At 39.6% G+C, this 121,207-nt stretch overlaps 4 protein-coding genes and 2 non-coding genes across 14 annotated transcripts; 4 read left to right on the top strand and 2 right to left on the bottom strand.

Moving 5' to 3' along the window:
• Nucleotides 1-2,874: 2,874 nt before the first annotated feature.
• PARP2 (poly(ADP-ribose) polymerase 2) lies at nt 2,875-16,816 on the bottom strand. 2 transcript variants are annotated; one of them, XM_063715429.1, is made up of 16 exons: nt 16,657-16,816; nt 15,232-15,387; nt 14,857-14,927; nt 13,433-13,483; nt 10,150-10,246; nt 9,650-9,725; nt 8,400-8,502; nt 6,528-6,690; nt 5,830-5,968; nt 4,964-5,027; nt 4,748-4,882; nt 4,345-4,472; nt 4,090-4,189; nt 3,630-3,728; nt 3,259-3,383; nt 2,875-3,141 (listed from the first exon to the last, which is right to left on the bottom strand). In XM_063715429.1, exons 1-16 carry the CDS (start codon nt 16,688-16,690, stop codon nt 2,982-2,984), a joined length of 1,701 nt encoding a protein of 566 aa, XP_063571499.1. In that variant the 5' UTR covers nt 16,691-16,816; the 3' UTR covers nt 2,875-2,981. The 2 variants fall into 2 exon arrangements, with proteins under 2 accessions (XP_063571499.1, XP_063571498.1); XM_063715428.1 differs by having other exon boundaries at nt 16,645-16,812.
• Nucleotides 16,817-26,818: 10,002 nt separating this feature from the next.
• CCNB1IP1 (cyclin B1 interacting protein 1) lies at nt 26,819-51,601 on the top strand. Of its 6 annotated transcripts, none has more exons than XM_063715422.1 (8): nt 26,821-27,113; nt 32,974-33,173; nt 35,557-35,634; nt 36,699-36,813; nt 40,986-41,066; nt 45,604-45,935; nt 48,039-48,372; nt 50,083-51,601. In XM_063715422.1, exons 4-8 carry the CDS (start codon nt 36,789-36,791, stop codon nt 50,283-50,285), a joined length of 975 nt encoding a protein of 324 aa, XP_063571492.1. In that variant the 5' UTR covers nt 26,821-27,113; nt 32,974-33,173; nt 35,557-35,634; nt 36,699-36,788; the 3' UTR covers nt 50,286-51,601. The 6 variants fall into 6 exon arrangements, with proteins under 6 accessions (XP_063571494.1, XP_063571492.1, XP_063571495.1 ...); XM_063715423.1 differs by having other exon boundaries at nt 26,877-27,113; nt 32,974-33,285; XM_063715424.1 differs by lacking the exon at nt 40,986-41,066 and having other exon boundaries at nt 26,819-27,113.
• Nucleotides 35,824-35,900, top strand: LOC134760160 (small nucleolar RNA SNORD126). Its single transcript, XR_010137090.1, has one exon. It is a non-coding gene; the product is annotated as a small nucleolar RNA SNORD126 (small nucleolar RNA).
• On the top strand, nt 38,713-38,860 carry LOC134760159 (small nucleolar RNA SNORA79). Its single transcript, XR_010137089.1, has one exon. It is a non-coding gene; the product is annotated as a small nucleolar RNA SNORA79 (small nucleolar RNA).
• A 2,163-nt stretch (nt 51,602-53,764) lies between the features above and the next one.
• Nucleotides 53,765-72,322, top strand: TTC5 (tetratricopeptide repeat domain 5). Of its 3 annotated transcripts, none has more exons than XM_063715419.1 (10): nt 53,765-53,916; nt 57,856-57,988; nt 59,017-59,228; nt 60,404-60,554; nt 60,964-61,055; nt 63,398-63,454; nt 63,993-64,139; nt 64,320-64,534; nt 69,319-69,463; nt 71,705-72,322. In XM_063715419.1, the coding sequence occupies exons 1-10, from the start codon at nt 53,866-53,868 to the stop codon at nt 71,822-71,824; spliced, it is 1,323 nt and encodes a 440-aa protein (XP_063571489.1). In that variant the 5' UTR covers nt 53,765-53,865; the 3' UTR covers nt 71,825-72,322. The 3 variants fall into 3 exon arrangements, with proteins under 3 accessions (XP_063571489.1, XP_063571490.1, XP_063571491.1); XM_063715421.1 differs by lacking the exon at nt 53,765-53,916 and adding an exon at nt 57,010-57,744; XM_063715420.1 differs by lacking the exon at nt 63,993-64,139.
• Nucleotides 72,323-111,761: 39,439 nt separating this feature from the next.
• On the bottom strand, nt 111,762-116,802 carry LOC134759948 (olfactory receptor 11H4). The gene is made up of 2 exons (XM_063715310.1): nt 116,757-116,802; nt 111,762-113,290 (listed from the first exon to the last, which is right to left on the bottom strand). Exon 2 carries the CDS (start codon nt 113,277-113,279, stop codon nt 112,335-112,337), a length of 945 nt encoding a protein of 314 aa, XP_063571380.1. The 5' UTR covers nt 113,280-113,290; nt 116,757-116,802; the 3' UTR covers nt 111,762-112,334.
• Nucleotides 116,803-121,207: the final 4,405 nt, after the last annotated feature.

Raw genomic sequence — 121,207 nt, 5'->3', positions numbered from 1 at the left:
GAAAGAAAGGAAAGAAAGAAAGAAGAAAGAAAAGAAAGAGAAAGAAAGAAAGAAAGAAAGGAAAGAAAGAAAGAAGAGAGAGAGAGAAAGAAAGAAAGGAAAGAAAAGAAAGAAAGAAAAAGAAGAAAGAAAGAAAGAAGAAGGAAGGAAGGAAGGAAGAAAAGAAAGAAAACAAAGAAAACAAAGAAAAGAAAGAAGAAAGAAGGAAAGAAGGAAGGAAGGAAGGAAGAGAGAAAGAGAGAAAGAGAGAAAGAAAGAAAAAGAAAGAAAGAAAGAAAGAAAGAAAGAAAGAAGGCAGCCTTGAATGTTTTTCAATAGTTTTGTAGTTATCAGTGTACAAGTTTCATGCTTCTTTGGTTAAATCTATTCTAGTGTTTTCTCTCTGATGCTTTTATAAATGGAATTGTTTTCTTAATTTATCAGATTATTCTTTACTAGTGTATAGAAATAGAAATACAATTCATAGACTGGGCGTGGTGGCTCACACTTGTAATCCCAGCACTTTGGGAGGCCGAGGCGGGTGAATCACCTGAGATCAGGAGTTCAAGACCAGCCTGGGCCCAACATGGTGAAACCCTGTCTCTACTAATAATACAAAAATTAGCCAGGCGTGGTGGCACACGCCTGTAATCCCAGCTAGTCGGGAAGCTGAGGCAGGAGGCTGAGGCAGGAGAATCGCTTGAACCCGGAGGCAGAGGTTGCAGTGAGCGGAGATCTTGCCATTGCACTCCAGCCTGGGCGACAGGAATAAAATGCCATCTCCAAAAAAATAAATAAAATAAAAAGAAATACAGGCCGGGCGTGGTGGCTCATGCCTATAATCCCAGCACTTTGGGAGGCCAAGGTGGGAGGATCACAAGGTAAGGAGTTCGAGACCAGCCTGGCTAATATGGTGAAACCCTGTCTTTACTAAGAATACAAAAATTAGGTGGGCATGGTGGCGTGCACCTGTAGTCCCAGCTCCTCAGGAGGCTGAGGCAGGAGAATCACTTGAGCCTGGGAGGCGGAGGTTGCAGTGAGCCAAGATTGTGCCACTGCACTCCAGTCTGGGCGACAGAGCAAGACTCTGTCTCAAAAAAAAAAAAAGAAAAAGAAAAAAAAAGAAATACAATTCATCTTGTATCCTACAATCTTGCTGAACTTATTAGCTCTAAATGTGGATTCTTTAGGGCCTTCTGTATAGATCATGTAATTTGCAAATATAGTTTTATCTCCCTTTTAATCTTGATGCTTTTTTTTTCTTGCTTAAGTACCATGGTTAGAACCTCCAGTATAATGTTGAATGGAAGTGGTGAGCGCAGACATCCTGGTCTTATTCCTGATCTTAGAGGATAAGCTTTCAATCTTTCACCATTGTAATGTTAGCTGTGAGTTTTTCATAGATGTTCTTCATAGGGTGGAGGAAGCTCCCTTTCATTCCTACTTTGTTGGATTTTTTTTATTAAGAAAAGATGTTACATTTTGCCAAATGCTTTTTCTGCATCTGAGATGATCATGTGATTTTTGCCCTGCCTTGGTTTTCAATCTTGCATTACTGTGATAAATCTCACTTGATCATTGTATGTAGTCCATTTATAATGTTGCTGGATTAAGCTTGGTAGTATTTTGATTTTTGCAATTATATTGTTAAGGGATATTGGTCTACAATTTTATTTTCTTGTGATATCTTCATCTGGTTTTGGTTTCATACCGCTTTGTAGAATTAGTTGCAAAAAGTATTTTCCTCTCTTCTATTCTTTGAAAAGTATGCGGTCTACTTCAGTTTTAATAGCAGGTTACTTCAATGAGTAGATATATTTGACTAGTTCCTTATCTACAGATCTTTTTGTGTACACCAATGCCGCACTGACATCTATGCAAACATATATATCTGTAAGTTTTAGGTCAACAGGGCATGAACATTTCAAATTTTGATAGATATTGGAAACCTGGTTTCTAAAAAGTTACAGGATAAATTTAAACAAACTTCTCTGTTACTTAAGGAAGTGTGTTTATCTGTGTTGTGTGTTTAATTACAATCAGGAGTCTTTGGATCTGTATTAGTCTGTTTTCATACTGCTATAAGGAACTGCCTGAGACTGGGTAATTTATAAAGGAAAGAGGTTTGACTCACAGTTCACCATGGCTGAGGAGGCCTCAGGAAATTTACAATCATAGAGGAAGGTGAAGGCGAAGCCCTTCTTCACATGGTGGCAGGAAGGAGAAGTGCTGAGTGAAGTAGGAAGAGCCCCTTATAAAACCATCAGATCTCATGAGAACTAACTCACTATCACAAGAACAGCAGGGGGGAAGCCACCCCCACGATTCAGTTACCTCCACCTGGTCTCTCCCTTAAAACGTGGGGATTCCAATTCAAGATGAGATTTGGGTGGGACACAAAGCCTAACCATATCAGGATCTGACCTGGACTTTAGTACTTCTTAGTTGGAGCAAGGTATGTAAAAACTCATTCCACTTTTTTCCTTTCCTCCTCAAGATGTATTCAGGCTTAGTGACAGTCCTCCAAGGGCTTCCCCAATTTTTGGACATGTGATGAGTCCTAAGATGTTGAGTAGTGGGAGACCTAGGCTGCAGTGGATAAATTTGAAAAAGGCAAGTGAATACATATGGACGGGAAAGAAAAACACAATTTAGCCTTTGTTGCCTCTACCCTTCCTGTGATAATACTCAACAAATTCCAGTTTGCAGAAAAATTGAATTAAACAGGTAAAAGCATTAGCGCCCCCATTAGTGTCCCTCAATGCACAGATGCCACTTAGAACAGGATACTGAATAACCCTCAGAGCAATGAGTACTTTCTGTCCTGGAAGTGGAGATCTACTAATGTCAGAAGAAATATGTTCTTGGAGAAATAAAGCCCAAAGAAGCCAGTGGTAGACTTGTACAGTTTTTATTACATAAAATATCACAAAATCCACAAATACAACACTGCTTATTTTCTTGCTTGAAGATCAGATCTCTGGTTTATTTAATATCAACATTCACCACAGCTGAAGGAAATTAAACTGAACCTTTAAAAGGTACCGCATACGGACCTGATTGGGGTTATAGACAATATATTCATTGTAGTTGAGGGTATAACCATCTGGATTCAGAATTCCTGTGTCACTTGCTGGTCCTAATGGCACTGTACTCCCATTCCTGCCAAATGGAAAAAAAGTGTGTCAACATCAGTCTCTGGTTCAGAAGCTGGAATAGAGAACGCAGTCTTATCTGGCCAAAAGGAGTCTTCTAGTCCTCCTGGTTCTGAGTACTTACAGGGTGACGAAGTGGGCAGAACTGGGAGCCATCTTGCCCAGCCCCTTGGTGCTGTGTTTACCTTGAAGCAATCCTTCAGCCTTAGGATTGGCCTCTAGTAGTTCATTACACTGACCTAGAGCTACCTGCAAAGCAAAAAATCTTTGAATGCCCATATCCTACTAAGAATTAGATGTCTCCAAAGCCAAACAGAAAATCCCGTCAGTACTTTTTTCCCCTACTGCAGCAGAGGAATCCAATGTACTAGAAATTGTACTTGGTCCTCTCTCAAGTTATCCCAGGTAAACCTCTTGGTTCTGGGGTCAAACTTTTCTCATTGGAAAAAAACTGGAATTAATAAACTAGAGATCACAGACATACTCCTGCCTCACCTCTGATAACAGCAGCAGTCCTGTATTCTTTAGGCGAGAGGCAAAGCAGTAATTGGCACTCTTGGAAGACATGTCAGCAAAGTAGATTCCTTTCCCAAACTGAAATATATAAATGAATACCAAGGTCAGCTTCTAACCCACTGTGTTAGAGAGAAGGTGCATACCACTGACCCTGTTTTTCCATTCCCTTAAACACAATATAGACCCTTCTCCATTTCCCCTCACAATTCTGTTCTAGAGAGGGTAGAAGCACTTGTGAATTTCCACCTTCTGAGGGAAGGGCGAGGTATCTTTAGGAATTTAAAGAAAGAGGGACACAGTAAGAGATGACAAGGTTATCAGTGAGCTGGCTTAACTCTTGGAGAGGGGAACCACCTAATCCTAATCTAGGAAAAAAAGCACTGAGAACATTACTGTATCCTTTTCCTCTGTGCTCCTCCCAGAGTTCAATTTCACTCACCATGTAACCTGTGATGGGAGCTTCAGGTGGGGCAATCCGAAGCCCATGGCTCAAGATTCCCACCCAGTTACTCAGCCTGGAACCATGCCATAGAAGCATCCTAAGGAAAAGCCAATATTATTGTACTCTGTTATTCTGCACAGATAGGCCATAAGCATAAAAAAGCCAACACCTTCCTCTGACTCCCTCTTATAAGTTCCATAGCTGCACTTTTGGGCAAGGAGCGTCTTTCCAAACCCAAAGCTAGACTCAGACCTGTTATGAAGGTCCTCTCTGAAGGCTTCTTTCTCACCCTCCTTCTCCACTTCAAACAAATCCAGCAAGGTCATGGTATAGTCACTGTGTGTGGGAGCATGGGTAGACTGTAGGTACTGGGAAATCACCTGTGAAAAATAAGACAAGAAGGCCGATGTGGACTCTACAAGAGACTGAGCTGAACTGAAGAATTTGGGGATTCGGATATAACTTGGCAGAACTTTCTGCTCCCAAACAGTCTTACAAGGCAGCTAGGAAAAGCTTGGCCTTCCCAAATCCCTAGTACATAAAAAGTCTGCCCTAATTGACAATTTGCTCTTGACCAGAAGTAGTTAGAGAACAGTGGGATGGGGGAGGTGGTTAAGGGTGCAAGAGTATGAAAATAAATGATCATTTTTCTTACTTTGAACTCATAACTTTCATGGTCAACAGGGTGCAAGGCACAATGTAGGTTTCTATAGTGTTGGTCCAATGGGTGTTCTGGGCTTTGTAGCTCTGTTTTCACCAGCTTAATAGCAATTTCAATGTCTCCCAAAGCCTGAGAAGATGAGATATAGAATCAATGTGGGAAGACACTGGTATAAGGGATATAATACTTCTCAATTCATACGTATCTCACCTCTAGTAATTGTATTTTTTCTGACAGTTCCTTCTGTGTCCGGATTAGTGGAGGCGTACGGAGCCTAAGAACAGAGATATAACCCATAGTGAGCTTTCTGACGTGTGGCTAAAAGGTGCATGACTAAAAATAGAAAATGACACAGGTCCTTTAGAAAACAGGTATGAGAAACAGGTTTTCCATTTGTGAGAGAAAGAGATCTGTAAAGAGATCTTAACTTCCAAATATATAAAATAATATTAAATATATACTCAGTATAAGATGAACTATGTGGATTTTGACTTTTGAGACTAGAGTTAAAATTATTTTTTATAAAATCATTTAAAAATAAGTTATATTGATATCAACAAGGAACAGTCAGATACAGTTCTATCTAGAAGCACAGGTAGACCTGTTGACCACTCAGGGTTATTTGTAGGTCATGGGGCTCTATAAAGCAGTAGAAGAAATAGAAATCGGACGAAAACCAGAAAACAGAATCTACAAATGTAAAATGTTATTTTGTCTATCTAATATCACTTGAGTTCACAGAAATGGTGTTTGTGTGGTTTTGGTTACCTCAAATAGGAAAAGGGGGTGATATGCCTGAAGGTGTTTTACTTGGTGGTTGGATAGCTAGACCCATTCTCTCTTGGGTTGGTAACTTCCACTTTGTCAGAGAATATGGCTGTGGTCAAGCCGGGAGATTGCATCCCATATTTGTAAGCTGATTAAATAGGCTATCTATATATCATTTTGTTTCTGTATCTATTCAAGACGATCATTTTCTTAGGAATAAAAGATTTAAAAGATTATAGCTGCTGCTGATGGATACAGAGGATATGTATAGGTAGAAGAACAAAGTGAAGTAACAGCACAGGCCTTACCCAAAGTCATGCGGAATCCTGGTGTAGAATTCATTGCATGCTTCCGTGAGAGCTCGTCCATGCTGGCCAGCCCGAATACAATCTTCAATCTTCTTAAGAGACTGGTAACCTGCCTTGATTTGTGCCACTGTCAGCTTCCCTGTAGGCCCAGCCAGAGATCAGACTCCAAACTAGGATCCCATCTAGTGAACTGTACTTAACGTCCTTCCCTAAAAAACTTTCACCTTTCAACTTTTTTTTTTCCTTTTTTTGAGATGGGGTCTCACTCCAGTTGCTGAGGCTGAGTGCCGTGGCACGAACACAACTAAATGCAGCTCAGCCTCCTGGGCTCAGGTGATCCTCCCACCTCAGCTTGCCCAGTAGCTGGATCACAGGCACACACCACCATGCCTGGCTAAGTGTTCTATTTTTAGTAGAGGCGGGGTCTCACCATGTTGCCCAGGATGGTTTCAAACTCCTGGGCTCAAGCAATCCACCTGCCTTGGCCTCCCAAAGTGTTGGGATTATAGGCATGACCCACCACACCCAGCCTCAACTTTCAAAATAGTTCCTCCTCCCTCCCTACAACCTGTCACCCCAAATCCCATTTACTTCATTCAGTACTATCAGCAAGCTTTAAATCATAATGATAATAAAATATCCATTAAAGGAACTAGGAATTATGAGGAGAGAATGCAGAAGAAAATGTGAAGTCCTACCAAGTGGGGCTTTCTTGGTATTATACTTCATTTCCATCATCATTTCTTCCATGGCCTGAACATTACAGATCAACTTTATTAACTCCTGTACCCGAAGATCTAGCTGTGACTCTGGCTTCAAGGGAGATTTAAGAGATTCCTCTTTCTTTGTTTCCTCTTCATCCTATAGCAAAAAACAAACAAAACAAAAGAAAATCTAAGAAATCATCTCTAGATTCCTTATAACACCCAATATTATACAATGTAAATGCTTTGTAAAGCTTTTATATTGAATTGTCTAGGGAATAATGACAAGCAAGGAAAAAAAGGCTGTACAGGTTCAGTACAGAAGCAATTTTTTTTCAAATATTTTTGATCCTCAGTTCATTGAATCCATGGATATAGAGGGATGACCATACTAGTTCTGCCTCCCACATTTTACAACTCAGAATAAGTCTAGAAAAAAAAGGCTTTCCTCATGACGTCAGTGTGTAAAGATAGCTATTATGTCTCAGATCTTCCCATCTTAAAAAAGACTAAAACTTCTCCATTTTTTTGGACATGTGACTGTTTCAGGACAGTTTCAGCATCCTGGTATACCTCAGTTTATCTAAATTAATTTTTTCATGGTGGTATATATCCAGAAGTGAAAACATTTTTTATCACTCCTCTCTTGGTCCATAACAATAAACTTCTGGGGCCAGGCGCGGTGGCTCACGCCTGTAATCCCAGCACTTTGGGAGGCCAAGACGGGCGGATCATGAGGTCAGGAGATCGAGACCATCCTGGCTAACACGGTGAAACCCATCTCTACTAAAAATACAAAAAAAAATTAGCCAGGCATGGTGACAGGCACCTGTAGTCCCAGCTACTCGGGAGGCTGAGGCAGGAGAATGGCGTGAACCCGGAGGCGGAGCTTGCAGTGAGCCAAGATGGCGCCACTGCACTCCAGCCTGGGTGACAGAGTGAGACTCCATCTCAAAAAAAAAACAAAAACAAAAAAAGAAAAAAACAATAAACTTCTAGAAATAGGGCCTAAGATTTTATAAGAACCTTAGTAGGCCAGGCATGGTGGCTCATGCCTGTAATCCCAGCACTTTGGGAAGCTAAGGCAGGTAGATCACCCAAGGTCACGGGTTCAAGACCAGACTGGCCAACATGGTGAAACCCTGTGTCTACTAAAAATACAAAAAAAATTGCTGGGCATAGTGGCGGGCACCTGTAATCCCAGCTACTTGAGAGGCTGAGGCAGGAGAACTGCTTGAACCCAGGAGCTGGAGGTTGCAGGCGAGCCGAGACTGAGCCATTGCACTCCAACCTGGGCAACAAGAATGAAACTCCATCTCAAAAAAAAAATAAAGGAACCTTAGTAAATAACAGAGCCGAGACTAGAAAGGCACATTCTATCCTCATTCTGACTGTCCCTTCGGGATTACAAAGATCAGTGAGAGCATCCCTGAGGTGAGAAGTAGAAAGGACTCAAGATATCCTGGCCTGTCCCAGTCTAGGAATGACCTAAGCTATTCTGCTTTACCCTGAGTAAGAAGAAACAGGAGTAGGTGTGGTGCCTCATGCCTGTAATCTCAGGACTTTGGGAGGCCAAGACAAGAGGACCGCTTGAGCCCAGGAATTCGAGACCAGCCTGGGCAACATAGTAAAACCTCATCTTTACAAAAAAAAAAAAAAAAATCAGCTGGGCAGAGTGGCATGGGCCTGTAGTTCCTGATACTGAGGAGGCTGAGGTGGGAAGATCACTTGAGCCTAGGGATCTTGAGGCTGCAGTGAGCCATGATTGTGCCACCCAGCCTGGGCAACAGAGCACACAATTTTGCCTCTAAAAAATAAAATAAAAAAAGAAGATGGGTTTCCTTTGAAAAGTATAGTGAGAGTTACCTGAGTATTGGTGGCATAGTCCATCTGTAGCATGTCATATTTTCCAGGCACCTTCTCAAACTTTTCTCGATCTTCCCAATTGTTTTTCGTTTTGTCAAGGAATCTGTAGAGTCCAAGGTATAAGAAAACCTTACAAATAAAGGTCTACTATGAAGATGGACTTACAACTGTTTCCTTAGACAGAAAATCTCCAAAGAATTTATTTTCCAGCACTGAGCTCCTTTACACATCAACTTTCCATAAATCAAAATTAGTCTAATTCTAAATGAGGACACTAAATGGACAAAAAAGCTCTGGAGAAAAATGGAATTTAAAAAATGGGGAAAAACAATGCTTGTCCTTCCCAAACACCACAAAAGCCATTGAGATTTCAAACAAAAGATATCCATCTAATCCCTGAAAGAAACATGTTCCCAAATTCTCCAGGAAGTTCTTCATCTATATCATAAAGTTTTAAAAACTCTAACTGAATATTTTCTTTTTTTCTTTCTTTTTCTTTCTTTTTTTTTTTTTTGGGAGAGTCAGGGGTCTTGCTTTGTTGCCCAGGCTGGTCTCAAACTCCTAGCTTCAAGCAATCCTCCCGCCTCAGCCTCCCAAAGTGCTGGGATTACAGGCGTGAGCCACCGTGCTCGGCCCCTAGTTGAATATTATCTACCCCGGGATAGTCTCCACTTACCCAAATTTCCTAAATTTGTTGGTCATGTGTTAAATATGTTAGATTCTTCTGTTTTTAGTGACTTTCAAGGTATTAGTTTGATTTAATCACTAAGGATGCAGTTTGGTGTTTCAATCACAGAATGTCAGGGTGAAAAGACATTAACATTTAGGCCAAATCACACCTATAAAATGAAAAGTTTTTTGTAAGCCACACACTTATAAAATTTTTAGAGAAGGCAGGGCACGGTGGCTCACGCCTGTAATCCCAGCACTTTGGGAGGCTGAGGCTGGTGGATCACCTGAGGTCAGGGGTTCAAGACCAGCCTGGCCAACATGGCGAAACCCCATCTCTATTAAAAATACAAAAATTAGCTGGGCGTGGTGGTGGGCGCCTGTAGTCCCAGCTACTCGGGAGGCTGAGGCAGGAGAATCGCTTAAACCCAGGAGGCGGAGGTTGCAGTGAGCTGAGATCGTGCTATTGCACTCCAGCCTGGGCCGACAAGAGTGAAACTCTGTCTAAAAAAAAATTCTTAGAGAAGATACATCTAAGAAGAGGAGGGTATATTTTTTTGTAGTCACTTTTTAGCACTCACTTCTTCTGAAAGATTTCCTTGGCCTTGTTGAGATTGCCTGAACAAGCCACCAGGCTGTGCTGTCCCATTTTCCCAACTGCAAAGTAAATGCCACACATAAGATAGTTCCCTAATAGTAACAGGCCAGCTCTCCAAGATCTCTCTGCTTAACATCTGACAAACAGGCAGGAAAGGGAGAAGGGAAAAGTGAAAGGATTTAGGGAACTAATCATGTTGATACAAGTTACCTGCTAATTGCCATAGTCTATGAGCACTACTAGCAGTTCAACTATAGAAGAGTTTTCAGCCTCAATGGGCTGCTCTTAGTTTTTCCAGGGGGAACTCTAAGGAGGATGCCTGCCATTCCCCAATTTCAAGATGCTCAACTTGATTCCTAAGCCTCTCCCAGACTTCAGAGCCTCTACTCACCCAATTTAAACCCAGAGAATCCTTTGGCCACCCACTAAGCTGCTTCTGACTTTCTGAATGCCAACTCATAAAATCGCAATAAAAATCATTACCTCGGCCCCATCTCATCCAAACACTGAAGTTCCTCTGGGCATCATCTTCTAACAGCTGAATCAGATAGTACTTGTTGTTGTTGAACTGGAGATTGGTCTATGTTGAGTGAAAACAAAAACAAAAAACAAAAAAAAGAGTTTTGCAAATGGAAATCACATAAACCAATGACTCATCATTGTCACAGGTGCCAGTTATTTCCATAAGGAAAAGGATAGCATCAGGCAAGAAAATTAGATTCCTGTAAGATTAAAGATATAAAGAAGAAATAGGGCTTATACATTAAACTTTGGATTCTTAGGAATTAAAGTAGGAGCCTAGAAGCTTCCTAAAACCCTCTACCCAACCTCAAATATCCTACATTGAATGGCTCCTCCTGTTTTTTCCTGCCTCAGCTCCCTATTTAGGTATTTTCTAAGCCATATGTGTTTTCCCAATCCACTCCCAATAATTATTTCCCAAACGAAAACAAGTCTGATGCTCCAAACGTCTAAAAATGTTATGCTCAACTGTTAAATGACTTACTCCTTGACAGTTCTACTCACAGCTTTTGTTTGTCAGCTGCAGAAATTTGACAATGAGCTGAGAGCAGGGCAATACTGGGAGGGGACAAGGGATACGCAAAACCACTGCCACATCCTTCCCATACCTAACCTGACCTGACTTGGAGATACTGAGAGAGAATATGGCCAGTATCTAAAAAGAGGTATCTGTAAGTAAATCACTCAGAGTGAAGAAGAGAGAGAAGTCCATGATAAGGCACAGCAGCTGGTGGTGTATGGCTGAGCCCTGGATATGGAGGCATTCTTCTTTGTTAAGCATGCTGCCCCTTCCTACCTCTATCTCCTGCTTGCTCACATTCTAAAGCCATTGTACGACCTTAGCCCACTGGTGAAAAAAAAGGTCATTAGATGTTAGAACAAAAAGGAGCCTAAGATATTTTCTTTTTTTTTTGAGACGGAGTCTTGCTCTGTCGCCCAGGCTGGAGTGCAGTGGTGCAATCTCCGCTCACTGCCACCTCTGTGTCCCAGGTTCAAGCCATTTCTTGTGCCTCAGCCTCCCTAGTAGCTGGGATTACAGGCACACGCCACCACGCCAGACTAATTTTTTTTTGTATTTTTAGTACAGATGGAGTTCCAACATGTTGGCAAGCCTAGTCTTGAACTCCTAACTCAAGTGATCTGCCCACCTTGGCCTCCCAAAGTGCTGGGATTACAGGCATGAGCCACCATGCCCAGCTTGATATTTTCTTTTCCTTTAAAAATTTTTTTTGTAAATGTTTTTATGGTTTTTGTTTTTGTTGAGATAGGGTCTCCCTCTGTCACCCAGGCTGGAGTGCAATGGCTCAATCACAGCTCACTGTAGCCTCAACCTCCCAGGCTCAGGCAATCCTCCCACCTCAGCCTCCAAAGTAGCTGGCCCATGCCCAGGTGTTTTTGTATTTTTTTGTAGAGAGACAAGGTTTCACCATGTTGCCCAGGCTGATCTTGAACTCCTGACCTGAAGTGATTCTCCAGCCTGGGCCTCCGAATAAGTGCTAGGATGACAGGCTAGCTGGCTGCCTTAAGGTATTTTCCTTCTTTTTTTTTTTGAGACGGAGTTTTGCTCTTGTTGCCCAGGGCTGGAGTGCAATGGTGCGATCTTGGCTCACCGCAACCTCCATCTCCTGGGTTCAAGCGATTCTCGTGCCTCGGCCTCCCGAGTAGCTGGGATTACAGGCATGTGCCACCCGGCTAATTTTGTATTTTTAGTAGAGATGGGATTTCTCCACGTTGGTCAGGCTGGTCTCGAGCTCCTGACCTCAGGTGATCCGCCTGCCTCAGCCTCCCAAAGTGCTGGCATTACAGGCGTGAGCCACTGCACCCAGCCAACCTTAAGGTACTTTCTATCTGCTCGTGGTATTTTAAGTAGAAGAAATAGTAACAAATAAATACTAATTGGTTGTTAAAATTATATATATTGGATCAATAAATTCAAATATGAAGTCATATCCAGGAAATATATTAATGAGGCAAATGTATTATCTACTCAAAACCACAAAGATACACAAGAGAAAAAGGTTGATTAAAAAGAAAGCTGGGCTTGGGGGCAGATGCCTGTAGTCCCAGCTACTTGGGAGGCTGAGGTTAGAGGATCACACGAGGCCACAAGTTCAAGGCCAGCCTGAGCAACATAGCAAGACACTGTCTCTTAAAAAAAAAAAAAAAACCCAAAAATTTTTTAAAAAGGAAAAATTAATAAATTTAACTACAGAAAAAATTTAAAACTTCAGTATGGGCAAAAAGTGTACTATAAGGAAAACCAAAAGGTAAATGACAAATCTGGAAAACATATAAGCGAATTATGTTACAGACAAAAGGCTATTCTCCATATTATATAAAGTTCCTTGAAACCAGTAAGAAAAGGACCAATAACTTTTTAGAAAATGTGCAAAACAGCTTATCCCAGTGGCTCATCCCTGTAATCCCAGTGCCTCATGAGGACAAGGCAGGAGGATCATTTGAGGCCAAGAATTCAAGACCACTTATCCAACATAGCGAGATTCTCATCTCCATAAAAAATTTAAAAATTAGGCTTCGTGGCATGCGCCTAAAGTCCGAGCTACTCAGGAAGCTTAGGTGGGATGATTGCTGGAGCCCAGAAGTTCAAGGTTGCAGTGGGCTATGACTGCACCAACTGCACTCCAGCCCGGGTGACAGAACAAGATCCTGTCTCTTAAAAAAAAAAAAAGTGCAAAAGGATATGAACAGAGAGTTAACAGTTTCAATAAATGATATGAAATTTGCAAAAAAATCTTCTCACAGAGGACTCTGCTATCTGATAAGAGTGTGCTAGGTCAGGTGTTCAACCACTAATGGCTAATATTAATATAAAAAGGACTTGCCGGGTGCAGTGGCTCACGCCTGTAATCCCAGCACTTTGGGAGGCTGAGGTGGGTGGATCACTTAAGGTCAGGAGTTCAAGACCAGCCTGGCCAACATGGTGAAACCCCATCTCTACTAAAAATACCAAAAAATTAGGTGGACACTGCGCCTGTAGTTCCAGCTACTTGGGAGGCTGAGGCAGGAGAATTGCTTGAACCCACGAGGCAGAGGTTACAGTAAGCCGAGATTGTGCCACTGTACTCCAGCCTGGGAGATGAAGTGAGACTCTGTCTCAAAAAGAAAAAACAAAATTTAAAAAAAAAAAAAAAGGGACTTTAATGAGCACTGGGATGCTATCATTAATAATTACCAAGAAGAAGGTCTCATAAATATAATGGTTCCACCTCTTCTTGCCTCTTACCTGATTTAGCATGACATCATAGACATCATTTCCTTCACAATACACATGAGCCTAGAAAAAGAGAGAGAGAAAAAATCATTAGTACAGGTTCAGCCCTGAGATCCTAAATGAGGCTCTAAATTTTCTTATGGCTCAAGGTGTCATTCTACAGCTACATCAACATTCATCTCCCAAGGAAAGAATTGCAAACCTATGTTCTACCAGTTACCTGGGTGTAACCTTACTATAAAAGAAAACATGCTCCCTTTTTTTTAACTATACAAAAGATTCCGAGTTAGGCTGCGCATGGTGGCTCACACCTGCAATCCCAGCATTTTGGGAGGCTGAGGCAGGCAGATTTTGAGGTCAGGTGTTCGAGACCAGCTTGGCCAACACAGTGAAGCCCCGTATCTACTAAAAATATAAAAATTAGCTCAGGCTGGGCGTGGTGGTGGGCACCTGTAATCACAGCTACCTGGGAGGCTGAGGCAAGAGAATTACTTGAACCCAGGAAGTGGAGGTTGCAGTGAGCTGAGATCACACCACTGCACTCCAGCCTGGGTGACCGAGTGAGATTCAATCTCAAAAAAAAAAAAAAAAAAAAGATTCTGAGTTAAAGAAAACTTACTCCAGAGGTAGCCTTCTTTTTTCCCCATTCATCAGTAACTCATGCCATTCCATGGTACAGTTTCTCATTAGAACAAGAAAACAGTTTTCCCTTAACAATGATACCATTTTCTGGTTTAAAAAGAGAATGAGGTGTAGAAGGCTGATGGCAACCACAAAAGGTACACATGTGATATAGTTTGTTTATTTGTCTCCTTCCAAATCTCACACTGAATTGTAATCCTCAGTACTGGAGGTGGGGCCTGGTGGGAAGTGATTCAATCATGGAAGTGGATTTCTCATGAATGGTTTAGCACCACTGTCTTGCTGCTGTCCTCTTGATAGTGAGTGAATTCACACAAGATTTGGTAGTTTAAAAGCGTGTGACATCTCCCCCATTCTCTCTCTCTCTGTGACACCTTCTCCAATCTCTCTCTTTCTCTCTGTCTGTCTCTCTTTCTCCCCTGCTTTTGCCATGTGAAGTGCGTATTCCTGCTTCACCTTCTGCCATGAGTAAAAGCTTTCTGAGGCCAGGAGCAGATACTGCTATGCTTCCTGTACAGCCTCTAGGAACCTCTTTTCTTCTAAAGTACCTAGTCTCAGGTATTTCTTTATAGCAATGCAAGAATGGTCTAACACACCATGTTTAAAAACACCCTGATTATTAACCCCAAGCCCTACCACTCCTATCTCTTGCCATTAGAGAAAACTAATCACTCATCATATTTTGGAGAGGATTCCTAAAATGAATACTAACAGCATCCTAGACAGGAGTGCTTATAAGAAAGGATGCTCTCTGAGACATCCATGGACTGAAGATTGGTTCCAGAGTCTCTTACCTTCCCCACCTTGGCTGTACACTCTGGGTCCACAGGAGCTTTGCCCTTTAACAGCAAGGCCTTCACAGATTCTGAGGAAAGACAGATAGGTACTACTTATGGGAATCAAAACAGCTGTTGTGGTTAAACAGAAACTTGTCAGGATTAACTTTGCCCTCCCAACCAATCCTGGTCTTTCCTTAGACCTCAGTCCATCTCAAATACATGAAAATGAAGATTCAAGGCAGTAGATTAGTGCTGTGGTATGCCCAAAGGATAGAGAAATTAATTATATCCTGAAAGAAGGAAGAAATTAGAGTTGAAATAACAAGATATCATCCCCAGATCCACTCCTACCAGAGACCCTCTTGCTGGCCCATGACCTTCCTGGCATACCATCTTGCTTGTCTTCTGTCCTGTCCTTATTAGATTTTCCTCCAGCCACAGGCATCTTTTTCGACTCCTGTCTCTGGCATCTGCGAGTTTTCTTGGCAGGGGAAGAGTCTTCTGGAGCCGTGTTGCCATTATTAACTCTTTTACTTTCATTTAATGCTACAGAATTTGGAAATTAGCAAAGAATTAGTACACCTGAATACGTGTAGATTTTAAAGATTGAAAAAAATCTTTTAAAGAAATGGTTTAAGATAATTTTGTTTTTTTTTTTTTTTTTTTTTTTGAGGTGGAGTCTGACTTTCTCGCCCAGGCTGGAGTGCAGTGGCGCGATCTTGGCTCACTGCAACCTCTGCCCCCTGGGTTCAAGTGATTCTTGTGCCTCAGCCTCCCGAGCAGCTGGGATTACAGGCGTGCGCCGCCATGCCCAGCTAATTTTTGTATTTTTAGTAGAGAAGGGGTTTCACCATGTTGGCCAGGCTGATCTCGAATTCGTGACCTCAAGTGATCTGCCCTCCTCGGCCTCCCAAAGTGTGGGATTACAGGCGTGAGCCACCGCACCCCGCCGGTTTAAGATAATTTTCTAAGTTTACAAAGAGGCAATAACAACTGTCATCACACTACTCTTGTGTAACAGTCTGTGTAATTCTTCCTAAATTGCTATTCTAGCCAAATGAAATAAAACAAAATAAAAGGGAGCCCCAGGAGTCTTGTAAGCTCATAGACTGAAGCCTGCTTATCTGTTTTACTTGTGTCCCAATGTCCCCCAAATACCCACCTCATACATGAGGCGATATGGGATAAAGGTTAGTAAAGTGCTCAAAGGTCTGTGCCTAATTTAGAGCCTAGCTCTGCTGCTTCTCTCTGTGGAAACTTGGAGAAGTATTTGATCTCTTCCTACTTCACTTGCTCCAATATTAGAATATTGTACAATACGGTACTTCTAGAGAAGTACAACAGTACCTAATTTATAGGGTGGACCTATGCATTTAAGAGCATTATATACATAATACCGTATCTCAGTAGGTCTAAGACTCGCATTTTACTCTCCGGAACTGGGATGCATCTTACAATAGATGACATAAGCAGTGAATCACAGTTCACCATTTTCAGTGCTTATCCTTTCTTGTGTATAAAATAATGGTGTGCCTTACAATTACTTTTTGTAAATTGCATGACATTAGGTATTAACAACAGTACTGGCACATTAGTTGTTACCGCTCCGCAAGGCTTTATGCACAATTATGTAATCCCCAAAGCTCTGAAAATCGAAATTTACAAAATTTAGCACCCCAACTGGTTTGGTAGCCAAGTGCAGGTTATAGGGAGCTGGAAGGGGAAGGGCGCCACAGTAGGTGGCATCGTTCCTTTTCTGACTCCCCGCCCCCGCATCCCGTCCCGACATATTGAGCTCCGAACCTCTCGCCCTACCGCCGCCGGCGCTCCGTCGCCGCCGCGCCGCCATGGAATACGAGCGCTGACGTCATCAACCCGCTCCAAGGAATCGTGGGCCCAGTGTCACTAGGCGGGAACACCAGCGCGCGGGCGCCCTGGCAGGAAGATGGCTGTGAGGGACAGGGGAGTGACGCCCTGCAATATTTGCATGTCGCTATGCATTCTGGGAAGTCACCATAAACGTGAAATGTCTTTGGGTATGGGAATCTTATAAGTTCCGGACAGGGCCACCCTTTCCCATAGGGCGGAGGGAAGCTCATCAGTGGGGCCACGTGCTGAGTGCGTCCTGTCACTCCACTCCCATGTCCCTTGGGAAGGTCTGAGACTAGGGCCAGAGGCGGCCCTAACAGGGCTCTCCCTGAGCTTCGGGGAGGTGAGTTCCCAGAGAACGGGGCTCCGCGCGAGGTCAGACTGGGCAGGAGATGCCGTGGACCCCGCCCTTCGGGGAGGGGCCCGGCGGATGCCTCCTTTGCCGGAGCTTGGAACAGACTCACGGCCAGCGAAGTGAGTTCAATGGCTGAGGTGAGGTACCCCGCAGGGGACCTCATAACCCAATTCAGACTACTCTCCCCCGCCCCTTTTTGGAAAAAAAAAAACCGAAAAACCAACCGGGTCGGGCGCGGTGACTCACGCCTATAATCCCAGCACTTTGGGAGGCCGAGGCGGGCGGATCACAAGGTCAGGAGATCGAGACCATCCTGGCTAACACGGTGAAACCCCCATCTCTACTAAAAAAAAAAAAAAATACAAAAAATTAGCCGGGCGTGGTGGCGGGCGCCTGTAGTCCCAGCTACTTGGGAGGCTGAGGCAAGAGAATGGCGTGAACGGAACCCGGAACAGCCTGGGCGAAAGAGCGAATCTCAAAAAAAAAAAAAAAAAACAAAAACCGAGTGGAATGTGAAAAGTTCCGTGAAACTCTAAAAACCCTTTGGGAACAGAGGGAACCATGGGGCAGGAAGCCCACGAAAATGCTAATTGGTCTTCTGGTTCTTGGTGACATTAGGTGAGGGGCGCCCAAATGTTTGGCTGCTTGAGAATCACCGAGTATGGGGACTGCATACTTAAGCAAATTCCCCACACCAGACCCTCTGATTCAATAAGCCTGTATTAACAAAATCACTGGGTAATCCTGATTTTGGCACCAATATCATTTAGAAACATATTGTTAGGATAAAATAGTACCTGTTAATAGACCAATCTGAGCAAAATAGCGAAACCTCGTCTCTATTACAAAAAAAAAAAAAAGTAAAAAATTAGCCAGGCGTGGTGGCGGGCGCCTACATGTAGTCCCAGCTACTTGGGAGGCTGAGGCACGAGAGTCGCTTGAACCCAGGAGGCGGAGGTTGCAGTGAGCCGTGATCGCGCCACTGAACTCCAGTCTGGGTGACAGAGTGAGACTCCGTCTGAAAAAAAAAAAAAAGAAAAAAATTGATACATTTTAATTTTTGTTCATCAAAAGATGTAAAGTTTAGAAAGAAAAAACCCAAAATCTCATTATTTGCATGTAATTTGATTATGAATATTTTAAAAACTAGAAGAAACTACAGGATAAAAATTTTACCTTAATACAAAGCCTAGCAAGACTGATAGAAAATAGCTTATGAAAATAAATTCCAGGCTTATAAAAGAGCTTCAAACGACTATAAATAAAATTTTTGGATAAGGTAGCATTTACAATAACACCAAAGCGTATCAAGTAGTTGGAAATAAATCTAACAAAATGTAGGTGCTGAATAAATGTTTGTTGGATAGGATTGCTTAACCTGTTTCAGTGGTACAAAGCCTGTTACATCTGACTTAATTATGACACAAATAAATTAGACTAGGTCTAAAAGGAAATACTTTGGAGATAGGAAAAATATAATGTAAGCCTTTATGAAATGAAAATTTATTAAAAATAGCTAATACTTAGTAGAACTTTCTTGTGTACTAGAGGGTGAGCTAAATGCTTTACATGCATAACCTCATTTAATCTTCATAAAAATAATAGCTAAAATTTATTTAGTTCTTACTATGCTATGAGCTTTACATACGTTATTTAATTCTCACAACAACCTCGTGAGGCATATGTTATTATCTCCATTTTATAGTTGAGGAAACTGAGCTTTAGAAAAATTTAATTTATTCAAGATCACACAGTGTATTGCTAGGGCTGCTATAACTACATACTACAGACAGGATAGCTGTCTGTAAACAATAAATTTATTTTGTCATAATTCTGGCGGCTAGAGGCCCAAGATAAAGGTCTTGACATGGTTGATTTCTTGTAAGGCGTGCCTCCCTCTCTCCTTGGCTTGCAGATGGATGCTGTCTGTCCTCTCTGTGCGTCTATGTCCTAATCTCCTTTATTTTATTTATTTATTTATGTTTTGAGACAGAGTCTTGCTCTGTTGGGCAGGCTGGAGTGCAGTGACAAGATCTCGGCTCACTGCAACCTCCACCTCCCAGGTTCTTGAGCAATTCTCCTGCCTCAGCCTCCTGAGTAGCTGGGACTATAGGCGTGGGCCACCACGCCTGGCTAATTTTTGTATTTTTAGTAGACACAGGGTTTCACCATGTTGGCCAGGCTGGTCTCAAACTCCTGACCTCAAGTGATCCACCCGCCTCAGCCTCCCAAATTGCTGGGATTACAGGCGTGTGTCACTGTGCCTGGCCCTTAATCTCCTTTTCTTATAAGGACATCAGTGATATTGGATTATTCCCAACCCATATGACCTTATTTTATCTTAATTACCCCTTTACATGTCCTACCTCCAAATACAGGCAGATTCTGAGATAATGAGAGTTCTTCAAATGTATACATTTTGAGGTGACACAATTCAGCTCATAATATACAGTTCCTAAAAGGCAGGGTCAGATCTGGGTGACTCCAAATTATATTGTTATCTACTAGGCTAACGTATTGTTTCATGACAGTAGTCACCATCCCACACACATTTTTTAAAATGTATTTTTAAAGTTTTTATTGATTCTTTTTCTTTTTCAGTTATGGTGGTCAGAATGAGAATTACTGAAAATATATTTTGAAGATATAACTTCTTTATAGTCAAATACAGAACAAGTGTAACTAAAATAGTACTGAAGCATGTCACCAATAACTGGAAGAAACCGACTGGGTGCGGTGGCTCATGCCTGTAATCCCACCATTTTGGGAGGCCGAGGCAGGCGAATCACCTGAGGTGAGGAGTTTGAGACCAGTCTGGCCAACATGGTGAAACCCCCTCTCTAGCACAAAATTAGCTGGGCGTGGTGGTGGGTGCCTGTAATCCTAGCTACTCAGGAGGCTGAGGCAGGAGAAGCTTGAACCGGGGAGGCAGAGGTTGCAGTGAGCCAAGATCATGCCACTGCACTCCAGCCTGGGTGACAAGAGCGAGACTCTGTCTCAAAAACAAAAACCAAAAAACCTGGAAGAAACCAAAAAATTTATTTTCATAATTAAAACCAAAACCTCTATAGATAAGTGGATGAAAGATATTAATAAACAGTTTGCATTTGATAAATAAGTACCTGGAAAAGAAAAGATATTCAGGCTCACATAGTATGAAAAATGCAAATTAATATTCGACAGGACAACTGGCCTACTCTCTTCATATTATCATATAAAAAAAATTCTTAGGACTGTTCTAGAGTAAAAGAGACTTTGAAGCATAACAACCAAATGCAATGTTTGGATGCTGGTTTGAATAAGCCAGCAATAAATGGGGATATGTGTATATGGACTGGAAATTGGATGATTTTAGGGAATTATTTATTAGATATTATAATGGTATTCTAGTTATGTTTAAAATAATGATATTCTAGTTATGATTTTAAAATGTCCTTTAGGGCAGGTGTGGTGGCTCATGCCTGTAATCTCAGCACTCAGATCCTCAGGCAGGAGGATTGCTTGAGCCCAGGAGTTCAAGACCAGCCTGGGCAACATGGCGAAACCCGACTCTACAGTAAAGCGCAAAAATTAGCTGTATAATTTATCACTTGAGTCTGAGAGGTCAAGGCTACTGTGAGCTGTGATCATGCCACTGTACTCTAGCCTGGGTGATAGAGTAAGACCCATTCTCAAAAAGAAAAAAAAAGTTCTTTAAAAAAAGCATGCTATAGTATTTTCTGATAAGACATCAGGTTATCTAGAATTACTTTATTTTTACAGATGGAGTCTTACTCTGTTGCCCAGGCTGGAGTGCAGTGGTGTGATCTCAGCTCACTGTAACCTCTGCCTCCGGGGTTCAAGCAATTCCCCTGCTTCACTCCAGTTTGGGCAACAGCGTAAGACCCTGTCTGAAAAATAAGATAAATTTAAAAATAAATAAATAAAATGAAAGTTAGATCATGTTAGATTTTTGTTCCAATGGCTCCCCATCTCAAATGCTGTGGCTTGACCAGGCTCTATATGATCTGCCTTTTATCCCAGTGCTTTGATTTCATCTGCTATTATTTTTCCCTTTGCTTACTCCTGTTAGGCACTCTGGCCTCTTTCCACTTTGTCTCAAACATACCAGTCACCCTTCTCCCTATGGGCTTCTGTTCTCTCTACCTGGTCTACTCTTCTTCCAGCTAACAAGATTGATCCCTGACTTTCTTCAGGTCTTTGTTCAAATGTTATCTTCGTCGTAGCAGTGGTGCCTTCCTTGTTATAAATAACATCACTCCTACTATCACTTGTAGCATCTTACTCTGCTTTATTTTTTTCCAGAGTACTAATTACAACTTAAAATATATTTGTTTAATTTTTAGGATATCTGACTCTCTCCAATAGACTGTAAGCTCCAAGTGAGCCAGGGCTTTGTGTATTTTGTTTACTGCTCTATAACCAATGCCTGGAACAGTATCTAGCTTTCAGTGATTTTTGTTGAATGAGATACTAAATAAGAGGGAGTCAAGGAGCAAGGGGTGTGACTTGAAAAAGAGTGTGGGTCCTGAAGGAAAGGTGAGACTTTATTGAACTTCACTCTCTTGAGGATTTTTTTTTCCTACCTTATTCAAAGAGGTGAATCTTGAGAGCTGTTTAAAAAAGAAATTCAGAATCAAAAAGATCAGTAATTGAAGGAACCTAATAAGATTTTAAAAGCTTTGAAATTCCACAAGTATGGTTTATTATATTGCCTGATGTTATAAATACGTTTCCAAACTTATTTATGTTTATTTATATATTATATTGCCTGATGTTGTAAACAAATTTCCAAATTTATTTATTATTTATTTGCCAATTTCCCAAAAGTGATCAGCAAAGCTGTGGATCAGGAACACCATTTAAAGGAATTTGCATACATGTCTTCAGGAATAGCTAGGAAAGGGGATGTTGATGAGAGCCTTCTACTTTGCTACAACTTTGGAAGGAAAGGATCCTCAAGAGATATTAATTTAAAATGGAGAGAGTTCTGAGACCTATTAAAAGGGGGAAAGTAGTAGCTCGGAGTTGGGATAGGAGGTGTTGAACATGTAGAAGGCCCAATCTCTGGAGTCCTAGGTTCAACTTGGGGGATAGGCATTCATTGTGGTGTCCATTTAGCCTTTGAAGCCTGTCCTTTGCTGCCTTAGGAGGTTGGGGTCTCCTACTTTTCTGTTCTCCCCTCTAAATTGAAACCTACTCTTGGATCTCTATCCTTATTTTGTGGAGAGGTACTGTTTTATTTTTTAAACATGAACACATTCTTCTTGTAAAACATTGCAGATATTCAAAACCAAAAAGCTCCTCCCTTAATTCCCTCAATCCTGCTCCTAGGAGTAACTTGTTAGCAGTTTGGTGAGTCTCTTTCCAGACTATTTTCTTTTCATTCACTTGCAAAGATGTGCACATACAGAATTATTCTATTTTGCCTTTTTTGTGGGGGGGGGGAAGTGTTACATAAATGTGAGCATATTACATGGTGTTATTCTTGGCTATTTTCACTTCATATGCATTGGAGATGTTTTCATGTCAGTACATGCAGATTTACTTCATTCTGTTTAACTACTGGTTAGTATCTCATAGAATGGTTGTATCATTTAAAAAATGTTGTGGGTACATAATAGGTGTATAAATTTATGGGGTATATGAGATATTTATTTATTTACTTATTTATTTGAGACTGAGTCTCACTCTGTCACCCAGGCTGGAGTGCAATGGCGCGATCTCATCTCACTGCAACCTCCGCCTCCCTGGTTCAAGCGATTCTGCTGCCTCAGCCTCCTGAGTAGCTGGGATTACAGGCACATGCCACCATGCCCGGCTAATTTTTATATATTTTAGTAGAGATAGGGTTTCACCATGTTGGTCATGCTGGTCTTGAACTCTTGACCTCGTGATCCACCCGCCTCGGCCTCCCAAAGTGCTGGGATTACAGGCGTGAGCACACCGCACCTGGCACATGAGATGTTTTATGTGCAATGTGAAATAAACACATCCTGGAGAATGGGGTATCCATCCCCTGAAACCTTTATCCATGGACAGTCTTTCAGTTATTTTAAAATGTACAATTAAGTCATTATTGACTATAGTCACCCTGTTGTGCTATCAAATAGTAGGTTTTATTCATTTTTTCTAACGATTTTTTTGTACCCATTAACCACCCCTGCCGCCAAGGAATAGTTGTATCATGATTTAATGATCTTGTTTGAATAGACATGGGTGTTTCTAATTGTTTTGCTGTCATAACCAGTGCTACAAGGAACATCCTTCCTTGAACATGCCCCTTTGAGCACAATATTTCTCCGGGGTGGATAAACAAATGTGAACTTGCAAAGGAGATGCTTAATTTTTAATTACAGACAAATGACTTTTCTCAATTCTTCATTTTGAATAAATTATAAATGAAATTTTTAAAGAGTGTTGCGTTTTCCAAGAGTTTACTCACTTCAGCAGTGATAACATCCCTTTTTTCCTTTTTTTAAATTTATTTTTTATTTCAATAGGTTTTTGGGGAGCAGGTGGTGTTTGGTTACATGAATAAGTTCTTTAGTGGTGATTTCTGAGATTTTAGTGCACCCATCACCCGAGCAGTGTACACTGTACTCAGCATGTAGTCTTTATCCCTCACCCCCACCACGCTTTCAGTGATAACATCCTTAAACAATAGTCATTCAGTTGGTGTTCTCCAAAGGGTGAGCCTCAAATCTACCAGAAGTACCTGAGAGTGCTTATTAAAGTACATATTCCTGAGACCCACCCACTGAATTAGAATCTCTGAAGGTGTGTCCCAGGAATCTACTTTTTTTTGAGACAGGGTCTCACTCTGTTGCCCAGGCTAGAGTGCAGTGGTGTAAACACAGCTCACTACAACCTCTACCTTCTGGGCTCATGCTGTCTTCCCATCTCAGCCTACCTTAGTAGCTTGGACTACAGAGGCATCACCACTCTTGGCAATTTTTTATTTTTATTTTTTGTAGAGACAGTTGTTTTACCATGCTGCCCAGGCTGCTCTCAAACTCTTGGGCTCAAGCGATCCTTCTGCCTCCATCTACCAAGTATTGGGACTACAGATGTGACCTACTGCACCTGGCCTCAGGAATCTATCTACTTTTAAACAATTTCAAAGTTATTTTACAGAGCACAAAATTTTGATGTTACCAGCCGAAGAGAATTTCATCATGGATTATTATAAGTATTAAAGCCCGGAATACAGAATATCATAAAGAAATGTTAGATATTTAATGGGAATTTGAAAAGAATATTGTACTTTCTAAGGTTTTCTGAAATCACACAAATGGAGGCAGTGCAATGTGGTGGTTGAGTTTGGGCTCTCAAGTTGGATGGCTGCTGTCTCTGTTTTCTGTTGCCTATAACGGAATACCTGAAACTGGGTCACTTATTTATTAGTTTGTTTGTTTTTTAATTAATTTATTTTTTGGATACAAAGTCTTGCTCTGTCTCCCAGGCTGGAGTATAGTGGTACAATCTTGGCTCACTGCAACCTACACCTCATTAGTTCAAGCGATTCTCCTGCCTTGGCCTCCCAAGTAGCTGGGATTACAGGTGTGCACCACCATGCCTGGCTAATTTTTTGTATTTTTAGTAGAGATGGGGTTTCGACATGTTGGCCAGGCTGGTCTCGAACTCCTGGCTTCAAGAGATCCACCCGCTTCGGCCTCCCAAAGTGCTGGGATTACAGGTCTAAGCCATTGCACCAAGCCTGGGTTATTTATTTAGTTAGTTAGTTTTTGAGACAGAGCCTCACTCTGTCACTCAGGCTGGAGTGCAGTGGCACAATCTTGGTTCACTGCAACCTCCGCCTCCCGGGTTCAAGTGATCGATCCTCCCACCTCAGCTTCCTGAGTAGCTGGGACTACAAGCCCATACCACCATGCCCAACTAATTTTTGTATTTTTAGTAGAGACGAGGTTTCGCTATCTTGGCTAGGCTGTGTGGTAATTTATTTTAAAAAAGAAATTTATTTTTTGCAGTTATGGATGCTGTGAAGTCCAAGGTTAAGGGACTGACTCTGGGTTGCATCTGAACTCCTTCTTGCTGGAGGGGACTCACTGTGATGTTCCAAGGCGTGGCAGGAAATCACATGGCCAGGATGCTGAGACTGCTAGCATGCTATCCTTAAGTCTCTTTTCCTTTTCTTTAAAGCCACTAGTTCCCCTCCCATGATAACCTACTAATTCATGAATAGATTAATTTATTCATGAGGGCAGAGCCCTCATGATCCAGTCACCTCTTGAAGGCCCCACTTCTAATGAGGATTAAGTTTCAGCCACTTTAGGGATTAAGTTTCAACATGAATTTTGAAGGGGACATTCAAACCATTGCAACTGGGATCTGAATCCTGACTTTACCACTTGCTAAATAGACAAATTCCTTAATCTCTGTAACTCTGTTTCCTTTTTTTTTTTTTTGGTGAAATAGTTATAATGAAAGTGCTTACATTCTTGGGTTAATGTGAAGATTAAACAAGGTAATGAATATTACATTTCTTGAATGTTTATAGTAAGTATTCAAGAAATGTTTTGGCTCTAGAAGTTACAATAAATCAATTATGAAACAACAAATTAGCATTTGATGCTAAATGTTGGGAAATTTGGGGCAGGTAAACTCTAAAGTGGATTGGAATAGGTAATTTCTAGTAAGGTGGAAGCAGGGTGGATAGGATGAAATGATTAAAAAATGAGAACTACTATGAGTTAGAGTTGTATCATTTCTTCGTATAACTTGAATCTTTATACTTCAAATATTTGCACATTACATGTATATTTGTACATATAACACATTCGTATATATATTCCCTATTATTATAATAGTATTTATTAAGAATAATGATGAATATTGTGCCAGGGAGTCCTCTAATTATGGCTTAAAAAGAAATCTTTCAGCTTGCGCAACATGGCGAAACCCCGTCTCTACAAAAAAATACAAAAATTAGCTGGGTGTGGTGGTGCATGCCTGTAGTCTCAGCTACTTAGTGGGGTGCTGAGGCAGGAGGATCGCTTGAACCCAGGAGGTCAAGGCTACAGTGAGTCGAGATTTCACCGCTGCACTCCAGCCTGGGACACAAAGTGAGACCCTGTTTCAAAAAAAAAAAAAAAAAATTTAACAGAGTAAGAACCTATACTTTAACTGGAGGGCGATGTGAGGGGTCAAAATAATTGATTAATCAATTATGTCCTCAGCATTGAAAGTCATTGTTTTTGTCTGGAGATGTGTAAAACGTACACTTTGCTCTCTAGTTGTTTATAGTCTACTTGGGAAGATAAATCTAACAAGAAATATGTAACAACAATAATAACAGCTAACATTGTTGAGTACTATGTACCGGGCATTGTACTGAGTACATTATATAAATTATTTTACTTAATCCTCACAACCATCAGAGTAGGAAGATTTCATCTTTTTTCCCTCTTTTTATAGTTGAGGGAACTGAGGCTTAGATGTGTGCAAATAAGTGGCAAGGTTCAGATTCAAAATCAGCTAAATTTTATTTGAAGCCTAAAACACTCAACCCACCTATCTTTTATCTACTAAGCCTGTTAGTTCAAAGATTACCTGAAGGTAAATTTTATCAGGCCAGCTTTGGATCTGGGGGGAAAAAATGAAGGTAAATTTTAACTTGAATCAATCTAGACTGTTTATAATGGAATCTGTTGCCTAGCATAAGTTAACCATGTTGAGGTCACAAAGGATAAGAAATTACCCTTAAGGGATGAAAATTCTTTGGAATAGAATGCAGCAGGCCCACGCAAACAACAACGTGTATAAATAGCTTAAATTAGCCTGTTTTTGCCTAAGTACATTAACTGAAAAGGAAACTTGGTTTAAGAAGTTCACTCTAAAAATAGCGCAAGAAGCATCACTGGTCCATAAAGAGAAAGGGGTGGAGTGGGTTACGTCATTTCAACACCTTTTAAGGTAAAGGAGGAGGGAATCCTCTTGAACTCATTAGCCAATCAGGTTCTGAAGACACTTCCCAAGACGACTTCCTGTCTCTCCACTTTCTTTCCCTCTCCGTTTTGGTGGGCTGGTGAGTGTGCGCTTCATTTTGCTCTCTAATTGTTGAATTTCTCTTCCATTTGAGTTATATACCCAGGTGGCAGGCCTTTATTTCAAGTCGGCATTGGAGTGTGTGTGAGTCGCAAGAAGATTAATTTCGGCTGTGTGGAGGTTGGGAGAAGGCAGTGAAATGCTCTGCCTGGCTTGTTTCCACGTGGGCCTCTGCAGTACTGGGTTTGCCTTCCATCTCCGAGTCCTGGTGACCCAGGAACAATAGACTGTGCTTCATGTGCACAGTGCGTGTGTTCTTGGAAAACGCCGGCTTCATTTTGCTTGGCGGGAAAGATATTATCATCCCAATGCTGTTTTGATTTATATCTCCCTGGGTGAGGTCAGATTTCGGGAGAAGCGTTCAGCTCAGTAGAGTTTAATTCTCCGGTGAGTGTCTAGAGGGCCCAGGTCCTTACTGGGTTTTGTGGAAGCTGCAGCGGACCTTGTCTTTTCCCTGGCCTTTGCTCAGATCATTTCGGCTTTCTTGGTGAACCTGGGCAGCAAACTCTGAAGACGGATAAGCCTTAAAAGGAGCTCCTAATTTTTAATGTTGCCACTGTGGTGATTGTGTCCTTAAAAGCTATGGAAAAAGATCAGGGACCTTAGTTCAGGGCAAACCTCTAGATTTAAATTCCAGCGCCACAGTTTACAGCTCTGGTGACCTTGGGAGAAGCGGTGAGCCATTCCGAGGCTTAGATTTCCAAGATCAGATAAAATATATAAAAACTAGGCTCTAGTTGGTGTGTAATAAATGTTAGGTACCTTTAGAAGTAAGCAGTACTTATTTATTTACGGTAAGTATTTTGGATATCTGTTTTCTCATAAAAAGTTTTGCTTAGTGACCTTCAATGTAATTTCACTGAATTCCTTTTGGTACATATTAATTTTTATATGATGTTTGTGTTGGATATTCTTATAGGCAGAAAGTGTGAGAAAGACAAATAATAAACCAGTTAATCGAATGTAGTAATAGGTATTTGTAGGCCTCCCATAATTTTTATAATTCTTAAGCATTGTTAAAATTTATTTTTTGGGGCACGGCGGCGCATGCCTGTCCTCCCTGTAGCTCCCAGCTACTCGGGAGGCTGAGGCAGGAGAATCGCTTGAACCCGGGAGGTGGAGGTTGCGGTGAGCCGAGATCGTGCCATTGCCCTCCAGCCTGGGCAACAACAGTGAAACTCTGTCTCAAAAAAAAAAAAAAATATATATATATATATGTATACACATCATACATATATATATTTTTGAATAGGTAATACATTCACATGGTTCAAAATTCAAAAGATATCAAAGTTTCTTATCCCCTTCTCTAAGCCATCCAATTCCTCTCCCTCATAACAGTGTTACTAAGATATTTTATGCATATAAGCAAATATGTGTAGGTATCCTTCCCTTTTACTATACCTACTCTACTATGTGTCTTACTTTTTCCACTTAAGTTTCATGAGTGTTCATATTGTTTATAATGGTAACATAGTATTCTTTAAAAATCATTTCTTCTAAAAATATATTTTTTGTTTCAGTAGGTTTTCGGGGTATAATGGTAACTCAGTATTCTAATTTATGTACCTACTGTAATTTATTTAGCTTTTATCAGTAGATATTCAGATAGTTTATGATCTTGATATTTCCCCCTCAAATGAATAACCTTGTAAATAAGTCAGTTGGCACAAAGGCATTTCAACTGGGTTTTGGTATATTCTTGTTTAAAAGGACTCTAGATATTTTGCAGTGCTTCCTATTTATATTTATTTTGTACACATAGTGGTGATTAGAAACCGATCAATACTCTAAACTTGATTCAGCAATAGAGGATTTTCTACCGAAAGGAAAATCATCTTGATGGCTTTTATGTGAATATATTTTTGCCCACTTTGGTTTGAGTAGGGTATGGTTTATCTTGTTATGAGCATGTGTTTAATGTTGGGAATGAGTGACAGCAGTGGCCCAGAACAACCAAGTCATCTTTGTATTCACTGGGGCAGAAAGGGCATGCTTTCAGTGTTTACTTAGAAAATGTGTGCTGGATATGCCCCTGAACTCATGGTGTTGAGGGAGTATTTTAGTATTAAGTTGAGTATTAAGTTACAGGGAGTATTTTAGTATTAAGTTAGGAAAAGCTGAAATGTATTTTAGGATGTAAACATGCAAAATAAAAAAGGAAGCCTTTGGGCATTTCTCCAAAGCTGTTTTAGTCTTAAGAGGCTTAGTTCTGGTTTTTTAGGTGGAAGTTTTGTGAGTTGGGAAAACATTACATTCTTTCCAATGGAAGCATGCTTTTGTTGATAAGTAACTTCATAATACATTGGAGTCTTTATTGTTAAGTAGGAAATGAGGGGAAGGGGGAAGCAAACCTGTGTCTTTTTTTGCTTGAAAGACAATATGGCCGGGCGCGGTGGCTCACGCCTATAACCCCAACACTTTGGGAGGCCGAGGAGGGTGGATCACCTGAGGTTGGGAGTTCAAGACCAACCTGATCAACATGGAGAAACCCCGTCTCTACTAAAAATACAAAATTAGCCGGGAGTGTTGGCGCATGCCTGTAATCCCAGCTACTCAGGAGGCTGAGGCAGGAGAATCACTTGAACCCGGGAGGTGGAGGTTGTGGTGAGCCGAGATCGCGCCATTGCACTCCAGTCTGGGCAACAAGAGCGAAACTCCGTCTCAAAAAAAAAAGGACACAATATCTTGGCGTTGGAATGGCCCTTATGAGTACTATATGAGTGACCTTTCTGGCTTCTGGGTTATTGTGAGGAGTGTGACTTTTTGTTGTTAAATTTGTTTTTATTGTAGATTCATGGGGTACATGTGCAGGTTTGTTTCAGGGTATATTGCATGATGCTGAGGTTTGGGCTTCTATTGATCCTGCCATCTAGGTAGTAAACATTGTACCCAATAGGAAGTTTTTCAGCTCTTGCCCCTCTCCTTTCCTCCTTTTGGAGTACCTAGTGTCTATTGTTCCCAAGTTTATGTCCCTGTGAACCCAGTATTTAGCTCCCTATGCAAGATTTAGCTCCCACTTATAAGTGAGAACATGCAATACTTGGTTTTCTGTTTCTGCGTAAATTCGTTTAGGATAATGGCCTCCAGCAGCATCCAGCAGCTCCAGTTGCTGCAAAGGACATTTTTTTTTTTTTTTTTTTTTATGGCTGTGGAAAAGTGTGAAATTTTTAGGCAGAATATTTGCCTTTCTACTCACTAGTTGGTTGAGCTTGGGCAAGACATAGAAATAACATATTAAACATTTAACTCCATGCCAGCTACAGTGCAAAGTGCATTTATTACCTCAGTCTTCACGGAAGTTTTTTTTTTTTCTTTTTTTTTATTTATGAAGTATTTATTGATCATTCTTGGGTGTTTCTCGGAGAGGGGGATATGGCAGGGTCATAGGATAATAGTGGAGAGAAGGTCAGGAGATAAACACATGAACAAAGGTCTCCGGTTTTCCTAGGCAGAGGTCCCTGTGGCCTTCTGCAGTGTTTGTGCCCCTGGGTACTTGAGATTAGGGAGTGGTGAAGAGCATGCTGCCTTCAAGCATCTGTTTAACAAAGCACATCTCGCGCCGCCCTTAATCCATTTAACCCTGAGTTGACACAGCACATGCTTCAGAGAGCACGGGGCTGGGGGAAAGGCCATAGATCAACAGCATCCCAAGGCAGAAGAACTTCTCCTAGTCAGAACAAAATGGAGTCTCCTATGCCCACCTCTTTCTACACAGACACAGCAACAGTCTGATCTCTCCTTCTTTTCCCCACACCTCCCCCCCTTCTTTTCAACAAAACCGCCATCGTCCTCATGGCCCTCTCCCGATGGTCGCTGTCTCTTCGGAGCTGTTGGGTACACCTCCCAGACAGGGTGGCCGGGCAGAGGCGCTCCTCACCTCCCAGACGATGGGCGGCCAGGCAGAGGCGCTCCTCACCTCCCAGACAGGGCGGCCGGGCAGAGGCGCTCCTCACTTCCCAGACAGGGCCGCCGGGCAGAGGCGCTCCTCACTTCCCAGACAGGAGGCCGGGCAGAGACGCTCCTCACCTCCCAGACGGGGTGGCCTGGCAGAGGTGCTCCTCACTTCCTCCCAGACGGGGTGGCAGCCAGGCAGAGGCGCTCCTCACCTCCCAGACGGGGTGGCCGGGCAGAGGCACTCCTCACTTCCCAGAGGGGGCGGCCGGGCAGAGGCGCTCCTCACTTCCAGAGGGGGCGGCCGGGCAGAGGCGCTCCTCACTTCCCAGAGGGGGCGGCCGGGCAGAGACGCTCCTCACTTCCCAGACGGGGCGGCCGGGCAGAGACGCTCCTCACTTCCTCCCAGACGGGGTGGCGGCCAGGCAGAGGCGCTCCTCACCTCCCAGACAGGGCGGCCGGGCAGAGGCGCTCCTCACCTCCCAGACGGGGTGGCCAGGCAGACGCACTCCTCACTTCCTCCCAGACGGGGTGGCAGCCAGGCAGAGGCGCTCCTCACTTCCTCCCAGACGGGGTGGCGGCCAGGCAGAGGCGCTCCTCACCTCCCAGACTGGGCGGCAGGGCAGAGGTGCTCCTCATCTCCCAGACGGGGCAGCCGGGCAGAGGTGCTCCACTTCCTCCCAGACAGGGTGGCAGCCGGGCAGAGGCGCTCCTCACCTCCCAGACGGGGCGGCCAGGCAGAGGCGCTCCTCACTTCCCAGACGGGGCGGCCGGGCAGAGGCGCTCCTCACCTCCTAGACGGGGCGGCTGGGCAGAGGCGCTCCTCACTTCCCAGACGTTGGGCGACTGGGCAGAGGCGCTCCTCACTTCCCAGACGATGGGCGGCCAGGCAGAGACGCTCCTCACTTCCTAGACGGGGTGGCGGTGGGGCAGAGGCTGTAATCTTAGCACTTTAAGAGGCCAAGGCAGGAGGTTGGTAGGTGGAGGTTGTAGTGAGCCGAGATCATGCCACTGCACTCCAGCCTGAGTACCATTGAGCATTGAGTGAGCGAGACTCCGTCTGCAATCCCAGCACCTCGGGAGGCCGAGGCAGGCAGATCACTCGAGGCCAGGAGCTGGAGACCAGCCCAGTCACCACAGCGAAACCCCGTCTCCACCAAAAACACAAACCATTCAGGCGTGGCGGCGCGCGCCTGCAATCCCAGGCACTCGGCAGGCGGAGGCAGGAGAGTCACAGGAGCCCGAGGCAGGGAGGTTGCAGCGAGCCGAGATCACGGCAGCACAGTCCAGCTTCGGCAACAGAGGGAGACCGAAAAAAGGAGGAGAAGGAGACCGAAGAGGGGAGGGGGAGGGGGAGAGGGCTTCACGGAAGTTTTAAGAGGTGTGTAGTATTTGTCCTCATTTTACAGAGGGGACAGCTGAGGTTTAGAGAAGTTGCATAACTTACCCATGGGCACAGCAAATACATGAGAGCCAGGATTAAAATCTAGTTTAGTATGTTTTCAAAATCTATTATTTTAGGGAATATTAATTAGTGCAGCTATTATGGAAAACAGTATGGAAATTTCTCAAAAAATTAAAAATAGAACTACCATATAATCTAGAAATCCCATTTCTGGGTATATTTAAAGGAAATAAAATTAGTATGTCAGAGATACCTATACTCCCATGTTCATTGCATCATTATTCACAAAAGCCAAGATATGGAATTGACCTAAGCGTCCATCAACAGATGAATGGATAAAGCAAATATGATACATATGTACAGTGGAATACTATTCTGCCTTAAAAAGGAAGGAAACTCTGATAGTGAGTGGGAAATAAAACTTGGAGTCTGTTCTGATAGCAGTACCTTATATAACTATCTCTAAAGGAAAACTATGCCAAGCTATTAGTTTAGTATTTACTTCCTATGAACAAAATTTTGTGTGTTCCTTTTGTTTCAGGTTGAAGATGAAATCCACTGAGGAGGGAAGTCCGGCACCCTGTGTGCCAGTCCAGAACTGGCCCATGTGTAGACCCCCTGAAAATCATATGGGCTTGGATTTGGATATTCTCAACAGAAAGGGTTAAAGGCTGATGGTACCTAAAGCCTGGTACTTGAATTTTGATCAAGATAAGCTGCCTTAAGTTCTCTTCATTACACGTATGTGTGTCTTTTCTATCTAAAAAGCCTAGCTTAGAGATTCTTTGAGTTAGCATTGTATCCTGCAATGCTAGGTGGCACCGAGTAAATTGGAATAGAATCAAAAGGAATGGTAAGGAAATCTTAACACAAGTATCTGCTGATTTAGTATCAATTTGTAGTTTGTATTAGGCCTTCATGAAGCATCTGTTCACACATATAAAATGTACCTTTTGGCTATGAACACTAGTACTTTGAAGTGATTACTGCCCACAGTCAACAAAATGCTGGGATCATTGATTGTTTATGGAGCATTTGCAAAATACTTAGTAAATACGAAATGTCCTTTGTATAGTGGAATGACACTTGTTGAAGCATGCATGACTAGAATCCTGCAGGGAGCATCACACACTGGGAAAGGTATCACATATTTAACATCAGGATTTATGTGCCGGGCTTTGAGCTATGTGTCAAAACAAAAAGACCAGGCCTCTTGCAATCTGGGTTTTGTTTGTGAGTTGAGATTAATAGAGAAGTTGTTCCTTTCAACCTATAATTATTATCCTGTAAGAATACTTAGCTCAAGCAGTTTTTTTTAAATTTCCTTTTTAAAAAAATTTATTTTAGGTTTGGAGAGATCAAGGAGTTTTAAGGTAGACATTGTTAAAACTGGAGAAACCTTTCACACCATGTCTTGCTTCTTGTTTACATTCTCTTAGTTAACCTTGCATCCTGCTGATCTGAAAACATTTTACATAGTTAAAGCATTATAGAAATATAGGGCAAGGAAGGAGTAAAATAACATTTTGATCATATCTGTCTGAGATATTTAAAATGCTTCAGTTTCTTTCCAACCTACTGAGCTAGCATGTCACTGCATTACATTTTAAAGCAAACCATCTTCTTTGGCTCTGCGTATTTCCTGTAGGAAGTACCATGGTGAATTGAAGAGTATGGAGTTTTGATGGAATTGAATTTAAATCCTAGCTCTTACTAGTTAGGTGACCTTAGGAAATTTATGTAATTTTTCTGAGCCTCAATTTTCCTGTAAATAGGGGGTTGTAAAATTTAAATGATACAAATGCTATACTGCTTGACAGATAGGATTTCTAAAGAATGATAGCCACTGCTTTCTTTTCTGTCAGCTTATTTTAGACCCATTTTTAAAGGCACTGATGTCCAATGGAGCCTTCTGTTACGATGGAAATGCTCTATGTTTGTACTGCCAATATAGCTATTGAGTAATGAAAATGTGACTAGGGTAATGGGAGAAATTTAATTTTTAACTCTAATTAAGTGGTTACTTACTGGACATGTAACTTTAAGGTCCACTTATGACCCACTCTTTTTGCTTCATGAAGGCTTCCTTGACCAATCCTACTTCTTTTCTTAACCTTACTTGCTTTCTACTACTTATTTGGTGGTATGTTAATTTCTGAGTCTTGTCTTTCTGGCTAGATTGTATCTGAGGTTATGGATTTTTAAATCTCCACATTGCTGCATGAAAAAGAACACAATGATGAAAGTATAACTGCAGTATTTTTAGCTAACAAATTTTAGATGATCATTACAAGTAAATACAAAAAATTTTCTAGCTAGTAATTAGGTGAAGAGTAGGGAACAGTGTGAAGGTTGCCTGCAAAGATGAACTGCATATCTAGTATGTATTTGACCTGAAAGTTCAGATTACACGCAAATGCTGAGGAAATTAAAGCAAGCCTCTGTCTTACATTGCCATCTTGTGGCAGACTTGGGTTACAAATGTTACTAATTCAATTTTCCTATATAAAGGGAAAATTTTCTTCAGATTATTTTGACAAAGGATTACGAAGAGTAAAGGTTAAATACAATCCGGCATTGGCTCAAATGAAATTGAAACATGCTTTGAAAAAACTGACTATTTTGGATTATTTTCTCTGTTATCTGAATCTTACAAGTTCTTGACTCCTTCTTCTTGCATAACTGTTTTCTTACTATGAGGCTGTTGACCTTTATAGCCTTTCAGAAGTTGGTTAGACTATTGTGCAGTTTTATCCAAACTTGTAAATTTATACAAAATTAAGCTTGTGTAGGGGTCCTGCTTGGTTTTTTTTTGTTGTTGTTGTTAAATTTTTTTGTTTTGTTTGAGACAGGGTCTTACTCTGTTGCCTAGGCTGGAGTACAGTGGCACAATCACAGCTCACTGTAACCTTGAACTCCTGATCCTGCCCTATTTGATATTGAGCTTGGGCATTTGGTGACATTCTCCGAATAGATGAGTCAATAATTTGTATTAATGAATGGAGAGTTAAATAAAGGATGAACGGTTACTCTAAATTTTCTTATGACATGGTAGAACATGCTGGTGTGAGTTGTCATGTAATCATAACCTTTGTGAATTTATTTATTTTTTTTAATTTTCCAGAAATGATCCTAGGTAATTGATAGATCCTGTGGTTCAACTGGATTTCTAGATAGAAGCTGGATTCATGTGATGCCAGAGGTAAGAGTAAGAGCAAAATCTTCATTTTTACCTCATTTGGATTTCTAATCACTTAGCAAGTCTTGGGACTCAGTGTTATTAGTGGATGGAATTTGGTAATTCAAAAAAATCCCCATTTCTAACCTTAGGAGAATTTTCCTGTTTAGGGATGAGGAGCCAGTGCTGGTTTGCCCTTCCCCAGTCATTTACAGTTTGCCATGATGAAATGCATGTTAAGTCCGTGTTTCAGCTGATCAGCCTGATTAAACACATGCTCTGAGCAGACTACAGCTAGGGGCAAACACCTGCAATTGAATTCTGCTTGTTGGAATTCATACTGGGATTTAGTCTGTAATCCCAGGTAATTCTTAAATCTTAATAAATTATGAATTTGAGACTAATGTTTTGTTGTGCTTTGATCTTTTGTGATATCTCTATATCCCCAAAAAATCACTTTTGTGAGTTAGAACTAGGGTCAGGAATCATTAATCTAAAAGTTCAAACACTACAGAAAAAGCATTGGCAACTGCTATAGGCAATTCTATAGGCAATTTAGCCTGGCAGTTTTAAACTAATCATTATTTTATCAATCTATACATATAGATTAAAGGAAACACAGAGTTGGTTAAATCAATTTTGTGAAGACTATACGGTACAACACTATAGAGTCACTTAAAAGTTATGATACAGTTTTATGTTTGTTGAAATAGAATGGTATTCATGACATATGAAAAACAGATTATATAGAGCAATATGTTTCTGCTTAAATATTTTTATATGCGTATGTTTGCTTAAGAAAACTGAAAGGATATATATACTAAAATACTAGGGGTTATTTTCTCTAGAATTAGGTTCTACAAGTAATCTTTTATTATTATAAACCTATTTTCTAATTTTATTGTATTCATGTATTATAATATTTTAAAAGTTATTTTAGGTAACTTAGGAAAGCTTATATTCTTTACCCGTGCCTGCATTTTCAGCAGAGAATTAGGTAGAAAGAAGGATGAAATACAGGAAATATAAACAACTGAAAGTAATATCAGGACTTGAAATAATTTTTTAGCTTTTGTTGTCTTTTGCAGGAGTAGAATTTCAAGAGACTGAAACCAGATCTGAGTTTCACTGTTCCAGTCTGGACCTCTTTGGTGCTGTAAATCCTGGATATACGGTAGATGAGTACTGCGTTTTTCTTTTATGGTAAGGCTTACGTTGAGATTGAGAAGCTTTGCCATATATATGAGTCTTTGAAAATTCAGGTTTGTGACTTCATGGCCAGCTGCTAAGGTGCTATAAATTTCACTTTTTAAAAGTCAGTTGAGGCCAGACATGGTGGCTCATGCCTGTAATCCTAGCACTTTGGGAGGCCAAGGTGGGTGGGTTGTCTGAGCTCAGGAGTTTGAGACCAGATTGGCCAACATGGCAAAACCCCATCTCTACTAAAAAAATACAAAAAATTATCTGGGCCTGGTGGTGTGCGCCTGTAGTCCCAGCTACTCAGGAGGCTGAGGCTTGAACCCAGGAGGTGGAAGTTGCAGTAAGCAGAGATAGTGCAACTGTACTCCAGCCTGGGTGAAAGCGAGATTCCGTCTCCAAAAAAAAAAAAGTCAATCAAAGATGTTGAGAAGTAGCATTGTATAGTATATATATGGGTTCTGGAGTCAGACTGAGTTCAAACCCATGCTCTATCACTTCACCAGTTATGCAGCATTGGCAAGTTTCCTAATATCTGTGTCTTAGTTTTATATTTTAGAGGATGGCAATAGTATTTGACTCAGGGTGGTTATTTTGAAGATTAAATTAGTAAGGGTGTGGGTAAAGCATATGGTAAATGCTCAGTTTGATGTTAACTATTTTGTCATCAGAATCCATGTGTGTATTTCTCTTAGATTCTGTACTACCTGGCAATTTTTGACATCTGCATAACAGATTGACGAAAATTCTTTGTTTTGGCCTGACGTGATGGCTCACGCCTGTAAACCCAGCACTTTGGGAGGCGAGGTGGGCAGATCACCTAAGGTCAGGAGTTCAAGACCAGCCTGGCTAACATGGTGAAACCTCGTTTCTACCCAAAATACAAAAATTAGCTGGGTGTGGTGGTGTGCACCTGTAATCCCAGCTACTTGGGAGGCTGAGGCAGGAGAATCGCTTGAACTTGAGAGGTAGAGGTTGTGGTGAGCTGAGATCACACCACTGCACTCCAGCTTGGGTGACAGAGCTAGACTTCGTCTCAAAAAAAAAGAGGAAATTCTTTGTTTTTATTGCTTATATATCTTTCTGTTAATTAGACTACCCCTCATTACCTTCACCCCGCCCCTCAAAACTTAATTAAGTTCTAGAATTAGTCATAGGCACTATAATGTGTATCTTTATATAATTGTTGGAATAACATTTTCTTTAGTTGATTAATCTTGATTTTGGTACTAACTTGTTATCTAGTTCCTCATTTTCCCTTGCTGGATCAGTTGATCCTTAATGATCTCTTCTAGTTCTTACTTTTTTTTTTTTTGAGACGGAGTCTTACTCTGTCGCCCAGGCTGGAGTGCAGTGGTGCGATCTTGGCTCACTGCAAGCTCCGCCTCCCGGGTTCATGCCATTCTCCTGCCTCAGCCTCCTGAGTAGCTGGGAATACAGGCGCTCGCCACTGCGCCTGGCTAATTTTTTTTGTATTTTTAGTAGAGACGGGGTTTCACCGTGGTCTCGATCTCCTGACCTCATGATCCACCTGCCTTGGCCTCCCAAAGTGCTGGGATTACAGGCGTGAGCCACCGCGCCCGGCCTCTAGTTCTTACTTAGATGTAATGATTCCTATCTTATAAGAGTCTCTTGATGTCTTCATTATTTTTTTTTTGAGACAGGGACTCACTCCATTGCCCAGGCTGGAGTGCAGTGGCATAATCAGGGCTCACTGCAGCCCCAGCTTCCCAGCCTCAGGTGATTCTCTCACCTCAGGCTCCCAAGTAGCTGGGACCACAGGCCACCATGCCTGGCTAATTTTTTGTATTTTTTGTAGAGATGGGGTTTTGCCATGTTGCCCAGGTTGAGATGTCTTTATTTTTTATAAACGTTTCTTAAATTAATGTGATTGGAGTTAAACTTTGATGGCTGTTCCTCTCACTGCTTGAAGCCTTAGGCAGTGGGATTTTGATCCATCATATATCAAAAATGGCTTATCTTCACTCAGGGCACCATGAGGATGGGCTGGCTGTCCGTTAGTGCCTTCTGATTTTTGCGGAGTCAAACAATTACTAAATGGGTGGTGATTCCAGATTAAGAAAATGTACCTGTGATTAAAAAAATAAAAGAAGCAGCCTAGTTTCAAAACACAAGCATATAGTAATTAGATAGCTGTCATCTGGCACTATGAAATAAAGCCAGTTGATTCTGAGAGTTACTGAAACATTATACTCTAAAGTCATTCATGTTCAAATTTTAAATGGTTTACTCAGTTTTTTAGAGTGGTTGCTCACACACATGTCAGGGCAGTTTTAAAAATACACTTTTTGGCTGGGTGCGGTGGCTCACACCTATAATCCCAGCACTTTAGGAGGCTGAGGCGGATCACCTGAGGTCAGGAGTTCGAGACCAGCCTGGCCAACATGGTGAAACCCTGTCTCTACTAAAAATACAAAAATTAGTCAGGCATCGTGGTGTACACCTGTAGTCCCAGCTACTTGGGAAGCTGAGGCAGGAGAATTGCTTGAACCTGGGAGGTGGAGATTGCAGTAAGCCGAGATTGTGCCACTGCACTCCAGCCTGGGTGACAGAGTGAGATACTCCGTCTCAAAAAAAAATTTATATATATATATATACGTATATATATACACACACATATATATACGTATATATACACACACATATATATACGTATATATATACGTATATATATATATATAAAAAAAACTTTTCTTTGCAGTATGAAGGTAGATAATTCTTCATTAAAGATGGACTTTTTTCACCAGAAATGGCTTTATGGAATCAATTTGCAAAAATGTAAGAGGTGGCAAAGGAAAGAATAAAATAATATTTTCATTTTCTTCTGTTATTCTTAGATCCTTTGGTAGACTGTAAACTCCATGAAAGCAGGATACCTTCTTTTTCCCTAAGGCCTGGCCCAAAAGAGATACCAAAAAAATACTTGCTTATATATTAACCTAGTCTCTGGGTGTGGGAGCCATAGAGAGTTCAGGGTGGGGTGGTGGGGAAGGTGAGGGAAGCCCTGATTGACAAACCAGGGCGGTTTCCAGAAGGAATTCTGGGCATGTGTACTCAAGGAGACATGTACAGAACACTCACTGTGGTATTGTTTTTAATTGTAAAACCTGGAATCAGTGCCTATTATAAGAATGACTGCCAAAACCAATCTATTTATGTGAGGAATAGATACATAAAACCTTACTGGTATTTAGTAGGAAATCTTTCATTGTGAATATTTTATTTACAATCTTACTTGATATTTATCATTGAGTTAAATTGCACATACCATTCAGATATGGTTAAAAACTCATTTCTGCTTCACATTGAAATATTCTCAATTGATTTGGCTAAAGTATACTGTCCTATATGCTGTGTTTATATCCATGATGGTATATTTAACATGCAAGGGATACAAAATAAAAATCCAAATATTGAAAGTCTGGTATACTTCACTGTTTTTGTAATGAGATTTAATACTCTTGCTTATCCCAGAATCTCACAAATGGTATGCAACTGTAATAACTTGTGTTGGCCAGAATATGAAACCTCTTCTTTAAATTAAGATTCTTGATCATGCCTGTAATCCCAGCACTTCAGGAGACCGAGGAGGGTAGATCACAAGGTCTAGGAGTTCAAGACCAGCCTGGCCAAGATAGTGAAACCCCGTCTCTACTAAAAATACAAAAAAAATTAGCTGGGTGTGGCAGCGTGCCTGTAGTCCCAGCTATGCAGGAGGCTGAGGCAAGGAATTGCTTGAACCCGGGAGGCGGAGGTTGCAGTGAGCTGAGATTGTGCCACTGCACTCCAGCATGGGTGACAGAGCGAGACTCCGTCTCAAAAAAAAAAAAAAGATTCTTGAAATTGCTTCATCAATAATATACATTTCATGAATATTCAGTAGTTTGTCTAAAAACAGTAAACAACTGAGTTAAACCATTTTACAAATTACAAGAAATATGTTAGGTCTTCAGGCAGTCAGACTTTTCTGTTGCAAATCTCAACTTTTGGCTATAAAAACAAGGTATCAAAATAAACAGGAAGTTACTTCTATGTGTTCAAATATAGCACTACTACTACTTGAAACTCAAAGCCTTTTCTCCTTAATTATAATATCTTCAGACTGCTTTTCTCTATATAGATTCTCATGGAAAGTATTTCTTTTTTTTTTTTTTGAGATGAAGTTTTGCTCTTGTTGCCCAGGCTGGAGTACAATGGCGTGATCTCGGCTCACCGCAAATCTGCCTTCCAGGTTCAAGGTATTCTCCTGCCTCAGCCTCCTGAGTAGCTGGGATTACAGGCATGCACCACCATACCCAGCTAATTTTTGTATTTTTAGTAGAGACGGGGTTTCTCCATGTTGGTCAGGCTGGTCTTGAACTCCCGACCTCAGGTGATTCGCCCACCTTGGCCCCGCCAAGTGCTAGGATTATAGGTGTGAGCCATTGCGCCTGGCCTGATTCTCATGGAAAGTATTTCATATTTATAATTTTTTTTTTTTTTGAGACGGAGTCTGGCTTTGTCTCCCAGACTGGAGTGCAGTGACGTGATCTTGGCTCACTGCAACCTCCGCCTCCCAGATTCAGGCTATTCTCCTGCCTCAGCCTCCCGAGTAGCTGGGATTACAGGTGCCTGCCACCACACCCAGCTAATTTTTGTGTTTTTTTTGTAGAGATGGGGTTTGATCATGTTGGCCAGGCTGGACTCAAACTCCTGACCTCAGGTGATCCACCTGCCTTGGCCTCCCAAAGAGCTGGAATATATATAATTTTGTTATTCTGAGTAGTTTTGTCCTTGTGGTTGGTTACCTTGTTTTGTGTAGCCAATAAATATGATGAAATATCATTCTAAAAGCAAATGAAATACATTTCTAATATTTTGATGCATATTGTATCCCTTGCATGGTAAATATAACCTGGGAATGTTACAGACTAGACTACCACTCCATCAAATAGTGAAGTTGTTGGAATGTTTGCTTTCTTGAATGTTGTGGTCACTCTGGCCTTCACAACTCTTATTATAAGTTATTCAGACTCTTTATGTTGTGAAGAATGAATTAAAGTTGTATATATGAAAAGCAAAACTTTAGAATTATTGGAAAGCAAGAGTGTGATATTGGAGTAGACATAAGTACAAAAAGGAAAAGTTGATAAATTGGTGTACACTAAAATTCAGACTTATGTTTGCATGTCATATTACTGTTAAATGACTCCATATAAATCAAGAAAATCATCAAAGGACATGAACAGGCAAATCACAGATGAGGATCCCTGAGTAGTCATTCAGATGAAAAAATGCTCACTCTTATGAGTAATGAAAGAGTTGTACATTAAAACAACGCTGAGATACCATTTCACTGTCATCAGATAGACAACAATGAAATAAAGTAAAACAACTTGACATGGGTGCATGTTGCTGAATTTATAGCATTGGGCTCTTCTATACTTTGCTGGTGGCATGAAATTTATGCTTTTACTTTGGAGAGTGGTTTGGCAACATTTAGTTGATTTGAAGTTGCTTATATACTAACCCAGGCTCTGGGTGTTATATTCTAGAGGAATTTTTGGCACGTGTACTCAAGGAGACATGTACAGAATATTCATTGCAGTATTGTTTTTAATTGTAAAAACCCGAAATCAATGTCTATTAGAAGAATGGATAAATAAATTGTAGCATATTTGCAGTACATGGTGTTAAAATGAATTAATGTTAAGTATTTATTAACTTAGATACATCTCCAGGAAGTGATCATATTGCAGTGCAAAGGGAATTGGCTAGGATCACAAAGTTAGGTACTAGTCAAATTAGAATATTTTGCATTTTTCAACTTTAAATGAGTTGTACTTTTTTTTGTATTAATATTTCTACATTTGGCATAGTTAAAACCAGAATTCACACAGAAGGCTCGAACAGCCAAAAACAGATGTTAGGGAGTATATGGTTCACACCATGAATATCTCATTTTTTTGAAACTGGTTTATACCAGAATTAAGTTACCACTTTAAAGTTATCAGAAGATATTTTAGGAAATGTACAAAGGCCTAATTACTCCAAAACAGTTGACAAACCTTGTAGGAAGTTGCATAGTTTTCGACAGTTTTTTGTTTGAAGGAAAAAGATTTGATATTATGGTTTGGCACTACTCAGAAAGGGGTTTGCAGGGTTTGATGTCCATTGCGTGGCTAATTGCATGTTACTAATTCATAATAGGTTCACAACATCTGGAAAGATGGCTACAAAAGACAGTATAAGGCTGGGCATGGTGGCGCACGCCTGTAATCCCGGCATGTTGGGAGGCTGAGGTGGGTGGATCACTGGAGGTCATGAGTTTGAAACCAGCTTGGCCAACATGGCGAGACCCTGTGTCTACTAAAAATACAAAAATTAGCGGGGTGTGGTGGCATGTGCCTGTAATCCCAGCTACTCGGGAGGCTGAGGCAGGAGAATCGTTTGAACCCAGAAGGCCGAGGTTGCAGTGAGCCGAGATCGCGTCACAGCACTCCAGCCTGGGCGACAGAGTGAGACCGTATCTGGAAAAGAAAAAAAAGCTTCATTAAGGTTTATATCCTGAGGACCCATGTAGCTTTCCTATTCAGGTTAATTTTTAATCTGAATTCTAATAGATCCATATAGATTAAGCAGAAAATAATTACCTAAAGCAGCTGCTATGGGTAAGCACAGAAAGGCAAAGAAAATGACAGGCAACAGCATTAGAGTAAAACTGGCACAGTGCAATCATTTAAACACTGCCAGCAGTTCCAGGAGAGCACGCAGGTAGGTCACCTCAAAGTTCTGACCCTCAATACTATCGATTAATTAATTTTTTTTTTTTTTTTTTTAAGACGGAGTGTCGCTCTTGTTTCCGTGGCTGGAGTGCAATGGTGCGATCTCGGCTCACTGCAACCTTTGCCTCCTGGGTTCAAGTAATTCTCCTGCCTCAGCCTCCCGAGTAGCTGGGATTACAGGCGTGCACCACCATGCCCAGCTAATTTTTGTATTTTAGTAGAGCCGGGCCTCACCGTGTTGGCCACGCTGGTCTGGAACTCCTGACCTCAGGTGATTTGCCCGCCTCAGCCTCCCAAAGTGTTGGGATTACAGGCGTGAGCCACCGCGCCCGGCCCACTATCGCTTAATTTAATTTAAAGAGCTGTAATGCATGTTTGTAATGCAGACTCAAGGAAAATTATAATTTCCTTAAATGTGTGTAGAGGATGTGTGAGAGTGGAAAGATGTCTATTCCAAGGTGGATAAAAAATAAAATGGTGGACTACCTCAACATGGAGGTGCCAGCTGTCCAATTACAGCTGTCACACTGTTTCTGGGAATTTCTCCTGATTCTTAGCCGGAGCTGCCGGCCGCAACTCTCTCAGCCTGGCAGGTCCCAGGATGCTTCGGGGCAACCCCACGCATGCGCGCTCTGGCGTAGTTCCCTGAAGCACTCGCGCGCGGAGAATCCTGGAATCTTCGCTTGTGGAGCTGTGGAGGCAACGGAGTTTTTCCTCGCTTTTTCTTTCAGCCTCAGATTAACTATCATTTGTTATTATTATTGTTATTATTATTTTCTCTACTGAGTGTGGAAAGCTGGCTGAAAATTCCAGAGTGTAATTTCTGTGGGTCTGTTTCTCTAAAACTTGCCCCTCACGCAGCTTGTACAGACATTAGATTGGCGCTTACTCCCAGCTGGTGGAAGATTCGGAATTAGCTGCGCCTCTCCTGCGTGAGAGAGGGCTCAGCTTTAAAGCTTCCCAGCTCCTCTGCTTTCCCGCTGTCCCCTACTCTGCCGGATGTAAAATAGGCCTCTTAATCTTAACTGTGGCTGCCGGGTGACATACCTGAGGAAACTCACTCAGCGGGGCTATTGGGATAAAGGTGTAAGAGTGTTCCTTTTTGTCGACCCGGAGGGCCAAGGCAACTTTTTTTTTTTTTTTTTCTGAGACGGAGTCTCTGTCGCCGGCTGGAGTGCAATGGCGCGATCTCCGCTTACTGCAAGCTCCGCCTCCCGGGTTCAAATGATTCTCCTACCTCAGCCTCCTGAGTAGCTGGGACTACAGGCGCCCGCTACCACGCCTGGCTAATTTTTTGTATTTTTAGTAGAGACGAGGTTTCACCATGTTAGGCTGGTCTCGAACTCCTGACTTCGTGATCCGCCCGCCTCGGCCTCCTAAAGTGCTGGGATTATACAGGGGTGAGCCACTGCGCCTGGCATATATATATATATATAGTATATGAATGATTTGAGAGAGATTCTTGCTCTGTCGCCCAGGCTGGAGTGCAGTGGTGCGATCTCGCTTCACTGCAATCTCCGCCTCCCGGATTCAAGTGATTCTCCTGCCTCAGCCTCCCCAGTAGCTGGGATTAGAGGCTTGAATCACCACACCTGGCTAATTTTTGTATTTTTAATAGAGACTGGGTTTCACCATGTTGGCCAGGCTGATCTCGAACTCCTGAGCTGAAGGGACCCGCCTGCCTTGGCTTCTCAAAGTGCTGGGATTGTACACTTGAGCCACTGAGCCTGGCCCACGTATATATTATTTTTGACTTTAGCAAGATCTGTAACTACCTTTGTCTTTACCTTTATCCTTAAAGTGTTTTTAGAAAACCGGACAAACAAGGAGCACAGTTAATATTATTGAGTAACTGAAATCAATATATCAATTATAATAAATACAAGGAGTATAATAAAATGTGCAGTATTTTATGATAAAAATGTGCATATTGTATTTATTTTTTACTTACTATTTATTTTATTTTCATTGCAATTTAACTTACTTGGCCTTTTTATTTACCCCTCCTTAGGACTCTTCAGCTTCTGGAGACCTCACTATCCTATTATGTCTTTGTGTGAAGACATGCTGCTTTGTAATTATCGAAAGTGTCGCATCAAACTCTCTGGCTATGCATGGGTCACTGCCTGCTCTCACATCTTCTGTGATCAGCATGGCAGTGGTGAGTTTAGTCGCTCACCAGCTATCTGTCCTGCCTGCAACAGTACCCTTTCTGGAAAGCTAGATATTGTCCGCACAGAACTCAGTCCATCAGAGGAATATAAAGCTATGGTATTGGCGGGACTGCGACCAGAGATCGTGTTGGACATTAGCTCCCGAGCACTGGCCTTCTGGACATACCAGGTTAGTGCTTAGTCTAGTTTTTCTTGAGTATATGATTTATGGCATTTGTGGGAACTTCTAGTGTCTTTCCTTCATTATATTATTAATTTTTTATGAGTATATGAGAAACTTTTTATTAAATTGTTTTCAAAAGCAATAATGTTTATTGTTGAAAATCAAAAGGAAGAAAATTAAAGCACTCATAATTCCATCACTCAGAGATAACCATTGTTGATATTTTGGTATATACACACACACACACACACACACACACACACACACACTCTCTCTCTCTCTCTCTTCTGTATAAAAGATAATAACACACACACTGTTTTATTGTTAGAGTTGACAATATATTATATCTGGTATGAATTTTTCTTCCTTTTGAGACGGGGTTTTCTTGTGTTGCCCAGGCTAGTCTCTAACTCCTGGGTTCAAGCCATTCTCCCGCCTCAGCCTCCTGAGTAGCCTATGCTTCACTTGGTATGAATATCTTGTAAAATATTTTTTAGTTAACTATTCTATAATCATATTTTAATGGTTATATTGTATCATAATTTATTTCCAAGTTATTAAAATGCTTTGATAAGCATTCTTATCAAATAGGCACCCTTAACTTTTTCCCTTTATGATTTCTACTTTTAGTATTTCCTTTGAAAGACCTCCCTGTGGATGACTTTAAGCATGTCTTTGAATGTATTGTTATATCTTACATATACACTTATACTTCTTAAGGATGTTTGTCATCTGTCAAGTAACTTTTTATCATATTTTTCTGGGTAAGTTGTTTCTCTTACACGCTCCTCTATTTTTCAACTCCTTTGGTTAAATACCAAATAGTGTTTTTGCTGGCTTATGTGGTGAGAGTATGTTTATTTTTGTAAGCAACTGCCAAATTGTCTTCCAAAGTGGCTGTACTATTTTATATAGCCAGCAGCAGTAAGTGAGAATTCCTGTTGCTCTACATCTTTGCTAGAAGTTGGTATTGTCAATGTTAATAGGTGTGTAGTGGTATCTCATTTTAATTCGCATGTCTCTGATGACATATGATGTGGAGCATTCTTTTCATATGCTTTTTTGTCTTTTTTTTTTTTTTTGGTGAGGTGTATATGAAGTTCTTGGTCTATTTTTAAATTGTTTTCTTATTGTTGAGTTTTAAGTGTTCTTTTTATCCTTACTGTTGAGTTTGAAGTATTCTTTGATCCTTTATCAGAGCTATCTTTTGCAAATATACTCTCCTGATCTGTGGCTTGTCTTTTCAGTCTCTTACAGGGTCTTTCACAGAGCAGAGATTTTTAAGTTTAATGAAGTCCTTCTTATCAGTTTTCTCTTTCATGGATTATACCTTTGGTGTATTTTAAAAGTCACTGCCAAATCCAAGATCACCTAGATTTTACTCTGTGTTATCTTCTGGGAGTTTCATAGTTTTACATTTTACGTTGAAGTCTGTGAACCATTTTGAGTTTATTTTTGTGAAAAGTGTAAGATCTGTCTAGATTCATTGGGTCCTTAATTTTTTGCTGGCTATTGGCCAGAGCCTGTTCTTAGTTACTTGCCTCTTGGGCCTTCCTGACATGGCTGCTTGCTTCCTGAAAGCCAGCAAGGGAGTGTGTCTCCTAGTAAGACAGACCTTATAGTCTTAGGTAATATACTTATGAAGTGACAACCTGTCACATTTTCTGTAGTATTCTAGTCACAGGTCCTGCCCACGTGCAAGGGGATAGGGAGTTACACAAGGGTATATATACCACGAGACAATGATAATTTGGGGTTGTCTTAGAGTCTGTTCTTCATGCTCTGGATTACTTGAAAAATGGGATTATATTTCTTAAAAACCTTTGGAAAACATGTCACTTGTTAAAGTAAGAGAAATACCCAGTTCTTTTGGTGGTATAAAGTTAGTGGTTTGAGAGTATTCTTCCAGACTTTTTTTCTATGCATTTAGTAACATAACTTATTGTTTTCTGTGCCTCATTGTGTATCCTGATTGCTTCTTAAACTGGGTTCTAAATGTTAAAATATCCCTATATAAGCATCTTTCTTTTCCTTTTGTGTTTGTATAACATTTTACAATATATAACTTTGTACCCAATACCTTAAAAATCTTTTTTCTTTTGGAACCAGGTACATCAGGAACGTCTCTATCAAGAATACAATTTCAGCAAGGCTGAGGGCCATCTGAAACAGATGGAGAAGATATATACTCAGCAAATACAAAGCAAGGATGTAGAATTGACCTCTATGAAAGGGGAGGTCACCTCCATGAAGAAAGTACTAGAAGAATACAAGAAAAAGTTCAGTGACATCTCTGAGAAACTTATGGAGCGCAATCGTCAGTATCAAAAGCTCCAAGGCCTCTATGATAGCCTTAGGCTACGAAACATCACTATTGCTAACCATGAAGGCACCCTTGAACCATCCATGATTGCACAGTCTGGTGTTCTTGGCTTCCCATTAGGTAAGAAAGGACATGTATCAAGTGTCTGTTCTTTAAATCAATGATTTTTTATACTGCTCTGCCCACTTCCAAGCATTCAGTGGAGACAATAAGGATAAGACAAGCATTGAGTTGTGGTAGGCTATGAATTCTTCACCCATGTTTCAACCTGCACATCATTGCTTTTATCTATTGTATTTGCTTACATTTAAATTAAAGCATTAATTTGAGCAGAGTTAATCTCTGCAAAATGAAAGTTTGTAAATTGCTACATTAAGTTAAAAGCTACGTAGTTGTAGCGATAATAATATTAGCTGTCATTTATTGATTCCTAAGTGCTAGGCACTGTTGTGTTTTATATAAATTCATATAATTTACAAAACTTTATGAAGTAAGTATTATTGTCCTTCTTTTATACAGATGAGAAAGCTGAGGCACAGAAAGTTAAGTAATTTGGTCAATATCACTAACCTGTTTTCAGAGCCTATACTCTTAACCATTTGCTATCCTCCAAGAAGGCCATGTTTCAATTTTTTTCACCGGCCAATACTGATTGTACAGTTCTTAAGTTGTCAGTTTGGTTGTTTTGTTCTTTTGTCTAATCATTTTTCCATTTATCAAATATTTAGCAAATATGTGTTATGTACCAGGTTGTTAGGTATGATCCTAACTAATGAGGACATAAAGATTATCCAAATAGGATTCTTTCTTTAAATCACAATCTAGTATGATGCCATCTCTTTTCTGTTTGTTAGGTGCCTTGCAGATGGAATGAATCTCATATCTTCCTGAGCTCTCTGCTTTATACTACTCTTTATGCAACAAAATCCAATAGATTTTTGCTATGCTATTAATGGAAATTGTTTTTGGCATACAAAAAAGTGAAGCCTCTTGTGCTGGACCTTCCTAATACTCATTTTTGGATATTTATTATAGGCTGAGGAAAAAGATTTAATAGGGGAGGAGCTGATGTCTTAGAAAAGGTATGAGGTGGTCAGGTGTGGCCCAGCACTTTGGGAGATTGAGGTGGGAGAATCACTTGAGCCCAGGAGTTTGAGACCAGCCTGGGCAATATAGTGAGACCCTGTCTCTACAAAAAAAAAGGTGGGGGGCAGGTATGAGGTGATGAGATGAGGAATATCAGATATAAGAATAAAAACCTAAATTTCTGCTTAACTTTCAGTTTTACTTATATAATGTAATTTAGTCAGAGTTACTGTAAATGGGCATTATAGATATACTTTTTTTTGTCACTTCCCACATTTGTCTTATTTTTTTCATATTCACCAGTTCTTTCCCATTCCTCTTTTTGTACACAGTTAACCTTTTTATGTCCTGCTGCCACTGTTAGCTTGAAGGCTATATAGTCAGCATTTTCCTTTAGTTGCTTGGTCCTTTAAAACCTGTAAAAGCAAAGGAAGGGTTCAGTGGAAGTAGTTAAATGTTCTTTTAATCAGATCTATTATCTGCTTTGTCTTAAGCCTATGCTAATTGATATTGGGTCATGGTATATGCAAATATTTCATAGTTATATTTTTTCTAGAATGTTTATTGCAATGTTTTTTAAAAAAATTATTCTTAACCTGGGGCAAAATATTTTATATGTCTTTTTTTTCTAAGACAAATATTGGAGAAAAAATATACATATATATATATTTGATGATTCCTCTGAAGTAGATTATATAGATAACAAATGAATAAAATTATGTTTTTCCCTTTTTTCTACCCTAGGTAACAACTCCAAGTTTCCTTTGGATAATACACCTGTTCGAAATCGGGGTGATGGAGATGGAGATTTTCAGTTCAGACCATTTTTTGTGGGTTCTCCCACAGCACCTGAACCCAGCAACAGCTTTTTTAGTTTTGTCTCTCCAAGTCGTGAATTAGAGCAGCAGCAAGTTTCTAGCAGGGCCTTCAAAGTAAAAAGAATTTGAGCCACGCATGGTGTCACGCACCTCTGATCCTAGCTACTTAGGAGGTTGAGGCTGGGAGGATCACTTGAGCCCAGGAGTCTGAGGCTATAGTGATCTAAGATCATGCTACTGCACTCCAGCCTGGGCAACAGAGTGAGACCCTGTTTCTAAAAAAAAATAAAGATAATTTAGCTAACTTTACAGAATGTTTCTATGTTCATCTTCAGTGATTTCATTTAGCAAATCTTTTTTCTAGATAGGACTCCCCAGCTTCCCTGTGCTTTTAAGTCTCTGAAGTTGTTTTCACATTATCAACATAACAAACTCATTGGCAGTGGGGAGTGGTTTAGAGTCTGGTTTCTTTGTTTCTATTATTTAAAGCATAAGCATTTTATTAATCTCAATTCCATTGTGAACTGCTGAATTTTCATCCCTAGTGTGAGAAGGTCACAATAGTATTTGTTTCAATAGATAACTGTTTCTCCCTGGGCTGTTTCTGACTGAGCTGTGTTGTTTATACCTTAAGTACCTGTGTTATATGCTACATGTTGCTTTGAATTCTGGTATTTATGCGTATCTGTATATGTAAGTATGTTAATGTACACTGATATTTTGCTGTATTTGCCAGTATGTTTATGTGAAAATTTTGGTCTTGGAAAATGGTGGGTGATGTGTGGCTTGTTATTTGGGTATGTGTATTTATTTGTATGTATTTATGTATTTACCTTCATATTAACTTGTTTGGAGGTGTGCTTATGTCAGTGAACGAGAGTACAATTTGATGCATGTATGTTCAGTCCCTATTTGTATTTAAAAATAACTCACGTTGATGAAGTTATTTTTTAAAGTTAATTTTTTTGGCATTTATAGTCAGCCCTCTGTATCCATAGATTCTGCTTCTGCAGATTCAGCCAACCATATATCAAAAATATTTGAGAAAAAATAAAAATAATAATATAACAATAAAAAAATACAAATTAAAAACCAATACTATATAACAGCTATTTGGATAGCATTTACATTGTAGGTATTATAAATAATTTAGAGGTGATTTAAAATATTTGGGAGAATCTATAGGTTATATGCAAATACCATGCCATTTTATAAAAGTGACATGAGCATCCAGGGATTTTGGTATCCGTGACGGTTCCTGGAACCAGTCCCCCAAAGATACCAAAGGAAGACTGTATTTTAAAATAAAGCTACTTCTTTACCTTTTTGTCAACTGTTGCCTTGGTTTTACTTATTTAGGAATGCACTTCTGCAGAAAGTTTACCAATGTGTTATTGATCTTAAGAGACTGTATTAAAATAATTAAAAAGATTTATTTACTGTTTTCCTTTAGTACTTCTGACTATGATTATGGGAATTAAATTCTGTTTAATTATGCATTTATTTATTGAAAATGTAGGGCCATGATAGAAATTTGAAGGAGATTCTCAGTAACTTTACGTCCTGTTAGAGGAAAGACTTGAAAGCATACTGGCTGAAGAGGCAGAAGATCTGGGTTCTGGTTTCTACTTAGTTTGAACTTTCTTGGACTTAGTCTCTGTATCTGTAAAACGAAGGATTGAATTAAGTTATCCTTACAGCCTTTTCTAACTCTTAAATTTTAGGATTGATTCTTAATGGTTTAAGATGTGTTAACAATGGAATTACCCTAAATGCCAAATCCCATTGTTTTTTAGGTAATAAAAATTATACTGAAATCATTTGAAGATATTTTATATTTAGTCATTGTAGAAAGGCAGTTAAATACCCCTGCTTTACATAATTGAAAAGCAAGTAGTGTTTCCTTCACTAGGAATATAGAGTATAAAATCTCTTAAAAATTATTTTTAGTGTGCACCAAAATTATTTATTACTGTTTTTTTGAGATGGAGTCTCACTGCGTAGCCCAGGCTGGAGTGCAATGGCAGCATCTTGGCTCATTGCAACCTCTGCCTCCTGGGTTCAAGTGGTTCTCCTGCCTTGGCCTCCCAAGTAGCTGGGATTACAGGTGCACGCCACCACACCTGGCTAATTTTTGTAGCTTTAGTAGAGATGGGGTTTCACCACATTGGCCAGGCTGGTCTTGAACTCCTGACCTCAAGTGATCTGCCCGTCTTGGCCTCCCAAAGTGCTGGGATTACAGGCGTAAGCCACCGTGCCCAGCCTTGTGTGCACCAAAGTTAAAATGTCTGAGAAAGAGGATGAAAAATTTTAAAGTTTTAGGGCCGGGTGTGGTGGCTCACACCTGTAATCCCAGCACTTTGGGAAGCTGAGGTGGGTGAATCACGAGGTCAGGAGATCGAGACTATCCTGGCTAACGGTGAAACCCCGTCTCTACTAAAAATACAAAAAATTAGCCGGGCGTGGTGGCGGGTGCCTGTAGTCCCAGCTACTCGGGAGGCTGAGGCAGGAGAATCGATCGAACCCGGGAGGCGGAAGTTGCAGTGCGCCGAGATGGCGCCATTGCACTCCAGCCTGGGCTACGCAGTGAGACTCCATCTCAAAAAAAAAAAAAAAAAGTTTTAAAACATCCCTCCCTATTTTATAGCTAACGACATAGATTTATAGGTTACAATACAAACTATTTCCTTTATGTTGGAAAATGATTTGAGGAAATGATTTTATGTACGTTCATGATTTCTGCCTTGAACGTTTTGCTTCTTTGTTAGGTTCACAGAATCAGCTTGAAGCTGTAATTAAAACTAAAAAGGTAAAGCAAAACTGCCAGGAATATTACATGACACTTTAAAAGATTTATTCACAAGTTTAATTTATTCACAAGGTACAAACTTGAAAGTTACAAAAAAGGCATAGAGTGAAAAGTCTACCCCAGTTCACTAGTCACTCATTTTTGCTCCAGCCACTCACTTCTGCTCTTTGTAAGCAATAGTCTTGCCAGTCTTGCCAGTGTCTTGTGTCTCTTTCCAGAGACTATGTAGAAGAAAAAATAATTTTTTATTTAAAAATTATGTTTATATTTGAATAGGTGATACATATAGATGGCAAGAAAATTCAAAAGGGCAGGCAGTGAAAATTTTCTTCGCTCACCCACAGTTCCCCAGTTTCTGTGTTTCCCTCTGCAGAGACAGTCATCCTTTCTTATATATCCTTCTGGATGTTGTCTATAAATATGGAGGCATTTAGAGCATGGTGGTTTTTATGAGCCATCCCAAGTGTAGTATTTATTAAGATAGTGCATTAAAATGATAAAATTAATCATACATAGAAAATTATTGCAAAGTTTGGAAAAGATTGAGTAAAGTAGCTATTGTACTACATGGCTTTCGAAATTTCAAACAACACAGGTGTGCACTTCTTAAACTCTCTTCTTTATGGAGTATTATAATCTTAGTATAAATAAGTAGGAAGATATGAAACAAGAATATACAAATTAAGCTGAGGACATTTTGTTTCCAGGATCTGGGAAAGAAAGAAGTTTATGAACTCACAAGTGATTGTAGAGCATCTCTGTGGAAATGGTTAAGTTGGTTTGAAGCAAAGCCCTTCGGGGGCAGAAAAGCCTCCAGAGCGCCAGATGTCGCTGTGGTTCCGCGGTGAGAGAGGGCATGCGTCTTTGTGGTTATAAAGTTGGGGGTGGAGTGGCCGGGAGATGATGGCTGATGAAGAGGAAGAAGTCAAGCCGATCTTGCAGAAATTGCAGGTGGGGCCGTAGATTAAATTCTGTATGTGTTTTTGTTACTCCGAATGAAGCAGGGAGTCCAGTACTGCCCGCGAATTCCTCGGCACACACGCGAAGCTGCGTGCGTCTGTGTGGTTACTATAACAACCCTCGAGGGTGCAGCCACAGCCAGCCAGGGAGCCTCCCAGTGTGTTGGAACCCCCTGCTGCCGACCTGACTGCGATTAATTTCAGTCCTGTATGGAAGAGGATTTGTTGCTCCTGACTATTCATGTACATTTTTAGAGAGGACGTTGTTTTCTCGATTCATCCATAGCGAATAGCATATACGTGTGTGTGGCAGATCTGCATGAACTATTATCACGTTGTTTTGATCCCTACAAAAGCCATTTAACACCTTTCTGCTATGAATTTGGCAACAATCACGCTAATGACCTGCACTGCAAGTATCCTGGTTACTCCCCTTAGGATTGCAGTTTTGATTTCTTTCAACCTGTGTAATTCCACTTTGGGGTCTGATGCAGAGGGGTCCAGACTCCACGTAGTCCACAGGTGACCGTGCTTCTGAGTAAGACTAGTCTTTTGGACTTGGTAGGGAGGCGTTAACTAGTTGCTTGGGTCTTTGCCTTTAAGAACCCACGATTTTCCTTAAACCTCAGGAACTCAGTTCTTCGTTCTAAGACAGCCTGTAACTTAAGTATTAGAGAACTATGACAGGCTTGTAACTTGCCTAAAGGTGTTTAACGCACAAGTTTAAATATTGGTGAAATTTCTTTGTTCTTGAGTACATTAAAATAGTAACACTTTTTAGAGTGTTCCAGCTGATTTGGATTAACTTCATTTTATTCCCTAATTGTGACTGGCTGAAATCAGAGATTCTCAATTCTGGTTCTATATTAGAAACATTATTTGTGTATATATGTTTGTATATGCACAGAAAAAATCTGAAAAGGTATACAAATCAGTGGTTATCACTGAGGTTGTTTGGGGGAATGTTTTACTTTCTGTTTTTTACATGTATCTATTTGAATTTCAACAACTTACATGTATTGATTTTGCCATGAGAAAATAAGTTTCTAAAAACGTTCAGTCCAGGGGAAAACAAAACCAAACAATAAAACCAAACAACTTGAGTGTTTGGTTTAACAACTAAAACCAATCAATAAGCCCCTCTCTAAAACTCTTAATTTGCAGCCATGTTGAATGCAGGACAAAAGGAAATTGGCTGTAATTTTTTATGAGAATTGTCTTTTCCTAGGTTCATTTGTGGTAAATGTACTAAGCAGCTTGGGAGAGGATACTTCCGTTATCTTGGGGTGGGGTCGGTGCAGGAATGGAATAAAGGAGTGAAGTAGAGAAGAGGAAAAGGATTAGATAATGGTGTTGCTGTTCATGGAGATGGTGGTAAACTTTGATTTCATTGTTAAAGACATTTTAGTGTAAAAGGAATGTATAAAAGGATATTTCTCAAAGTGTGTTTTACAGTTTCATTACAGTCATCTGGGGTGCCTGTTAAAAATGTAGAATTTTGAGTTCTGCTAAACTGTTAAAATCAGAGTCTCTGCAGGCCGGGTCTTGGATATAATACATAAAATTTGAAAAGCATTACTGCAGAGGGTGCTAGTCTGTTCCCTTCATTCTGGATAGGATTTTAAATTAAGTATAGCACATATGTATTTGTTAGAACAGGGATAGTTAGTTAATTCAATCAAGTGTAGTGAATTAGAGCCTATCAATGTCCCAAGTCCCGTTCTGGTGCTCAGGTGTAGCTCGAAATAAAACAGATTAAAGCCCTTTCCCTCCTGGAGTTTACATTTCAGTGGTGGAGGCAGACAATAGACAATTAATGATAGGCCACATGATTTTAAATAAGTATGAAGAAAAATAAGAGTATGATTTAACAGTACAGGAGAGAAGGAAGGGATTCATTTGGGTTGAGTAATTAGGGAAAACCTTTCTGGAATTGATATTTGATCTAAGATCTAAATGATGATGAGGAATAAGTTATGCAGAGATCTGGAGAAAGTGTCCAGGCATAAGGGCTTCCAGGTGGGCTGAGCTTGATGGGTTTGAGAAACTGCATGAAGGTAACTCTGGCTTGAGTATTGTAGGAGAGAGAATGGTGAGAAGTGAAGTTTGTGTCAGGATGGGTGGTGGTAGGTCAGCTTGTACAGTCTTCTAGGTCATGATAAGGACTTGGGTTTTATTCTGTCTGCAACGGGAAACTATTTGAAGGTTTGTGATATGATGTAAGTTTTTTATAAGATCACTCCCACTACAGTGAGGAGAATGGGAGAGAAGAGAAACAAGATGACTGGTTAAGAAGCTCTTGCAGTCCAGGCAAGTAACGAAGCTGATGTCATCCAGGAATGGTCATAGTGAGACGGAGACAGGTGGATGAATTCAGGATGTGTTGTGAAGATTGTTGATTATACTCGATGGGAAGTGATTATATATTTCTGCTGCTATCTATTCAGTTTCAGGGAAGAATAGGGTATCTCTTATCTGAAATGCTTAGGACTAGAAGTTTTTTGGATTCTGGGTTTTTTTGAATTTTGGAATATCTGCATATACATAATGAGATAACTTGGGGATGGGACCCAAATCTAAATATGAAACTTGGTGGTTTATGCCTGTAGTCCCAGCACTTTGGGAGGCTGAGGTGGGAGCATTGCTTGAAATCAGGAGTTTGAGACCAGCCTGGGCAACCTACGAGACTGTCTCTTTTTGTTTTTTTTTTTTTTGAGACGGAGTCTCGCTCTGTTGCCAGTCTGGAGGGCAGTGGCGCGATCTTGGCTCACCGCAACCTCTGCCTCCCAGGTTCAAGCGATTCTCCTGCCTCAGCCTCCCGAGTAGGTGGGACTACAGGTGTGCGCCACCATGCCTGGCTAATTTTTGTATTTTTAGTAGAGACCGGGTTTCACCATGTTGGCCAGGATGGTTTCGATCTCTTCATGATCTGTCTGCCTTGGACTACCAAAGTGCTGGGATTACAGGCATGAGCCACCGCGCCTGGTGACCCTGTCTTTTAAAAAAGAAAAAAAAATTGTTTAATTTACACTTTATACACATAGGCTGAAAATAATTTGATACAATATTTTTAATAATTTTGTGCCTGAAACAATGTTTTGACTGCATTTTGACTGTGTGTCAGGTGTGGAATTTTCTACTTGTGGTGTCAGCGTTTCAAAAGTTTCGGATTTTGGAGGATTTCAGATTTTTGGATTAGGGATGCTTGACCTGTAGTAGAAAAGCTTTGCCTGGTATGACAGGAAGACTCAGGCATTTAAGAGGAAAGAGAATATTTATTTGTAAAAAATCCAAGACAGCCAGAAGATGGCTTGACAAAAAAATCAAACTAAACAAAACCACAATAAGCGTTTAAAAGAACAAAATGCTGCAAAAATACCAAAGTTACCAAGTTCAAATTGGTATGTTTGTGGTGGAAAACAATGACTCTCTAACATGTTTATTATATTCACAAAGGTTGTATTGTATTTTCAGATCTCAGCATATGAAAAATCAGGGATAAAATGGTTTTAGTTGAGAAGTCCAACTTTAAGGGTAAATTTCAAAGTGTTATTCTTTGAGGACCAGGATCATATAGAATGATCTACTCACTTTTAGTTTATCTTAAGTTGCAGTGTTTCCCTCCTCATGACTGTGGAATGTGAAGTGCTTAGTCATATTAGAAGCCCTGCTGAGGCAGAGAGAAAATGGTCATCACAGTACAGACACTGGCATGGGACAACATGGGACCATGAGAGCTGGCCTGGGGTACTGGCTGCTCTTCCTCATGATTTGTGGCATTTTGGTAAACCTGTCCACCTGCCTGTTGTGCCATTCATAGGTGAGAAAGAGAATTGGTATTTCTAGACCAAGAGCTGGTGTGGCTAGCCAGTTTCAAGTTTCCCTGTCCGGTGATCTCTCCACTTAATGGTTCCATTGTCATACTTTTTAGGAACTAGTGGATCAGCTCTATTCATTTCGAGACTGCTATTTCGAGACACATAGTGTTGAGGATGCTGGGAGGAAGCAACAGGATGTGCGGAAGGAGATGGAGAAGACCCTACAGCAGATGGAAGAAGTAGTGGGTATGAGCCCTAGAGATTGTACAAACCCCATCCTTCAGTGAAATGTGATTGACCTTTGCTCCCTCCTCATAGATTCTTTGGTATCCTATCTGTTACTGCTATAGGGTAGTACAACGTAATATTACTTCTCAGGGCCCCCGTGCAACCTTTCATTCCCTAAGCCAGTTTTCCTAAAATTTGATTATAGCAAATGGCATGAAATGAAAGAGCATACTTACTTGAACTATTGCAGTAATCTGACTTTCTGCCTCTAATTTCTTTTACTTTCAAATCCACTTATATAATACCATGGCCATGGCTATCATTCTGAATCTTTACTTCATGCATTTAACCTTATCCTCTCATCTGCCTTTTTGCTCAGGTATCTTTAAAGATTCCTGCTATTGACTGACTGAAATCTAACCCCCTTAACCTGGTATTTAAGTGTCCATTGTTTTACTCTGTTTTCTAACCTTATCTCTGACTAATTACTTGTAGAGGAACTTTCTGTTTCATCCAGGTTGAACCGTCTGTTCTCCCGTGAACATGGCCACATGTACTTCTGATTCTGTGTCTTTGTTTGTATCATTTTCTAACCTTGAGGGTCTTTTCTTCTCTCTCTCTCTCTATTTTGTTTTAACAATAACTATTTGTCCTGACTCATCTTCTCTTCACTTGTTAAGCCCATTCATTGTGCTAATGCCATATGTTCTTTTTCATGGTTTTAATTTTCCATGTTTATGCTTTGTCTTCTCCACCAGATTGTAAACCCCTCTAGGAAAGTTAGCAACCAAGCTGATCCTTGTAGATAGGGGCCCAAGAAACAGATGGCAGAAGCTCTAGAAATAGTGCTTTCTTTGTTGCCTAATTAGCTAACATAGCACTCTGCCTATGGTGAGCTTTCAATAAATGGTTTTTTGATGAATATTTTCCTCAACTCTTTTTATTCCTAAAACTGATGTGTAGTTATTTTTTGAGAGAAAGTGCCCTGGTCTTTAAGTGTAAGATTGCTTGTTTTTTCCCACTTTATCTTTTTTTCTTCCTCTTAGGTTCTGTCCAGGGCAAGGCACAAGTTCTAATGCTAACTGGGAAAGCACTAAATGTGACTCCTGACTATAGCCCTAAGGCTGAGGAGCTTCTGTCAAAGGCTGTGAAGCTGGAGCCCGAGCTGGTGGAAGCCTGGAACCAGCTGGGTGAGGTGTACTGGAAAAAAGGGGATGTTGCAGCTGCCCACACCTGCTTCTCAGGAGCCCTCACCCATGTGAGCTGCCCCCTATCCCTTTGGAAAGCACAGATGGGAAGGATGAATTTCTTTGGTTCTATGAGTTTCCCTAGGACGTGAATACCAGAGTAGAACTGAAATTGAACTAGGACAGAATCAGGAGGGAGGAAAGGTCAGAGAGCAGACCTGAATGAGGGAAATAGAGGCAGGGGCCTGGGAAAGGAAGATGATGATAGGATCAGGTTCAGGGAGAGAAAGGAAGTGAAGAAAAGCTAGCAGCTAAGCTGATCCTTATAGATGGGGGTTGAAGATACAGATGGCAGCAAGAATTTAGATGAAAAAATTAGGGCTGGATGTGGTAGCTTGCACCTAGCACTTTGAGAGGCCGAGGCAGGAGGATCACTTGAGCTCAGGAGTTTGAGACCAGCCTAGGCAACATGGTGAGACCTTGTCTCTACAAAAAAAAAAAAAAAAAAAAAAGTATATATATATATATATATATATATATATATATATGGACCAGACGTGGTGACTCATGGCTGTAATCCCAGCACTTTGGGCCCAAAGTGGGGAGATCATTTGAGGTCAGGAGTTCGAGACCAGCCTGGCCAACATGGTGAAACCTGCCTCTACCAAAAAATACAAAAATTAGCTGGGCATGGGATTGCGTTCCTGTAATCCCAGTTACTCAGGAGGCCAAGGCACGAGAATCACTTGAACCCAGGAGGTGGAGGTTGCTGTGAGCCGAGATCGTGCCACTGCACTCCTTCCTGGGCAACAGAGTGAGACCCTGTCACAAAAAGAAAAATACGGCCAGGCGCGGTGGTTCACACCTGTAATCCCGCGCTTTGGGAGGCTGAGGCGGGCAGATCACTTGAGGTCAGGAGTTCAAGACCAGCCTGGCCAACATGGTGAAACTCAGTCTCTACTAAAAATACAAAAATTAGCTGGGCATGGTGGTGCATACCTGTAGTCCCAGCTACTTGGGAAGCTGAGGCAGGAGAATGACTTAATTCGTGTGGCAAAGGTTGCAGTGAGCCGAGATCGTGCCATTGCACTTCAGCCTGGGTGACAGAGCAAGACTCCACCTCAAACAAAACAAAACAAAAAAATTAAAAAGGTAAAAAATTAGATTTAGAAGATTGAGTTCAGAATAGATCTGGAAAGGGGAGGTAGAATCAGGAAGATTGAGTATGTGCCTTTTCTATTTGCAGTGCAGAAACAAAGTCTCCTTGCAAAACCTGTCAATGGTGCTTCGCCAGCTGCGGACTGACACTGAAGATGAACATTCTCACCATGTCATGGACAGTGTCCGACAGGCTAAGTTGGCTGTTCAGATGGATGTCCGTGATGGCCGCTCCTGGTGTGAGTGCTCTCAAAAGATCTCCAACAGGTTTCTAGAGCAGATGTTTTCAATCAGAGCAACATTTGCAGTCCATCTTTTGAGTCTGATTCTGAGGTTTAAGCCAGAGAGGGCATCTTTGTTTTGAAGACACACAAAAGACATTTTGGGGAACTGCTTTTCTAGGAACTCTTCGGTCTTTTGATCCTAGTTTTCATGTAAGCAAGGCAGGGCTTTTGTACAGTCTGTTCAAATTTCAATTTGGTGTCCTTGGTGCTCTATCCTAGTGGAATTTTGGGTATACTAAGTATCGTGTCATTCCTGGTTTGGGTTTCTTGTGGGACCTTTCAAATATACTTTCAAGAATGATCAAAATAAGTCATATCTTGAACTTGGATTCTGAGATGATTTGTCACTGTGTTTCTCTTTCAGATATTCTTGGGAATTCATATCTTTCCCTTTACTTCTCTACTGGCCAGAACCCTAAGATCTCCCAGCAAGCCCTCAGTGCCTATGCCCAAGCAGTAAGTACTTATGGTCACCAGGCCAGATGAATAGGCAACAACAGAAACAAAAGCATTGTTCAGTCTTCTTTGTGGCCCTTTAGCAAGCATCATGGGCAGTGGCAGTGTTTGCTGGCATCTCATTTTTGTGATTTTGCAAAGATGTGTCTGCAGAGATGACTGACTTCTTATAACTTGAGTGTTAGGAACCACTTGCATTATGTTGCATTGGTGCTGGATAGCTCCTTGACCTGTCTAGGTTTCTTACACACATATATAACCAAATCACAGAGCTGCCTCAACGTGTTCATCTTTTTTTAATGGGAAAAAAGCCTATTAAAATAATGCTTATTAATATTTTTGTACATTCATTTTAAAGAACAGTGAAAACTTATACTTCAGTGTAAATTAAGTGCTATCCCCAGATTAACAGTTAGATAATATTATGGCTCTGGATTTCCCATGGGCTAAAAGAGAAAACAATGTGTAGCTTGTTCTGTGTCATTTCCTAGGAATTAAGTGAATTAGGTTATTTAGGTTTTCAAGTAATTTATTTAGGTTTTCAAGCATTTTAATGTTGATGGGTATTTGCATAGGGCTTTCCCTCAGACTTTGAGTGCCTTTTTTCTCATTATTAGAATTGTCTTCTGACTTCACATTGGTCCTCTGAGCACTTTTTATTTAGCTCTCATATTTACCTTTCTTCTTTTGCTTCTCTTGATATAGAGAATTGCTTTTTAGCTTATCATTACTTATTCTGCTCCCTGTGGTAGAATAAAGAACACAGTTACTGTATGTTCATGTTTGCAATTCAGGGACTGCCCTTTTAAATTTGTTTTTCACCCCCTCCTGCCACCCTCCCCGCAACTCTACCTTTGACTTTAAACTGCCCTTTTTCAGTCACGGAACTTTTAGAGCAATTATATTTTACTCTAATTTCTTAATTTGGTGAATATTTACATTTTAAAGAATAGTGTGGTATATTCCTTCAACATTTTGTATTTGGCTTCTGCTAAATAGTCACTTTTTAATGTTTTTTTTTTTTGAGGCGCAGTCTCACTCTGCCATCCAGGCTGGAGTGCAGTGGCACGATCTCGGCTCACTGCAACCTCCGTCTCCCAGGTTCAAGTGATGCTCCTGCCTCAGCCTCTGGAGTAGCTGGTGTTACAGGCACGCGCCACCATGCCTGCCTAATTTTTGTATTTTTAGTAGAGACGGGGTTTCACCATGTTGGCCAGGCTGGTCTTGAACTCTTGACCTCAGGTGATCCGTCAGCCTCGGTCTCCCAAAGTGTTGGGATTGCAAGTGTGAGCCACCGTGCCTGGTCATCTCTTTTTAATCTGAAGTTTTTCGCCCAGACCTGCATTTGTAAACGTATCTGAACCAACCATTTAAACAATTCATGTTGTTTGTGCTTTTACAATGCGCCAGGTAATGAAGAGAATTAAAAAAATACAATAAGCATAGTCATGAACATAGCCAGCAGTTGCTTCACAGCGCACGGTCTGCACTGTCTTGTGGTGTCTGGCTATCTATTTTATCTGTTTAAAAAAAAAACTTTTTCTGGCCATTTATTTTAGTTAGAGTCTGAATTTGGCTTTCTATGTGTGTTTTAAGGGAACTTGGATGTAGAAACATGATTCCGCATGTGTCTGGAGCCAGGTTTATGGGCAGAGGAAATGCATTAAATGAACACCATTTCTATCCTAGCCTTTCTTCATTTATTACCAGCACTTCACTATTTAAATTTTTAAAAGTCAAAATGATTTCACCTATTTCATTCATTTATTTATTTTTCTGAGATGAAGTCTCACTCTGTCACCCAGGCTCGAGTGCAGTGGTGCGATCTCGGCTCACTGCAACCTCCACCTCCCGTGTTAAAACAATTCTGCCTCAGCCTCCTGAGTAGCTGGAATTACAGGTGCATGCCACCATGCCTAGCTAATTTTTGTATTTTTAGTAGAGACAGTGTTTCACCAGGTTGGCCAGTCTGGTCTTGAGCTCCTGACCTCAGGTGATCTGCTGGCTTTGGCTTTCCAAAGTGCTGGGATTACAGGCGTGAGCCACTGTGCCCGGCCCACATATTTCATTTATATAAAGATTTATTCTATCTTTATAATACTACATGGATAAATTATAATAATATTTTAAAGTCTCACACATACAAAAACACTTATATCCCTAAGGTTTTAGGGACTAAGATACCCACACTGTTATACGGTAGCTGCTTCTGTGGTATAGATAACATTTTGGCAAGGAAGAAACTTCCATTTCTCTAGAAAGAGGAGGCGTAGGACATGTTGGGCATGTCAGTCCTTAACATTGAGACAGGATCCACTGATAATCTTTTCATCCCATTATAGGAGAAGGTTGACAGAAAAGCTTCTAGCAATCCTGACCTTCATCTGAACAGGGCGACGGTAAGACCTTTGGGGTGTAGTCATCTGAGGGTCAAATAAATAAGACACCTAGGTCTTAACTTGTGAGGATAACTGAGTTTGCATAGGGACAAGATTGGGTACAGACTGCGAGAGGAAAGCCATGCTATTTTTATAAATAGCTAGCTCGGTTTGGCTTCAGTATCTGGTGTAGTCACTGGAGGGAAAGGAGAAGGGGCTTAGGAGGTGGAAGAATATGTAGAGAGTGGGGGGATCTTTTAGAAGACTTCTGAAATGTTAAGTAAATATAAAGGTCAAGTGACCCAATATATACAACTTAACTATTTTAGAGTTTGGAAATTAGCTTCTTTGAAATGATTCCATCTTTGGGGTTGTGATCATCTTGGCTAGGAAGAAAGATGTAAGGTGTTACCAGCTCTTCAGGCTGTTTGTTGTAGCACAGGAAAATAACCAGGAAGGAAAACAGTTTATTTCTCTAGATTCCTAGCCCATGGTGCCATTATTCCTTCGGGATAGTTTGTTTGGATATACTTATAATTGGGATATACTTCTTGTACAGTTGCATAAATATGAAGAGAGTTATGGGGAGGCCCTGGAGGGCTTCTCTCGGGCTGCAGCCCTGGACCCTGCCTGGCCAGAGCCCCGGCAACGAGAGCAACAACTTCTGGAATTCCTGGATAGATTAACCAGCCTCCTTGAGAGTAAGGTAAAAATGTCTGAAGGGCTGAATTCTACTTTTTAAAAAAATTTTTGCCATGGGTCAATAAAATAAGAATAAATAGGTTTAGGAGGTAGTGATCCTATAGAAGTGGATTGGAGGGAAGGATTAGAATCTCAAGGAAGGCGACTAGTTTTCAGCTTCTTACCTATTTCCCCTTCTTTGCAGGGAAAGGTGAAGACCAAAAAGCTGCAGAGCATGCTGGGAAGCTTGCGCCCAGCCCATCTAGGCCCTTGCGGTGATGGGCACTATCAGTCAGCCTCTGGGCAGAAAGTGACCCTGGAGCTCAAGCCACTGAGTACGCTTCAGCCTGGGGTGAACAGCGGTGCCGTCATCCTGGGAAAGGTGGTATTTAGCCTTACCACAGAGGAGAAAGTCCCCTTGTGAGTTTCTCTTGGATTTCCCCCGTTTTACCCTTTTGAACTAATTGCTCTCACTTTCTGTTCTTTCCCTGGCAGTTGAGGAGATTGTCAGTGGTCACAGATTTGTGACTTCTGATTTCCTTCTGTGACTGTCCCATGGGCAGATATTGTCTGGGTGATGTTTAACAATCTTTTGATCAGAGGCTTTTGTAGATTCTGTCACTGCCCATTTTTATCCCTGAGTTTGGTGCTATGTGGATTCCTATAACCATAGTTGAAATTTGGCAGGACATATTTTTTTGTAAGACAGAAACCTCAAAATTCTTCTGTCCCTTTGCATTTTCATGATCATAGAAGTTGAAGGAGGACAAATTCTTAGTCCTGTTTGTACTTAGGTATACTTAGGCAGTTCTGAATTGTGAGCTTTGAGTTATAATTTAAAGTCTGGTTGGGAGATTGTCTTAGATGTCATTCAACAAATATTTATTGAGTGTGTAGTATATGTGTCATAGGGAGTGAGAAAAAAGAAATGTAAAGGACCCAGGTGCAGGTGCGTCTAGCAGCAGAGGAAATGAATTAAGAATATTTATTTAGAAAATTTTTGGATCTTGAAAAGTTAGGGTTTAGTGAATGCCACCACTCCTTGGTCCTTCACTCACTTCCTAATCCCTGGTCGACTGGTTTCCCTTTCTCTTTTCTACTGAAATTGTTATTTTCCTAGGATCACCATTGTCTTTCTAGGCACTGGATCCAGCAACTTCTATTGCGTGGTTCCAAAACATTTTGACTTATCTCTCACTATTGCCTTTCACATCCCTTCTGTTCCATCTAAACAGAAATATTCACAATTCCCATTATATGCCCCAGCTTTCTCCATGGCATTTTCTAGGGGTTTGTGTGTTTGATGAGTTGAAGGGCAAAAAGATAGTTGAGAACAGTTTAGTTAACTAGAGCAAATCCTAGAGCTGAGAAGAATTAGAAAGGGATATAGACAAAGGTAGGTTTTGGAGGACCTTGAGAACAAATAGATATTTTGCCACTTCTTGGTTTCTCTTTTTCTGCCCAACTTTTAAATCTTAGGTTCCGAGGACTCTATTTTTGTTTTTTTCCTTTTTTCTCTTTATACCAGGATGGCCTATAGTTGCCAACTTTGATCACTTATCAGTGGTTGCCTGACATACTGTGTAGAAGGATTCCGAGGCTTTGACTGGATTCATCAGGAGAGTGCATTGCTTGATTGCAAAATTTCCTGTGAATTCAGGTGTGTCACGTGATGGCATGAGTGTGATTCTTCTCCATCCTATCTATAGATCATCTTGCCTTGTGATGGCATATAAACCCAAGGCTTTGGCAGCCTCCTATATGCTCACAGATATATCTCCAGCCCAAGCTTCATTTCCAAGTGTTGGATTCCTATAACCAACTGCCTCTGGGTTCCAATAAGAAATCTCTAACTCACTATTTCAGTATTACTCACCTAAATCTTTCTCTGTAAACCTGCTTCTCCTCCTGGATTCCTTGTGAATGAATGGTATCACCTCTCAGTCACTTGATTAAGACTTTTGGAAAAATAGGCTTCTCCATTCTCCAAAAATATTTGCCTTTTTTGTCCTATAGACTTGACTTCTCTGTGTTTACCACCTTAATTCACCCCCTTATCACTTCTCCAAATAGGTCTCCCTGATTCTCTGGTTTTCTCCAGTGTTCCACAGTGCTGCCAGAGAAATGTTTCTTAGATGTAAATCTGAAAGTTGCTACTTCTTATTTAAGATCCCTTACTGGTACTATATGTAGCTTTTAGGATAAAGTGTGAACTACTTAGCTTAGCATACAAAGTCCTTCATGATTTGCTCCCTGCTTCTCTTCCCATTATCTTCTGTCTCTTTCCCACCTGTGCCTTTTGTTTCAACCGTGGAACAATTTTGTTGGTTTTAGAGCAGCTGTTTTCCTGCCTCTGTGTCTTACATGCAGTTACTCTGCCTGGATAATCTCTACCTTCTTCTTGGCATAGCTAACATCCTCTTCTGCCCCCAACATTTTGTTATAAAAATTTTTGAACATACAGCTAAGTTGAAAGAATTTTACATTAAACATTTGTGTTCTCAGCCACTTACATTCTACCATTAACATTTTATTTTACTTAGCTTATTACATATCAGTCTGTTTATCCTGCTATCAGAGTAAATTGCAGAGATCAATATACTTTACATACTTCAGCATGCAGTCATTGACTCATACATTAGCATGAGTTCAGTATTTGTTTCAATTTTTTCTTTTTATGTAAAATTTACATACAATGAAATGTACAATTTTAAGCTTACATTTCATAGCTTTTAACAAATGGAAAATATCTGTATAACACAAATAGAGATCATTACCACCATTCCGGGAAGTTCCCTCATGTTCCCTCCAAGTCAATCTCTGTTCCTATCCCCTCAGAGGTTTTTAAAATTTTTACCGAGGATTAATTTTTCTCTTTTAACCCAGCTGGTTTTTTACCCTTTAAGATTCACTTAGAGCGTCACCTCTTCCAGGAAATCTTCCTGCTTTCCAATTTTGATTTAGATATTTCTCCCCTGGGCTCCCACAGTCCAATCTGTGGCTTCATTGAATTCAGCACAAGGGAAAAGCTATTCTAGCACCAATCACACTGTGCTGTAAGCGATGACTTCATTGTCTGACTCCTGCTAGACTGTAGGTCATTCATAGCTGGATTGGTACACTGTGCTGTAAGTGATGACTTCATTGTCTGACTCCTGCTAGACTATGGGCCATTCATAGCTGGATTGGTACACTGTGCTGTAAGCGATGACTTCATTGTCTGACTCCTGCTAGACTATGGGTCATTCATAGCTGGATTGGTACACTGTGCTGTAAGCGATGACTTCATTGTCTGACTCCTGCTAGACTATGGGTCATTCATAGCTGGATTGGTACACTGTGCTGTAAGTGATGACTTCATTGTCTGACTCCTGCTAGACTATGGGCCATTCATAGCTGGATTGGTACACTGTGCTGTAAGTGATGACTTCATTGTCTGACTCCTGCTAGACTATGGGCCATTCATAGCTGGATTGGTACACTGTGCTGTAAGCGATGACTTCATTGTCTGACTCCTGCTAGACTGTAGGTCATTCATAGCTGGATTGGTACACTGTGCTGTAAGCGATGACTTCATTGTCTGACTCCTGCTAGACTATGGGCCATTCATAGCTGGATTGGTACACTGTGCTGTAAGCGATGACTTCATTGTCTGACTCCTGCTAGACTATAGGTCATTCATAGCTGGATTGGTACACTGTGCTGTAAGTGATGACTTCATTGTCTGACTCCTGCTAGACTGTAGGTCATTCATAGCTGGATTGGTACACTGTGCTGTAAGCGATGACTTCATTGTCTGACTCCTGCTAGACTGTAGGTCATTCATAGCTGGATTGGTACACTGTGCTGTAAGCGATGACTTCATTGTCTGACTCCTGCTAGACTATGGGCCATTCATAGCTGGATTGGTACACTGTGCTGTAAGCGATGACTTCATTGTCTGACTCCTGCTAGACTATAGGTCATTCATAGCTGGATTGGTACACTGTGCTGTAAGTGATGACTTCATTGTCTGACTCCTGCTAGACTGTAGGTCATTCATAGCTGGATTGGTACACTGTGCTGTAAGCGATGACTTCATTGTCTGACTCCTGCTAGACTATGGGCCATTCATAGCTGGATTGGTACACTGTGCTGTAAGCGATGACTTCATTGTCTGACTCCTGCTAGACTGTAGGTCATTCATAGCTGGATTGGTACACTGTGCTGTAAGTGATGACTTCATTGTCTGACTCCTGCTAGACTGTAGGTCATTCATAGCTGGATTGGTACACTGTGCTGTAAGCGATGACTTCATTGTCTGACTCCTGCTAGACTGTAGGTCATTCATAGCTGGATTGGTACACTGTGCTGTAAGCGATGACTTCATTGTCTGACTCCTGCTAGACTATGGGCCATTCATAGCTGGATTGGTACACTGTGCTGTAAGCGATGACTTCATTGTCTGACTCCTGCTAGACTGTAGGTCATTCATAGCTGGATTGGTACACTGTGCTGTAAGCGATGACTTCATTGTCTGACTCCTGCTAGACTATGGGCCATTCATAGCTGGATTGGTACACTGTGCTGTAAGTGATGACTTCATTGTCTGACTCCTGCTAGACTATAGGTCATTCATAGCTGGATTGGTACACTGTGCTGTAAGCGATGACTTCATTGTCTGACTCCTGCTAGACTGTAGGTCATTCATAGCTGGATTGGTATCTTACTGCTAAACACAATGCCTGGCACATACGTAGTATTCGGTGAAAGTCTGTGGAATTAAACTACACAGACAGTGATGGTTAGAGGCTTTGGTTAAGGGTATGATAGTTAAATTGATAGATCAGGAATAATGTTACAACTGTAACATGTTGGTCTAGTTCATCATTAATATTTGTTGAATGGCTTCAGTGTGCTTTGTCCTAAGTTCTTATCAGAGTGACTCATGAGTTTCAGAAAAATGAAGACTCAGATGTACAAAGTGGAGGATGGTACCTCTCATAGGTTTTCTGAGTAACTGAGAAAAAGCATTTGTTTATTTTGCTAGTATTTTATTTTTAAAATTTAATTAACTAAGTTAAATTTTATATTTTATTTTAATTACCTATCACTGACTTTAAGTCCAGCATTTTGCTAGTATTTTTAAACCACTGTTTCTGCTCTTCTTTCCTACCCACATACCTTTTTGTTTTCCTCTCTCCTAATCTGTCTTTACTTGGCAGTACATTTGGCCTGGTAGATTCAGATGGACCTTGCTATGCAGTGATGGTGTACAATATAGTGCAGAGCTGGGGAGTGCTCATTGGAGACTCTGTAGCCATCCCTGAGCCCAACCTGCGACTTCACCGAATTCAGCACAAAGGAAAGGTGAGCAATGGCTAGGATTCTCTTCCAACTCGTAGGCTCTAAAAGTAGAACCAAGCTTCTCTTTTTATAAAAGATATAGGAATAATTATATGTGAGTATGTGTGTAGGCTATGTGTATATATATTTGTGTGTATATTTTTATATATATATATATTTTACTAAAAAGGTAAACTGGTAAGCAAAAAAATAAAAAAATGGAGTGAAATATTGTCACTCAGGTGTTATATTATCACTCAGATATTACTGCCTTTTAACTTACTGTTAACAGTTTGGTGTATATACCTGAAGTCTTTTCTTTTCACAAATATATACACATATATTTATGTCTATATTTTAAATCATTAGTGAGATATTATATGCAAATGTTTGTGAATGTTTCCTATGTTTTTACATATTTCACCACATTGAGTAGACACGGGGTGATGAAGATGGTAATGATAGTTAACATTTATTTAACACTTAATTGAGTGCTAGACACTGTGCTAAGGGTTTTTATTACCTGCCTTGCCCCATTCAATTCTTCCAAAAACCTTATGAATGTAGATATTTAACTACTGTTTAACCATTTAGATCAGGGGTTGGCAAAGCCCATTGACCAAATCTGGCTCACTGCTTGTTTTTATTAATAATGGTTTCTAGGCTGGGCATGGTGGCTCATGCGTAAAATCCCAGCACTTTGGAAGGCCAAGGTGGGAGGATCACTTGAGTCCAGGAGTTTAAGACTAGCCTGGGCAACATAGTGAGACCCTGTCTCTACAAAAAAATGTTAAAAAACTTAGCCAGGTATGGTAGCACATGCCTGTAGTCCCAGCTACTAAGGAGGTTGAAGTGAGAGACCCACTTTATCTCAGGAGTTTGAGGCTGCAGTAAGCCATTATTGTCCCATTGCATGCCAGCCCGGGTGATAGAGGAAGTCTTTGCCTCAAAAAAAAAAAAAGAAAAAAAAGAGAATGGTTTCTGTGTTCTTAAATGAAAAAAATTGACAGAAGCATAATATTTTGTGATATGTGAAAATTACAGGAAATTCAGATTTCAGTGTCCACAAATAAAGCTTTATTGGAACACAGCCACACTCATTTGCTCTTTTTGCACTATAGTGGTCAGAGGTGACTTGTTCTGTAACAGAGACCATATGACTTACAAAGCCTAAAATATTTACTATCTGGCCCTTTACAGAAAGACTTTGATGACCTCAGATCTAGATTAGTACTTTTATAATAGAAAAAAAAATTAGAAACACAGTGAGGATTTTTATATCTTTGCTTGTATCTGTGATTAGTTCCTTAAATGAATTTCTAATGTAGATTCCTGGGTCCAAAGGGTATGCAGAATTCTGAGGCTTTTGATACATATTGCCAAATAATTCTTTGGAAAATTGTACTAGTTAGTTGTCACTACCAACAGTGGATGTAAATAAGTGTTTCTCTGTAGTTTTTTTCTCAACTCTGGTTGGAAACCTTTGAAAAATTATTTTCTAATTTTACATGGAAAATATAGCATGAATATTAATTTATATTTATTGTATAAATTGTCATTTTTTGTGTCACTTGTCGATATTTCTGTGAAGACTTAAAAAAAATTGGTTTATGAGAACTTTTAAATTTACTTTACTTGGACTTAAAAGAGCCTGCCTCTCATTGCCATATTTTTTGGATGAAGATTATTTAACATGTTTTACAACTTAAAATACACTTGAACTGATAAAGTGAGCTGGTACCCTTTTTGTTATTAGGAAAACGGCTACATTCTGTTTCATACTCTATTTCCTCCTCTTGATATAAAAAAGAGAATTAACTTTAATTTGTATTTGGTGGATTAAATTAGGACCTAATAAATATTTGGACTGAGATTTTCTTAGGATTCCCACTGGCTCTGGTCGGCTGCTATGTGTATCTAGTTAATTATCAGGAAACACCGCGGGAAAAGGCAGATTCTGTGAGAGTTGGTTGCATTCTTTTGTTAGGCAATGCCAGGAACCTGCCTTTTTTGGATCAAAGAGCTGTCTCATTCTTGTAGTGGCACTACATGACCTTACATGCTCCATGTTTTCCTTCTGAAGATTGAAAACTTTGGGAAAATTTCGTCCCCTTTGTTAGCTCAGTTTTGTCTGATGTGAGATGGAAGTAGAGGGGGTATACAACGTGGGAGGTGGTGCAGAAAGTTGCAAGTGGTGTATCCCCATGTTGGAGCTTTTTCCATCTTGGAATCTGTAGTGAACCTTTGTCTGTCTGTCTTTTCTAGGACTATTCCTTTTCCAGCGTTCGAGTGGAGACGCCCCTCCTGCTAGTGGTGAATGGGAAGCCTCAGGGATCCAGCAGCCAGGCTGTTGCCGCAGTGGCATCGCGACCACAGTGTGAATGACCTTCTTTGACTTGCGTGCTCAACAGGGAGTGGAGGAGAGGAGACAAGGCCCTGGACAGCCGGTCCAGCCACACCCAGTGATTCAGCAGGGATGGGAGGAATGTTTTAAATGAAGACTTTCTCTTTCCCTGCCTGTATTACACTTCGTATCTCTTCTGTCTCCTCTGTCCTCATCACGTTCCAGCTCTCTCCAGGGCCACATACTCTTCTGGCATATCTCTCCTGTCTCTTCCACTGCTCTCTATGTTTTAAGCAAAGAGCATGGAATTGGTAGAAGTCTTGGGATCTTGCCATGGGACAGAGTCCCCAAGGTTCCTGTTGTTGCCTCCTTCCTAAGCCTCATATGTATATATCAGTTCAGTATTTATTGCTAAAGGAGGGGGCTTAATTTTGTAATGGCTTTTATTTTTAGCAATTTTTATTTTTATTTTTGAAATTTAGGTCCTTCCACTTCTTGGGGGCTGGAACAGAATTAAATTTGTTTGGAAAAAAAAAAAATAACCACGTAGTTTGGCCTACTTTATTCTCCCTAGGCTTGTATTCTTGGTTTTAGGATCCCTTCAATTTATTGGAGTAATACCCCCGTTTTTTTCTTTATACAAAGTAGTTTATTTCTCTCCCAGTTAAAAGAATTCCAACAATAGACAGCCCAAGGCAGGAATGGCAACTCCACAAAGTTGTTAGAGACCAGCTTTCTTCCATTTTCCCATTGTGTCATTCCCTAGGGGTGGTCTTCACTATGGTCCAAGATGACAGAGCAATACTGTTCTAATAGTGTTACTAGGCTGAAGGACCAGAGAGAGTTAGATACTCAGTTTCTTTAGAGTCTAGTGACATGTTTTATAACAGTTTATCTTAATATCCTTGTAAAATGGAGAAATGTGAGTGAGGATCAATAACCAATTGAATTGGCCGGGCACGGTGGCTCACGCCTGTAATCCCACCACTTTGGGAGTCCAAGGCGGGTGGATCACGAGGTCAGGAGTTCAAGACCAGCCTGGCTAAGATGGCGAAACTCCGTCTCTACTAAAAACACAAAAATTAGCTGGGCGTGGTGGCAGGCACCTGTAATCACAGCTACTGGGGAGGCTGAGGCAGAGAATTGCTTGAACCTGGGAGATGGAGGTTGCATTGAGCCGAGATCGCGCCACTGCACTCCAGCCTGGGCGACAGAGCGAGACTCCGTCTCAAACAACAACAACTGAATTGCTATAACACATTAATGTATACAGATGAATTGAGAAGTCTTCTAGTGAAGTGGCTCAGATCTCTGTTCTTGGTCCAGTCCTGTTCAGTTCTTGATCAGTGCCTTGAATATCATTGATGACTCATTAAATTTATAAAGAATGCAGAGGCCTCCTCAGAGAATGGATGATAGAAATGCATTGATGAGAGAAGTTTATCTATCTATCTATCTATCTATCTATCTATCTATCTATCTATCTATCTAAGAAGTCATAAAGGCTGAGTCTAATAAGATAGAATTTTCAGTCCATTCTTTTGGTCCAAAAAGGCTAACGTTCTCAGGTATAGCTTCAACATCATATATGAAAATTACTAAGAATCTTAGTAGATAAGCTAAAGTCAGTGGTAACCAGTCTGATATAGTTTGCAAAAACACTCTTCGTGGACTGCACCAAAGAAACCTGTGGTAGCAAGAGACAGTTTTTATTACAAGTACTGTCTGTTATACCACATATGGAGTCTTAAATGAGTTTTGGGTGTCATTTTGAGGCCTAGAGTCAGAGAAGAGTGATTAGGAGCTTGCGGGGTATAAAAATAACTTGAGAAATGGCTGAAAGCAACTAGGGAAGATGGGGGTAGTAGTATGTGTAAGCATTTGAGGCAGTAGAGATGCGGGACCCAAATGCTGTTCCCCTTTTACTCAAGTTCTGAGATGAGTTGACATGTTCTGTGTAGGGCTAGAGAGTAGAAAAATGGCCAGTAGGTGGTAGCCCGAGAGAAGCAGTGTGTACAAACAAGTAAGTATGCAAAATTTCTACATATGTTTCAGGAATAACTAGAATATCCATAAAATATCCACCTGCCTTAAAAAACTAGAACATCATTGATAACTTGGAAGCGCTTGTGTACCTCTCCATGATCTCATTTGTCTTCATAGCTATATAATATCTCATTGTACGATTATACCATAATTTATTCATCCTATTGTTAAAGGATATTTGGGTTTCCAGTTTTTCTTTTTTTACTATCAAAGCACTACATTATTAATATTCTTGTATATGTCCTGATATGTAAGTGCAAAAGTTTCTTTTACAGCAATGGCTCTTGAAGAGTGGTTTCCAGACCAGCAGCGTCAGCATCCCTTGGAACTTCTTTGAAATGCAAATTCTCAAGCCCCCTACCCAGACTTACTGAATTCAAAACTCTGTGGGAAGAGCCCAGCAATCTGTGTTTAGCAAACTGTCCAGGTGATTCTGATGCACAGTAAAATTTGAGAACCACTGTTTAAGAGTATTGACAGAATGGAATTGCTGGATCATAGAGTATATACATGTTCAACTTTTTTGAGAAGCACTAAACATTTCCAAAGTGTTTATATTAGTTTATGTCTCTACTATCAATAGATGAGTCACCCCAATGCTCCCCATCCTCTTCTGTGCTGGGTATTTTAGGTATTGCAAATACAGGAGATTTGAGTATTATTTCCTTGTGGCCTTAATTTGCATTTCTCTGATTATTAATGAGCTTGAGCATCTTTTCGTATATTTAGAAGCCACTAATATTTTCTCTCGGTAAAATGCCTATTCGTGTCTTTGCACACTTCTGTATTGGATGTCAAATTGATTTATATATTCCTTGTACTAATCGTTTGTCTGCATACAGTTTTATCTTGCTTTTTTTTATTCTATTGGGTCTTTTGCTGAACAGAAGTTCTTAATTTCAATGTCATTGAATTTATCTATCTTTTATGATAATGCTTGTTGTGTTTTAAGAGGTTCTTAGCTCTCCTAAAGTCATAAGGACATTTTCCCTCTATTTTATGAAGTTATATCATTTTGTCCTTTTCTTACAGTATGACTTTATTTTATGTTATGTACGGATATAATTTTTTTCATAATGAGTAAATAGCCCAGCACCTTTTATTAAAGAATCAATCCTTTCCCTACTGATCTTTAAAGCCCAGTCTGTCTTTTTTTTTTGAAATTGTCTAGCTTTTTATTTTTACCAACCAGATGATTATAAAATATCACATAGTAGGCATAAATTACATTTCTCTGTCCATTCGTGTTTCTTCTATGAAATGTCTGTTTTCTTTTGTCCAGTTTTTATTGGGTTGTCTTCTTATTGATTCCTTACATGTTCTGGATACTAATCCGTTATAAATTATGTTTTTCAAATATATTTATCCAAATTTATACAGCTTGCTTTTTCATTTTCTTAATGCTCTCTTTTTTTTAATTATTATTATTCTACTTTAAGTTTTAGGGTACATGTGCACAGCATGCAGGTTAGTTACATATGTATACGTGTGCCATGTTGGTGTGCTGCACCCATTAACTCGTCATTTAGCATTAGGTATATCTCCTAATGCTATCCCTTCCCCCTCCCTCCACCCCACAACAGGCCCTGGTGTGTGATGTTCCCCTTCCTGCGTCCATGTGTTCTCATTGTTCAATTCTCACCTGTGAGTGAGAACAGGCAGTGTTTGGTTTTTTGTCCTTGCGATAGTTTGCTGAGAATGATGGTTTCCAGCTTCATCCATGTCCCTACAAAGGACATGAACTCATCATTTTTTATGGCTGCATAGTATTCCATGGTGTATATGTGCCACATTTTCTTAATCCAGTCTATCATTGTTGGACATTTGGCTTGGTTCCAAGTCTTTGCTATTGTGAATAGTGCCATAATAAACATACGTGTGCATGTGTCTTTATAGCAGCATGATTTATAATCCTATGGGTATATACCCAGTAATGGGATGGCTGGGTCAAATGGTATTTCTAGTTCTAGATCTCTGAGGAATCGCCACACCAACTTCCACAATGGTTGAACTAGTTTACACTTCCACCAACAGTGTAAAAGTGTTCCTATTTGTCCACATCCTCTCCAGCACCTGTTGTTTCCTGACTTTTTTAATGATGGCCATTCTAACTGGTGTGAGATGGTATCTCATTGTGGTTTTGATTTGCATTTCTCTGATGGCCAGTGATGATGAGCATTTTTTCATGTGTTTTTTGGATGCATAAATGTCTTCTTTTGAGAAGCATCTGTTCATATCCTTTGCCCACTTGTTGGTGGGGTTGTTTGTTTTTTTCTTGTAAATTTGTTTGAGTTCATTGTAGATTCTGGATATTAGCCCTTTGTCAGATGAGTAGGTTGCAAAAATTTTCTCCCATTTTGTAGGTTGCCTGTTCACTCTGATGATGGTTTCTTTTGCTGTGCAGAAGCTCTTGAGTTTAATTAGATCCCATTTGTCAATTTTGGCTTTTGTTGCCATTGCTTTTGGTGTTTTAGACATGAAGTCCTTGCCCATGGCTATGTCCTGAATGGTATTGCCTAGGTTTTCTTCTAGGGTTTTTATGGTTTTAGTTCTAACATGTAAGTCTTTAATCCATCTTGAATTAATTTTTGTATAAGGTTTAAGGAAGGGATCCAGTTTCAGCTTTCTGCATATGGCTAGCCAGTTTTCCCAGCACCATTTATTAAATAGGGAATCCTTTCCCCATTGCTTGTTTTTGTCAGGTTTGTCAAAGATCAGATAGTTGTAGATATGCAGCATTATTTCTGAGGGCTCTGTTCTGTTCCATTGATCTATATCTCTGTTTTGGTACCAGTACCATGCTGTTTTGGTTACTGTAGCCTTGTAGTATAGTTTGAAGTCAGGTAGTGTGATGCCTCCAGCTTTGTTCTTTTGGCTTAGGATTGACTTGGCAATGCGGGCTCTGTTTTGGTTCCATATGAACTTTAAAATACTTTTTTCCAATTCTGTGAAGAAAGTCATTGGTAGCTTGATGGGGATGGCATTGAATCTATAAATTACCTTGGGCAGAATGGCCATTTTCACGATATTGATTCTTCCTACCCATGAGCATGGAATATTCTTCCATTTGTTTGTATCCTCTTTTATTTCATTCAGCAGTGGTTTGTATTTCTCCTTGAAGAGGTCCTTCACATCCCTTGTAAGTTGGATTCCTAGGTATTTTATTCTTTTTGAAGCAATTGTGAATGGGAGTTCACTCATGATTTGGCTCTCTGTCTGTTATTAGTGTATAAGAATGCTTGTGGTTTTTGCACATTGATTTTGTATCCTGAGACTTTGCTGAAGTTGCCTATCAGCTTAAGGAGATTTTGGGCTGAGACAATGTGGTTTTCTAGATATACAATCATGTCATCTGCAAACAGGGACAATTTGACTTCCTCTTTTCCTAATTGAATACCCTTTATTTCCTTCTCCTGCCTAATTGCCCTGGCCAGAACGTCCAACACTATGTTGAATAGGAGTGGTGAGAGAGGGCATCCCTGTCTTGTGCCAGTTTTCAAAGGGAATGCTTCCAGTTTTTGTCCATTCAGTATGATATTGGCTGTGGGTTCGTTATAGTCAATATTGTTATTATTTTGAGATCCATCCCATCAATACCTAATTTATTGTGAGTTTTTAGCATGAAGGGTTGTTGAATTTTGTCAAAGGCCTTTTCTGCATCTATTGAGATAATCGTGTAGTTTTTGTCTTTGGTTCTGTTTATATGCTGGATTACATTTATTGATTTGTGTATATTGAACCAGCCTTGCATCCCAGGGATGAAGCCCACTTGATCATGATGGATAAGCTTTTTGATGTGTTACTGGATTCGGTTTGCCAGTGTTTTATTGAGGATTTTTGCATCAATGTTCATCAAGGATATTGGTCTAAAATTCTCTCTTTTTGTTGTGTCTCTGCCAGGCTTTGGTATCAGGATGATGCTGGCCTTATAAAATGAGGGAGGATTCCCTCTTTTTCTATTGATTAGAATAGTTTCGGAAGGAATGGTACCAGCTCCTCCTTGTACCTCTGGTAGAATTTGGCTGTGAATCCATCTGGTCCTGGACTTTTTTTGGTTGGTAAGCCATTAATTATTGCCTCAATTTCAGAGCCTGTTATTGGTCTATTCAGAGATTCAACTTCTTCCTGGTTTAGTCTTGGGAGAGTGTATGTGTTGAGGAATTTATCCATTTCTTCTAAATTTTTTAGTTTATTTGCATAGAGGTGTTTATAGTATTCTCTGATGGTAGTTTGTATTTCTGTGGGATCGGTGGTGATATCCCCTTTGTCATTTTTTATTGCGTCTATTTGATTCCTCTCTCTTTTCTTCTTTATTAGTCTTGCTAGCAGTGTATCAATTTTGTTGATCTTTTCAAAAAACCAGCTCCTGGATTCATTGATTTTTTGAAGGGTTTTTTGTGTCTCTATTTCCTTCAGTTCTGCTCTGATCTTAGTTATTTCTTGCCTTCTGGTAGCTTTTGAATGTGTTTGCTCTTGCTTCTCTAGTTCTTTTAATTGTGATGTTAGGGTGTCAATTTTGGATCTTTCCTGCTGTCTTTTGTGGGTATTTAGTGCTATAAATTTCCCTCTACACACTGCTTTGAATGCATCCCAGAGATTGTGGTATGTTGTGTCTTTGTTCTCGTTGGTTTTAAAGAACATCTTTATTTCTGCCTTCATTTCGTTATGTACCTAGTAGTCATTCAGGAGCAGGTTGTTCAGTTTCCAGGTAGTTGAGCGGTTTTGAGTGAGTTTCTTAATCCTGAGTTCTAGTTTGATTGCACTGTGGTCTGAGAGACTGTTATAATTTCTGTTCTTTCACATTTGCTGAGGAGTGCTTTACTTCCAACTATGTGGTCAATTTTGGAATAGGCGTGGTGTCGTGCTGAAAAGAATGTATATTCTGTTGATTTGGGGTGGAGAGTTCTGTAGATGTCTATTAGGTCTGCTTGGTGCGGAGCTGAGTTCAATTCCTGGGTATCCTTGTTAACTTTCTGTCTCGTTGATCTGTCTAATGTTGACAGTGGGGTGTTAAAGTCTCCCATTATTAATGTGTGGGAGTCTAAGTCTCTTTGTAGGTCACTAAGGACTTGCTTTATGAATCTGGGTGCTCCTGTATTGGGTGCATATATATTTAGGATAGTTAGTTCTTCTTGTTGAATTGATCCCTTTACCATTATGTAATGGCCTTCTTTGTCTCTTTTGATCTTTGTTGGTTTAAAGTCTGTTTTATCTGAGACTAGGATTGCAACCCCTGCCTTTTTTTGTTTTCCATTTGCTTGGGAGATCTTCCTCCATCCCTTTATTTTGAGCCTATGTGTGTCTCTGCACGTGAGATGGGTTTCCTGAATACAGCACACTGATGGGTCTTGAGTCTTTATCCAATTTGCCAGTTTGTGCCTTTTAATTGGAGCATTTAGCCCATTTACATTTAAGGTTAGTATTGTTACCTGTGAATTTGATCCTGTCATTATGATGTTAGCTGGTTATTTTGCTTGTTAGTTGATGCAGTTTCTTCCTAGCCTTGATGGTCTTTACAATTTGGCATGTTTTTGCAGTGGCTGGTACCGGTTGTTCCTTTCCATGTTTGGTGCTTCCTTCAGGAGCTCTTTTAGGGCAGGCCTGGTGGTGACAAAATCTCTCAGCATTTGCTTGTCTGTAAAGTATTTTATTTCTCCTTCACTTATGAAGCTTAGTTTGGCTGGATATGAAATTCTGAGTTGAAAATTCTTTTCTTTAGGAATGTTGAATATTGTCCCCCAGTCTCTTCTGGCTTGTAGAGTTTCTGCTGAGAGATCCGCTGTTAGTCTGATGGGCTTCCCTTTGTGGGTAACCCGACCTTTCTCTCTGGCTGCCCTTAACATTTTTTCCTTCATTTCAACTTTGGTGAATCTGACAATTATGTGTCTTGGAGTTGCTCTTCTCGAGGAGTATCTTTGTGGTGTTCTCTGTATTTCCTGAATGTGAATGTTGGCCTGCCTTGCTAGATTGGGGAAGTTCTCCTGGATAATATCCTGCAGAGTGTTTTCCAACTTGGTTCCATTCTCCCCATCACTTTCAGGTATACCAATCAGACAGATTTGATCTTTTCACGTAGTCCCATATTTCTTGGAAGCTTTGTTCATTTCTTTTTATTCTTTTTTCTCTAAACTTCTCTTCATGCTTCATTTCATTCATTTCATCTTCCATCGCTGATACCCTGTCTTCCAGTTGATCGCATCGGTTACTGAGGCTTGTGCCTTCGTCACGTAGTTCTTGTGCCATGGTTTTCAGCTCCATCAGGTCCTTTAAGTACTTCTCTGCATTGGTTATTCTAGTTATCCATTTGTCTAATTTTTTTTCAGAGTTTTTAACTTCTTTGCCATTGGTTCGAACTTCCTCCTTTAGCTTGGAGTAGTTTGATCTTCTGAAGCCTTCCTCTCTCAGCTTGTCAAAGTCATTCTCCGTCCAGCTTTGTTCTGTTGCTAGTGAGGAGATGCATTCCTTTGGAGGAGGAGAGGTGCTCTGATTTTTAGAGTTTCCGGTTTTTCTGCTCTGTTTTTTCCTCATCTTTGTGGTTTTATCTACCTTTGGTCTTTGATGTTGGTGATGTACAGATGGGTTTTTGGTGTGGATGTCCTTTCTGTTTGTTAGTTTTCCTTCTAATAGTCAGGACCCTCAGCTGCAGGTCTGTTGGAGTTTACTGGAGGTCCACTCCAGACCTTGTTTGCCTGGGTATCAGCAGTGGTGGCTGCAGAACAGCCGATATTGGTGAACTGCAAATGCTGCTGCCTGATCGTTCCTCTGGAAGTTTTGTCTCACAGGAGTACCCGGCTGTGTGAGGTGTCAGTCCGCTCCTATTGGGGGGTGCCTCCCAGTTAGGCTACTCGGGGATCAGGGACCCACTGGAGGAGGCAGTCTGCCCGTTCTCAGATCTCAAGCTGCGTGCTGGGAGAGCCACTACTCTCTTCAAAGCTGTCAGACAGGGGCATTTAAGTCTGCAGAGGTTATTGCTGTCTTTTGTTTGTCTGTGCCCTGCCCCTAGAGGTGGAGCCTACAGAGGCAGGCAGGCCTCCATGAGCTGTGGTGGGCTCCACCCAGTTCGAGCTTCCCGCTGCTTTGTTTACCTACTCAAGCCTGAGCAATGGCGGGCATCCCTCCCCCAGCCTCGCTGCTGCCTTGCAGTTTGATCTCAGACTGCTGTGCTAGCAATGAGCGAGACTCCGTGGGTGTAGGATGCTCTGAGCCAGGTGCCGGATATAATCTCCTAGTGTGCCATTTGATAAGCCCATTGGAAAAACACAGTATTAGGGTGGGAGTGACCCGATTTTCCAGGTGCTGTCTGTCACCCCTTTCTTTGACTAGGAAAGGGAATTCCCTGACCCCTTGTGCTTCCCGGGTGAGGCAATGCCTCACCCTGCTTCGGCTCACGCATGGTGCGCTGCACCCACTGTCCTGCACCCACTGTCCGGCACTTCCCAGTGAGATGAACCCGGTACCTCAATTGGAAATGCAGAAATCACCCGTCTTCTGCGTCACTCACGCTGGGAGCTGTAGACTGGAGCTGTTCCTATTCGGCCATCTTGGCTCCACCCCGCCCAGTCTGTCTTACACTGACTTTCCATCTCTCTCTCTCTCTCCCTATCTTTCTGTCCATCCATCCATCCATCCATCCATCCATCCCTGCACCCACCCACCCACCCACACTGATCTTTAAAGCCCAGCCTGTCTTAATCAACTTTCCATATGTATCTCTGTTCTTGAGTTCTCTATTCTTTTTTTTTTTGAGACAGAGTCTCACTCTGTCACCCAGGCTGGAGTGCAGTAGCGCAATTGTAGCTCACTGCAGCCTCGACCTCCCAGGCTGAAGTAGTCCTCTCACCTCAGCCTCCCAAGTTGTTGGGACTACAGGTGTGTGCCACTATCCCTGGCTAATGTTTTTAAAATATATTTTTTGTAGAGATAGGGTCTCGCGATGTTGCTTAGGCTGGTCTGGAACTCCTGAGCTTAAGTGATCCTCCCATCTCAGCCTCCCACAGTGTTGGGATTACAAGCATGAGCCACCATGCCTGGCCCTCTATTCTGATCTGTTCTGCTCTGTTTATTTTTATGCCAGTACTATATTGCCTTATAGTTTTATAAGAAGTCAGTATCTTTGGGAGGCCGAGGTGGGTGGATCACCTGAGGTCGGAAGTTCGAGACCAGCCTGACCAACATGGAGAAACCCCGTCTCTACTAAAAATACAAAATTAGCTGGGTGTGGTGGTGCATACCTGTAATCCCAGCTACTCAGGAGGCTGAGGTAGGAAAATCTATTGAACCCGGGACGGGGAGGTTGTGGTGAGCTGAGATCGCGCCATTTTACTCCAGCCTGGGCAACAGAGTGAAACTCCATCTCAAAGAAAAAAAAAAAGTCAGTATCTAATCAGACAAGTTGTTTTATGTTGTTCTTCACAAGTGTCCCATTTACACTTTAAAATCAGCTTGTAACTTTTCATGAAAAATTCCTTTAGTTGGGATTGCATTGAATTTACAGATCAGTTTAGGAAGAATAGGCTTCCTTCATAATGTTGAGTCTTCTTACCATTTTCTTTATGTAATTCAGTCTTCTTCATTGTCTCTTTTTTTTGTGACTATGTAATTTTACTATTTCTGTAGCAGTTGCCAAATGGTGATATTATAATTTCATTCTAATTTCTACATTTACTAACTGCAATCAGACTCATCTATTTTTAAAATCCCGGCTCTGCCCCTTGAGCTGTACAATCTTAGGGTACCACTAGGAAAGAAAATAATGGTCAGCTCAGAATTTTGTTTCCAGTGAAAATGTGTATCTTTCCCTTGCTCTTTCTTTTCTCTCTTCCTGTCTGTTATTTCCTTCCCTCTGCTTTTGGCCACAGAGGTTGGCCTTGGTTGCTGGGTTACCTTAGTAGTAGGGTTAGAACACCCTAGAAGGCAGTGCAGTGAGGGAAAAGGTGAGCAGAGAAGATGTGTGATAGTGGTGTATTAGCCAGCTCCCAAGGATTCAAACAGGAAGTGGGGAGGTAGTCACATGGAGGCATGTTGGCAGCTAGCCAGCCAGGTAGCATCTGAGGACATGGAAGTATTAGGAGAATGTAAGATAGAGGCAGGGAACATTAGAGATGTGGTTATGAGATTGGATTTTGAAACACATAAGGGATAAATAAGTATGAACACTCTTGGTGTCTGCATAACATGCTCCATGAGAGGGAATCATATTTCTTGATGAAACTGACAATATCAGCATGGCATCTGGAATTGTCTGACCCTAGAACCTCTTGTGTAAAAATATGAGCTTTAGAAGTCTCCCACTGGCCAAATCTGGCATATAAGCATGAAAATAAGTGATTGTAACAAAATGGAGCCTATTGGATAATATACTAAATGAGGAGTATTTTTGATATGAAGATAAATAAAAAAATGAAGGAGAAGGGAATACTCCTTAGAGTAGATGTCAACTACAGGATGTCTAGAGCTGCCATTAGGCAATCATCATAGTATTAGATGGTTCAGATAGGAGTTATACAAAAAAGCTGGTTAGTGGAGATGTGATGAGGAACAGCTTACCGACATTGCCTTGAATATCTCTTATTCAATATAAAGTAAAAAGTGTCAATTAAAGCTGCATAGGGATGGCAGATGCCAACCAGACCAGGTCGTTAATGGTTACATCACCAGGGTGGGAGGGATAGCAAATGTGATCCCTGGTGAGAGGCACTAAGGGCACAGCACCATTTCTGTATTCTTCCTGCTAAGGGAACATCACTGAATCTGGTCATGAAGAATCATCAGAAAGACCCAGTAGAGGATCATTCAATTTCATGTAGGATATTGAGGGCGAGAAGTACAAGGAATGATGAAGAACAGTTTGAGATTTGGAGAAGGAGAAAATGGTATGACCCCCGAATGCAATGCATGTTCCAGGGTGGGGATCCTGCAGCAGAAAGGAAAACAAGACACTGTCACATAGGAGGGAACATTTGAAGGGCATCTGTGACTTGGGCAGTCATGTTTTGACATTGGTTTTTGACTCAAATGGTAGCATGATTATGTAGAGAAAATTTTGCCTTGGGAAAAACCACAATGGCAAATTTAGGGGTGGACACCATGCCTGCCCTTTTCATGTTTCAGAAAGAAATGAATAAAATGCCATAATATATAAAGCAAAAAAAGTTATAAAGCAAATGAGATAAAGAGTTTAACAGCTGAGGAATCTGGGCAAAGGATAAATATCCATACATTAGAAATTATTTCAAATTATTTTAAAAATTAAAAATGATTAATTCGCATTTGCTATGGTCCAAATGTATCCACCGAATTTCTTATGTTAAAACTTAATTACCCATGTGATAAGAGGTGGGACCTTCAGTAGATGATTAAGTCATGAAGACAGAGCTGTCAGGGACGAGAGTAGTGTCCTTTTAAAATGGCATGAGAGCAGGTTCATACCTTTTTTGCTCTTCTGCCTTCTGCCAAGTGAGGATGCAGCAAGACACCAGACACTGAATCTGGCACCTTCATCTTGGACTTCTCAGCCTGCAGAACTGTCAGAAATAAATTCATTTTTTTAATAAATTATCCACTATCAGGTATTTTCTTAGCAGAACCAACAAACTGAAAACATTGCATATTTTTGATTGTCAAAATGAAGTTGGATATTGTTAAATGTATTTGAATTCTTTGATTTTCCTAAATACAGTGGAATGATCTGCATTTTTTTCTCCACCCAGTTTGCTTTTGTTTCCTATTTTTAACATTTGTATAAATGTGAGGAGTACAAGTGCAGTTTTGTTACATGGATGTATTGCTTAGCAGTGAAGCCTGGGCTTTTAGTGTAAACATCACACAAATAGTGTACATTGTACCCATTAAGTAATTTCTCATTCTTCACCCACCTCCTACCTTCCCACACCTCCAAGTCTCCAGTGACTATTACTCCACACTCTGTATCCATGTGTGTACACATTATTTAACTCATATAGGGAGAACATGCTGTATTTTACTTTCTGAGTTGTTTCACTTAGGATAATGGTCTCCAGTTCCATCTATGTTGCTGCAAAAGACATGATTTCATTCTTTTTTTATGGCCAAACAGTATTAAATTGTGTATATATATATATACACACATATATGCATAGGTACACAAACACACACCCCACATTTTCTTTATCTAGTCGTCCATTGATAGATATTTAGGTTGATTCCATGACTTTGCTATTGTAAATAGTGCTATGAGAGACATGAGTGCAGGTGTCTTTTTGATATCATGATTTTGTTTCCTTTGGGTGGATACCCAGTAGTGGGATTGCTGTGTTGAATGGTAGGTCTATTTTTATTTCTTTGAGAAATCTCCATATTGTTTTCCATAGAGGTTGTAGTAATTTCCATTCCGAACAACAGTATGTAGGAGTTGCCTTTTCTCTGTATTTTCTCCAACATGTTATTTATTTATTTTTTAATAATAGCCATTCTGACTGATATAAGATGATATCCCATTATGGTTTTAATTTGCATTTCTCTGATAGTTTGTGAAGTTGGCCATTTTTTCATATGCTTGTTGGCCATTTGTCTTTTCTGAAAAATGTCCACTCATTTCCTTTACCCGTTTTTAATTGTATTTTTGATTTCTGTTGTTATTGAGTTGTTTGAGTTTCTTGTAAATTCTTGATAATGGTCCCCTGTTGGATCATAGTTTACAAATATTTTCCCCCATTCTGCAGGTTGTTTGCTCACTCTGTTGTTTCTTTTGCTGTGCAGGAGCTTTTGAGTTTAATTAAGTCCCATTTTTCTATTTTTATTTTTGTTGCTTGTGCTTTTGAGGTCTTGGTTATGAATTCTTTAGACCAATGTCCAGAATAGTTTTCCCTGGATTTTCTTCTAGCATTTTTAGAGTTTCAGATCTTACATTTAAGTCTTCAGTTCATCCTGAGTTGATTTTTGTATATAGTGAGAGATAGGGATCCAGTTTCATTCTTCTGCATATGGCAATCCAATTTTGCCAGTACTATTTACTAAAAAGGGTGTCCTTTTTTTTCCCCATGTATATATTTGTCAACTTTGTCAAAGATCAGTTGGCTGTAGATATGTGGGTTTATTTCTGGGTTCTCTTTTCTATTTATTGATCTATGTGTCTATTTTTATACTAGTACCATGCTGTTTTGGTTACTATAGCTTTATAATATAATTTGAGGTCAGGTAATGCAATGCCTCCTGCTTTGTTCTTTTTGCTTAGGATTGCTTTGGCTATTCAAGCTCTTTTTTTTGGTTCTATGTGAATTTTAGGATTGTTTTTTCTAGTTCTGTGAAATGACATTGGTAATTTGATAGGAATTGCATTGAATCTGTACATTGCTTTGGGTAGTGTGGTCATTCTGATGTTGTTCATTCTTCTCCCTGAGTGTGGGTTATTTTTCCATTTGTTTGTGTTATCTATAGTTTCTTTCATCAGTGTTTTGTAGTAAAGATCTTTCACCTCCTTGGTTAAATATATTCCCAGATATTTTATTTCTTTGTAGCTATTGTAAATGGGATTGCTTTTTTAGTTTGGTTCTCAGCTTGTTATTGGTTATAAAAATGGTACTGATTTTTGTATATTGATTTTGTATCCTGAAACTTTGCTGTATTTGTTTATCAAATCTAAGAGATTTTTAATAAAAGTATTTAGGGTTTTGTAGGTATAAGATTATATCATCAGTGAACAGAAATATTGTGTTGGTGCAAAAGTAATTGTGGCAAATGGCAAAAATTGCAATTACTTTTGCACCAACCCAATAGTTTGACTTCTTGTTTTCCAATTTGGATGCTAATATAGTTTGGATCTTTGTTCCTTCCAAGTCTCATATTGAAATGTAATCCTCAATGATAGAGGTGGGGCCTGGTGGGAGGTGCTTGTGTCATGGGGGTGGATCCCTTCTGAATGGCTTGGTGCTGTCCTTGAGATAGTGAGTTCTTGTGAAATCTGACTGTTTGAAAGTGTGTGGCACCTCCCCACCACTCTCTGTTCCTGCTCTTGCCATGTGATGTGACTGCTCCCGCTTCACTTTCTGCCATGATTGTAAGGTTTCTGAAAGCTTCACCAGAAGCAGATGCAGGAGCCATGCTGATACAGCCTTCAGAACTCTGAACCAATTATACCTCTTTTCTTTATAAATTACCCAGTTTCAGGTATTTCTTTATAGCAATGCAAGAATGGCCTAACAGAAAACTGGTATCAGGAGTGGGGCATTGCTATAAAGATACCTGAAAATGTGGAAGCAACTTTCAACTGGGTAATGGGCAGAGGTTGGAAGAGTTTAGAGGGCTCAGAAGACAGGAAGATAAGGGAAAGTTTGGAACTTCTCAGAGACTGGTTCAATGGTTGTGAGCAAAATACTGGTACCCAAGACTGGGTAATTTGTAAAAAAAAGAGGTTTAATTGACTCACAGTTCAGCATGGCTGGGGAGGCCTCAGAAACTTACAATCATGGTGGAAGGGGAAGCAAACATGTTCTTCATCACATGGTGGCAGGAAGGAGAATGATAATTCAGCAAAGGGGGAAGCTCCTTATATAACCATGAGACCTTGTGAGAATGAACTCACTATTATGAGAACAGGATGGGGGAAACTGCCCCCATGATTCCATTATCTCCAGGTTCCTCCCATGACATGTGGGAACTAAAATTCAAGATGAGAGTTGGGTAAGGACATAGCCAAACCATATCATTCCACCCCTTGCCCCTCCTAAATCTCATGTCCTCACATTTCAAAACAGAATCATGCCCTTCTAATAGTCACCCAAAGTCTTAACCCATTCCAGAGTTAACTCAAAAGTCTGAGTCCAAAGTCTCATCTGAGACAACGCAAGTAAGTCCCTTTTGCCTACGAGCCTGTAAAATCAAAAGCAAGTTAGTTACTTCCTAGATAGAATGTGGGTACAGGCATTGAGTAAATACACCCATTCCAAGTGGGAGAAATTGGCCAAAACAAAGGGGTTACAGGCCCCATGCAAGTCTGAAATCCAATAGGGCAGTCATTAAACCTTAAAGTTCCACAATAATCCCCTTTGACTTCATGTCTCATATTCAGGTCACGGTGATGCAGGAGGTGGGCTCCCATAGCCTTGGGAAGGTCTGCCCCTGTGGTTTTGCAGGGTAAAGACCCCGTCCTGGCTGCTTTCATGGGCTGGCATTGAGTGTGCAAGCTGTTGGTGGATCTGCCATTCTGGGATCTGGAGGACTGTGGCCCTCTTCACACAGATTCATTAGGGAGTGCCCCAGGGGGGACTCTGTGTGGGGTCTCTGGCCCCACATTTCCCTTCTGCACTGCCCTAGCAAAGGTTTTCCCTGAGAACTCCACCCCTGCAGCAAACTTCTACCTGGACGTCCAGGTATTTCCATACATCTTCTGAAATCTAGGTGGAGGTTCCCAAACCTCAATTCTTGACTTCTGTGCACCCACAGGCCCAACACCACATGTATGCCACCAAGGCTTGGGGCTTGCGCCCTCTGAAGCAATGGCCTGAGCTCCACATTAGCCCCTTGTAGCCATGGCCAAGACACATGGCACCAAGTCCCTAGACTGCACATAGCATCAAGGCCCTGGGCTTGGCCCAGAAAACCGTTTTTTTCTTCTAGTCCTCTGAGCCTGTGATGGGAGGGCCTGCAGTGAAGATCTCTTACATGCCCTGGAGACATTTTCCCCATTGCCTTGGTGATTAACATTTGGATCCTCGTTACTTATGCAGATTTTTGTAGCCAGCTTGAATTTCTCCTCAGAAATTGGGTTTTTCTTTTCTATTGCATTGTCAGGCTGCAAATTTTCTGAACTTTTATGTTCTGCTTCCCTTTTAAACGTAAGTTCCAATTCCAAACATATCTTCATGAATACATAAAACTGAATGCTTTTAACAGCACTCGAGTTACCTTTTGAATGCTTTGCTTCTTGGAAATTCCTTCTACCAGATACCCTAAATCATCTCTCTCAAGTTCAAAGTTCCACAGATCTCTAGGGCAGGGGCAAAATGCTGCCAGTCTCTTTGCTAAAACATAGCAAGAGTCACTTTTACTCCAGTTCCCAACAAATTCCTAATCTCCTTCTGAGACCACTTCAGCCTGGACTTCATTGTCCATATCACTATAGCATTTTGATCAAAGTCATTCAACAAGCCTCCAGGCAGTTCCAAACTTTCCCACATCTTCCTGTCTTCTTCAGAACCCTCCACACTGTCCCAGCCTCTGCCTGTTACCCAGTTCCAAAGTTGCTTCCACATTTTTGGGTATCTTTACAGTAGTGCCGCACTCTGTCAGGTACCAATTTACTGTATTAGTCTGTTCTGATGCTGCTAATAAAGACATATCTGAGACTGGATAATCTATAAAGGAAGGAGGTTTAATTGACTCACAGTTCCGTATGGCTAGGGAAGCCTCAGGAAACTTACAATTATGGCAGAAGGGGAAGCAAATATGTCCTTCTTCACATGGCAGCAGGAAGCAGAATAAGAATCCAGCAAAGGGGGAAGCCCCTATTAAAACCATCAGATCTTGTAAAACTTACTATCATGAGAACAGAATGGGGAAAACCACCCCCATGATTTAATTATCTCCACCTGGTCCCTCCCACAATATGTAGGGATTATGGGAACTATAATTCAAGATGAGATTTCGGTGAAGACAGCCAAACCATATCAGTCTCAGATGGAAATAAGGAATTTATTGGGAAATGGAGTAAAGGTCACCCATGTTACAACCTAGCAAAGAACTTGGCTGTATTATGTTCATGTTATAGGGATCTTTGGAAGTTTGAAATTAAGAGTGATAACTTAGGGTATGCAGTGAATGAAATTTCTAAGAAACAATTGTTCAAGATATGGCCTGGCTGCTTTTAACAGCCTATGATCAGATGTGGGAGCAAAATTACTTAAAGTTGGAACTTATATTTAAAAGGGAAACAGAGTGTAAAAGTTTGAAAATTTTGCAGCCTGGCCATATGGCAGAGAAAGAATCCAAGCAGGTTGTGGAGCAAGCACTTGCTAGAGAGATCAGCATAAATAAAAGGGAGTCAGGTGCTAATATCCAAAACAATGGGGAAAAAAGACCTTGAAGGCATTTCAGAAATCTCTGAGGCAGCCTCTCCTATCACAGGTTCAGAGGCCTAGGAAGAAAGAATGGTTTCGTGGGCCAGTCCCAGAGTACTGCTGCCCTGTGCAGCTTTGTGACACTGCTCCCTGCTTCCTGGGTGCTCCAGCTCCAGCCTTGGCTCAAAGGACCCCAAATACTGCTCATGCTGTTGCTCTGGAGAGTGAAAGCTGACATAAGCCTTGCTGGCCTCCATATTTTGTTAACTCTGTGGATGTATGGATTGCAAGAGTGAAGGAGACTTGGCAGCTTCCCCGTAGATTTCAGAGGATATATGAGAAAGTCTGGGTGCCTAGGCAGAAGCCTGCTGCAGAGGTGGAGCCCTCATGGAGAACCTCTACCAGGGTAGTGAGGAGGGTAAATGTAGGGTTGGAACCCCTACACTCAACTGCAACCTGTGGGAGCACCTGTGAGGGCTGTACCTTGCAAAGCCACAGGGGCAGAGCTGCCCAAGACCTTGGGAGCCAATCTTTTGCATCAGTATGGGCTGGATATGGGACATGGAGTCAAAGGAGATTATTTTGGAGCTTTAAGAGTTGATGACTCCTCTGCTGAGTTTCAGACTTGTGTGGGACATATTACCCCTTTCTTTTGACAAATTTCTCCCTTTTGAAATGGTAATGTTTACCCAATGCCTATACTACCATTGTATCTTGGGATTAAATGACCTGCTTTGATTTTACAGGGTCATAGGTGGAAGGAGATGAGTCTCAGGTGAGATTTAGAACTATGGGTTTGATGCTGGAATGAGTTAAGACTTTTGGGCACTATTGGGAGCAGATGATTATATTTTGCAATGTGAGAAGGATATTAGATTTGAGGGGCCAGGGGTGGAAAGATACAGCTTTGATATTTGTCCCAATCATATCTCATATTGAAATTTCATTGCCAATGTTGTAGGTGGGGCCTGGTGGGATGTGTTTGGGTCATGAGGGCAGATCTTTCATGAATAACTTGGTGCTTTCCTTGAGATAGTGAGTTCTCATGAAATCTGGTTGTTTAAAGAGTGTAACACTTCTCCTTCTTTCTTGCTCTCACTCTCACCAATGACATGTCTGCTTCTGCTTTACATTCTGCCATGATTGTAAAGGTTCTGAGGCTTTCACCAGAAGCAGGTGCTGGAGCCATGCTGGGACACTCTGCAGAACTCTGAGCCAAGTAAACCTCTTTTGTTTATAAATTACCTAGTCTCAGGTATTTCTTTATAGCAATGTAAGAACAGCCTAACACAGATGCCTTTTATTTCGTTCTTTTGCCTGGTTGCTCTGGCTATGACATCTATTACTATGTTAAATAAAAGTGGTGGAAGTTGGCATCCTTGTCTTATTTAAGTTCTTAGGTGAATTGCTTTCAACTTTTCCCCATTCAGTATGATGTTGGCTGTGGTTTGACAAAAATGTCCTTTATTATTTTGAGGTATGTTTCTTCTGTCTGTGTGTTGAGGGTTTTTATCATGAAGAGAGGCTGAATTTTATCAAATTCTTTTCCACGTTTGTTGAGATGATCGTAGGGTTTTTGTTTTTTAATTCTATGTGATGAATCACGTTTATTGGTTTACATATGTTGAACCATCCTTGCATCTCTGCAATAGAACCCAGTTGATCATGATGTATCATCTTTTTGATGTACTGTTGGATTTGTTTTGCTAGTACTTTGCTGAGGATTTTTGCATCTATGTTCATCAGAGATATTGGTCTGTAGTTTTCTTTTTTAGTTGTGTCCTTACCTGGCTTTAGTATCAAGGGGATACTGACTCCATAGAATGAATTAGGGAAGATTTTCTCCTTCTTGATATTTTGGGGCAGTTTCAGTAGGAGTGGTAGCAGTGGCACAATTTTGGCTCACTGCAACCTCCAACTCCCTGGTTCAAGTCATTTTCTTGCCTCAGCCTCCCAAGTAGCTGGGATTACAGGCATGTGTCACCATGCCTGGCTAATTTTTTTTATTTTAGTAGAGATGGGGTTTCACGCCATGTTGCCCAGGTTGGTCTTGAACTCTTGACCTCAAGTGATTCACCCGCCTCAGCTGCCCAAAGTGCTGGAATTACAGGCATGAGCCACTGCACCCGGCTTAGGATATATATATTCTTATACACTGCTGTATTCATTTAATTAGGTTTATGTGTCTGTGGGTGACAAGTGATTTTACTTTAGTTTTTATTGCTTAGTATATTCTAGTTTGGTTTTGGTATCAAATGTAAGCTCGCCTCATACAATGAGTAAAGAGTGTTTCCTCTGTGTGATTATTTGAAGAGTTTATATAAAATGGGCTTCTCTTTTTTTTTGGTAGAATTTACCTGTAAAGTCATCAGTACTGCACATTTTTTTAATAGAAAGGTTAACTAGTGATTTAAATTCTTTGATGTTTATTGGTTTGAATTATTCAATTTTTCTCTTGAGTCAGTTTTAATATTTTGTATTTTTGTAGCAATTTATCCATTTCATTTACATTTTCAAATTTTCTCCTCTAAACTATTTGTAATATATGCCCATATCATCCTCTCATTTTTCTTTTTGTGGGAGCCTGTCTCTCCATCAAGCCAAGAATCTCCTTTAATGATATCTAGGACAGGTTGTTCCTCCTCGTCTGTCAGTGACCTGGCAGCCTGTTGAGTACTGGGGAAGCACAGTGCCTGGTACTGGCACGTTTACTGCCTTCATTCTTTCTAATCTTGATCTTTTATGCTGAAGTGTTAGTTTATTTATTTATTCTCAGAAGACATTTGGACAAAAATGCTATTTTTAATTTCAAAATGAAAATTGTGTTGTTAGGATTAGTCTCTGTATAAGTCAGAGTCACATTTTAAATTTTCCTAGGACTTGGTTGGTTTTCTCAGCACACTCTCAGCTCCTGGCAGGTTTGCATAGAGCAGGCAACAATGGGAAAGTTCTCATAGAAAATTTTGCATCTATATGTGGATAGGGAGGTGATGGAATGGGGCATATGTGGGAAGATACAGGAAAAAGAAAACTGTTCTTACTCCTTACCCCCCATAGGAGATGGTGCTGTATAGTGGGAAAGAGAACTGGATTATAGTTTTCTGCTCCCTAATTGTAACTTTCTTTTTCATTTATTTCAGGAAGTTATATGTACAATGGTGTAAAATTGAAAAGTTATTAAAAACTATACAGAGAAAAAGCTTCCTTTTCACCCCTGACCTCTATTTCCCTTACTGGAGTAACTACTCCATTTTATTGTTTTCTTCCGGAGATAGTCTATCTATATAAGCATGGTGGTATATTGCTTAAAAACACACAAATAACACTGCCTGTGTGATTTTAGGAAAATCTCTTGAACTTCGTTATTAACTTCTTTAAATTCCTAGATGAAAATACTTACACAAACCTGGAAAAACTCAGTGATTTTGTAAAAATCAATCAAGTAGTATTTGTGAACATGTTTGGAAAATCATCGGTTATTTTATAAGTGTGAGATGGAGGGGAGGGAGTCATGAAAGTTTTACTTTTCTACACAAAAGACAATGAGTCACATGGGATCTGACTTGACAAGAGTGATTCTGAACTGGTAGCCTGGCTGTGTGTCAGCAGCCCCCTGGCTAATTCCTCTCATAGTGTGTTGGGGTTTTCTTCATGGCTAATGAAGAGATCTATTCGCTTGAGATAGGAAGTGGAAGCTTGCCAGAGTGTGAGACACCTCACCTTCCTCCTTCACTCCTTCTCTTTGCCCTTCCTCACATTCAGGGAGTTAGTATTGGAACTTTGGCTGATGCAACAGTTTGAGTCACTGTCCCTCTGTGCTGTGGGATCCACTCACTTTTAATGGGGAGTTGATGGAATCACTCCTCCCTCCCCCGCCCTGACTTCCTCCTCTAATTGACTCTCAGGGGACTCCAACTCCTGCTAATCAACCACGGCAGAGCTGCTGCAGAGAGCCCAGAACTGGCACTCGGGGACCTAGGTTCTGTTGTGACTCTGCTCCTTCAACTTTCTTTTCTAATCTGTTAAAACAACTTTGCCTTTGGATTAGGCCTGGGAGAATGGGGTTCCTTTGGGCATTGCCTTTGCGGAGACAGTTTTAATAATGCCAACATCTTCTAGACTTCGCCAACTATTGTGTTCAGCTTGAACCCTTTTGTTCATGCTGGCAGAGAAGGGAAAAGATTAGGTATCTGGTTCATGTGTCCACAGTGGGGGAGGCGAGTGATAGGAGAAAAGAGAAGATGAAAAAGCATATCATTTGAGGAATGTGAGCCTCAACATATTGGTCCACATACTGCTTCTCTATTAGCAAAAGGCCTTGTGGAAAACTTACCTTGTCTGCTTCTGTTTGTCACTGCCCAGAGGAAAGTAAACCTAGTTGTGCAGCTTTGGCCCATATTATTATTGGGTTACATTAAAAAAAATTATTTTAAAAATAGGCTTTGTCTTTTAAAGCAGTTTCAGGTTCACAGCAATATTGAATACCTCTTCACTCACCTTATGCCCAACCTTCCCCATTATCAATGTCCCATCCCAGAGTGGTCCACTTCCTATAATTCATGAGCCTACATTGACACATCGTTATCACTCCAAGTCCATGGTTTATATTGGAGTTCACTCTCGGTGTTGTACATTTTATGGGTTTTGACAAATGTATACTGACATGTATTTATTAAACTATCATACAGAATAGTTTCATTGCTGTAAAATCCTGTGTGTTCTACCTGTCTGTCCTTATCTCCCCTCCTCCCTCACCCCGGAAACCACTATCTTTTTTCATTTTTTAATTAAAAAAAATTTTTTTCTTATGCCTCCCAGGGCTTCCTTGCTAGAAACCACTATCTTTTTACTGTTTCTATACTTTTGCCTTTTTCAGAATGTCATAAAACTGGAATCAGAGTATGTACCTTTTCAGGTTGACTCCTTACTCCATGGATTACCTTTCAAAATGGACATTTAAAAATAATTTTAGAATGATACTAAAGCTACAATAGAGGGTAAGTGTATCTATGGCATACCCAAGCATATTTGTGTAACCTCTTTCTTGGGGGTTGGGGGAACAGGGTCTCGCTCTGTTACTCAGGTTAGAGTTCAGTGGAATGATCATAGCTCACCGCACCCATAAACTCCTGGTCCTAAGCAATCCTCCTGCCTCAGTCTCCCACATAGCAGGGACTACAGTCATGTGCCACCACGCCTGGCTAATTTTAAAAAAATTCTTAGTAGAGGCCAGGCGCGATCGCTCACGCCTGTAATCCCAGCACTTTGGGAGGCCGAGGTGGGCGGATCTCGAGGTCAGGAGATTGAGACCATCCTGGCTAACATGGTGAAACCCCGTCTCTACTAAAATACAAAAAAAAATTAGCCGGGCGTGGTGGTGGGCGCCTGTAGTCCCAGCTACTGGGGAGGCTGAGGCAGGAGAATGGCGTGAACCTGGGAGGCGGAGCTTGCAGTGAGCCGAGATCGTGCCACCGCACTCCAGCCTGGGTGGCAGGATGAGACTCCATCTCAAAAAAAAAAAAAAAAAAAATTCTTAGTAGAGATGAGGTCTCACTATGTTAACCAGGCTGGCCTCAAACTCTTGGATTCAAGTGATCCTCCTGCCTCGATCTCCCAAAGTGCTGTGATTATAAGTGTGAGCCACTGTGCCTGGCCTGTAACCTTTATTTTGACAAATGGATAGTATTGAAGGAAATTTTCTTGATACCCAGTTTAGTCTGTTCTTGGACAAGCAATGCAGTAGATTTGACTCTGAGTACTATATGACCAACACTTCTGGCCAGGCCACAGTTAAGGTCCGGTTGGAAAACACTTGTTGAGGGTCGAATTGTAACCTTTTTACTGGATGATAGGGTAGTTTTTAGCCCATAGATACACTTGCTTAAAAAACCAAGAAAGACACGGAAATCTCAGTCTATACATAGTTTCATCAGTGTTTATTGGGAACTGTGTTCTGGATAAAGCAATCGTATGTATACATTTTTATTATGTAATGTATAAGTGATTTGTAAATGATAAAGATCTCCTACGATACGGTGGTGTCTTCTAGATAGAAAATACATCTTTCTAAAATGTGTGCCTAATTCTAGTGTAGTGTCAATTTATAGTACACAATAAATATTTAATGAATAAACATTATTCTGTTGTTGATTACAATTCTCTGAATGCATATTTTTCTATACCTGCTTACTTTAGATTTATAAGATTAGATTCTCACATTTTTTTCATGCATTTACATATTTATATTGATAGGATAAACAAATGAACAAACAAACAAACAGAAAAGGCTTCATGGTCCTGTTTATCTTTGCTCAGGGCAGGATGGCTGTAGAGGAGGTTACATCAGAATCTCAGCAGATAAATATAGAAATAGATCCAGGGTGATAGGATTTTAGAGCATGGTCCCACTGAATGGGAGAGTACATAGTTGGCCAGTGTGGATAAGGAAAAAGCAATGCTTCCCAGGATATATGGAATCCCAGTGAGGGGATAAGCCCCCTATCCTTTTCACTTTCTCCAGTTTTGCTTCTTTTTGTACTCCTTTTCTGGTGTGGTCATTTTCTGTTTGCCCTGCCAGATGGTTGAACTATTGGGAGGGAGAACTATATCCTTCCTTTTATTTATTTGCCTGTTGCTGTAGCACAGGCAAGCAAAGAGGAGAACTTTACTTCCTAAAGTCATAAGTGTTTATGGAACACCTTCTCTAGGATTGGATATAGCCGTACAAGGATTTGAAGATGAGTAAGGTCATACAGCTGGTAAGTGGTAAGCCTAGGCTTAAGTCTGGGTCTCTTGCCACCAAGTCAGTACTTTTATGCCAGGCTGTTTTGTGGGGTTATTATGTCAAAGTAGGAAAGTGAAAATAATTGCTTTCTTATTTAAACCCATGAAAATATAATGCAAGAAAGATTAAATTCCATTTAGATTAGTAAATACAGTGCCTAATTCTTCTTGAGTGTTTAGATTTAATTTTTCAATGCAGTTTTTTCATTATTTGATGTTTATACTTTCCTGTTTTATAGAAAAATATATAACTGAGGATAAAACTGTGTTAATCTAGCCTTTTAGTAAATCACTTCTTTGGATTTCTAGTTATTCATACTGTTAGAACATAACCAGTGTGGTAGTTTTCTTAATATTATCTTTCAAGACCCTAGGAAAAAGTAAGCAGCCAAAGTCAAACCTCAAAATGATGGCAAATTTTATTCTAAAAAATATGAGAAAATCTTATTAAACCAAGGGGTGCATTGAGTTGGTGGTTGTAGTAAATACGATTATGAAAAATAGAAGGCTGGACATGGTGGCTCACACCTGTAATCCCAGCACTTTGGGAGGCTGGGGTGGGAGGATCGCTTGAGCTCAGGAGTTCAAGACCAGCCTGGGCAACATAAGGAGACCCCATCTTTGTGAAAAAATAGAAAAAAAATTAGCTGGGCATTGTGGTGTGTGCCTGAAATCCCAGTTACTTGGGAAGCTAAAGTGGAAGGATTGCATGAGCCTAAGAGTTGGAGGCTGTAGTGAGCAATGATCACATCACTGCACTCCAGCCTGGGTGACAGAGAGAAACCCTGTCTCAAAAAAAAAAAAAAGATGCTTGCCCAGGGATGGTGTGTTTAGAGAACTGAGGAGAGCACAGAATCAGAATAATACAGACAAGTTGTATTGGATAGGATCAACCTGTCAAGAGTGTTCATAAAGTTTTCTTTTATTTATTTATTTTTTAAGACAGAGTCTCACTCTGTCGCCCAGACTGGAGTGCAGTGGCGCAATCTTGGCTCCCTGCAACCTCCACCTCCTGGGTTCAAGTTATTCTCCTACCTCAGCCTCTTAAATAGCTGGGATTACAAGCATGCACCACCATGCCTGGCTAATTTTTGCATTTTTAGTAGAGATGCGGTCTCACCATGTTGGCCAAGCTGGTCTTGAACTCCTGACCTCAAATGATCCACCCACCTTGGCCTCCCAAAGTACTGGGATTACAGGCATGAGCCACTGCGCCCGGCCGAGTTCATAAAGTTTTAAAGCTCTAAATATATTCATCTTTAAGAACAATTCTTGGAGGAGAAACTGAATTAGAGTAACTTAATTTCACCAGGATATTATAAAGATTCATTAACTGAACTTACGTGCTGTTCTTTAAGGCAGTGCTTAGAAAATGGTACATTAAGAAAATGTTGTTTGACATAGTGGAGTAAACTAGAAGAGATTTGGAGGCATCTGTATAGATTTTGTTGAAAAATGTCTTATTTTTATATTAGAAGAAAAATATAACAATATGATTAAATTCATAACAAAAATTCAAATGTATTAAATTTTAAATTTCTACAAAATTTGTAAATAAAATATTTTCCCTTTTTTTCTTTTTTTTTTCTTTTCACTGACCACATCTACTTGGACCAAATTTTCAATAAAAACTTTCAGCTTGTTTATATGTATGTAAGTTTATTTATTTATTTATTTATTTATTTATTTATTTATTTAGATGGAATCTTGCTCTGTGGCCCAGGCTAGAGTGCAGTGATACAATCTTGGCTCACTGCAACCTCTGCCTCCCGGGTTCAAGCGATGCTCCTGCCTCAGCCACCCTAGTACCTGGGACTATAGGTGCATGCCACTATGCCTGGCTAATTTTTGTATTTTTAGTAGAGACGGGGTTTCACTATATTGCCAGGCTGCTCTTGAACTCTTGACCTCAAGTGATTCACCCACCTCGCCCTCTAAAAGTGCTGGGATTACAGGCATGAGCCACTGCGCCTGGGCATAAATTTTAAATATGTAACTTTTAATACTAGTTTTTATGCTTGGTTTGGTTCATACAATTCCTGATAGAAACTTCAAGTAATGATCTCTTCAACTTCTAGATAATCACCAGTGATGAGAAGTTTTCTTTGCATAAGTACCTGGTAGCAAGTGGTAGAAAGTATATATTGCCTTTTCTAGATTTTTATATTTTACTATAATAATAGTTGGACATCTTTCTATTAATGAGAGCTTGGATAAATCAGTTTTTATGGATTGTGCTTAGGGTGTGATTATGCCTTAAGTCTCATAGCTCTTCTTTTCCTGTCACTGACAAATGTAATGTTAAAGGGTCTTGTGAGGAAATTTTTAACATTACATTAATAGTGAATCAAACTTTCTTATATCAGTATAAAAAATGGCTAAGATTTCCCTCAAGCATACACCAGTATTGCTCTACTAGTCTTAATAAATCTTCAGGATTCAAATAATAAACCTGACTAAACATTACTAGTGAGCCACTGTTTTTTGTTTGTTAGTTTTTTTGAAACAGAGTCTCTCAGTCTGTCGCCCAGGTTGGAGTGCAGTGGCACGATCTCTACTCACTGTGACCTCTGGCTCCTGGGCTCAAGCCACTTTTGTGCCTCTTGAGTAGCTGGGACTGCAGATGTGTGCCACCATGTCCAGCTAATTTTTTTTTTTTTTTTGTAGAGATGGGGTTTTGCCATCTGGCCAGGCTGGTTTTGAACTCTTGAGCTCAAGTGATCCGTACACCTTGGCCTCCCAAAGTGTTGGGATTACAGGTGTGAGCCACCACACCCAGCCTAGTAAACCACTTAAACTTACTTTTTAAAAATTGTCTTTCGTTTTGAATCTATATACATTTTCAGCACATTAATATAATTAATGTAGGCCTTGGTATTTTTGAATGAGATCATTCAGGTGATCAGAAATATCAGGTAAGCCATTTTTTTAAAAAATAAACTTTTATTTTGGAATAATTTTATATTTACAGAAAAATTTCAGAGAGAATATAGAGAATCTCCACATATTCCTTACCAGTTTCCCCACTGTTAACAACTTCCATTTCCATCTCCGTGGTACATTAAGAAGCTAACTACTTAACTGGCTTGTTGTTAGTAACTAAATTCCAGGTTTTATTTGGATTTCACCAATTTTCCATTAATGCCCTTTCTTTCTTTCAGGATCTGATCCAGTGTACAACATTTCATTTAGATGTCATGTCTCTCCATCTGAGTCTGTGAAAGTTTCTGTCTTTTCTTGTTTTTTTTATGACCTTGACAGTCCAGAGGAGTATTGTGTAGAATGATCCCCATTCAGGGTTTGATGTTTTTCTGCATGATTAGACTGTAGTAATGGATTTTGGGGAAAGAGACCATGCAGATGAAACGCCTTTCTCAATACATCTGTATTAGTCAGTTTTCGCACTGCTATAAAGAAATACCTGAGACTGCATAATTTATAAATAAAAGAGGTTTAATTGGCTCATGGTCTTGCAGGCTTCACAGGAAGCACAATGGCTTCTGGAAAGGCTTCAGGAAACTTTCAATCACGACACAAAGCGAAGGAGAAGCAGGCATGTTTTAGATGGTTGGAGCAGAAGGAAGAGAGAGAGAGAGGGCGGAGGTGCTACACACTTTTCAACAACCAGATCTCATAAAAACTCTATCACGAGAACAGCACCAAAGAGGGAATTCCGCCTTCATGAACTTATCAACTCCCAGCAGGCCCCTCCTCCAACATTGGGGATTACGATGCAACATGAGATTTGGGTGGGGACACAAATCCAAACCATATCAGCATCATATCAGAGGTAAGCAATATCACATGACATCACTGGTGATGTTAGTCTTCATCACTTGGTCAATGTAGTGTTTACCATGTTTCTCCACTGTAAAGTTACTATTTTCCCTTTTCCCTAATATTCTTAGGAAGTAAGTCACTAAGTCTAGGCCACCTTAGGGGAAAGGGGATTAAGCTCCACCTCCTGGGGGAGTATATACATACATTATTTGGAAGTCATCTGTAAGGAAAATTTGTCTCCCCTTTTCTGTTTATTTCTTCGGTCATTTATTAACACCAGTGTGTACTTACATATATTTATTTCATACTTTGGGTTATAATCCAATACTACCCTATTATTTTCTTGCTCAAATTGTGCCAGCTTTGATTTTGAGAGCTCTTTTAGATTGGCTCTTGTATCACCTTCATGTGTTTCTATCCTTTTGAGTTTTGAGTACTTTTTGGTACTACAAAATTCTCTGGGTTCATTCTATATTTTCCTTGTCCCAGCCCTAGAAACAGTCTATTCTTGAAGGAGCTCTACTACCTTTTATTGAAGAATGGTATTTAAAAACCAAGATCTGGGTGTTGAGTGTGCTTATTGCTTCTAGGCACTTTTGGCAGACAAAACTACATAATATATGTCTTTATACATATATTATGCATGTATATACACATGTCTATAGTTATTTCTATATCTGTATATATATTACACTAAATATGAATTTATAAGGGTGTCTCTGACTCTAAGCAGTAGCACAGAGTTTATTCTTGCTTTGTTTTCTTGCTTTACTGTAATGTCTCTCTTTGATGGGCTGGTAGGCTGCTGAAAGATGGCCATCCCAAGATGTCTACATTATAATTTCTGTAACTTTTAGATGTGTTACTTCACATGGCAAAAGAGACTTCACATATATTATTAGGCTAAATATATTGTAATGTGAGAGTTTATCCTGAATTATCTGGGTGGGTCAATGTGATTACAGGAGTCTTTATTAGAGGGAGGCAGGAGGGTTGAAGACAAAGAAGGCAATGTGATAACTAAAGGGGAGAGGGAGGGAGGGATGGAAGGAGGGAGAGAGAGAAAGAGAGAGAGAGAGATGTGTGGAGAGATACTGAGATTAGAAGATCCTATGCTGCTGGATTTGAAGATGGAGGAACAGGCCATTAGCTAAAGAATGCAGGTGGGCTCTAGAAGCTGGCAAAGTCAAAGAAAACAGATTCTCCAGAGCCTCAAGAGGCAACCTGGACGTCCTTACTTTAGTGAGGCTGATTCTGGACTTCTGACTTCCAGAACTACAGGATAATAAATAAGTGTTTGTTGTTTTAAGCCACTAAATTGGTGGTAATTTATTGCAGCATGTATTAGTCCATTCTCACACTGCTATAAAGAACTACCTGGCCAGGCGCGGTGGCTCACGCCTGTAATCCCACCACTTTGGGAGGCCGAGGTGAGCGGATCATGAGGTCAGGAGATCGAGACCATCCTGGCTGACATGGTGAAACCCCGTCTCTACTAAAAATACAAAAAATTAGCTGGGCGTGGTGGCGGGCACCTGTAGTCCCAGCTACTCAGGAGGCTGAGACAGGAGAATGGTGTGAACCTGGGAGGCAGAGCTTTCAGTGAGCTGAGATTGATCGCGCCACTGCACTCCAGCCTGGGCAACAGAGCAAGACTCCATCTAAAAACAAACAAACAAACAAACAAAAAACTACCCGAGACTGGGTAACTTTTAAAGAAAAGAGGTTTAACTGACTCACAGTTCCACAGACTGTATAGGAGGCATGGCTGGAAAGGTGTTACGAAACTTACAATCATGATGAAAGGGTGAAGGGTAAGCAAGCACATCTTCACATGGCAGAAGAGAGAGAGAGCAAAGGGGGAAGTGCTACACACTTTCAAACAATCAGATCTAGTGAGAACCCACTATTACGAGAAGAGTAAGGGGGGAATATCCCCCATGATCCAATCACCTCCTACCAGGTCCCTCCCCCAACACTGGGAATTACAACTCGACATGAGATTTGGGTGGAGACACAGAGCCAAATGATATCACAGCAGCAGTGAGAAACTGAGGAACCTGGATTCTACCATCTACCAAACATTTACTTATTTGTTTAACCATAGTATACTTTTGAAGCTGTTTTAGATGCAGTTTCAGAATTGCTAACCACACCACTATAAAGAAATCAACCAACTAAAGCACAGTATTTATGTACAATTGCTTTTATCTTTAGCCTTACAATTTCCAATCAAAGCACCCTTTTTTGAAGTTACTTAGATTAGTGCCTCTTTTCCCTACCCCTGTCAGTGTAGATATGTCACTTATTTGTGATATGGTTAGATTCATTTGTCACAGTCTTTATCCCGTCTTTGGATTCCCCTACATCTTGGTTTATTCTTTTCTAGATGCATACATTAAAATTCACTTTTTGTGATGCACAGTTCTATGGGTTTTGACACATGCATGGAGTTATGTGTCTACTACCCACCCCAGTACCATAAAAAATAATTCCTTCACTCTAAAAGTTTTCCTGTGCATTTTCTTTGTCGTCAACCACTCCCTTCTTTTTTTTTTTGAGATGGGGTCTCACTCTGTCACCAGGCTGGAGTGCAGTGGCATGATCTTGGCTCACTGCAACCTCTGCCTCCCGGGTTCAAGTGATTCTTCTGCCTCAGCCTCCTGAGTAGCTGGGACTACAGGCATGCGCCACCATGCCCAGCTAATTTTTGTATTTTTAGTAGAGATGGGGTTTCACCATGTTGGCCAGGATGGTCTTGATATCTTGACCTCGTGATCTGCCCACCTTGGCTTCCCAAAGTGCTGGGATTACAGGTGTGAGCCACTGCATCCGGCCTCCCTTCTTTCGTATCCCTTGGCAATTACTACTGTGTTTTCCATCCCTATAGCTTTGCTATTTCCAGAATATTATTGTATGAATGGAATCATACAATATGTAGTCTTTTGGATTATTCTTTCACTTCTAAAATGCATTTAAGATCATCTATGGCTGTGTTGTTACATGATTCAGTGGTTCATTCCTTCTTGTTGCTGAGTAATATTCCATTGTATGGATATACCACAGCTTATCTATTTCCTTGTTGAAGACATTTTAGTTGCTTCCAGTTTTTAGTGACTATGAATGAAACTGGTATATAGATGTTTGTATATAGATTTTTGTGTGGATGTGTTTTAAAATCACTTGGGTAAATACTTAGAAATATGATTGCTGGCTATATGGTTAAGTTTTATACTTAGTTTTATAAGAAACTGCCACACTGTCTTCCAGAGTGGCTGTATCATTTTGCATTCCCACCAACAATGATTGAGAGTTTGCTATTCTGCATCCTTGTCAGCATTTATTATTGTCAGTCTTTTGGATTTTAGCCATTTTAATGGGTGTGTAGTGGCAATTCATTGTAGTTTTAATTTGCATTTCTTTAATGACATGATGTTGAGCATCTTTTCCTGTGTTTATTTGCCATTTGTATATTACAGTATGTACACCAAACTCCCGTGACATGCAAGTTACCTATATAACAAACCTGTACATGTACCCCTGAACCTAAAATAAAATTAAAAAATAAAATAAAGCAGGTTGCATATATACAAAAATAATTGCTATTTTAGCAATAGCTGTGCATTCATCAAGTTGATGGAAAATAATTTGCTAATTTTATTCTGTGGTCTAGTTTTTTTTCATTTTTTAAATTGTAAAATACATATAGCAGAAAATTTACCAACTTAACCACCTTTAAGTGTACAATTCAATGGTGTTAAGCAAATTCATACTGTTGTACAACCATCATATGGTCTAGTTATTTGATACATTGAGCTATGGAGTCATTAAAAAGTAGTAGTTGAGCTATCTTCATTGCCACTGATTCATCCAAGATTTGCTGGGAATCATCTTTGATACAGTCTTTAACTAATGACTCAGAATTGTATATTTTTTTTAGGTTTAGCAACTCGAATGCTTAGGTTTAGCAAGAGATAATGCTCAAATATGTTCCATAAGAACGCATTCCATATGTTCACATGGAATAATGAGGCTTTACTTTAAAAAATTTTTTAATTCAATAATATTTGCTTAAAAAATTCTTTGGTTTTGAACTTAGTTCTATGTTTTGTATGCAAAAGATGCTTAATTTTTGATGGTTTCATTGCATCATTAGCCAATATATCTCTGCAAAATAACACACTGTGGTTTTAGTACTTCACACTCAACTATAGCTATGTAATTAAAAATACATGATGGTTCATACTTTTGAGTAAAACTAGTATGGATTAGTCTTCATTTCTTGGGAACCATTTCATTGTTATCATTTGGTTTTTTACAATGACTACATTCAGAAAGGATGTATCTTTTCTTGAAAAGGAGTCTAGTAAAGTTTATTTTGTCATAAATAAATTAGGATTAAAAATAAATAACATTATATTTCCAAAATTTATACTATTAATTAAAAATTTAAAAGGATCATGAAAATAAGCTATAAAAATAAAGTACATGTTTTCTCAATTTTTATTTACTTTTGATTGTAGTTTACAAGCCAACTTTAAAATATTACATTTTAATGCAGTTCGGCTGTGCATGACTAGTATAAATGGATAGTACTACAATACTCAAACTTGTTTATATCTTGTTCAAGGAGAAGAGACAACTGATCATGTGCTTGGATGTTACCACAATGTTGAATTGCTATAAAAGTTTCTAAAGCTTTCTCTCAATTTCTGTTCTTTTCTCATTGCAGACCATACTTTGAGAAACACTGTCTGAGATTAGGTCACTGTCCTATCCTCTTTTGACTGCTGCAATACTCTTATAATCTGTCCCCTCCCTTTACCCTTGAACTTTCTTCTCCAGTGTGTTCTGTGGCCTGTCGTGGTGGCTCATGCATATAATCCCAGCACTTTGGTAGGCCGGGGCAGGAGGATTGCTTGAGCCCAAAAGTTCAAGACCAGCCTGGGCAACAAAGTGAGACCTCATTTCTACAAAAAATACAAAAAATTAGCTGGATGTGGTGGTGTGTGCCTGTAGCACTGGCTACTTGGGAAGCTGAGGCGGGAGGATCACTTGAGCCCTGGAGGTCAAGGCTGCAGTGAGTTATGATGATGCCATTGTCCTCCAGCCTGGGCTACAAAATGAGACCCTGTCTGAAAAAACAACAACAAAAGAAACCTTGACCTTTATTCTCCAGTGTGTTCTTTATCCTGTGGTCATACTGATCTTTCAAAAATGTAAATGATTATATCATTTCTGAGTCAAACCTTTCAAACATTTCTCATTGGTCTTAGGATAAAGTCCAAAGTTCTCATTTTGATGTATATTACCTTCAGTGAGCTGGCCGATACTTACCCCTGTTATGTTTTGACATTTCTTCCTTACACTGTATATTCCAGCCAAAACGAACTAATTTTAGTTTCCTGAATGCTTACTCACTTTCATTTCTGATCTTTTGTAAATATTGTTCCTTCTCTTCCGTCTCAGTTCATCAGATAATTCCTATTCACCCAGTAGGTGTCAGCAGCTTAGATGTTACTTCTCCTTAACAATTTCCCTGTCACCTCCCCATACACCCTTAGATCTTGATTGGGTTATGTGCTCCTCTCATGTGCTCTGACAGCATTCTATACTTACTCTGTTATAGCATTTCCCACACTAAATTAAAATTGGTTTTTCACTTATCTGTTTCCCATCCCTTACACTATATGTACGATGAGACATACTGCATTTTGAGGAAACGTGAGTGTAGGCAACGGTAGAAAATTCACTTTGTTCAACTTTCTTATCTTACAGATAAGGGAGCTGAGACCAGAGAGGTCAGGTGTCCTGTGTAAGGACACGTAGCTAGTTGGTGTTGAGCTGGGATTGGAAACCCCCATTATTTGATTGCCTGTTCACTGTTTGTTCAGACATGTTGCACTTCCTGAGTTCTTATGAGGTAAAAGATTAAATTATTTTCAACATAATAAGGTATAAAGGTGGGAACATAGACTTTAGATTTTTTTTTTTTTGAGACAAGGTCTTCTTTGTTGGAGTGCAGTGGCATAATCACAACTCGCTGAAACCTCAACCTCCCAGGATTAAGCAATCCTCCCACCTCAGCCTCCCAAGTCGCCACCATGCCTGGCTAATTTTTTTTTTTTAAAGATGTAGGTCTCACTATGTTGTCCAGGCTGGTCTCCAACTCCTGGCCTCAAACGATCCTCCCTTTTCAGATTACAGGGAAAAGCCACTGCACCCAGCCTGGAATGCTTTAATACTCAGTATCAAAGTTTTTTTTTTTTTTTCTTTTCTTGGTCAGCAGTTAACTAGAAAATTCTATTAACCAATATACCCCTTTTCCTTTCTTTCTTTTCTCTCTCTTTTTTTTTTTTTTTTTTTTTTCTGGAGACAGGGTCTTGCTCTGTTGCCCAGATTGGAGTGCAGTGGTGCAATCACAGCTTACTGCAAGCCTCAAACTTCTGGGCTGAAGAGATCCTCCCATCTCAGCCTCTTAAATAGCTGGGACTGCAGGTGTGTGTATCATGCCCAGTTAATTTTTGATTTTTAATTTTTTTCTTTTTTTGCAGAGATGGGGTCTCACTATATTGCTTAGGCTGGTCTCAACTCCTGGACTCAAGTAGTCCTCCTGCCTTGGCTTCCCAAAGTGCTGGAATTGCAGGCATGGGCTGCCATACCTGGCCTATACTCCTTTTCATATTACTTTTGGGTGGGTTGAGGTTTCTCCTGTTGCATTCTTAGGTGTATCATGGAAGCATAATGGCCATTAGAGGTCAGTAGAGCACAGGTAGATAGGTAAGACCAGGTTCTGTCCTACAGTAGAAAATTTGCAGAGCTAAGATTTTTTTCCAGATTTATTTGGAGAACAAACTTAGATAAACAAAAAAATACTTTATTGAGATATGATTGATATGTAAACATTTGTATGTATATAGTATATACAGCTTGATGAGTTTGGAGAGAAGTATACATCCATGAAATCATTGCCACATTTAGGTCGTGAACATATCCATCAACTCAGAAGTTTCTTCCCATCCACTTATTAGTCATTATTTTGTGATAAGAACATTTAACATAAGATCTACCCTCTTAGCAAAATTTTAAGTATACAAAGCAATATCGTTAACTATAAGCACTCTGCTATACATTAGATCTCTAGGACTTATCTTGTATAACAGAAACTTTGTACCCTTTGACTAATACCTCCCTATTTTACCCTCCCATTAATCCAGGCAAGCACCGTTCTACTCTCTGCTTCTATGAATTTAACTATTTTGCATTCATCACTTATGTGGTATTAGTCCCGTGTCTGGCTTATTTCACTTAGTATAATGTCCTCCGGATACATTCATGTTGTTGCAAATGGTGAAACTTCTTTCCTTTATAATGCTGAATACTGTTCCGTTGTGTGTTTATACCACATTAAAAAAATCCATTCACTCATCGATGAACATTTGGGTTGCTTCCATGTTTTGGCCATTGTGAATAATGCTGAAATGAACATGGAAATGCAGATATCTCTTCGAGATCCTGATTTCAATTCCTTTGGATACATAACCAAGAAGTGGAATTGCTGGATTATATGGTAGTTTTATTTTTAATTTATTGAGGAACTTCCATAATGTATTCTATAGTGGTTGTGCTAATTTACATTCCCACCGACAGTATATGAGGGTTCCCTTTACTCCCATCCTTGCCAACACTAGTTATCTTTGGTCTTTTTGGTAGTAGCCATGCTAACATATGTGAGGTGATATCTTATTATGGTTTTGATCTGCAGTTCCCTGATGGATCATTTACTCATATATTTCAGTAATTTTTCGTATATTCACAAGGTTGTACAACCATCACCACTATCAGTTTCCAGAAAATTTTTATCACCCCCAAAGAAACTGAGTACCCATTAGCAGTAGTCATTTCTCATCCTGTCCTCCTAGTCCTTGGCCACTACTAATGTACTTTTGGTCTCTAAATGTTAGGGGCTAAATATTTGTCTTAGTTTGTTCAGTTTGCTATAAGAAAATACCATAAACTGGGTAATTTATAAAAAACATAAATTTATTTTTGACAGTTCTGGAGATGGGGAAGTCGAAGATCAATGCACCAACAGATTTGGTGTCTGATAAAGGTCCATTTCTTAGTTCATAAATGGTGCCTTCTTGCTATGTCTTTATGTGGTTGAAGGGGCAAATGAGCTCCTTTGGCCTATTTTATAAGGGCACTAATCCCATTCAGGAGGGGTCCACTCACATGACTTAATCAAAGCCAAGGGCCCCACCTCCCAGCACTATTGCTCTGGGGGTTAGGATTTCAACATATGAACTTGGGAGGGGACACGGACCTTCAAGCCATAGCAGTTGTCATTTCACTTTCTTGATGGTATCCTTTGAAGCACAAAAATTGTTATTTTGATAAGGTCCAACTTACCGATTTTTTCCTTAGTTTCTTGTGCTTTATGTGTCATATCTAAGAAACCAGTGCCTAATCCTAGGTTGTGAAGGGTTTTGTAGTTTTAGCTTTTGCATTTAGGTCTTTGATCCATTTTGAATTAATTTTTGTAAATGGTGTAAGATAGGTATCCAACTTCTTTCTTTTGCATATGGATATCTACTTGCCCCAGCACCATTTGTCCCATACTATTTAGGGCATCTAATTTACCAGTATTTAGCATAATTAAAAATGCACATTTCCTGTGTTCCATAAATTCTTCCTCTAACTTATGGAATATCAATGTAGCTCTATGAGGCCATATTCAAGGATATTAATTACAGCATTGTTTTAATTGTAAAATATGAGATACAATATATTATCATTGAGTAATGAATAAATGATGAAACATTCATATAGTGGAACACAATGTATCTGTTAAATGGAAAAATTATATGAGCTGATTTTGAAAGCTACCATGATATTTTACAGAGTTAAATAATTTTTTTAAAGCTGATATTTATTGAACTGTACTGTTGGCCCGGCATAGTTCTAAGTGCTCTATAAGTATTAAGTCATAACAAACCAACAACTCTAAGTGTTATTATTACCCTATCTTACAGATGAAGTTTGTAGCATTTAAGCAACTTGTTTGCCAAAGTCACATAACTAGTAAGCAGATAAACCAGGACACAAGTCTGACTCAAAGTTGGCAGTCTAATCAATCTCTTTATGGTTGCCAAATCTATATTGAATCTATATCTATATCTATCTATGTGAAGGGGTGGCCTGCCCCTCCACACCTGTGGGTATTTCTAGTCGGGTCAGATAAGAGACTAAGAAAAGAAATAAGACACAGAGAAAAAGTATAGAGAAACAACAGTGGGTCCAGGGGACCAGTACTCAGCACACCAAGGACCTGCACTGGCACCGGCCTCTGAGTTCCCTCAGTTTTTATTGATTATTATTTTCATTATTTCAGCAAAAAGGAATGTAGTAGGAGAGCAGGGTGATAATAAGGAGAACGTCAGCAAAAAAATGTGAGCAAAAGAATCTATGTCATAATTAAGTTCAAGGGAAGGTACTATGACTGGACGTGCATGTAGGCCAGATTTATGTTTCTCTCCACCCAAACATCTCAGCGGAGTAAAGAATAACAAGGCAGCATTATTGCAAACATGTCTCGCCTCCCACCATAGGGCGGTTTTTCTCCTATCTCAGAATTGAACAAATGTACAACCGGGTTTTATACCAAGACATTTAGTTCCCAGGGGCAAGCAGGAGACAGTGGACTTCCTCTATCTCAACTGCAAGAGGCTTTCCTCTTTTACTAATCCACTGCAGCACAGACCCTTTACGGGTGTCGGGCTGGGGGACGGTCAGGTCTTTCTCATCCCACGAGGCCATATTTCAGACTATCACATGGGGAGAAACCTTGGACAATACCCCGCTTTCAAGGGCAGAGGTCCCTGCGGCTTTCCACAGTGCATTGTGCCCCTGGTTTATTGAGACTAGAGAATGGCGATGACCTTTATCAAGTATACTGCCTGAAAACATTTTGTTAACAAGGCACGTCCTGCACAGCCCTAGATCCCTTAAACCTTGATTTTATACAACACATGTTTTTGTGAGCTCCAGGTTAGGTCAAAGTGGCTGGGGCAAAGTGGTTGGGTCAAAGTGGCTGGGGCAAAGTGGTTGGGTCAAAGTGGCTGGGGCAAAGCTACAAATTAACAACATCTCAGCAAAGCAATTGTTTAAAGTACAGGTCTTTTTCAAAATGGAGTCTCTTATGTCTTCCCCTTTCTACATAGACACAGTAACAGTCTGATCTCTCCTTTTTTTTCCCTATACTATATATACATATATCTAGTATATATACATACATATATATTATACTTGTATATTATATACACATGTATATTATATATACATATATGAAGAGATTTTACATATATAAACTTCATATATAAAATATACAAATATGTATAAGATATATAATTATAGATAAATTTATATAAAATATATATCCATCCCAACTGGTTTTTAAATAAGCCATCTTTAAGTACATAGGTTTCCATGAGGATTGCAAAATATCTAAGAGATAACCAGAAAAGCATCCGTAGTCAGGTTTGAAAGACAGGAGGGAGAAGAGAACAACGTGTACTCAGAGCCTCCTATATGTGTCTTTCTGTGCTATGGCTCTTACAGAAATGATCAGATTTAATTCTTACGATATTGTTACAAGGCATGAATTATACCCATTTGATAAAATAAGAACTTAAGAATTTAAGTGTTAAATATCTTTCTCAAGTTGCTTGGCAGAAGATGAGGTGAGGCTCTCCAGGTTGAAAGAACAGCCTAGGCTGGGCACGGTGGCTCATGCCTGTAACCACAGCACTTTGGGAGGCCGAGGTGGGTGGATCACCTGAGGTCAGAAATTCAAGACCACCCAGGCCAGCTTGGTGAAACAGAGTCTCTACTAAAAATGCAAAAATTATCCAGGCATGGTGGGTCACGCCTGTAATCCCAGCACTCTGGGAGGCTGAAGTGGGTGGATCATGAGGTCAAGCGATCGAGACTATCCTGGCCAACATGGTGAAACCCCATCTCTCCTAAAAATACAAAAATTAGCTGGGCGTGGTGGCATGCACCTGTAGTCCCAGCTACTTGGGAGGCTGAGTCAGGAGAATCGCTTGAACCCAGGAGGCGGAGGTTGCGGTGAGCCGAGATTGCGCCACTGTACTCCAGCCTGGTGACGGAGTGAGACTTTGTCTCAAAAAAAAAAAAAAAGAATAGCCTAAGAAAATGTGAAAAGATAGAATGGAATAAATAAAGTAATTGGCCAGACTAGAGCTGAGGGCTCATGTTGCAAAGAAATGGAAAACAAATGAAATAGACTTAGTGGGGATGTATTACGAAGGGTGTTGAGTGCCAGACAGAGGGATGTAGATGTATTGACTCTGAGGAGCAGAGAGGAAAATTGGTGAATATGGGAGTGAAGATGGACATCTTCTGAATTGCTTGAATTTGTTACAACAATCACATGTTATTGTTGTAAGTAAAAAAATTAGATAGAGATATTTAAAAAACATGTTTGAGGCCTTACTGTTTGCTGGGTATTGTGCTACTATTGATTCCCATCAGACAAAGACTTCTAGGAACATACCTGTAGTTGAACAAAGTTGAATTTATTGTCTTGCTGTAATGAGGAAGAAGATATACAATGATGAACCATGGGGCATGTCAGGAGGGCATCTCATGTAGAAATTCCATTTTATCATTCTAATAAAGACAGGCTTTGAAAACTCTTAAGTGGATGTTGATGACCAGTTAACTAAGGTTTAGAGTCAGTGTTGAAAACGTATTTAAGCTGGGCACACTTCCAGGTAAAATATACAACCTCTAACTACTCAGACTGAGGACTGAAAGACTGCTAAAGAACTGACAACATCTCGACCTTTTTCTTCATTAGAACTTGTAAGTATGGCACATCTTTGGTTCACAAATTTTGACGAATTCTCATTCCAAACAGGACATTTCTCAGAGCGAGTTTCATGTCCTTATTACGAAGACTATAGATCAGAGGATTAAAAAGAGGAGTCATTACTGAATATACCAGTGTGAGGATCTTCTGCAATAAAGTTGAGATGCCATATGTAGGACTTACGTACATTACCATGACTGTCCCATAGAAAAGAGATACCACAACCAAATGAGAACCACAGGTAGAGAAGGCTTTTCTCCGACCAGCTGCAGAAGGGACCTGAAAAACAGCTGTTAGTAACAGGATATAGGATCGAAGAATGTACATACTAGTGAAAAAGAGGACAAGGGAGCTCTGAGTATAGAAAATACATTCAGTTATGGGAGCTGGGGCACAGGATAGAGCCATCAATGGGTCTGTGTCACACAGGAAGTGATCAATGATATTAGGACCACAGAAGGGGAGTTGGGAGATGAAGAAAATGGGAATTGGGTATCCAAGGAATCCAATAAGCCAACAGAAAGACACCAGCTTACCACAGAACCTTCCAGTCATGATGGCAGTGTACTGCAGTGGGTGGCAGATGGCCAGGTATCGATCATAAGCCATTACTGCCAGAAAGAGACATTCAGTTGTTCCCAGTGAAAAGAAGAAATAGAACTGGAGGAAGCACCCAGAAAATGAGATGGCCTTGGTCTTGGAGAGAATGTTGGCTAGCATGTTAGGAACAGTGGAGGACACATACCAGATCTCAAGGAAGGCAAAGTTTCCCAGCAGAAAGTACATGGGGGTGTGTAGTTGTGGGTTGCATCTCACTGCATAGATGATGGCTCCATTTCCCAGCAAGGTCAAGACATAAATCACCAAAAACAATGAGAAGAGGAAAATCTGAATCTTCCAGCAACCAGGGAATCCCAGGAGAATAAACTCTGTCGCGATGTGTGTTGCTGACCTGTTCATGGGTCTTAAGTCTACGAAGAAGAAAGACATGAGTGTAATCCAAGTCTTTTGGAGTGTAATCCAATTGCTTGCTACATATCTCAAGGATTTTATCGAGAAGAGAACTTGAGGTATACAGGAAAATACATGAGATAATCTGAGACCAGGTGGGAATATGTCCAACCAGATTTTGAATTGATTTTGGTTCTCTGTGTTATTTTGCTAGAATCCAATGCAATCCAATGCAGCTAGAATTTTCTACACTGTAGGGAAAAGAAAGAGAGATCAGACTGTCACTGTGTCTATGTAGAAAGGGAAGACATAAGAGACTCCATTTTGAAAAAGACCTGTACTTTAAACAATTGCTTTGCTGAGATGTTAATTTGTAGCTTTGCCCCAGCCACTTTGCCCCAGCCACTTTGACCCAACCTGGAGCTCACAAAAACATGTGTTGTATAAAATCCAGGTTTAAGGGATCTAGGGTTGTGAAGGACGTGCCTTGTTAACAAAATGTTTTCAGGCAGTATACTTGGTAAAAGTCATCGCCATTCTCTAGTCTCAATAAACCAGGGGCACAATGCACTGTGGAAAGCCGCAGGGACCTCTGCCCTTGAAAGCGGGGTATTGTCCAAGGTTTCTCCCCATGTGATAGTCTGAAATATGGCCTCGTGGGATGAGAAAGACCTGACCATCCCCCAGCCAGACACCCGTAAAGGGTCTGTGCTGCGGTGGATTAGTAAAAGAGGAAAGCCTCTTGCAGTTGAGATAGAGGAAGGCCACTGTCTCCTGCTTGCCCCTGGGAACTGAATATCTCTGTATAAAACCCGATTGTACATTTGTTCAATCCTGAGATAGGAGAAGAACTGCCCTATGGTGGGAGGCGAGACATGTTTGCAGTAATGCTGCCTTGTTATTCTTTACTCCGCTGAGATGTTTGGATGGAGAGAAACATAAATCTGGCCTACGTGCACATCCAGGCATAGTACCTTCCCTTGAACTTAATTATGACATAGATTCTTTTGCTCACATGTTTTTTGCTGACGTTCTCCTTATTATTACCCTGCTCTCCTACTACATTCCTTTTTGCTGAAATAATGAAAATAATAATCAATAAAAACTGAGGGAACTCAGAGGCCGGTGCCGGTGCAGGTCCTTGGTGTGCTGAGTGCCGGTCCCCTGGGCTCACTGTTGTTTCTCTATACTTTGTCTCTGTGTCTTATTTCTTTTCTCTCATCCCACCTGACTAGAAATACCCACAGGTGTGGAGGGGCAGGCCACCCCTCTAGACACTAGTGGCAGAACCAGACATATGTATTTTCTTTCTTTTCCTTGGATGCTTGAGAAGACCTTTTCAGCTTTTGATTTGTTTTTCTAATGTTGATTATGGGTTTTCTAGCACAAGTTCATCAATTTTCTCTTATTTAGCACAAGTTGTTAGAAAAGACATTTTGAGGATAACTGATATAAAATTGGGTTGGATGTTTGAACAAAACAAAATAGATTGACTGCTGCATGGAGATACAACTCCATGATAATATTTTAAAAACATCTGTAACGATCGGCAGTGTTTATTTTTATGTTTTTTACACATACTATACAAAAAGGAACTATCTTACTTTTTGTAATCAGATGCCATGTAGATGAAATAAAGAAAATTATGTTTTCAATACAAAAATTTAGTTTATTTAGTGAGCTTTTTCGGTGGTGAAAACAAAGGGATTTTCTAAAAGAATCTGAGATGAAATGGGGCTTCGTCTGCAATCCTATGTATTAGAATTTTGTTTACTGAAAGGAAGGTAAGGACCTTTTCAAATATTTGACTAGGTATGTACTTTTCAGTAGCAACAAGTTTATGTATTTAAGAATTAAATAAAATATATAAATGTGTTTAAACAACAGTAATCTTATACTTGATTAATACTTAAAATGTGCTGATTAAGTCTTAAAACGGTGGTAGTTTTGGCTGGGCATAATGTCTTATGCCTATAATTCCAGCAATTTGAGAGGCCAAAGTGGGCAGATCGCTGAAGTCAGGAGTTTGAGACCAGCTTGGCCAACATGGTGAAAACCCTTCTCTGCTAAAAATACAAAAATTAGCTGGGTGTAGTGGTGCATGCCTGTAATCCCAGCTACTTGGGAGGCCAAGCAGAAGAATTGCTTGAACTCAGGAGGTGAAGGTTGCAGTGAGCTGAGATCGCACCATTGCACTCCAATCTGGGTGACAGAGCGAGACTCCACCTCAAAAAAAAAAAAAAAAAAAAAGGTAGTTTCAATATTGGGTTTCTTGTTAAGTTTAGATCTCTTGTCTTGTTTATTGCAGGTCACCAGTCATAACTTTGTCAGAAATGTAAAAGAAAAATGTGAAAGGCAACAAAGAACACAGAAGTTGAAGGAAGGATCAGGTATTCTTGGGAACGAAGATTTGAATTTCAACATCACTGGTTCTTTGGTAGTTTTTAAGGACGCATAAAAGGGGAAATTTGGAGCATCTGAGTTCTAAAGTTGTCCAGCTTTCCAATCAATGCTGAATTTAAAAGACATTTGTTTACCATCTTCCTTGAATGAGGTGCTCAATAGGTGATTTCCGGATTGTTGTTTACGAAGCATAAATACATCCCTTTCTCTGCTATACACAGGTCAGAGAACAAGTCCAGGCTCAGGCTTAAATTGGGAGCCAGAATTGTGAGATCTGAGCCTCCCGCCCCTTGTTCTGAATGCCTGCTTGATGAGAATAACAGTTTAGGACATTCTCCATCATACACTGACAACTTTACACTACACTTCGTCTTCTCTACTACCCTACTCTGTAAGTGCTTTATTAGCAGCAACATTGTTTTTTCTGAAGCCTTTGGAGAAGTGTAGATAAGTAATGGAATGATCAAAAGCTGGGGAGCTTAATAGAAAGACCCGAGTAATCAATTTCAGAGTTTTCGCATTGACGGAATAAACTTTCCACAAAGTTCTATATAACACCACCCTCCAAAGTCTCCAAAATGCTGTCTGGGAATAGTTAGGTAATTAGAATAGAATCTTCATTATTTTATGCCACAAACATACTGTTTCTCCTGTTTTTTGAGATATATCATTATTTGAGCTACAATCCTAGGAGACCAGCTCTTTCGTTTTCTTTCTTTTTTTTGAGACGGTCTCGCTCTGTTGCCCAAGCTGGAGTGCGGTGGCGCGATCTCGGCTCACTGCAAGCTCCACCTCCCGGGTTCATGCCATTCTCCTGCCTCAGCCTCCTGAGTAGCTGGGACTAGAGGCGCCCGCCACCACCCCGGCTAAGTTTTTGTATTTTTAGTAGAGACGGGGTTTCACCGTGTTGGCCAGGATGGTCTCGATCTCCTGACCTCGTGATCCGACTGCCTCGGCCTCCCAAAGTGGTGGGATTACAGGCATGTGCCACCGCGCCCGGCCGAAACCAGCTCTTTCATGTACTGTACTCCTTTCCAGTACTAGAAACTACCAACCAACCAATCAACCCACCAGTCCACCCACCGGAAGTGTGATAGCTTGATTTAATAGCCTTCTGTTGAATGCCCCTCACTTAGTATATTGTCTTCCCAGGTGTCCTGAGAGAAGGAACATACCACCTGATTACTCCTGGAAAGTAAGATTGTTTTCAGAAAGATGGTTGTTAAAAACCATAAAATTATAGAAGAAATGGTATAATGATCTAACTTCATTTTACAAATGAGGCTCAGAGAGGGGCACGACTTTTTACCCAATGAATATGTGTTGTGGATTCACATATGGAACTTTTATACTATACTATTATACTGCCTCCTTTGAGTCTTTGCACAGAAACAGTGCCTAATCAGATTTATAAAGTCAAAGAGACTCTGTAGTATATCATAGCAGTGGTTTCTTACCTACAATCATGGCTTTTCTGGCTCAGTTAGGAGACAGCGGTGCGCACGGCAGAATTGAGCATAACCTCAGCATCAAGCATCTCGTCTTCATTGGCTCTGTTGAGGAAAACGCCAGGTGAGGGGATTATATGTGCTTTATTGCCCTGCCTTCATTCCTGGAGACTCCAGAGGCTTTTCTCAGAATTTGCTGAGAGGTTTAACATGCGAATCCGTGTTAAATCTATGTTTTCTCTCAGGGATTACTGTAAAGCCCTGTGTTTCTCCCCATATGGTCTCAGTGGCATCCCCAAGTTTCCCTGGAGTGTGTTCTCTTTCCAACACTTGGGGCTCACCTAGAATTTAGTATATTAGCTTGTGAGTATATATATATTATATATGTATAATATATATTATATATATTATATGTATAATATATATTATATATTATATGTATTATATATTTTATATATTATATGTATTATATATTATATATTATATATGTATTATATATCTTATATATGTATAATATATATAATATATATTATACGTATAATATATATTATATATAATATACGTATAATATATATTATACATGTATAATATAATATATAATATATAATAAATGTAATATATGTTATATATATTATGTATGTATAATATATATTATATATAATATATGTATAATATATATTATATATAATATCTGTATAATATATATTATATATAATATCTGTATAATATATATTATATATTATATATGTATAATATATATTATATATTATATATGTATAATATATATTATATATTATATATGTATAATATATGTAATATATTATATATGTATAATATATGTAATATATTATATATGTATAATATATGTAATATATTATATATGTATAATATATGTAATATATTATATATGTATAATATATGTAATATATTATATATGTATAATATATGTAATATATTATATATGTATAATATATGTAATATATTATGTATAATATATGTAATATATTATATATAAATATATATTTGTATAATATACATATATATATTTGTATAATATACATATTATATATATTTGTATAATATACATATTATATATATTTGTATAATATACATATTATATATTTGCATAATATACATATATATATTTGCATAATATACATATTATATATTTTTGTATATATACATATTATATATATTTTTGTATAATATACATATATATTTTTATAATATACATATTATATATATTTTTTATAATATACATATTATATATATTTTTTATAATATACATATTATATATATTTTTGTATAATATACATATTATATAATTTTGTATAATATACATATATATTTATAATATACACATTATATATTTATAATATACACATTATATTTATAATCTACACATTATATTTATAATATACATATTATATATTTATACATATTATATATTATATAATATATACTATATACTATACAATATAATATACATTATATTATTAATATTTCAATATTAATAATATATTATTATATTAATATATTATTTATCATTTATAATATTATTTATAATATAATTAATATAATATTAATTATATATAATCACAATATAATTATACATAATTAATTATATATAATCATAATATAATTATAATATAATTATATATAAGTAATTATATAATTGTAATATAGTATAACTAATATAATTTGTATTATTTATATTATAATTAATTAATTATAATTCATATATTAATTAATTAATATAATATATAATATATATTATATTATATAAAATATGTATAATAATATATAATATGTATATAATATATACTATATGTATATTATATATAAATATGTACTATGTATATAATATATACTATATGTATATAATATATACAATATGTATATAATATATACTATATGTATATTATATATAAATATATACTATGTATATTATATATAATCTGTATATAATATGTATATAATATGTATATGATATATAAATATATAATATGTATATAATATAAAGATATCTTTACATATCATACGTATATGATATGTAAAGATATCTTTACATATCATACGTATATGATATGTAAAGATATCTTTACATATCATACGTATATGATATGTAAAGATATCTTTACATATCATACGTATATGATATGTAAAGATATCTTTACATATCATACGTATATGATATGTAAAGATATCTTTACATATCATACGTATATGATATGTAAAGATATCTTTACATATCATACGTATATGATATGTAAAGATATCTTTACATATCATACGTATATGATATGTAAAGATATCTTTACATATCATACGTATATGATATGTAAAGATATCTTTACATATCATACGTATATGATATGTAAAGATATCTTTACATATCATACGTATATGATATGTAAAGATATCTTTACATATCATACGTATATGATATGTAAAGATATCCTTACATATCATACGTATATGATATGTAAAGATATCCTTACATATCATACGTATATGATATGTAAAGATATCCTTACATATCATACGTATATGATATGTAAAGATATCCTTACATATCATACGTATATGATATGTAAAGATATCCTTACATATCATACGTATATGATATGTAAAGATATCCTTACATATCATACGTATATGATATGTAAAGATATCCTTACATATCATACGTATATGATATGTAAAGATATCCTTACATATCATACGTATATGATATGTAAAGATATCCTTACATATCATACGTATATGATATGTAAAGATATCCTTACATATCATACGTATATGATATGTAAAGATATCCTTACATATCATACGTATATGATATGTAAAGATATCCTTACATATCATACGTATATGATATGTAAAGATATCCTTACATATCATACGTATATGATATGTAAAGATATCCTTACATATCATACGTATATGATATGTAAAGATATCCTTACATATCATACGTATATGATATGTAAAGATATCCTTACATATCATACGTATATGATATGTAAAGATATCCTTACATATCATACGTATATGATATGTAAAGATATCCTTACATATCATACGTATATGATATGTAAAGATATCCTTACATATCATACGTATATGATATGTAAAGATATCCTTACATATCATACGTATATGATATGTAAAGATATCCTTACATATCATACGTATATGATATGTAAAGATATCCTTACATATCATACGTATATGATATGTAAAGATATCCTTACATATCATACGTATATGATATGTAAAGATATCCTTACATATCATACGTATATGATATGTAAAGATATCCTTACATATCATACGTATATGATATGTAAAGATATCCTTACATATCATACGTATATGATATGTAAAGATATCCTTACATATCATACGTATATGATATGTAAAGATATCCTTACATATCATACGTATATGATATGTAAAGATATCCTTACATATCATACGTATATGATATGTAAAGATATCCTTACATATCATACGTATATGATATGTAAAGATATCCTTACATATCATACGTATATGATATGTAAAGATATCCTTACATATCATACGTATATGATATGTAAAGATATCCTTACATATCATACGTATATGATATGTAAAGATATCCTTACATATCATACGTATATGATATGTAAAGATATCCTTACATATCATACGTATATGATATGTAAAGATATCCTTACATATCATACGTATATGATATGTAAAGATATCCTTACATATCATACGTATATGATATGTAAAGATATCCTTACATATCATACGTATATGATATGTAAAGATATCCTTACATATCATACGTATATGATATGTAAAGATATCCTTACATATCATACGTATATGATATGTAAAGATATCCTTACATATCATACGTATATGATATGTAAAGATATCCTTACATATCATACGTATATGATATGTAAAGATATCCTTACATATCATACGTATATGATATGTAAAGATATCCTTACATATCATACGTATATGATATGTAAAGATATCCTTACATATCATACGTATATGATATGTAAAGATATCCTTACA

The sequence above is a fragment of the Pongo abelii genome, chromosome 15 (assembly GCF_028885655.2).
Source record: "Pongo abelii isolate AG06213 chromosome 15, NHGRI_mPonAbe1-v2.0_pri, whole genome shotgun sequence".
Lineage (NCBI taxonomy): Eukaryota > Metazoa > Chordata > Mammalia > Primates > Hominidae > Pongo > Pongo abelii.
This window is presented reverse-complemented; position numbering and strand designations above follow the sequence as displayed.

What these genes read in the sequence shown, in the direction of transcription:
- LOC134759948 (XM_063715310.1), bottom strand. Translation starts at nt 113,279, where the DNA reads ATGAACAGGTCAGCAACACACATCGCGACAGAGTTTATTCTCCTGGGA.
- PARP2 (XM_063715428.1), bottom strand. Translation starts at nt 16,690, where the DNA reads ATGGCGGCGCGGCGGCGACGGAGCGCCGGCGGCGGTAGGGCGAGAG. An exon ending in GTACAGCCAAGGTGGGGAAG is followed by an intron (nt 13,484 to 14,856) that starts GTAAGAGACTCT and finishes CTCTTTTTCTAG; the next exon opens with GCTCATGTGTATTGTGAAGG. An exon ending in ATGAAAGTTATGAGTTCAAA is followed by an intron (nt 4,473 to 4,747) that starts GTAAGAAAAATG and finishes TATTTTTCACAG; the next exon opens with GTGATTTCCCAGTACCTACA.
- CCNB1IP1 (XM_063715422.1), top strand. Translation starts at nt 36,789, where the DNA reads ATGAGTACTGCGTTTTTCTTTTATG. An exon ending in TACTGCGTTTTTCTTTTATG is followed by an intron (nt 36,814 to 40,985) that starts GTAAGGCTTACG and finishes TTTTTTTTTGAG; the next exon opens with ATGAAGTTTTGCTCTTGTTG. An exon ending in TGTTCTTGGCTTCCCATTAG is followed by an intron (nt 48,373 to 50,082) that starts GTAAGAAAGGAC and finishes TTTCTACCCTAG; the next exon opens with GTAACAACTCCAAGTTTCCT.
- TTC5 (XM_063715419.1), top strand. Translation starts at nt 53,866, where the DNA reads ATGATGGCTGATGAAGAGGAAGAAGTCAAGCCGATCTTGCAGAAATTG. An exon ending in TCTCAGGAGCCCTCACCCAT is followed by an intron (nt 59,229 to 60,403) that starts GTGAGCTGCCCC and finishes TTCTATTTGCAG; the next exon opens with TGCAGAAACAAAGTCTCCTT. An exon ending in CCAGCCTCCTTGAGAGTAAG is followed by an intron (nt 64,140 to 64,319) that starts GTAAAAATGTCT and finishes CCTTCTTTGCAG; the next exon opens with GGAAAGGTGAAGACCAAAAA.